The sequence below is a fragment of the Schistocerca gregaria genome, chromosome 4 (assembly GCF_023897955.1).
Source record: "Schistocerca gregaria isolate iqSchGreg1 chromosome 4, iqSchGreg1.2, whole genome shotgun sequence".
NCBI classification, from domain to species: Eukaryota; Metazoa; Arthropoda; class Insecta; order Orthoptera; family Acrididae; genus Schistocerca; species Schistocerca gregaria.
The window spans coordinates 724,787,891-724,932,069 of NC_064923.1; positions in this window are offsets into that span (position 1 = coordinate 724,787,891).

Genomic DNA, 144,179 nt, shown 5'->3' on the forward strand with positions numbered 1-144,179 from the left:
TGCGTCCTCAGAGTTTCACCTATTCCGCTCTCTATTGAACTGCGTTAAAAGGAACTTCATTTCCGGATGAAACTGCGCTGCATATTTGGTTCGACGAGTTCTTTGCAGCCGGTCGGTGTGGCCGAGCGGTTCTAGGTGCTTCAGTCTGGAACCGCGCTGCTGCTACTGTCGCAGGTTCGAATCCTGCCTCGGGCAGGGATGTGTATGACGTCCTTAGGTTAGCTAGGTTTAAGTACTTCTAAGTCTAGGGAACTGATGACCTCAGATGTTAAGTCTCATAGTGCTCAGAGCCATCTGAACCATTCTGAACGAGTTCTACTCTTCAAAACCAAATGTTTTCTACAGTCTCTGAATCGAAAAATTACCCCATCGTTGGCACACTGTTGTAAGTAGTGAAACAGAATATCTTGTGTTAAGTGTGTCTCTTGTGTTTATTGAACTTATGGAAAAACGCTACGAACTTACGCACCAACCCAAAAAATAACTTTCCACACAAATGGTTTCCAACTAACATGGAAACTTGTCATCTGTCCCATTCCTTGGTATACTCGTACAAGCACTGCCAAATGATCACTTATTACCCCATAATAAAACTTTTACCACCACAGTCTAGTGCAGGCTGTTCCAGGTCGAGTGACCACCTGCGGATCGTCGGCCACACACTAGTGGTCACAGGAAGACAGTGGCGGCCAAACCGCTGACGCGTGGTCAGTCTGGCAGAGGAGACGTAGAGTGCTGACCTAGACCAGCTCACATGGGCAGGAGTGACCGAAAGACTCGCTCTCGCTTACTGAGGGCTGCAATAGCGCGGCCCAGTGTGTAGACTGCCCATGGCCATGAACATAAAAGCTTTAACTGTTTACGTATTATTTAAGGGCTCGTGCTGTGTTCCGCGGGCTCTCTTTTTATTCGTAAATATACATGAACATAAAAAAATGGACGAACCGACAAGGCAACCTGGCCTACCCGTCATCGCCGACTTCGTCCACATTTCCGTTGTTGACATTTGCGTCGTCGCATCCTGCCTAGTTGTCAAATATCAGTTGCCTAGGAAACCTGCTTCTTGGGTCGCTAGACGACAATTGAAGCAAATCGTATTAATGAGTTTCATTACGAAATGAACAGTGACAGTACTTAGACAGTAACACAGAAGTGTCTCAAGCAAAAGGCGACATGCATGGTCCGAGCACGGGGCTCACAACACGAACCACACGGCACTGTTAAGCACTAATGAAGGGCTGGATCCCTTACTTGGATCGCATATAATTCATTAAGGTCAATCCAACACATTTATTTCAAATAACATAAGTGAAGTTACATTTGAATCTGTCTGACATTAAACGGGAATAAAAAACAATTTCAATATCAGCTGATTTAGTGCGTGAAGCACGAGTTAAGCCAATAACCAGATAAACTAAGCAATTCTCCGCAATTCAGAAGAAAGAGAAAAACAAAATAGAATCAATACACCCCACTGACAAATGTCCAAAAAACCTTACAATACTACTCAAAAGAATGCACTGAAGTGGGGAGCAGTCATTCACCCGACAGAACACTTCAAGATGAGTTCAATAACACAGCTGCGTGCCCCAGAAAATTGCAAAATATTAAATACACTTCATTTGACGAATAACAAATACTCATTAACATTACGCCACTCCTGTTTTGAACTGCAGTGTCCCAAAGAAATAGGCGCTTATTCTGAAAGAATTTTTTGTCTATGTTTGAATTACAGCATTAAGGACTTCCAAAAGATGTCCAATCGAACCCCCTCCCCCCCCTTTCAGATGAGGCACAAATCTTTCCCCTTTGTAGGTGGAGGCTGAGCCAGAAACACAGAATGCCACCAAAACACAGTTTTGCCGTGAAATCTTATAGGACATCCGGAAGCAGTTACAGACAAGGGGTGGGCACCCACAAATAACAGGTTAAGAGTCAGGCTGGGAGCACATCCTACGAGGACTTGTTCACACTATGCTCACCACAAACTGTAGACATTCAGGCCGAACGTCCGCTTGCGGTTTCTGCCAGAAGGATGAAGCAAGCAACAGGCCGACGCCGAGCTTCTCACACAGGCACCTCAATTTGTACAAACGCCTAGGCCAACACCAACTCCGGACTCCCTTCTCCCTGCTAGGCTTGGCACAGTTTATACGAAATGCCTTCCAGCAACCAGTAAGCGCCTCAGGAGCTTCACGATTAGCAAACAGCCCCAGCGTAACAGACGTCACGCGTGTGCTTACGCCCGAGCCACAACTGCGCCTGTATCACCGGCCGCCCCAAACTGACTGCCTCTCGCCGTCCCGCGCGGCCCAGCCGAAAGGGCAAAGATGCTAATGCCCGGGGACGCGCCAAAGATAACAAGCCGATCGCTGATGATAGACCAGCGATCTGGCTCACTGCAAATAAGAAATCTCTTCAGTATATTATTCAATTGCTAAGTCGCTGCTTTCGAAATGCCAAATCTTCATGCTTCGGTAGAACTGGCCGCGGGAGTTCTGTTCTCCTTGAGGCCGCTGCCGTCGCTTTGTCGTCTTAGAGAGGGGTCGGCCAGCGCGCAATTGGCTGACGTCTTCTTCACAGCCCTCTCTGCTCTTTAGTTTCCGACTGGCGCTCCGGCGCTTGTCTTTACGCCGGAACATACGGTACATGCTGAGCTTGGGCAGAAGTGAAAGTGACTGAAGTGGAAGCTCACGAGGCCAAGCGTTTAGAAAAAATAACATTTATGGTACAGATTGGGTGAGACATGAGCCACTTATGTTAGCGTAAATTACAGGCGACGGTTAGCGCATCGGAAATAATTCAGAATGGTAATTCGAGGATCGTGAGGCCGACTACCAATATGGAAACTTTTTTACTTTCAATAGTTACGTTACTTACACTGCAAATAAATCGAAACAGTGGTCAGTATATTACATTTATTAACATTTTCATAAAACGCATGAAATGGAAAGGCAAAGGAAAATTTGGGATTACAAATAAGTTCCAAGGAAAGGATTGTACTTACAGAGTCCACAAGGGCTGTACAAATAACTTTCCGGGAAGGGATTGTAATTAACGCATACAGGACTTCGTATTACGTTAGTTTAGTTTTGACCGTTGTGCAGTGCTCGGCTGTTGTACACGGACAATACGTTCCATGTGCAAAATTATTGTTCCCCTGTTTCTGAGACGAAATCATGCCAGCATGTACGAATCAACTATAAAATAACGAAACCAGGTATTTTTATATATTGTGATACAGCTGTCATTACCACTCTCGTTTACGGCGTTCGTAAACCAGGCACGAGACTTTCACATACTTCCCCTCGCTACACCCAAACTATTAGTCCTTTGCAAGGAATAAATAGGACCTTTTTATAGGAAATTTAATGTAGTTAAATTTTCTACTGGAATACGGTTTCACGAGAGGCTGTAATTTTCGAATTTTGGGAAGTAGGAGACGAGGTACGGGTGGCAGTGAAGCTGTGAGGACGGGGCGTGAGTCGTGCTTGGGTAGCTCAGATGGTAGAGCACTTGCCCGCGGAAGGCAAATGACCCCAGTTCGAATATCGGTCCGGCTCACAGTTTTAATCTGCCAGGAAGTTTCATATCAGCGCACACTCCACTGCAGAGTGAAAATCTCATTCTGGAAACATCCCCCAGGTTGTGCATAAGCCATGTATCCACAATATCCTTTCTTTCAGGAGTGCTAGTCCTGCAAGGTTCCCAGCAGAGCTTCTGCGAAGTTTGGAAAGTAGGACACGAGGTACTGGCAGTAGTGAAGCTTTGAGGAGGGGGCGTGAGTCGTGCTTGGGTAGCTCAGATGACAGAGCACTTGCCCGCGAAAGGCAAAGGTCCCGAGTTCGAGTCTCGGTCCGGCACAGAGTTTTAATCTGCCAGGAAGTTTCATGTCAGCGCACACTCCGCTGCAGAGTGAAAATCTCATTCTGGAGATGAGACGTCATTAACCTACCTTACAGTACACACGAACTTCTGATGTGTGGCCTTTTTCTCTTATGCGTGAAGTCGCAGGGCCCCACACTTCTTCACCATTACAGAGGAAATCTTTGAGCAAAATTTCTAAGTTATGGACGACAGTGGGAGACAATTTTGGGGATTCAGAAAAGTGATACTTCGGTAGAGCGAATTTGCTAACATGGTGTCGTGTGCGACGTCGTAAATACACTACTAGCAGTTAAAATTGCTATACCAAGAAGAAATGCAGATGATAAACGGGTATTCATTGGACAAATATATTATACTAGAACTGACATGTGATTACATTTTGACGCAATTGAGGTGCATAGATCCTGAGAAATCAGTACCCAGAACGACTACCTCTGGCCGTAATAACGGTCTTGACACGCCTGTGCATTGAGTCAAACAGAGCTTTGATGGCGTGTACAGGTACAGCTGCCCATGCAGCTTCAACACGATACCACAGTTCATCAAGAGTAGGGACTGGAGTATTGTGACGAGCCAGTTGCTCGGCCACATTGACCAGACATTTTCAATTGGTGAGAGATCTGCAGAATATGCTGGCCAGGGCAGCAGTCGAACATTTTCTGTATCCACGACCACCACGACAGGTGATACGCCAGTATGGCAATGACAAATACACGCTTCAAATGCGCGTTCACCGCGATGTCGCCAAACACGTGCTGCTGTAAACAGAACTTGGATTCATTCGAAAAAATGACGTTTTGCCATTCTTGCACCCAGGTTCGTCGTTTTTTTTTTAATTCACAAAACAACTGTAACAAAAATGGCTACAATGAATTGACATAGTGTACATTATCGCAGGCGCTCCTGTCTGTGATGCAGCGTCAAGGGTAACCGCAGCCACGGTCTCCGAGCTGATAGTCCATGCTGCTCCAAACGTCGTCGAACTGTTCGTGCAGATGGTTGCTGTCTTGCAAACGTCCCCATCTGTTGACTCAGGGATCGAGACATGGCTGCACGATCCGTTACAGCCACGCAGATAAGATGCCTGTCATCTCGACTGCTATCGATAAAAGGCCATTGGGATCCAGCACGGCGTTCCGTATTACCCTCCTGAACCCAGCGATTCCATATTCTGCTAACAGTCGTTGGATCTCGACCAACGCGAGCAGCAATGTAAAGATGTGATAAACCGCAATGTCGATAGGCTACAATCTGTCCTTTATCAACGTCGGAGACATGATGGTACGCATTTCTCCACCTTACAGGAGGCATCACAACAACGTTTCACCAGGTAACGCCGGTCAACTGCTGTTTGTGTATGGGAAATCGGTTGGAAACTTTCCTCATGTGAGCACGTTGTAGGTGTCGCCACCGGCGCCAACCTTGTGTGAATGCTCTGAAAAGCTAATCATTTGCATATCACAACATCTTCTTCCTGTCGGTTAAATTTCGCGTCTTGCAACACCCCCGATTAAATTCCTTATTGGGATTTTGTGTAATTTATCGAAGCCGCCAAACAGTTAATTATTATGATTATATGACCGTGTGCTTAATGGATGAAAGGCTATCGGTTTTCCTGCTGTGGTTTCGGGAGTATTTCAACTGAATGCGGCTGTTCTGAGACGGAATAGCTAATGATTGAAAGTTTGTCTACTATTAAGGACCACAAAGTTTGCGATGTACAAACTGATATATATGTCCTATTAACACACAAATTCTGAGGCAGTTGCCACCTTCGCCTTACACATCTAATTACGGTTATATCTCTTTTTGGTTGCTGATTTTAGGTATTTCGTCACACGCAGTGATGATGGTTAACATCCACAACAATCATCACTGCAATCCATGGTTGTTGCTGGCCGACGCGGTTGACGCGAAACACGAAACTGGGCATCTGTCATTTTTGGTGTCATATGACTCGTGAATGTGCATCGATGAGGGTCCACCTCACGACGATTAGGGCGACCCGCTCATTCGTCACACTCCGGTGAATTTACTCGACCACCATTCTTGCCCGTCCGTCGAGTACTACCGCTCGCTCGACACACTCCATTACTACCACTCACGCGACACTCGTCCCACCGCCTCCTGCAGCACTTGACAATCGACTCCTGTCTACTATCGACCTGGGCGTCGGATACTAGCATCTATGTTCGTGGGATCACGGATCCCTTACAGTCTGTGGCACGCTACCTTCGTTGTGGAGCAATGGTAATGGCCAGTGGTGTATGCCTGGAGCAGGGCGCGGAAGCGGCGCTGGCGGCGGCGAGGAAGCGGCTGATGCTGCACGCCGAGGCCGGCCGGCCGGAGCTGGCGGCCAAGTCGTCGCAGGTGCTGCAGCTGGCGCCGTCCAAGACGCGGTCGCAGCGGCGCGCCAGCCAGGTGCTGCGGTCGCCGTCGCGCGCCGTGTCTGCCTCCAGGAGCACGGCGTCGGCCGTCAGGAGCGCCGTCAGCCGGCGGAAGCTGGCCGCCGCCAGCCCCGCCTCCACGCTCAGCCTGGAGGAGCCGCTGCCGCCGTGCGCGCCCACCTGGACCGTCGCCGTGGCGCTCGTCGCCGACGAAGGTCCGTCACGCCCTTCTGCACTGCGTCAAAAAATGAAACGTCTCCAACGACAAGCTCATTTTATTCGTAATCGAAATGACAGGTATTGCATCACTGTAGGAGTGTACAGCAACAAATTCAGCCCGAATGAAACACAAATGTCGCAGTAAAAGGCGTTCAGACAGTCGCACCGATACACATTTGACCAACCTATGGCGGCAACCCAAGCACGTATTCATATACACTACTGGCCATAAAAATTGCCGCACCACGAAGATGACGTACTACAGACGCGAAATTTAATCGACAGGAAGAAGATGCTGTGATATGCAGATGATTACCTTTTCAGAGCATTCACACTACGTTGGCGCTGGTGACGACACCTACAACGTGCTGACATGAGGAAAGTTTCCAACCGATTTCTCATACACAAACGGCAGTTGACCGGCATTGCCTAGTCAAATGTTGTTGTGTACGGAGCACAAATGCGTATCATCACGTTTCAGACTTTGACAAAGGTCTGATTGTAGCCTATAGCCGTTGCGGTTTTTCGTATCGCGACATTGCTGCTCGCGTTGTTCGAGATCCAGGGACTGTTGGCAGGAAATGGAATCGGTGGGTTCAGGAGGGTAATACGGAACGCCGTGCTAGATCCCAACGGCCTCGTATTACTAGCATTTGAGATGGCAGGCATCTTATCCGCATGGGTGTAACGGATCGTGCAGCAACGTCTCGATCCCTGACTCAACAGATGGGGACGTTTGCAACACAACAACAGTTCGATGACTTTTGCAGCAGCATGGACTATCAGCTCGGAGACCGTGGCTGCGGTTACCCTTGACGCTGCATCACAGACAGGAGAGCCTGCGATGGTGTACTCAACGACGAACCTGGGTGAAAGAATGGCAAAACTTAATTTTTTCGGATGAATCCAAGTTCTGTTCACAACATCATGATGGTCGCATACGTGTTTGGCGACATCGCGGTGAACGCGCATTTGAAGCGTGTATTTGTCATTGCCATGCTGGCGTATCACCTGTCGTGACGGTACGGGGTACCATTGCTTACACGTCTCGGTCACCTCTTGTTCGCATTGACGGCACTTTTAAAAGTGAATGTTACATTTCAGAAGTGTTACAACCCGTGGCTCTACCCTTCATTCGATCCCTACGAACTGATTTCTCAGGCTCTATGCACCCCAATTGCGTGAAAATGTAATCACATGTCAGTTCTACTATAATATATTTGTCCAACGAATACTCATTTATCATCTGCCCTCCTTCTTGGGGTAGCAATTTTAGTGGCCAGTAGTGTATGAAAATTTCACAAATGGCGTCCTGCGATACTTTATCCCAGTCACTTTCTTCCTTTTATTGCAATTCACCTATGGTTCTTGCAGGCCCCGGAGAACGAGTAATTTCGCATTTAATCATTTTCCGTACGTTTTCTAATGACGAGAGATCTGGTGATATTCGTGGCAAGGGCAGTTATTGTAAACCAAGAAGAGAATGTTGTGTTGCAACAGTCGTTAGTGAACGTGCATTGTGCTGCTGAAAAAGCACATCGTCTTCATTGCAGCAGCAAGAGAATAACAACTCGTGCAATGTAGTGGGCTGTGGTTACCATGAATTGTAACTGATACCTTTCCTCCCGATGAAGCCTGGGATGAGACCAGTGTGTCGTGGGTGAATGCACTCTGGAATAGACAGCTAACCAGGTCTATGCCACACACGTGTGCATCAACCACTCGCATACAGACAGAATCTTCCCTTCATGACTGAGGACAAAACTCTCTCAGTAGAGTGCGCATGTGTCTTGGATTCAGTGGTAGCGTGGCCAGAGGAATCTACATCTACATACATATTCCGCACGCCAGCAGACGATGTGTGGCAGAGTGTACTTTGAGTGCCTCTATCGGTTCTCCCTTCTATTGCAGTCTCGTATTGTTCTTGGAAAGAAAGATTGTCGGTATGCCTCTGTGTGGGCTCTAACCTCTCTGATTTTATCCTCATGGTCTCGTCGCGAAATATACACTCCTGGAAATTGAAATAAGAACACCGTGAATTCATTGTCCCAGGAAGGGGAAACTTTATTGACACATTCCTGGGGTCAGATACATCACATGATCACACTGACAGAACCACAGGTACATAGACACAGGCAACAGAGCATGCACAATGTCGGCACTAGTACAGTGTATATCCACCTTTCGCAGCAATGCAGGCTGCTATTCTCCCATGGAGATGATCGTAGAGATGCTGGATGTAGTCCTGTGGAATGGCTTGCCATGCCATTTCCACCTGGCGCCTCAGTTGGACCAGCGTTCGTGCTGGACGTGCAGACCGCGTGAGACGACGCTTCATCCAGTCCCAAACATGCTTAATGGGAGACGATCACCACAGGTGTACGGCCAGTGTAGGAGATCGCTCTCCACACCATGATGCCGGGTGTTGGCCCTGTGTGCCTCGGTCGTATGCAGTCCTGATTGTGGCGCTCACCTGAACGGCGCCAAACACGCATACGACCATCATTGGCACCAAGGCAGAAGCGACTCTCATCGCTGAAGACGACACGTCTCCATTCGTCCCTCCATTCACGCCTGTCGCGACACCACTGGAGGCAGGCTGCACGATGTTGGGGTGTGAGCGGAAGTCGGCCTAACGGTGTGCGGGACCGTAGCCCAGGTTCATGGAGACGGTTGAGAATGGTCCTCTCCGATACCCCAGGAGCAACAGTGTCCCTAATTTGCTGGGAAGTGGCGGTGCGGTCCCCTACGGCACTGCGTAGGATCCTACGGTCTTGGCGTGCATTCGTGCGTCGCTGCGTCCACCCGGCCTTCCGCATGCCCACTATACGCCCTCGCTCTAAGTCCGTCAACTGCACATACGGTTCACGTACACGCTGTCGCGGCATGCTACCAGTGTTAAAGACTACGATGGAGCTCCGTATGCCACGGCAAACTGGCTGACATTGACGGCGGCTGTGCACAAATGCTGCGCAGCTAGCGCCATTCGACGGCCAACACCGCGGTTCCTGGTGTGTCCGCTGTGCCGTGCGTGTGATCATTGCTTGTACAGCCCTCTCGCAGTGTCCGGAGCAAGTATGGTGGGTCTGACACACCGGTGTCAATGTGTTCTTTCTTCCATTTCCAGGAGTGTACGTAGGAGCGAGCAATATACTGCTTAACTCCTCGGTGAAGGTATGTTCTCGAAACTTCAACGAAAGCCCATACCGAGCTACTGAGCGTCTCTGTTGCAGAGTCTTCCACTGGAGTTTATCTATCACCTACCGCTTTCGCGATTACTAATTGATCCTGTAACGAAGCGCGCTGCTCTCCGTTGGATCTTCTCTATCTCTTCTATCAACCCTACCTGGCACGGATCCGAGCAGTATCAAGCACTGGGCGAACAAGTGTACTGTAACCTACTTTCTTTGTTTTCGGACTGCATTTCCTTAGGATTCTTCCAATGAATCTCAGTCTGGAATCTGCTTTAGCGATGATTAATTTTATATTGTCACTACATTTTAAATCACTCCTAATGCGTGCTTCCAGATAATTTATGGAATTAACTGCTTCCAGTTGCTGACCTGCTATATTGAAGCTAAATGATAAAGGATATTTCTTTGTATGTATTCGTAGCACATTACACTTATCTACATTGAGATTCAGTTGCCATTCCATGCACCATGCGACAATTCGTTGCAGATACTCCTGCATTTCAGTACAATTTTCCATTGTTACAACCTCTCAATATACTACAGCATCATCCGCAAAAAGCCTCACTGAACTTCCGATGTTATCCACAAGGTCATTTACGTATATTGTGAATAGCAACGGTCCTAGACACTCCCCTGCGGCACACCTGAAATCACTCTTACTTCAGAAGACTTCTCTCCATTGAGAATGACATGCTGCGTTCTGTTATCTAGGAACTCTTCAATCCAATCACACAATTGGTCTGATAGTCCATATGCTCTTACTTTGGTCATTAAACGACTGTGGGGAGCTGTATCACACGCCTTCTGGAAGTCAAGAAACACCGCATCTGCCTGGGAACTCGTGTCTAAGGCCCTCTGAGTCTCGTGGACGAATAGCGCGAGCTGGGTTTCACACGACCGTCTTTTTCGAAACCCATGCTGATTCCTACAGAGTAGGTTTCTTGTCTCCAGAAAAGTTATTATACTCGAACATAATACGTGTTCCAAAATTCTACAACTGATCGACGTTAGAGATATAGGTCTATAGTTCTGCACATGTGTTCGATGTCCCTTCTTGAAAACGGGGATGACCTGTCACCTTTTCTAATCCTTTGGAACGGTACACTCTCCTATGGACGTACGGTACACCGCTGCAAGAAGGGGGGCAAGTTCCTCGGCGATGTTAGTTCTGCTACAAGCAGACGGTTCCCAGTGCTCCTTGGGAACAGTGCAGGTGAAACATGTATCTAGACGTGTTCCCTGGATGATGTTCTCTTGGCCATAGCTGGTCTCACGGTGGAACGATTTCGATGTGCATCTGTATTAGGTGGACGTCCAGAACCTGGTCTTAAGAGTTGGAAGTGTTCCACAGGCCACTGTAGAAATTAGCGACACACTGCCGTTACATTGTACCGAAAACGTGGAGTAATCCGTCGATACGTCCATTTGGCTTCCTTCTTGCCCACAATGGGACCTTGTTCAAATGCATGAAGGAGCTCAGCAGGAGTGTATTTGTCAGTGTGCCATATTTTTAGACTGGAATGAGTGTTGCGAACACAACACAGTTACTGCCTGCACAATCTAAACATAGGGTACACAGATAGGCCTCCTGTGCGCCATCTGACAGCCGATGATCATGACAGATCAGTCAGTATGGTACAACCCCTCAGTATGCACCCCTCAGGACTCACTCTCACTGTACACATATATACTGGTGCCACTGATCAGACCAGACAATACGTTTGTGGCCCTCTGGATCCATCATGCTAAAACCGTGTAATATCTCCTTTAACTACGAAAAGGATGACAAATTACAGGAGAGAGGCTCATCAAGTTTTTCGGATATGTCATATCATCTGAAATAACACCCTGTCCATTAGGTCTCACAGAGCTACTAATTTGGGACTTCGTGACTGGTACATTACACCCCTCCTCCTCCTCCTCCTCCTCCTCCTCCTTCTTCTTCTTCATTTAAAGTGCTACAGCCAGTGGTGAGTCTTGGCTTCTTCCACTATTGTCCTCCATGCTTCTCGGCTGTTTTTTTAGATTTTTCCCAACCTCGGCCTCCCATACTGGTGAGATTCTGTATTGTATCATCAATCCTCATTCTTCTAAGTCTCCCTTTAGGACTACTAGCACCACTGACACTTTTGATTACTTCCTTTTCTATTATATACTTCACCATTCTCTCCATGTGTCCTATCCATCGTATTCGTTGTGATTTGACACATTTTACTGTCTCTTTCTCTTGTGTTAATGCTTGCAGCTCAGTGTTATAGCGAATCCTGCAGCCTTCTTTCTCTCTTACTGGGCTATAAATTTTGCACAGGTTCTTAAAGTATTTTTGTCATCTTCTGTCAGAGTCTATACGTCTTACATATACTGGTGAATGACCACTTTTGAAGGATACAACAGGAACGATAAATTGAAGCAGAACACTTCATGTAGACACATGCTTTTTTTCAGCGGTTTCCGAGATAGAATACATTTAATGTCCTGTGTCATTTATTTTATATATTATTCAATACGCTGTCAGGTTTACACAAGTAAACAATTACAGCAATTAGTGAACATTACACCAAGCATTTTACAAAGTATGAATTGAAGAAATACGCACTTTTAACAGCCATCTGTAACCGTTATCGTACACGTCACAGTACAGCTCTTGGACAGATCACAGTAAATGTTCAAATATCCCTTCGCCAACTTAATTGCATATGTGCAGTTTATTTAAAATCATATCTTAAACTTAGTTCTACAGTTAGATTTCAGCACTTACTGGTGTCGCAACTTACTTTCTTGTTCTCTCGACAGTGGTCACACACACAAATTCAGTGCTACATTAGACTCCAAACACTCGGGTAGTCAATTTACCTGCATTGGCTTCCAGACAGGACAGTTCATATTATAACGATGTTTAAAGGTAGCGGTTTGAAGATACAGTGGACAAAAATCAAAGGGTGAGTCTTCCTCTACTGCGCTTTTATTTGGTGTTCTGAAATTCAGAGATATTCGATAACAACCTTTTTCTGTCAACGCTCTATGCTAAGATATTATCGTCCTGAGTCCATACATTTTGAAACCCTGCGATATGGCATCGTTTTAAAATTTAGCTTTTAAAGTGTGAGTCCTTTCTTCGCGGTATCACAGTCTTGGCGAGTTCCTTCTTCTGGCTGAACGCATATGCTCTTTGTCTTGCAAGGCATCTCATGGTAATTTTTAGATAGATCGTGCGATGGTATCGCTCGAGTTGCCTTATATACTTAGCATACATTTTCACATGATGGCAATCCATGGCTGCAGATTCCGCGTATTACGAGCTATCAGATCTAGCTGTTTGGTCCGATATTACCTGCATACTGCATCATCAGGCTTAATTACAATGAAATTCTGCATACTGCGCGGTGCATTAAATCAGACTTGTTTTGTAACGAGTTGTCAACGCGTCTCAGCGACTCTCAGTTAATCATGTGGTAAGTATGCCTATTTCTCCAAAGAGAATATTCAATAAATTATTTAGTTACACCAAATACTTCAAATAATCTCAACAGGAGGTTCACGCAAAATACACTCCTGGAAATGGAAAAAGAACACATTGACACCGGTGTGTCAGACCCACCATACTTGCTCCGGACACTGCGAGAGGGCTGTACAAGCAATGATCACACGCACGGCACAGCGGACACACCAGGAACCGCGGTGTTGGCCGTCGAATGGCGCTAGCTGCGCAGCATTTGTGCACCGCCGCCGTCAGTGTCAGCCAGTTTGCCGTGGCATACGGAGCTCCATCGCAGTCTTTAACACTGGTAGCATGCCGCGACAGCGTGGACGTGAACCGTATGTGCAGTTGACGGACTTTGAGCGAGGGCGTATAGTGGGCATGCGGGAGGCCGGGTGGACGTACCGCCGAATTGCTCAACACGTGGGGCGTGAGGTCTCCACTGTACATCCATGTTGTCGCCAGTGGTCGGCGGAAGGTGCACGTGCCCGTCGACCTGGGACCAGACCGCATCGACGCACGGATGCACGCCAAGACCGTAGGATCCTACGCAGTGCCGTAGGGGACCGCACCGCCACTTCCCAGCAAATTAGGTACACTGTTGCTCGTGGGGTATCGGCGAGGGCCATTCGCAACCGTCTCCATGAAGCTGGGCTACGGTCCCGCACACCGTTAGGCGGTCTTCCGCTCACGCCCCAACATCGTGCAGCCCGCCTCCAGTGGTGTCGCGACAGGCGTGAATGGAGGGACGAATGGAGACGTGTCGTCTTCAGCGATGAGAGTCGCTTCTGCCTTGGTGCCAATGATGGTCGTATGCGTGTTTGGCGCCGTGCAGGTGAGCGCCACAATCAGGACTGCCTACGACTGAGGTTGCTACGGTCGCAGGTTCGAATCCTGCCTCGGGCATGGATGTGTGTGATGTCCTTAGGTTAGTTAGGTTTAAGTAGTTCTAAGTTCTAGGGGACTAATGACCACAGCAGTTGAGTCCCATAGTGCTCAGAGCCCTTTGAACCTTTGACTGAGGCACACAGGGCCAACACCCGGCATCATGGTGTGGGGAGCGATCTCCTACACTGGCCGTACACCTCTGGTGATCGTCGAGGTGACACTGAAAAGTGCACGGTACATCCAAACCGTCATCGAACCCATCGTTCTACCATTCCTAGACCGGCAAGGGAACTTGCTGTTCCAACAGGACAATGCACGTCCGCATGTATCCCGTGCCACCCAACGTGCTCTAGAAGGTGTAAGTCAACTACCCTGGCCAGCAAGATCTCCGGATCTGTCCCCCATTGAGCATGTTTGGGACTGGATGAAGCGTCGTCTCACGCGGTCTGCACGTCCAGCACGAGCGCTGGTCCAACTGAGGCGCCAGGTGGAAATGGCATGGCAAGCCGTTCCACAGGACTACATCCAGCATGTCTACGATCGTCACCATGGGAGAATAGCAGCCTGCATTGCTGCGAAAGGTGGATATACACTGTACTAGTGCCGATATTGTGCATGCTCTGTTGCCTGTGTCTATGTGCCTGTGGTTCTGTCAGTGTGATCATGTGATGTATCTGACCCCAGGAATGTGTCAATAAAGTTTCCGCTTCCTGGGACAATGAATTCACGGTGTTCTTGTTTCAATTTCCAGGAGTGTATAATTAACACATAACTCTCAGTAATCAATTTTTCGGACCCACTAGTAGTAAACTAAATAGCTTATCCCTGTTTTCCTCAGAATTTCGAAGATATTACACCGTTTTGCATTATCGAACTCTTTTTAAAGGTCGACAAATCCTACGAAGGTGTCTTCATTTTTTTCGGTTTTGTGCTAGAACTGCCCCTCTGAGACCTTTACTTTTCCTAAAACCAAACTAATCGTAATCTAGCGTTTCCTCAATTATCTTTTCCTTTTTTTTGTATATTATTCTTGTCAGCAACTTGGAGCCAGCTGCTGTTAAACTAATTGTGCGATAATTCTCGTACTTGTCAGCTCATGCCGTCTTCGGAATTGTGTGGACGATGCTTTTCCGAATGTCTGATTGTAAGTAGCCAGACTCATACATTCTACGCACAAATTGTTGCCATTTTCCCCAGTGATTTTAGAAACTAACATACACTGTTAAAAAAAAACACACTAATTAAAAGTTTGAAAATTTTAAACAAGGCAAACTTTTCAATGTAATGATTTGAAAACCATAACTACCGTTTAATATTGTTTGGCGCTCAACTTGAATCAGTAGCGACAGTCTGTTTTCTACTCTTTAAATGGAATAAATTTCCAGGCATATACGGAGATCTGTCCTGTCTGAAAAGCTGACAGGGTCAGACTCGGTACTTGCACCTCAGTTGACAGTTATGCACCGCACAAAGGAAAGCAACGAACTGCTGTGCGTCGGAACGTGCGACTGGCCACGCGCCGCCAGACTGCCCAACGGGTATCCCGAAGTCCCGCCCGCGTCTCTCGAGTGGAGAAGGAGGCGCGCCGCTTTGTTTACTGAGGCAGGCCGCCGGGTCTCCACACGCAGCATTTCACGCAGAGCGCCCGAATGGCGCAGAACTCAGTCCTTCTGCAGCTCAGCGCTGCCAGACCGAGCATGCGTGATCAACGTGCACACATAGAAAAGACGTTTACTTCATCTTACAGGCTCAAGCACCAGAGAAACTGGTATAGGCATGCGTATTGAAATACAGAGATATGTAAACAGGCAGAATACGGTGCTGCGATCGGCGACGCCTATATAACACAGCTGTCTGTCGTAGTTGTTAGATCGGTTACTGCTGCTACAACGGCAGGTTATCTGGCGCACGAGCGATGGGACACAGCAGCTCCGATGTAGCTGTGAAGTGGGGACTTCCCCGTACAACCATTTCACCAGCATACCATGAATATAAGGAATCCGGTAAAACATCAAATCTACGACATCACTGCAACCGGAAAAAGATTCTGCAGGGACGAGACCAACGACGACTGAAGAGACTCGTTCAGTGTGACAGAAGGGCAACCCTTCCACAGATTGCTGCACATTTCAATGCTGGGCTATCAACAAGTGTCAGCGTACAAAACGCTCAGCACTCGTGTATCGTTGAAGACTGCACGACACAAAGCTTTATGCCTCGCCTGGGCCGTCAATACCGGCATTGGACTGTTGATGACTGGAAACATATTACTTGGTCGGAGGAGACTCGTTTGAGATTGTATCGAGCGGATGGACGTGTACGGGTATGGAGACAACCTCATGAATCCATGGACGCTGCAGGTCAGCAGGGGAGTGTTCAAGGTGGTGGAGGCTCTGTAATAGTGTGGGGAGTCCACAGTTGGAGTAATATGGGACCCCTAACAGGTCTAGATACGACTCCAACAGGTGACATGTTCATAAGCAGCCTGTCTGATCATCGCCATCCATTTATGTCCATTGTGCACTCCGACGGACGTGGGAAATTCCGGCAGGACAGTGCGACACCCCACACGCCCAGTATTGCTGCAGAGTGGCTCCAGGAACACTCTTCTGGGTTTAAACACTTCCTCTGGCCACCAGACTCCACAGACATGACAGTTTTTGAACATATCTGGGATGCCTTGCAACGTGCTGTTCAGAAGAGTTCTCCAAACCCCTGTACTCTCATGGATTTATGGACAGCCCTGCAGGATTCATGGTGTCAGTTCCCTCCAACACTACTTCAGATATTAGGCGATTTCAGGCCACGTCGGGTTGAGGCACTTCTGCCTGCTCGCGGGGGCCCTACACGATATTAGGCACGTGTACCAATTCTTTGACTCCTCTCTGCATAAGCTGTAGCGGAACTCAGCCGGCAACATTCGCAGGTAAAGCTAGATTATTTTCTGAGTGTTTTGGTATAAGGCACCACTCGTTTTCGATGGATCATTGTAGCTTGATATTGTACTTATAATTTATTCGAATTGTTACCCCAGCTAATTTCGTATCTGTGAAAATACTTCATGTCTGTGAAAAAGCCTGTAGTATGGAATCTGGCAAACGACCAAGATGAAACCCAAAATGACGCAACAGCCATCAGATAGATGGAAAAGCGCTGTGATATGGCTCCCATCGCTGCGTTGCGCAGGCGTACTGTTCTACTGTTCTTCCAAGATTGTCAGTGAACCCATACCCGCCCAGACAGCTCCAGATGAATCCCCCTTGTGATTTAATGAGGAGTGGTTGGTGGCCAGCCTGGGGGTGGTTTCCAGGCAGTTTCTCTTCTCCGCCTAGGCATATACTGGCTGCTATCGACGTCCCACCTCAGATACACGCTCCAAAAACATCTAGACACCATTATCACACCCAAACATGAGATTTACTCTATCCGCACAGAACCCGAAAAAGGCGAGGTGGCGGCGTCGGGAAGGACATCTGGGCATCAGCTGTTACTCACACTGACAAAACCCATGTAGCAATGCCGACACCGCAGAGCAACGGGAAAAGGCAGCGGAGATGAAGAAGACTGAAGAGGCGCAGACCGGCAGTCTCTTCATCAAAAACGCTATCCATACAGCTGCGTAGCACTGCCAGCGTCCACCTACCACTGTCGAAAAAACAAACCCCAGCCACAAGGGAGCAGTACAGAATGCAAACTTCAGGGTGATGAATAAAGCAGCCTTTACTCTCGTCAGACACAAAGCGAATACTGTCAACATTCGCATTGTTATGCAAATATTTTAAGTATTTTACAGATACTATGGACACTCAATAATATTTGTTCATTTATTTTCTTGTTTAAAAGATAATAGTCTGATTATAGTTAGGATATGTTATCTACATGTGAGTCATTAACTATGGTCACCAAGAATAACTCCGAAATAGGAGGTGAAAAGTTTGTGGGATAAAAGTTTGTGAGATAAAAGTTGTATGGAACAGCGGAGGCCATAACATGAAGGTTTTTTGCTGCTAGATGGGGTCGCTTCAGACATATGAAGGTCAACTTTGTTTTCTTAAATGGTATGCCATATTTTGGTTCTTACTTTCTGATAGCGGCTATCGAGACAAATTCAGTGATGTGTAACAGTCAGGTCTTTGAAAGTCAACGAAGGTCACAATGGTGGCATGAACATTCATCTACAGAAGGTGTTCAAAGTGATGACCATTGGTATCAATGCAGTGCTGCAATCTTCGTATCATGGATTGAGTGGTATTCCTTATCACTTCGGCACTTATCGAAGCACGTGCTCTGACAATTATCTCTCGCATATCTGCAGAGGTAGTTGGAACGTCTATGTAAACAAGAAAAAATCCAGAGGTATCAAGTCTGGCGAACGAGCCGGCCACGACAAATTTCGTCCGCGTCCAATCCAACGATTTGAGAATTGTCTCTGCAACCCATTTCAAGCCATCAGCGAAAACTGTGCTGGACACTAATCGTGTTCATACCACATACTGTTCCTTGTTCCTAAAGGTATTTCTTCCAATAACAGACTTAATGTTTCTTGCAGGAATGTTGTGTACTTCCTACCATTAAGATTTCCTTCAGTGAAATAGGGGCCTATAATTCTGTCCTCCAGAATAACTAAAAAATGGCTCTGAGCACTATGGGACTTAACTTCTGAGGTGATCAGTCCCATACAACTTAGAACTACTTAAGCCTAACTAACATAAGGACATCACACACATCCATTCCCGAGGCAGGATTCGAACCTGCGACAGTAGCGGTCACGCAGTTCCAGACTGTAGCGCCTAGCACCACTCGGTCACTCCGGCCGGCCCACAATAACACACTATACATTCACCGACCAGGGTTTTAGGTGTGCAACTTGCCGCAGGCAACATGTATTTTGAGTTGCCCAATAATGCATGCTATGCAAATTAACATTCCAATGGTTCGTGAATGTAGCCGCGTCAGTAAATCAAATCAAATTAATAGGTGTGACATCCCTCTGAATTTGAAGTTGAGCCCTTCTGCAGATTTCAGTGGGACCCATGCAACCCATACCAGTTAATTCTTGGTGGAGACTGATATGGTAAGGATGATATTTATGACGATACAGAACACGATCGACGCTACTCTGGCTCATCTCAGATTCCCTTGCGATTTGACGCGAACTAATACAAGGATCTCGAACCACAGAGGCAAGAGTACCAATTTTCGTTTCCTCCTTAGTAACTTTCCTTTACCGGATATGTGTCCGATGCATTAAAGATCCTGTTGTTCTCAATTTATCATACACATATTTAAATGTACGACGTGTAGGGTGAGTACGTTGTGGATATCTTTCTGCGTATACGTCTCTAGCTCTCGCCGAATTTCGCTGGCATTCTCCGTAAATGAGAAGCATATCGACTTGTTCTTCAAAGGAATACGTCATTCACATTCGATTGATTCGACGATGCTAATCTTACCGCTCCTATTACTATTGTATTGTTGCGAAACCGTCGAATGGTGTTTACACGTCAATGGCACGTTAGATGCACACGCCGTATTCGGCGAATATTTACTGTGTGCGCGATATACTAGAGAGAATTGTCAGAGCACGTGGTTCGATAAGTGGCGAGGTGATAAGGTATGCCACACAATCCATGATAAGAAGATTGCAGCATGGCATTGATGCCAATGGTCATCACTTCCAACACCTTCTGTAAATGCACGTTCATGCTACCTTTGTGATCTTCGTGTTCGTTGAGCTTCAAAGACCTCACTGTTACACATCACTGGATTCGTCTCGATAGCCGCTGTCAGAAAATAAGTACCAAACTACAGCATCCCATAAAAAAGTCATGTTATGGCCCCCGTTGTCTCATGCATCTTTTATCTCACAAACGTTTCAGCTACTATCATACTTTCGGAGTTATTCCAGGTGGAAATAGTTAGTGACTCACTCTGTATAATAAGTGAAGATCTTACAGGTTTAAAACGTAAACTCATTAAATGGTATCAGTTAAAGTTCGAATGAACAGAATGGGTGACCAACTTTATAAAATTAATGGTCTTCTTTTGTCTGACTTCCTTCACCTGTCACTTTCCTCTTCACGTTTCCTCCTCCTGGTCTTTCTGTGTTAAGATGTATGTACCGTTGTAAATTAATTGGTGTTAATTATTATCTATTTTATACCAGTAATGACTTTCGTTTTCTGAACATTAATCTCTCTATGATAATGGTAGAAAGTGAAGAAATGTATTACAATTTGTAGCATTTGTTGGACTCGAACCCAGATCTCCTTGCTAGCCATTACACCACCGCAGCAGTGTAAGTAACGCACCTGCATGGCCTACCCTAGTCCAGTGCCCTCTCTAACACAAACATCCATTTGCGTCTTCAGCTTATTTTCACCTTGTGTTAGGAATGGGATTGGACTAGGGTAGTCAGTGCAGGTGCGTTACGTGTACTGCTACGGTGGTGTAATGGCTATCACACCTACATATTAAGCAAGAGACCCGGATTTGAGTCCTGGCTGTAGCACAAATTTCGATTTTAGTTCATTTCTTCAGCTTCTGTCATTACCGTGGATATAGTTGAGACTGAAATGTCTAAAGGAAAATTTAATTATATCAGATCTATTAATCTTTCTCTCACGTCATTAACAGATTGCCAAGTGAAAAAGTGCGTGAGTGTTGTTGCATAAACCACAATAACCGACTTGGGCGAAGATTGCAGAGACACCATTGTGGGAGCCTCACGGAGATAACTGCGAATTGTAGTAATTGTTTAGAACGTTCTCATCATTTCATTAAAAAGTGCCTAGAGTGAATTAAATTATCACACTTCAGAAATTTCAAACTTTTCGGTCTTGGAAGTACGTAATGAAGCCAAATATTCCCGAAACATACATTTCGTGCGCTCTGAAGATTTTAAATTCATCGTTGAATTAACTCTCCAATAGAGTAAAATAAAAATATGGATAGGGGCAAGAAATGAAACTAGATGTCATTGCTCTGTCACGAGCCACCAGAAATCATGAGTCAGCCCACCAAAATCTCTGAACTACATCAGAAATTATGTCGGTAGAGCTCGGGTACACCATGTATAAAAAGAAACTCCGTTCATAAAGACCTTCAAGACCGGACGCCGTCTGATGCAGATATGGAGGGACACGTGGTCAGTACCCCGCTACCCCCACCACTGTCCGTTTTCGTGGCCAGTGTCGCTGCTTCTCAATCACGTAGCTTCTCATTTGGCCTCACAAGGGTTGCGTGCACCCCGCTTACCAACAGCACTCATCAGCCCCACACAGTGACCAATCCAAGAGCGAGCCGAGTCAGACAGCATTTAAATTCGGTACCTGACTGGAACCAGTGTTACCACTGAAGAAGGTCCGTAAGCTGTGCGCCCTGTATGGTATTCAAAACATATCTGAAAAGAGAGTGGCGCTCGTTACTAGTTGTCACGTTGTTCCGTAAGGGTACTTTCACGGCGATATTCACGAGGCTGAAGTGGCACGTTATGCTGATGCTTCAATTAACCTAAATTAAAAACCACTGCCCACCTTAGCAGAGGCTAAAAGGACTTTCCTGGCCAAAAGAAACCTACTAGTATCGAAAATCGGTCTCACCTTGAGGAAGAAAGTTCAGAGAATAAACTTTTGGAGAACAGCATTGTATGACAGTAAATCGTGGATAGTTGGAAAATCGGAACAGAAGGGAATAGAAGCGGTGGACGTGTGGTGTTACAAAAGAATGTTGAAAACTAGATGACTGATAAGATAAAGGAATGAGATTATCCGCAGAATCGACGAGGAACGTGTGGAAAACGTTGTGAAGGAAGAACACGGTGATACGAAGTGTGTTAAGACATCAAGGAATTACTGCCATCGTGCTTGGGGGTGCTGCAGAGAGCAAAAGGTTTAAGGGAAGACAGGGACTGGAATATATATATCCAAGAAATAACTGAGTACCCTAACATCAAGAGGTTGGAGCAGGATTGGAATTCTCGACGGGCAGCATCAAACAAGTGAAAAGATACTTTTCATTTATACTACAAAAATATTATCTGTCAATCTGAAGAAAGAACAATAATTAACGTTTTACTCATCACAAAATGCTAAAATTTTGTGTCCACCTTTTTTTTCAAGTTGTACACAGTGTAACACTATCGACCTTTTGCGAGTCGAGAGACTTCGCACTAATGAAGCAGGTGCTTAAAAGAATCAACACGATCCCTTCCAGCTTCTCATCAATGAACAACAGTGCTTCACGGAATTTCGTTTATTGGGTTCCTTCCAAATTGCAGTAACAAGAATGATCACGAACAGATAGTTTTACGTTTTTGCAAATCACGATAATTTTAGTGTAATTTTTATTTACTGAATCTGGATCTAACTTCAGAATGCTTTTCGTACTATTTTATTTTTAATTTTGTTTATCCGTTTTTGTGAAAACGTCATGGTTGATTTCTTTTTCCAGCCTTCCCTAACCTTAGCTTGCTAAGTTAATTAGTTGAAATGCGCTTATAACACGGTTCACAAGAGCTGATCATCATTTTCGAGCAGAACTAAAAACGGTGAAAATAAACAAAAAGAAGCTTTATAATTGAAAGAGCAAAAAAATCCTTGTTCTAAATTATAAGACTCACTGATCTGAAGATGCTATATCACGGCTATACATTTCAGTTTATTTTCCTGTATTGTACCATTTATAATGGAAATTTTCAATTCTTCTCCTATATCATTACTTCTTTATACAGGAGTGTACACTGTGACACAGATACTCAAATTCTCGCCTCACCAGCTTTCCTCTTTTCAGATCTCTGTATTCACTTCTCGCTGTCGTACGTCAGTATGGAGTCTATCATTGCCTTATAGAACTTTTCTGCGTTGGTCACTGTTAGCGTCCTATTAAGGATAGCACACATTCTTTGAATTTTGCTTATTTTATTGGTAACTTCCATTCTTTCACAGTAAGGTGCATTATATCTAAGTAATTTTTTCTATTATTTCGTAATTTACTACCGTTTTAGATCTAAAATGTTGGTTGCCTTGAGAGCTCATTGAACTGATCTTGGTTGCAGATCTCTTAGGTTTAAAATCTTTGGCTGTGGTTTGAATTGTAGTCAGTAATGAAGATAACAAGATGAAAAACATTTTAATTTAAAATAATCCAGAGAATCCCATCCTAAGGTTTTACAAAAAGAAGTATATTTTGGATTACAAATCACTTGATTGTTTATGAAATGTTTACCTTTAAAGATTATACTCTTTTGCATGGATACATTTTTGTACTGGCACCTCAAAAACATGGTTTGTGAAGGATGCAAAAGGTTCTTAATGTGAGTATTATTTTGTTTGATATCAGGGGAAGAGAAAGAAGTCGTCAGGCAATAAGTGAGCTGAAAACGAGAAAGAAAAAAAATAATTCGATGCTTTTCGAGTACGAATAATGAATTGCGTGACGTGCTGTATGAGTGCTGACATTGTCATAATGACGAATGGTGCACTATTCTCGACTGTTTTTCCTGATTTCTTCAATGACTTGTGATAAAAAATTATTTATACTATTCGTAACTGTTGTCTGATCCTCGAAAAGGATGGTCGCGTAATGTGCAGTTTAATCAAAGAAACAGATGATCGTGTTTTTGGAAATGCTGCACGAATGAACTACTTTTGCAGTTACATTTCATCTTGGAACACCGAAACAGTCGAATGATGCTTAATTTCTGGCTCGTAAGATATACTCAGTTTTTGTCTCCTGTTATGATGTAATATATATATCTGCATTTGCCCTGTTACGCCAAGTGTCTTGGCAAGAGGGCTGGATATTATAAAGAGGGCCACTTGGAGCAATAAGCAGGCGCAGTATTGCACCACGGCACTCGCTCGGCACAGCCTCGCACCTGCCATTCAGTGACCTGCTAGTTAAATAAACCAGGAACACTTCGGTATGCAGCGTATTTGCCTTCTGCACCAGCAGTGCTACTGTAAACCCAGTCTAATCTGTGTAAATACTGGCTGTTTGGCCACGCAGGTCATCAGATGAGCTAGTCATCGCGTTGGTGTCCCTCATAGATCGGCTTCTGCCGTGAGGCCGTTTTGCTTCATCATCATGTTGACAGGACTGCCCGCTAGGGGTTCCAGGCGCAACCTGGTAGGCCGAGGGTTGAAATGGAGCTTTCCTAGTCACCGAACCACGAGAGCGCCTGCCATCGCCAGTCTCTGTCAGCCAGCCCCCTCTTACACGTCAGGCCGTGTCTATCAGCTCTGACACAGCTGGTTTACTGGCCGAGGCTGTCCAGCACGCAAAGCCGCGCCAAGCTTGTTTACACTGAACGTAGCAGCTGCCAGTGTCCTATATACAGGCTATTCCAACGGTGCCCTGCGGGCAGGAGCGCTCACGGCTTTAGCTCCGAGGCGCGGTAGTGAGCCTAGCTGACATCACGCGCGGTGGTACTTTGTGAGCACAAGTAAACAGATGTGAGTCCATCTGTTTAGTTGTCTTGGATTTGTAGTTGTGGCAGCAACGAAAGTGGGTAGTCATGGAAGCCCACTACCTGCTTATTTCTAAGAAACATGTCTCTATAATGACAGAGATGGAAGTACACACTTGTTTCTGTAAATAAATACAATTCACAGCGTCATTAAGATCTTCTGAACGTGGTAGATTACTATCGAATAAGAAGGAAAGCTCGCAAGGAAGTGATTTCCAATTTGTAGAGCCACATACGGCTTTAGCTCCGAGGCGCGGTAGTGAGTCTAGCTGACATCACGCGCGGTGGTACTTTGTGAGCACAAGTAAACAGATGTGAGTCCATCTGTTTAGTTGTCTTGGATTTGTAGTTGTGGCAGCAACGAAAGTGGGTAGTCATGGAAGCCCACTACCTGCTTATTTCTAAGAAACATGTCTCTATAATGACAGAGATGGAAGTACACACTTGTTTCTGTAAATAAATACAATTCACAGCGTCATTAAGATCTTCTGAACGTGGTAGATTACTATCGAATAAGAAGGAAAGCTCGCAAGGAAGTGATTTCCAATTTGTAGAGCCACATACAGGAAAATGTAAGGTAAAATTGTGACTGAGAATATTTCAGAACTGTAAAAAGCTTTGTACACTAGTGTAATACGTTGATTTATTTCAGTCGAGTACTGGCGAAAAAAACCTAAATAAATTTGCAATTTTTGCTTGTTATAATGTAACATACATCGTAGTTCTGACTGGTAAACCATTCTCTTTGGGGCCTCTAGAGAAAACATGTTTGGCAGTAGTAGTAGAACGCACGGAACCAACGGAATTTACGGAATTAGCAACTTTTGAAGGTGTTTGTTCTCAGTGTAAATGGTATCCCGTCCAGTCCTCGATATGGGAGCTGATTTGAAGGCAAAAATTTGGAATAAAGCTCATAGTTACACAGCTTTTTTCCCTCGCACTCGATGAGAGCACAGATCTATTGTGCTTGACTTACGATTTTTGTGTGGACAGGCATCTGCAAATCAGGAGGGAGCTGCTAGACATGGTAAAACTATATTGCACAATAGGGCTTGATAGTTTTGAAGAAATATGTGTGTTTGAGGGCAGCATGAACTTGCTATGGGAACATGTTCATTCTGTGGCCACAGACGGTGCGCCACAAATGTTTGGATGTCAGCAAAGTTGTGTCCTTCGCTTAAAACGTAAACTGAAGAGTGACTTTGGGAAGGAGATCTGCAGTATATACTGTTTCATTCATGAGAAGACAGTGAGTGCTGAAACCGTCGAACCTTGTGATTTTATGGAAATTTTAGTGAAGCGTGTGAAGGCACAATGTCAGCCATTATCAGTATAAAGCTTTTTTCGAGATTTTGAAGTTGAGTATGGAGATATACCTTACCACTGCACTGTGAATGGGTCAGTAGAAGTAAGTCTCTTAAGTTTTTTCCCAATTTGTGAGGAAATTGTTTTGTTTCTTGACGTAGGAGGGGAGGAAATTCTTTGTTTCAGAGTACCAAATTGGAAGTAAGACCTTGCTTTCGTGGCTGCTATAACGATGTACGTAAATGCAGAGAATGCGTCACTACAGGGAAAGATGCATGACAAACTAAGAGCGTTCAGAGGTAACTTTCATTTGTTTAAGAGGCAACTGAAGAACAGAAATATGACTTTCTTCATTCGACTTGATTATCTAAATTTACTCGTTGATATCTCCTTTATAACCTTTCATCGTATAATTAATCAACTAATAAATATTTCAGATTAGAACTGAACATTTTAGAGAAGGAACTGCAGTTATTCAGTACTCCACTTTCAGTTTTACATAATTACATGCCATCCACAATTAAATTAGAGCTAACTGACTTACAAACATTCAACATCTTCAAAGGACAGGTACTACAGTTGTTTGAATTTGTCTCTGTGGTATCGAAATGTGAAAAGGAATCATTTCCCTGGCTGCACAGAAATGCAGCTACGGTTATGTGCAAGTTTAGGTCAACATGCTGTTGTGAGCAATTATTATCTACAGTGAAGAGGACAGTGCAATGGAGAGTATGCTTCGCATCGTTCCAGCAAGCAAGATACCACCTGATATAAGTGCACCAATCTCGTAAGAAAATCTGTAAAAAATATCTATAAAAGTTTTATTAGTTGTGCAAAGGTTACTCGTTAATTTTTCTACCCGCCGTTTCGAAAGAGCCGTATCTTCCATTACCATGTGTCACATTTTTATGGTCTTCATATGTAATTCTGACTAGGTTCATGCAGAGTACATCATAAACAGCCGTGCCCCTGGCGGATCTGGAGTACAGCTGCAGTTCCTGTATAGACATACCCGCCGCGGCCGGGTGCCCCATATAAGCACAGTGCAAGGCCGAAAAGCATTGCCCTGATGGGAAGCGAGTGCTCCACAGCTCCCGGGGAAGTGCACGAGCTGGAGAGACCTGTCCTGCAGTAACTCTTCGACACTGGATCCCTGGGTAAGGCCCACCTTCCAGCGACGCTAGATGTGGTTTTGAGTTCCTTATACGAACTACTGCGGTGATGAAGGAATTATACTGCCTTAGAATAGCTTCTACTCATCCCGCCCTCTATCCTCCATCAGGCCACATCCACACCCACTACATCACGGTCTACATTTTCGGACATTTACATTTCCTCTATTAACAAGAGTGTGCTTTCGAGCTACCGTAAAATTGTGCGAAGTGCACCAGGAACTGATCTTTTTCGTAGTGAAGTATTCATGGAAAATCGAGGGTACTGTGGTGTTCGATATGCCTAAGGATATCCATGTCTCACATTGCACATGACATCAATGTCTCTTCGGAACACTAACGGATTTCATTCGACCGTCACAGATTTTGTTGCTGATGGAACCACGGCCACGACCACGACAAAATTTTGCAAACCATATGTAAACTGGGCCTACGGAATGCGGTTTATCACTAAAAGTTGAATGAAGTGATTTGGAATGATGTTGTTGAGTTAGGACTTCACGAAAATCGTAAAAAATCATCCAAAGAAAACATTTGCCTGAAATTTCCATTTTTATTTTCAAAACATTGTTTCTTGGAATGCTCAGTTAACGCAAAACCAAATCGCCCTCCAAGAACTGCCATGACATCAATAATTTTGTACTTATTGAGACTGGTATTATAGTCTTTTTCCACATCCAAAACTTTCCTATAAATTGTAGCACACCACTTGTACACAATAAACCCGATAATGCGGCAGCTCAGCGAATGACGCGTTACATATCAGAAACTGTTAATATAGCGGTGCACAAATTTGATACTGTACTGCAGTGCTTTCGACAAAGTGACACCAGGCACATCCCGCTGCAGAAGGTTATACAATAGTGTAAGCTATCTATAGAGCATTCACACGATTCCACAGGGAACAGGATACTGTGCTGAGGGCCCAGAGTGGATGCAACAGAAAAACAATTCGCTCCTCAGCTTCTGCCAAGAGCTATGCCTAGTTTACTTTATAAAAATACAATATTGATTACACTAGATACTATTATTGCACAGAGTCATATCATCAACCCATTTAATACATTTATGGTACATACAGAATTCTCTAAATGTACGCAAAAGTTCAAAACGACAATATTTACATTTAGATTCTAGCTGCGCCTCCCTTAGCTATGTTTACGTGATGAATTACATATATCCATGTCTGATGAAGAACACATATGTCTTTGAGATGAAATTTGATATAATCTACGGCACAGTATATTATGGCGCTCAGGGCGTTCTCTTGATACTACACATCGGTCTTACGGAAAACCGAGAAGCACAGGCATATGAGATGTATATAGGGTGTATCAAAAGAAATTAGCCAATTTAAAAAAAAATCATAACTATTATGTAATTTGAGATATGTGCGTGAACTACGCACTGTTGGAAAGAGCAAACTCTCCAGTTTTACACGGTTCTCGCTAGGTAGCAGCAGTGTACGTCCACTTCAGTTCCAGTAAAAATGGTGTCGGAGCAACGGAAAACGTTTTGTGTTCTACGTTTTGCGCACTGCATGTCAGTAATAACTGTTCACCGTGACTTTCGTACTAGGTATGGTGTGGATCCTCCGACGCCACAGAACATTAGACGATGTCATGCCGTGCAGGATTAGCCGAGCGGTCTAAGGCGCTGCAGTCATGGACTGTGCGCATGGTCCCGGCAGAGGTTCGAGTCCTCCCTCGGGCATGGGTGTGTGTGTTTGTCCTTAGGATAATTTACGTTAAGTAGTGTGTAAGCTTAGGGACTGATGAGCTTAGCAGTTAAGTCCCATAAGATTTCACACACATTTGAACATTTTGAACGATCGCATGATTCCGAGAAACAGGTTATTTGTTTAAAGGCAAATCGCTGGGGCGTCCCCTAGTGTCTGACACAGACGACAAGCTCATCCGTCTTCGTTGCACACAGAGTCCGCAGAAATCCGTTTCCCTGCATGTATGAAAAAACATGTTTGAGTTTCCCGTTCGTCAAAAAACAAAACTCATTGTATGTGTTTATTAGTTTCAGACATATAGACGTGCCAAGTCGCATAATTCTTTTTGATAGATTGGAACTCTATGGCCTTTCTCAAGTTATCACTTAGCCACTGTCTTGTTGTACCTGTTGCAAGCGCGTTACCGTTGTTTTAAGAATTAGAAATGACATTTTTTGAAAAAAGTACTCTAAATAGCGTCATCAAGTTGTCATTTTTTTAAATTAAAGGGTAACCGTTCGGCTAAGATGTGTCAGTTTCGCATAAATCATGTGGATGCTGTGCGCAGAGTTGGTGGACCTGCGACCAGACGACCGCCGTGAGCGCTGGATCCGTTCCCTGAAGGAGGGCTGGGAGCAGGCGGAGCCCGGCCGCTACCTCAGGGCGCAGAACCTGCGCCGCCACTTCCAGCCGAGCCGGCCGCTAGCGCAGCTGCTACGCTCCGCCGCCGGGCAGGTAGGCCGTCCCGCGACACAGCACCGGCCAACCCCTGGCCGCTAGGCCACTTAGCACGACGCACAACTGAATCTGCACTTTGTTCAAAGTTACACTGCTGGCCATTAAAATTTCTACACCAAGAAGAAATGCACATGATAAACGGGTACTCATTGAACAAATATATTATACTAGAACTGACATGTGATTACATTTTCACGCAATTTGGGTGCATAGATCCTGAGAAATCAGTACCCAGACCAACCATCTCCGGCCGTAATAACGGTCTTGATACGCTTGGGCAATGAGTCCAACAGAGCTTGGATGACCTGCCCATGCAGCTTCAACACGATACCACAGTTCATCAACAGTAGTGACTGGCGTATTGTGACGAGCCAGTTGCTTGCCCACCAGAGGTTTTCAATTGATGAGAGACCTGGAGAATGTGCTTGCCAGAGCAGAAGTCGAATATTTTCTGTGTCGAGAAAGGCCTGTACAGGAGCTGCAATATGCGGTTGTGTATTATCCTGATGAAATGTAGGGTTTCACAGGGGTCGAATGAAGGGTAGATGCACGGGTTGCAACATATCTGAAATGTAAGACTGTACAAAGTGCCGTCAGTGCGAACAAGAGGTGATCGACACGTGTAACCAATGGCACCCCATACCATCACGTCAGCTGATACGCCAGTATGGCGATGACGAATACACGCTTCCAATGTGCGTTCACCGCGATTTCGCCAAACACGGATGAGACAATGATGATGCTGTAAACAGAACCTGGATTCATCCAAAAAGATGACGTTTTGCCATTCGTGCACCAGGGTTCATCGTTGAATACACCATCGCAGGCGCCCGTAATTGCGATGCAGCGTCAAGGGTAATGGCAGCCATGGTCTCTGAGCTGATAGTCCATGCTGCTGTAAGCGTCATCGAACTGTTCGTGCAGATAGTTGTTGTCTTGCTAACGTCCCCATCTGTTGACTCGGGGATCGAGACGTGCCTGCACGATCCGTAACAGCCATGTGAATAAGATGCCTGTCATCTCGACTACTAGTGATACGAGGCCGTTGGGATCCAGCATGACGTTCCGTATAACCTTCCTGAACCAACTGATTCCATATTTTGCTAACAGTCACTGGATCTCGACGAACGCGAGCAGCAATGTCGCGATACGATAAACAGCAATCGCGATAGGCTACATTCCGACCTTTATCAAAGTCGGAAACTTGATGCTACACATTTCTCCTCCTTAAACGAGGCATCACAACAACGTTTCACCAGGCAACGGTGGTCAACTAGTGTTTGCGTATGAGAAATCGGTTGGAAACTTTCCCCATGTCAGCACGTTGTAGGTGTCGCCATCAGCGCCAACCTTGAGTGAATGCTCTGAAAAACTAATCATTTGCATATCACAGCATGTTCTTCCAGTCGGTTAAATTTCGCGTCTGTAGCACGTCATCTTCGTGGTGCAGCAATTTTAATGGCCAGTAGTGTACTTGACAGCTACGATAGATACAGTAGGGGACGGCATACATTCTTCCAATCTCACGAGACCAGTAGTATTACCCACTCCTCTGCCCTTCTCTCGCCTTTCCCCACAACCTCTACTTGTCACTTGCTCAGTGCTTCAGTTTTCAAGATACAGGAATTAATTATGTTTAAGATTATGTGAGATGAGTTCATGGATAGAAAGGATGCAATAAGTCCGGAAATAGTCATACGTCTGGAAGTTTAAAAAGGACACCTCAGTGCCATATATTTTCGTAAGCTTTCTCAAGGTCAAGGGAGATAAAAACTGACGGATTCACGGTGACGTCTCAGTTTCGCACGAATACGTGTATGTTACTGTTCCACCTTAAATAAGCCCAGTCAGATAGTCCTTAATATCTGACATCTGTGATGTATTTTGCTACTTGTCCATCATACAGTCAAACGATATTCTGCTTTTTCATCTACTTACTCTCATTGCAATGCATTTATCCCTATCGAGAGTTAGCTGCCAATTCCTCTATCAGTCATGATAATTTGAGTGCCTACCTGCATTCTGGAACATTTTCCTAACAATACAACTCCTTGTACACAACTTAGTAACATGCGAATCTTCTTTTACATTTGTTTCCTACTTTTCAGTTACTACTTATTCAAACTCTTTCATTAGGCATGTATCAGTTGTCATTCAGGATGGAAAACCTTTAGTTTTCTGTCGGTTCAGGCGTTCGTGTGTCGTCGGCATTTCAGCGTGGTACAGAGAAACTAATGTTTTAAATACAGAAATTTAGAAAGGAATCGAGTTAAAATAAAATAGAGTAAATAAGTCGTAATTGCATCTAAATTCCGGTTCATTATAAATCAAATGAATTTTATTGTGATGTGAGGAGTGAGAGGTCCTGAAGTCTTCAGCGTACCAGCCCAAAATTGTGTATAAGTTACGTTCAGTTATCGTGAAATTTCAGAGATTAGCCTTACGCTGAATATTGTGAAAATTTTAAGAGAGATATTAATGTTTCCGAGAATCTGTAAGGTATAAACTATTTTATATGGGTATGTGTGATATAAACATAAGTTTTCTTGAATAATTGTTGATCTAATGTCAAATGTCAAGGTTATGGATCGAATATGGGAAGTCACGCGAGTATACGTCTGTTTCCTGTGATGCTCCTTCTGTCAGTAGAAGAACAGTAATAATTATTTAAAGAAAACGTCTCCGTGAACGAGCAGACCAAGGGGCGTGTGCTGGAAGGTTTTCTCACAGCTGAACTGCTGCGTGCTGGAAACGACGGTAGAGTGGGACAGAGACACAGACGACCACGTCAGACACGTTTCGCTTCTTTGCCAATAAAGCGAGCGAGGTCCGCAAACAAGTGTCTCGGTAATGGGACCCCTTCTGGCGCACAGACCGATAGCGTGGCAACAACACTACTTCAAAGAATGAACAGGTACTTTCTCAAGATATTCTTCACAAGCAGAGGGCGAGTACTAGAACAACTAGCGCAGATTGTTTATGTTATTTTGTAAATTGTTCATAACGACGTTATGAATGTGGGTGCGATTACACGGCATAGCATAAACGGGGGGAAGAGGGTCGGACATGTGTGGATAACGATGGATAACAACTCTCTCTCAACTAGTTTGTCAATATCTGAATTACAGTAAATAATCTTTTGAATACATACATTACATGTGCGCACGACAATCAATTTAAATTTCTGAATCCGATTTAAAATACCTTTAAGTACACTGCTCTGCAAAACATAAGGACATCGTAAATAAAGTAACATAACATATTAACTACTCGGTAGAAATAAATGAAAGAGTGGGAGCGTGTTGCCAGAGGTTTCCTAGTCGCGCATAGAACGATGGACGTCACATGGTATGAGACCAGAGAGGTTATAGCGCTAAATGGAACTAGTCCTGCAACATGAGGTAGTTTGAGGAAGGGGATAAGCCAGTATGTGTCAATCAGCGAGCAGTTAAGCAACACTGTTGTGGTCTCCTTCATTCCAACATGGCCTGGAGACAAAATCTGGATGATTTCCCACGAGAAAGAATTATCAAGAAACTGGAGAAGGACGAAGTTTGACGAGTGTAGCGCAAGAGTTTGGTACTGCTCAAGCATTGTTTTACATGCGTGGGGGGGGGGGGGGGGGGCGTTCCAAACCAAAGCACTGCTGCCGTTAGGTGAGGCTGTTGTCGCCCAGAAGGATTCCACGTCAAACAGCGGGTGCAATTGCAACCAAATGTTACAGGACAGGAAGGCACGCAATCTCTCGGTCCACAGTGACGCGATGTGGGCGCTGTCTTTGGCCGACGACCAGTAAATTTTGTTCCGTTGACACCCGCACATTGGCAGAACCGTTTGCTATGGTATGAAGAGCGTAGAAACTGGACAACTAAAAGTGGGGTCACGTGATCTTCTCGGATGAGAGGAGGTTCAGTCTGAGTAGTGATTCCGGAAGTACTCTCATATAGCAAGAGGTAGGAACACGTAATACGCCGAGGAACATTATCGAACATGATCGTTTTGTTGGTCCTGGCATTACAGTGTGCCTAGGCACAACGTTACTTGGAGGTACTTGTCCTCCATACCCTTGAACACGGTACAGTCACCAGTCAACGTTAATGTAATACTGTATGCCTACACCACGTGCGTCTTTTTAGGGGTGCATTCGGCCCTGACATTATTTTTATGGATGACAGTGCACTACTGCGTCGAAAAGCGCAGGTGGATGAGTTCTTTGAATGAGAGGCTATTCGGCGAATTGACTAGCCTGCTCTACCCTTGACTTAAGCCCGTCGAGCACGTGTTGGATACGTTGGGTTGACGTATTGCAGCATGTTAACACGCACCAACGATTATCCAGCAGTTCTTTTCGACTATAAGTGCCCTTTATTTTGGTCTCATTGCGTATTTATTTCAGTCATCATACTGTAACAATTTTTTCTGTGTATGGTGCAAGTTTCATAGAGCTACGTTACTTTTCAGCAAAACACCATGCAAAAAAGTTAAGTTCTGCTTTAATTTTTGCACACCAGCTTATGTTACCACACCCTAACAGAAGTACGCACATGAATCTCGAAGTATCTGACGAAATAACTTTCTCTCAGGTCGTTAGGTGAATGATCAATCATCCCGACGTTAAAATTACATAAGAGAGCGACTAAGATAGCTGGATGGTTTGCACTGAATTATGACACATGTGGTGAATGATGTGCTTTGAGATGTACAACTGAGTTGTTGATTACATTTAATAAACTATATGCCGACGAACTACACAGTCGGCTTCTGCAAGCTGTGCTATTACAATCACACTCTGCCTGGCCTCGAACCAGATATGAACTATTGGTCGTCTTATGCTGCCGTTCATGGTCGAGGTCTACTCCCGGAGCCTACTACGCAATTTGAGGCAGTTTTCGGTTTTCTGACTGCGGACTGATATCTCATGATACGCCGATTCATGTCTTTACAACATCTTGGACAAGAAAATTGAAAGGAAGTAGATCATACTACAGCAGGGCAATGAACTCAAGGGAACGAAAGAGCAAGATGGAGAATAGAAAAATGAAGAGGATACGGGTCCAAAGTCATGTATAAAGTGGAAGAAATTGTACTGTGATAGGGTGATTGATATGAAGTTATCGAGTGACTTTCAGTTCGTCAACAAACCAATCCATTGTTTAAGTCGTTGTATCAACCGAGCCACGGATGTACTGGCAGTCAGTACAGAACTACGTCAAATCAACAAACTGTGTTACCTCGAAGAGGAAAAGGACTCTTCTGGAGAGTAGGAAAATCTTGTTCGCAAGCAGAGAATCCAAACCAGATTGGGTATCTTATAGAAGACGACTTCCCAGATTAACATCAGTTAATAATAGCAGTCATCGTTCACCAAGCATTCGTTCTGGATTTTACTAGACGTCAGAGTGGCTAATGCACCTAGACGTTATTAGGTCTCCTCGGTTGTTACTTACAGCCCACAGGGTACACTGATGCGAGCGCTAGAAATACTGAGTTTTCAATCGTCGATTAAATTACATAACTAACTGGCAACAGGTATCAAATAAGTTTTCGTACCCTCTATAAGGCGCGCCTTTATCACCCTACACGACCCACGACATACCATAGAGGACATAACTATAGCACACTTATTAAACATTATCTGACCGTGAAGAGTTAATTCTTTCTAAGAACAAAAGGTTTGGATGAAGTTCTGAAGTTACACATTATTTACTAATCTGAGGGAAAACCCCTTATTACTATTGCTTGAGATTATTGTTCATCGAACCACAACATACTTTTAAGATACCTCAAATTGATAAACATTAACAAGACGTGTGGTTCAGTATGTTACACCAGTATTAATTAATGACACAGTGACTCCCTTAAAATCTTTTTCCTAAGTTTGCAACACTTTGTCTTATAACTAATAAATTAGATTAACCTTCGTTGATCAAATTAAAATATTAAAATTTCATTGGAATAAAAGGAAATAAAGGAAACCAATGTAACACTTGCCAGTAGTTTTGTATATTGCTCTCAGCAAAAGTTAAAAAAAGCAAACCTTCCTCTTATCCTAAACTCAGGATAACAACTACAGTCACACGAGTATTTCATTAGTCAGGTACAAATGTACCTTACAAAACCGCTTAATAAGTATTCACTTTCAACTTTTTTCGAATTTTACACTGGGAAATGCGTGTACCAGCTTTATTGTTTTGTCTCAGTCATAAAACTACGTTAAATCAAATACCATTACTAACAACCGTCAGCGATATTACACTAGTTGTCAAGATACTGTCTATATCTATATGTCAATGTTTACAAGTGCACAACACTTCTCCTTAATAAAGTAACGTTTATTTAAAGACTTCCTTTATCGAAAAACGTGTCTGCAAGACTAATGACCGTTTATAAGTCTACCGTTCACCGATAATAGTAACACTTAGTTTTATTTTATATCAGTGCTGGGACCTGTTAATTGCAGTGACTCTAAACCTATTTTCTTCGTTAGTGCAACTTTCTTCTCTATCCAGGTCACACCAGGTTCATAAATACTAATTAATGATTGGTATCTTTAGCATTCCCACCTTTTCAGACTAGCTAAAACTTCTTTATGTGTTACACAACGTACATTCGTATTCTCCTTACTTGTACTTCCTCTGATAGTAACACTTTCGATGTTATTTCATTCTTTTACTTACAATGCGAACTAGTGAATGACATATTTAATAGGAGTTTTAGAATAGTACATACTTCTCTAAAGAGTGAAAGAGTCATTCTGAAAATGCTAAAACACCTTAGTCATTTCATAGTGTACTATTAGCACTATGACAGTTTTTTGTTTTCCGAAACCCTACACCAAACCTCTGCGGTGGATAACTGCAACATCTTACGTTCATTCTGAGCCCAGCAAATCATTTATTACACAGGGATGCTGAGTCTGTATTTCAGAGAAGCAAGTGCAAAGTCTTAGCACATAAGGTATAAGCAAAACGTCATCCTCATGATCCTGAAGTTAGCTGATAGTGTGGGTGTAGTGTGTGCAGCGACTAGTGTAGAGAAAGGAATCAGTAGTGTAGCAGGAGCTATTTATTTTACGGAATAGTGGGTGTCTAATGTGTGTAGTGTGCGCAATTATGATCAGTGTTGAGAAATGAATGAAAAGTATGGAACGAAAAATTTGCATTGCAAAGTAAATTCTTTTCAAGCACATATGAACTGAATACTACCCTGCAGTAGGGATGCACCGAATGAGTTAGCAGTGCTGTTAACAGAATGATCTTATATTCAAGTGGGTGGAGGCTATAATCCCCCACCCAGACATCATCATTTACGTTTCCCGTCGTTTTCCACATTCAGAAAAATGCCTGGTTGGCATCTATTATCCTAAGTCGATGGCCGAATACTTGTTCCATATTATGCTAACTAGACCTGTAAGTATGTAAACGCCTATTTATATGAATTATGCCGTTGTTTATTGACAACAATACAACATATGTAATACCAATGTAAAAGTGAGCCATGGATCATGGGTGAATTAAACTACTACCACTACTACTGCTGCTACTACTACTAATGTATAATTGTCACAGACCGCCATGTACAACGCATTTTCGTTCTTTAATGCTTTAGTTTGGAAAACCTTGCACTGAAGATCTACAACTTTTCATCATATCCCCTTTCTGAGTTCAACATTTTATTCATTATGGCAGTTACTGGCTCGGTTATTCAAAAATAGAAATGAGAAGATTCAATATGCAAAGTGGAAACCAAACATTGTCATCGTGGTCATGACGTTTTATGTTTAAACAGTACGTATGTTAATGTAATACAAAAGAGTAATGAATTACATTTATTATAGTGTCCAGGGTTTACCATTTATCTTGACCACCCCAAAGAACTTTTGTCCAGAAACAAAATAAAACTGTGTAAATTTTATTTAGTTACCAGGGGGATATTAACCAGCATGACTGTTATTCTTGCAACTTTGTTCATGATGGATGTTTGAAAAGCAGCAGCTCCTTTGTAAGTGCCACTTTATGTCTTTATTTGGTATCCACTTCCTCTCCTCTAGGCAGTTCAAAAATCTATGACAGTGTAGCAATCACGTAAACATGATGTTATTAAAACATAACACAAAATTAACTATAGTCCGATCCCCAACGATGGCGGTTCGGTCATGTCGAGGCACGGACGGGGTTTGCATTGTTGACGATTACAAGCGACAGTTGCGGTACGCGCGTGCGTTTACTTTGCGTCTAATAAAGAGTATATGCTGCAAATTATGTGACTCTCTAGCTTATGCAGAATTTATCACTTACGGCCACAATCTGCGATGACAACTCGAAACAAATGGAATAGAAATTCACTAAACAACTCTCTACGATCACGTTTAATGCTCGCAGTAGCTATGGCATTCACAGCAAAGCGCTGAGAACACTACAGAACGCTCATTGCTTGTCGGAGTATACGAGACGTAGGTGCGCAGAACAAGCCTAAACTCAATCACCGTCGTTCGTGGCTCCACCTATAGCACACCGTGCGAGTCTGCATTGTACGTAACTCGCCCACCTGATGGAGCTGGCAGTAAACAGGTGAAAACACAAAGAAATCTCACACGAATCATTCAGTCAACCGCCTTCTCTCACGGCACACATTAACTATACATTGGCACTGATGTTCTACCTATCTAATCCAGTGTGAGTTTTTGCTGGACCATGCGTATTGATTGTTTTCATCTTTCTTTTGTCTGAGAAGGGAAATTCATCGGTAAGAAGAACATCAAATGAGTTCTAGTTAGCGAGGTGTTATGATAGCCTATGTGTTTGTACTGGAGCGTCGAAGTAAATTTTTAATAACGTCATGTATACGTCAATTTAACAGTCGGGTGGCCTCATAACACGAGCAGGCGCGCAGCCCACTTTGTGCACATGTAGAGAACAGCTGTCTTTATGTTACAAAGGTATACACTGCGGCGGGGCGGGGTTGGTCGGCAGTGCTGTTGTTAACGCTATCGTTCAGTCCACCTACCTCAGCAGGATTCTTGGTGATATCCCTTCACTCTGTTGTAGCAGATACGTGCTAGGCAGAGCAAAATAGCAGTGATGAAACCACTCCCTAATGCCTACCACACAGAGGCCGTGTGACACTAGCCGAAAGTCAGTTCCTGAAAGTTCATGATTAAAATATCGGTCGTTCGGGATATTCAGTCTACTTGCAGAAAAGCGTTTAAAATGAGATTAAATCTGTGTGTTATTTATATTGAAACACATGAAATGGCTATCAAGTCCGTATTTGATATGGTGAAACGTTATCATTGAAAGATCACTGTCTGTATAACAAATATTCACTCGAAATAGTAGCCAGAAGTTTAGTAAGGCCGACCCGACTAATTTTCACGCTCTACCAGCCACACACTATTTGCGAGTTAAATATTCGGTCGTTTCAATGGCCTTCTTCCTAAGAACTGCTCGCCGAAATATTCCGTACAGAGTACGAAACACGCCATGCGGAGTTGCTACTACGACCAGAAAGTTCACACGCTCATATCTCTCAAACTATTTAACTTAGAAACACCGAACTTTCATTACAGTGTTCGGAAGTCCAGCCACTTCAGTCACTTGCTCTTCTTAATGAGTATTTTTAAGGAGCGATCTAACATCATGTTATCCGTAGGCCAGCTAGCTAGCGACTGACTCTCTCGAGGTACTCTCCATTCTGCCCACTCCTCTATTCGCGTGGGAACAGCTTAATTCTGATTGGCTGTTGATCTAAACGACCAATCAGAACGTTCCTTCCTGATCATTCTCGCTGCAAATCTTGCCTTATCCAGTCACTAATTTGATAGTAATTAATGTCAGCAAAATTTAAATTTCTTGTATTATGTTTAATCAAAATAAACAAAGTGCTCAATATTCTTCAACTTGATAAGTAAATTTATTCCGCCTCTAACTTCCATTCTGGCTGCTTTCATACAAAAGCATGCTCACACACACATAAGTCACCTGAATCGTGGTTGCAACATAACTTTCGCACGATTCCTTTGTACAAGGTTTCACTTAAAATGAAATATTAAATTTTAACTTATGTCCCACATACACTTTCTCAATCATTCTCACGCACTCACACAACAAAATATAATCAAATAATAATTTTGACAGATTTTCATATTACGTAATGCAAAGTGACTAAAGTTTTAAGAAGAAAATTGTAATTAATAGATTTTTATGCACTGACAACTTTGTAAGTCAATCTGTTATTGTTACTAACTTGGTTAAAAAAAAAAGAAGCATATGTTTTAGGACTTATAGGTATTTCACTTTATCCCCGGACCTATAATAAGTAAAAGTCTGAAATTTTGACAGAATCATTCCATTAATAACAAAAGGCTGTGTACCACATTTGAACAAAATCGGATAATAACTAATATGGATTATTTAGATTAGTAGAGGGTATGAATCTTTCTATTGACTGAATGTTACACCATGCACTTCCCACGGTAGCTAGCTTCAGCTGTGCTGTGTGCACAGTGGAAAAAAAAAGCATAGCCATCCTGTAGCCACCATACAAGATGGCTGTGTGCGTTACTGCAACGAATGTTATCTCGTAATAACTTGCTGCGTTATAACATGTATGAGCAAAATCACAGTTTAATCATAGTGTAAGTAACAACGATAAAATAAACTTAAATAATATGAGCTAAAACACTGTTTTATTAAACACTCCTGAAATAATTTTCGTTATTACTATTTATCTCGTAGACAACTACCTCATTGTGGGATTCTGTTGCAAGCTTTTAATCTGACTCACTTTCTTACATGGATCACAAAGTTTTTCTGATCTATTTCGCTCTGCATTCTGTACTGCTGACTTGGACGTATGAGAATACTGTTTATCTCACTGAATTAGCTGAAACAATAATGAAGGAATAGGTGTGGGCTTACGATTGAGAAACAATAATGGAACCATACGAAACTATTTTATTTGAGGTTGGTGTACTTTGTACACAGGCTCGCCCAACTAAGGGTGAAACAGATCTTGTGCAGAAGATTGGATTATTGAATAAGAAACAGTGGATGCTAATTAAAAAAGATGTACTACCACACGGACGAGATCTCTGTAACTAAAGAAGTTACAAGGAAGGCTGTTACGCTCGTTAATGAGCTACCAAATAAAATTTTCATAGATTAAAAATTCGCTGCAGTTGCCAGTAATTTGTTATTTATTACACGGCAAGTTTCGAAGCTGAAAGCTCTCTCTTCAGGTGTTAGCAAGTATGTACAGAAGGAGGAGCTTCTAGCTTTCGAGAACTATAGTGCTGATATACTATAATGAAAGGAAAAAGCAGTGAGAAGTGGTGTTACTCACATAATTAAGGAACTATAATTGTGTGGCAGTCAAGCCAATTTTGTTGTTGTTGACAGCGTACGGCACCTGAATATGGAGCTTTGGGTTTAGAAACATGTCATATAATAAAGAAGAAATTACGGGCAACTGAAGCTGATTTTTATTCTATTAATATGTCCCTTAGTAGTAGACTTTTCTTAATATATTTTGTGAACGAAATTTGCTTGAAACCGTTTTTATTGAGCCTTTGGACAAATATTATTTGGGGTGGTCTAGAGAAGTGTGGCACATGTGTATTACAAGTATTAAATCCATAAATTTGTTTTAATAAGATAGTTAATTCTATACTTTCAATTAATGTGTTTATTATGTTAAGTGATATGTGTATTGTGGAACTGAACAGGGTATTTATTCAGTAGATAGCAACTTCCACACTACTGACCAATAAAATTGCTACACCAAGAAGAAATGCAGATAATAAACGGGTATTCATTGGACAAATATATTATACTAGAACTGACACGTGATTACATTTTCACGCAATTTGGGTGCATAGATCCTGAGAAATCAGTACCCAGAACAATCACCTCTGGTCTTAATAACGGCCTTGATACGCCTGGGCATTGAGACAAATAGAGCTTGGATGCTGTGTAAAGGTACAGCTGCCCACGCAGCTTCAACACGATACCACATTTCATCAAGAGTAGTGACTGGCGTATTGTGAGGAGCCAGTTGTTCGGCTGCCATTGACCAGACGTTTTCAATTGGTGAGAGATCTGGAGAATGTGCTGGCCAGGGCAGGAGTCGAACATTTTCTGTATCCACAAAGGCCCATACAGGACCTGCAACATACGGTGCTGCATTACCCTGCTTAAATGTAGGGCTTCGCAGGGATCGAATGAAGGCACTGTTCAGAGTGCGGTTAATGCGAACAGGAAGTGACCGAAACGTGTAACCAAGGCATCCCATACCATCACGCCGGGTGATAGGCCAGTATGGCGATGACGAATAGACGCTTCCAATGTGGCTTCACCGCGATGTCGCCAAACATGGATGCCACCATCGTGATGCTGTAAACAGAACCTGGATTCATCCGAAAAAATGAAGTTTTGCCATTACTACAAGCAGGTTCGTCGTTCAGTACACCCATCGCAGGCAATCCGGTCTGTGATGCAGCGTCAAGGGTAACCGCAGACACGGTCTCCGAGTTGAAAGTCCATGCTGTTGCAAACGTCGTCTAACTGTTCGTGCAGCTGGTTGTGTCTTGTAAACGTCCCCATCTGTTGACTCAGGGATAGAGACGTGGCTGTACTATCCATTGGAGCCATGCGGGTAAGATGCCTGTCATCTGGACTGCTATTGATACGAGGCCGTTGTGATTCAGCACGGCGTTCTGTATTATCCTCCTGAACCCACGAATTCCATATTCTGCCAACAGTCATTGGATCTCAACCAATGCGAGCAGCAATGTCCTGATACGTTAAACCGCAATCGCGATAGGCTACAATCCGACCTTTGTCATAGTGATGGTACTCATTTCTCCTCCTTGCATTAGCCATCACAACAATGTTTCACCAGTCAAAGCCGGTCAACTGCTGTTTGTGTGTGAGAAATGATTTGGAAGCTCTCCTCATGTCAGCACGTTGTACGTGTCGCCACCGGCGTCAACCTTGTCTGAATGCTCTGAAAAGATAATCATTTGCGTATCACAGCATCTATTTACTGTCGCGTCTGTAGCACGTCATCTTCGTGGTGTAGCAAATTTTAATGGCCAGTAGTGTACAACTAATCACACAATCACATTCAAATCAGTGAGAAACGTTGGCCATGTACACAAGGTGGAGGAGAAGGAGGAGCAAGAGGAGGCCGAGGAGGTGCTGCTGACGGCGGAGGCCGCAGAGGCGGAGGCTGCGGCGCGGCGGGCAGCGGAGGCGTCATGGTCGGCGCAGGAGGCGATGTTCCGCGCGGAGCGCGCGCTGCTGCTGACCGAGCAGGCGCGGCGCCACGGCAGGCTGGGGGCGCGCCGGCAGGCGCTGCGGGAGGAGCTGCTCCAGGGGCTGGGAGAGGCGCTGGCCGCCCGCGACGGCTGGGTCGCCTCCAGCACGCCGCAGCCCTCCGCCAAGAAGTCCAAGCGCTGAGACCCGCCACTCACAAGATGTGGCATTCCTGCAGCAGCACAAGCCACTGAACAGTGTATGGTGGAGGGTGCATCGTGCCAAAATTTTCTTTCCCCGTATTATTCGAGCACTGAGAGAGGAACAAAATTACCGTCTGAGTATCTCTGTATATCCCCTATCCTCTTTTATGTTTTTCTCTACACTAGATATACGTTGGTGGGAGCATGATGGTCGCACACCCTTCGTCTAACATAGCTCTTCCTAATTCACCCAGCAGAGTATAATGAGAGTAATGTGTATTTCTTCCAAAGATCCCATTTAGGATCTCCAACCACTTCTGTGTGACTTTCATAGAAGCAGTGAAAGGTGGTTATGTGAAATGGATAACAGTTACTGAATAAATCCTGCACAGAGTTGTATGAAAGAGTCATGTGGATCGTTCTGATCAATTAGCTTTGCAGACAATAAGAACCTGAACATGTAATGACTCGTTCCACATCATTTCGATAAAAGAATCTTTCAAATGATGTATGGAACATGTAAGTAACCAACACAACAAAATCAGCAGCAAAAACTTTTTCAAATATATTCTTTAAGTAATATTAATGGCGCAAGCTAAAGCACACGATGAAAACTAATTTTTGAGTATGACGTCCCTTAACATATTGTTGTGGTAGAATTGTTTGGATGCATGGTTCACTGCGACTGCAGGCAGTCTTGGGTCAGAGATGTCAACGATCTCTATTTCTGACTAGAATCGAGTAACTGATGCACACGCTCATACAATGAAAAGAGAGGGGAACAATCTATTCTACATGCTACCATTGTTAAGGCAAGTAGACAATGAAAGCATTGGGCAGTGGATATCAGGTCATCAAAAACACACAACTGCCAACATTTTGTAAAAACTGAGGTATATGGTACCGGACAATTATTCTGAATACATATACGTTTTCGATCGACACAGGTTTTTACACACTACAAAAATGCAATGTAATGTAGTTTAGCAGCTGTCGGATAACGAACACGTGGGGTTCCAGTGGACAACGAGCATTCTGATTGGCTCAAAGAATCAATCACTGAAACGTTTTAAGCCTCACACAAACTACTCAAGTTCATACATCATTTAATCACCAGTAAATGCGTAATGTTGAAGGCACCATACTATATTGACATGGTGTGATCGCTCAAGTTTGAATAAAGCAGCGTCATCAAATTACTATCTCACAGAAAACATAATAAAATGAGCAAAATAAGGGGTGCCAAATGGGTTCCCTTTCATAAACTATTCTGAAGTAGAATGTTTTACATATTTCTGCAGCTAAAGTAACATACTGCAACACCTATACCCTCTATCGAACTAGACAGCCCCTCAGAGCATGTCTGTCCGCTTACCCAGGGGTATTCAGATTGTGAAAACCAGCACTCGCCAAAAATGGCTCAACATTCAGACCGGTGGTTAGAGGAAAAGGTGCTATTACGTCTAACCAACTATAGGACGGCAGAGTTGTATCCTAACGTATATCTTTGTCTCTGCTCTCAGCTTTCCTTCTTCGCTAAACCTTCCCATACGGTTATGGTGATAAAGGATCTACGCTATTCTGGCTGCCCACATAAACATTCAAATTCCAGATACACATATTTTATGAGGCAGCAGCCTGTTTCAGGCAATTTGCACACATTTTTCTTCAAATTTCCACACCACATTTGCATGACAGGTTTTCATTATTCATTGGCTTTCTGATTCAATTTGATTTACACTTTTTATACTTTCTTCTCTCAAGTAAATTTACTTTGCGGTCTTAAGTGTATCTTTTCTTCGCGTCAAGCTCTCGGATTGCGGTTGTTACATTTGTTTTGGGGAGAGCGCAGGTAAAAGTGATCTCGTGGCTGCAAGGAAACAGTGATCACTTACCCACTAGGCTGTCCAAAATCGCCGGACACTCAGGTAGCTGGACGAGCCCCATGCTAATCCCTACCGTCCTGTCTCAATACAACTGGAGGGCAATTATACTGTGTGGCCGGCCTGGTGAATACAGATACGGGACACAGGTAGAGTAGTCCATCCTTTACGAGCCTTTCTGTCGTGTTTGTACATTTATGACCTTGTCTCCAGAAGCCTAATGTTTGGACATTAAGACGTCTGCAATTTCTGTTTTCTGTTTTCTACAAGGTATGGAAAGAGACCCTTGTTAAAACCCTGTTGAAATTCCTAGTAGCTTCAAACACACAATCCTTGGCGTGACCAGATTTTTACTTTCTGTGTCTCTGAGTTCACGATGCGGGTTTGCGAATACATTTTAACTTGCTGGTTATTGTGTTTAGAGTTTCCTGAGTGGAGAACATTTAAAGCCCTTTTCCTGTGACTGGCCACAAAGACTATACAGGGGTTCTTCCAGAGGTATGATGTGTAGCATAAATGTTTTGGTGTGACAGTCTTGCTCGGAGTTTTGGTGGAGTTGCAGTACGGTTCTAGTCTGAAGTCAATGGGTGTTCCGCGTTCGTGTGATCTGAGTTGCTGTTACGCCTTAGCGTTACTCTTGTTTTGGTCTTAATGGAAGTTCTGTTTAGTTTGTGCACTTGTGATCATTCTCCGACAACAGGTTCATGTGATGCGGGACTTCAAGTTTCACTTCACACTCACCAGTCTTGGAATATTTCCGGCGTTTGCGTTCGGCAATGACAGACGCGACAAGCTCCGAGCTTCTCAGACATGGCTCCACTCCACGTACCAACGACGCCCAGTAACCAGCGACAGCGCAGCCGTGGCAAAACTGCAAACGCAATGCGGACTAGGGAATTCAGTAGACGCGGAAATGAAGCATTTATCATTCCAGATCTTGAATAGTTTGTGTTTGGGATCCACTTGGCACTGGCTGGTGTGGCCGAGCGGTTCTAGGCGCTTCAGTCTGGAATCGCACGACCGCTACGGTCGCAGGTTCGAATCCTGCCTCGGGCATGGATATGTGTGATGTTATGTGTGATGTTAGTTAGGTTTAAGTAGTTCTAAGGTCTAAGGGACTGATGACCTCGGATGTCAAGTCCCATGGTGCTCAGAGCCATTTCAACGATTTTCATCCATTTGGCACCTCACGCACTTCCTCGTTTACTCGCGATGGTTCCTTTCCTGATATCACGTCAGTTAGTGCCCAGCAATCACTCACGTCTTCCAATCGCTGTTTACAATAAATCATCAGAAATTTATTTCCCTGTTGATGACTTTTCCGCTTTCTTTTTACATTTTATAGTTCTGTTGTGTGCTCGCTCCTTCTTACACTTGTCCTTTTATTATTGTATTAAAACTATTTTCACAAAAAAAGGTTCAAATGGCTCTGAGCACTATGGGACTCAACTGCTGTAGTCATTAGTCCCCTAGAACTTAGAACTAATTAAACCTAACTAACCTAAGGACATTACACACATCCATGCCCGAGGCAGGATTCGAACCTGCGACCGCAGCAGTCTGACGGTTCCGGACTGCGCGCCTAGAACCGCGTGACCACCGCGGCCGGCACTATTTTCACAATTCGATGATTGTAGTCACTTGACCCTTGTATGATGGGGCACGAAATCAAAGTCGGTTTTTTCCAGTATCACGCTTTTAACGACCTTGTTAAACCCTTATTACCTTTTGTATTAAATCACTGCAATTTGTTAATCCCCAATTAGACTTTGTTCACTTGTACTTCTAATAAGCTTCTTTTTATATATATTAATCCTGTATTTAATACTTCAGTATCCGTATTGTATTGTATTGTATTGTATGTTAACCGGGGACCTATTGTATTGTATTGTAATTTTGTCTGTTAATCGGGGACCTCGAAACTAAGGAGAGGCTCCGTCCCCACCGCAGCCACAGCGGTCCGCAACCCCACGACGACTACCGCAGTCCACTTCACCTTTCCTCCGCCCCACACCGAACCCAGGGTTATTGTGCATTTCGGCCCCCGGTGGACCCCCCAGGGAACGTCTCACACCAGACGAGTGTAATCGCTGTTTTTGCGTGGTAGAGTAATGGTGGTGTACGCGTAAATGGAGAACTTGTTTGTGCAGCAATCGCCGACATAGTGTAACTGAGGCAGAATGAGGAGAACCAGACCGCATTCGCCGGGGCAGATGGAAAACCACCTAAAAACCATCCACAGACTGGCCGATGCAGCGGACCTCGACACAAATCCGCAGGGCGGATTGGTGCCGGGGACAGGCGCTCCTTCCCGCCGGGGAAGCCGTGCGTTAAGACCGCACGGCCATCGGGGCGGGCTCAGTATCCGAAATTTCGTAGTCAATAGATACCATTTTTCTTTACATATTTGTGGCCAGGTACTTCTATCATAAACACCGGGTATGCCTATCTGACAACCTCAGCGACTTTGCTATGTGTTTGCTTAACATGCCACAGATGAAGTCTCCCAGGTACTCTAATCGTTTTACGGGGGTTGATTTGGGGTGATAGTCTGCAACTAATTTGATTACCCAAGGAGTATTGGTAGAACGGTGTGTTCGCCGGTAATCTGGCAATATTCTCTCACTCATGATTTATTATAGGAAACATGTGTACTGGGAAGTAGCTGTATAAATAATTAATCGAACACATCGGCCTACTTCTTTTAGGGGGCTACTGATTTGTTGAATAGAGCAATATGCAATCAGAAAATTAGCATTACAAGCACGCAAAATGTGTCGAAGTGCGCGATTAATGAAAAGGCACCAAACTGACTCGCCTTAGCTATATTACGTCCCCAAAAGTGCGTCTCTCAGTTGATTCCATTCATGTTGTCGTGACTACTTGATAAGGACTCCAAACATATAGTCAGACACAAATTTGGTTGCAATATCGTAATGTATGCCATTTCCTTCACAAATGCATATGAACTCACTAGAAACCTCCCAACAAATCTAAGTCATTTATTTAACTTTCCCAATACACATTTTTAGACGATCGACCCATTTTATATCACCTACCAAAACCAAGTTAATTTTTTTCAGTGAAGTTTTTTTTTCCCTGCAGGAACATAATAAAATTTGAACTCAGAATATGCTCCATCATTCTGCAACAGGAGGACATCAGCGCTATTGGCCTTCAATGTAAAACCAACTAGAATTTCATGCTGTGTTGAATGAGACTGCTCTGGCTCTTAGGCTGGTGAAAAGCTCACTGCAAACACTTTAACTGCTCTCCTTCTGTTACAATTGGCTGTATAATAAATATGTATAATAATTATGTGTTATTTATAGTTGTTTAAAGTAGAGATCCGGCAGTAAAATACGTAAGACATTTTAGAGACTTTGACACTTTAAGCCACAATATTCAGAAGCGGCAGCAGTCGAACAAGGAGGCCGATGACCAGCGGAGACAGCACGGCAGCAGTCAGCACTTCGACAGGTCGACGACTGAGCAGATGGGCAATGCTGCCAAGGAGCACAACGGCCAGCGCAGATCGCGCATCAGCGGCCAACGCTCCAGGAGCTGTCACCGTACTGGACTCACATGCCTGACGTATCTGGCAATATGGACGAGGACGACAGGGCAGTGCTGACCACGTCAGCGTAGAGCCGGCACGTGTGTCGACATTGGTCACGTTTCTGCCCAATGTGAGAAGTATAGATGAACGACCAAAGAGTCAGTCGCCGCCCCAAAAGCTTTGCGACATTGGCGAAAACACCGAATAAACACCTCTGACGAGGGGTCCTTTGAGTGGTACTTTGAGGGGAGAAGAAGAAACTTCGGCTTTACGGAGGAACTGATAGTCAGCGGACATCAAACTTCGCTGCAACGACTTAGATGCTACGCTGCTCGACAGAAGAAAATGTCGGTACCGCGCCAATAGGTCAACGCTGAAGGGGCCATCCCAAATGTTACCAGAAGGAAGTTTGATTGGTATTTATCCAGGTGGCTGGTTAGGCCGAAGGGACTACCCCCTCTCCAAATGCGACAGCACATCTGCAAAACTGTTAAAACTGAACAGTGGTTCTTTCAGTAGCAAATGGGAAGTACCTTTCGGTCATTGCATGAACTAGCATCATACATGTGAAAAACCAAAAGTGATAACACATACCGAAGGGCGAGAAACAGATCAGTGCACTCCACCCACACCAGTAACTTAAATACGACGATCTAGAAATTATTTGTCACCTTTGTGTCGTAGCCTGAAACTAGAGAGCAACGTGTGTAGCGCCTGCAAGCTCACACCTGTAGTACGACCCACGCACTCGCACTCGCAGAGACTGCATCGCTGCTCAGATCTCGCTAACTGCCTGTATGTCGTCCAGTCAGTTCTGATGACCACCACCTAGTTTTCTGGTTTTCTTCTGCCTAGTGTGTTCTAACGGGAAACTGCTTGCCTGAGTGCAGATCAGTGCCCCTTTGCTTTCCTGCAATATCTGCCAACGCAAGCAAACGGAAAGAAAGGTCAGTGGCTGAGAGTGAAACTGTGGTTAAACTATAATGGTTATGGCACAGAATAGTAGGGGGTAGGAAATTATACTTTTTATTAAAACTCATTCGCAGTGCTACAGGCAATATCAAGATAAGCCAGCGACAGAGGCTGAAGCAGGAAGGACACTGGTATGTCGCAAGTGGGTCACTACGACACCATACATCGGGTAAGAATATGTGTTCAGCGGAAGGAAGATTTAGACATAAAACAAAGTGAAGTGAGACAACCATATTCGTTACCTCGGAAGACATGGTGCAAAAACTCTACCTCTGACACAAGGACATGTAGCGAGGATTTGATACAGTAGTTAACAGCCTGTTAATTGTATATAGCAGAAAAATACTCTAGTCTTTCCACCTCTCTTCAGTTGGTAATTGGGATCGATGGCATTCAAAGTAATAGAACTATCTATGGTTACGATACTGCAGTGAATCTGTGTTCTAAATGCTCCAGCACCGTCTATGAACTAGGATCCTTTATTGTATGATAGCGGAACAAACACTGGTAGCGGTTACTTCTGTAAAATGTCTGGGAGTGTGCGTACGGAACGATTTGAAGTGGAATGATCATATAAAATTGTTGGTAAGGCGGGTGTCAGGTTAAGATACATTGGGAGAGTCCTTAGAAAATTTAGTCAATGAACAAAGGAGGTGGCTTACAAAACACTCGTTCGACCTATACTTGAGTATTGCTAATCAGTGTGGGATCCGTACCAGGTCAGGTTGACAGATGAGATAGGGAAGATCCAAAGACGAACGGCGCGTTTCGTCAAAGGGTTATTTGGTAAGTGGGATAGCGTTACGGTGATGTTTAGCAAACTCAAGTGGCAGACTCTGCAAGAGAGGCGCTCTGCATCGCGGTGTAGCTTGCTGTCTAGGTTTCGAGAGGGTGCGTTTCTGGATGAGGTATCGAATATATTGCTTCCCCTTACTTATACCTCCCGAGGAGATAACGAATGTAACATTAGAGAGATTCGAAAGCGCACGGAGGCTTTCCGGCAGTCGTTCTCGCCGCGAACCATACGCGACTGAAACAGGAAAAGGAGGTAATGCAGTGGCATGTAAAGTGCCCTCCGCCACTCACTGTCGGGTGGCTTTCGGAGTATAAATGTAGATGTAGATGTAGATGAACTAGCCAAAGATGTACTCGAGGTTATGGTCTTCACACGATGAACTTTATGCTGCTTGCCGCCTATCACCTACCAATGGAGAAACTGTCTTCCAAGAACACCGCAATGCAGAGTGCAGCCAGCACTGAAGTTCAACGTGGGGGCCAGCAATAGGGCCTCTTGGGGTCCACGTTCCTGTTCAACAACCAGCTTCCTCTCTGTGCCAATACCTGCCACGCAGATAGGGTGGAGATCAAGCTAGCATGCAGCTATCGAAACTAGGTACATTGCTGATAGGTCATCAAGGGCCGTCACACAAATTGGAGTGGGAGTGTGATGGTGGACACTTCAACAGCCAAAACTTTTGCTTCAGGTACGGCCGCTGCCAGCTAGCTGCTAACATGCTGCAGCGCCTAGATAGCCAACTCCATCACCTGGGTGTCCAGATGCTGAGCTTACTAAACAGACGTCAGCTAGAACCCGCCGCGCAGCTGAATGAAGCATCAGCCGAGGCGGGTGTAGGAGGGCAACGAATTTGAAATACAGTGAATATATGATTGAACTTTAATAGTGATTGACTACAGTCGAAGATGATTCATAGGTTCCCAGCAGCTATCCTGACCTCACAAAGGGTAATTTCGCTAGAGCCCCCTGCAATGCGTTGCTTGACATGTGTTGTTCAGATGACAGACGCTTCTGATGGGAATCTCGAGAACTCTACCGGTCGAACAGCTTTTACTAGAACCTCGAATCAAGTGAAATGATTTAAAACCAACAAGTAGGAATGGCCTGAGAAGTTGTCCAATTAAGTCTATAAGTGCTCATTTATCAAGTGGGTCATGATGTGGGAAGAACGCCGAGCAGATGGCGATTTATAGTGATACATGGATGAAAACGTCTACTGTCTTCAAACTGGACAGTTGATGTGCGCCAAGTGTTACTGATGAATGACACCACCCCGCTCTCATCTCTTTCGGCAAGTGTACCGTCTTTCTTGTGGAGGGAGTAGATTTTCAACACAGGGGTATCAGTTATTTTCAACTGTCTCTTCTGCAAAAGCAGACTCTGTGACTTTTTTCTGTCATAGCAGCTTGGTCTCCATGTATTTTGAACTCATTCACATTCTACCGAATTACGGAAGCTATCTATTAGTCAAATGCCTCCCTTTTCTCTCTACTATGATGCAGCGCAGAAGCTGTTAGAGTAAAGGTATACGGGCAATACGGGTTCTCTGTGCATTACGCCCGCCTTCAGAAAATGACAGTGACTGGCGATGTGGTTTTTTGAATACAATCCTCTTAGGCTTTGGTTTTTTCCAGTGTATTTTTCTTTATTTGTATGCTGTTGTGTCTTCATAAACAAGGATGACGATTTTAGATTCTCGATGGTGAATATTTCTTTTTGGAAGCATAGTTAATTTCTGAAAATTTCAAAGTTCAGATCTGACGCACAGAGTGGGCAGCAATCTGGGGTTGCTGGCTGATGATGATTTGTTGTACGGGGAGGTGTCAAAGATCAGTGGCTGTGGGATGATACAAGATGACCTAGACAAAATTTCTAATCCATGTGATGAATGGCAGCTGGCTCTAAATGTAGAAAAATGTAAGTTAATGCGGATGTGTAACCTTCGGATACAGGATTAGTAGCGCTCTGCTTCACACAGTGACGTCGTTTAAAGATCTGGGCGTAATGTTGCGTAGCGATATGAAATGGAACGAGTATGTGAGGACTGTGGTGGGGAAGGCGAAGGACGACTTTGGCTTATTGGGAAAATTTTAGAAAAGTGTTGTTCATCTGTAAAGGAGACCGCGTGTAGGACGATAGTGCGACCTTATCGTGAGTGCTGCTCGAGTGTGTGGGATCACCACCAGGTCGGATTGAAAGAAGGTTTTGAAGCAGTTCAGAGGCGAGTTGGTAGATCTGTTACCGGTAGGTTCGATCAGCTTGCCAGTGTTATGGATTTTCTTCGGGAATCCCTGGAGGGAAGAAGACATTTATATCGAAGAAGGCTACTGAGAAAGTTTAGAGAACTGGCATTTGAAGCTGACTGGAGTGCTGTCCTACTGCCTTAAACATAAATAGCGCGTAGGGACCACGAACATAAGGTATGAGAAATTATGGCTCATACGGATCCGTGTAGATAGTCGCAGTGCCTTGCGAAATATGTATGTAGATGTAGATTTAGATGTAGGATATTCAGTCGCAGATGTCGATAAGTTAAAACTTCATGCCCGCCGCCCACCGTGACACTGATTGCCGTATTGTGGGGCTTCGGACGTGCATCGTGGGAATGAAAGAGTGTAAATAGAGCAGAGATGTCCTGAGGCAGGAATGGGGCAATCGGAAATAAAGCTTGCAGCCCATAAAGTCAGATAGAGCTGCATAGGCTCAGGGATCGGTGTGTACCAATCATAAACTCACAAAAGGACTGCGAGCAGGTGCAAAGCAGAATGAAATGACTAGTAAAGAAGAAGCACATGTCGATTAACTGGCGCCAGTGAGATAAATTTCAATACATTTAGAAATAACCGACGACCTTCGCTCACTGTTACACATACAGATATTAGACAGTCATTTTGGACATATTGTCCCGACAAGAAAATAAACCTAGGTCGAATCCCCCTCTTCTGTGAAATGATTTCGGGAGGGTTCCTTTGAATGTAGCGAAAATGTCAGAAATGTGTAACCTACAGGAGCGATTTCAACCAAACGCAGACACTTATCCCCTACTGTAAGGCACCAATTGCTGTTGGGGTAAGAGCCACTTAACTTACATAGTTCAGGACATATAACGTCTTTAACAATAAACTGACTAACTAAACTCCGTCCGAAGAGTCTAGGAAGGCCCAACGGTATCGACCGGCCGCCGTGTCATCCTCAACCCACAGGCGTCACTGGATACTGATATGGAGGGGCACGTGGTCAGCACACCGCTCTCCCGGCCATATGTCAGTTTACGAGACCGAAGCCGCTACTTCTGAATCAAGTAGCTCCTCTGTTTGCCTCACAAGGGCTGAGTGCACCACGCTTCGCAACAGCGCTCGGCAGACAGCATAGTCACCCATCCAAATGCTAGCTCAGCTCGACAGCGCTTAACTTTGGTGATCTGAGGGGACCCGATTTACCACTGCGGCAAGGCCGTTGGCTCTTAAACAGTGGAATGCATGAAACACTGCCGCATCACACACAACGGTGAAGTATATTACTTCTGTGCTACTAAACGTATTCACAGTACATTTCTTAGATTCTTACCATGTATGCTGCTAAACCCACCTACAAAAGTATACATGGTACTTCGGCAGTTTTCGTTCGTTCGTCGTACTGTGCACTGTCCAACTAAAAAAATTCACCTACCTCAGTACGGCGTCCGCTCACCATCCCTTTTCTCTGCAAACGTATGTACTGTTTAGGCGTCGGAAAAGCAGCGTTGATAAAAACGACGCCTATACTTACGTTGCAAAGTCCCCATAAACTCTAGTAGCTTGCTGTCCTGCAATTATCTCATAATACATATCGGGTGGTAATGTTGGCGCTTCTGTCATTAGAAATTTTTCAAAGTGCGAAAGCAAGTCTTTTTTAATTCCTTAAGCACACATGTAAACCGGCCATCAGGTCCACATTTACTTAACTAACAAGTCTACAACTCTCAGTTAATGCAACAAGTTCACACGCAAAGCAGCCAGAAATACAAATAAGTCTGACCAGATTGACTACGTGATGTCACAATCACAGTTCCGCTACTAATAGTGAGTTTCACATTCGCTCCCTTTCAGTGGTTTTCTTTAAGGGAAACTGCTCGCCGAAATACTCCATATAGGAATACGGAACATGCCATGTGGAAATGTTCAACAAGGCCGAAAGTTTACACGCTCGTAACTTTCCAACAAAGCAATTCCAAAACTTCCAACTTTCATCAAACTGTTTCCTTGCAACTAGTTTTAAACACACGGAACACAATATTTCTTCATCTTTTACATAATGAGAATCAGCACATTTAACATGTCCTTCCGCGACCGAAGCTGACGAGCGACTCTTGTTCAGATTGCCTCTCCCCCAGTGTGTCAAACTAGTTGTGAGCAGGAAGTACTAAATTATGATTGGCTGATCAGTCTGGCGAACCAATCAAAATGATCCTTTGAGATCATTCTCGCGGCAAAACTCGCCTAAGCCAATCACTATCGAGAAAAGAATTTGCGTCTTCCAAAATGCAAATACTTACACAATGTTTAATAAAACAAAACGAAATAAAAATTAATTTTGAAAAAGATTTAGAAAACGATTACTCTGCAAACGGCTATTCTGGCTGGCTTCTTAAAAAGCCATCACACCTCGACGTACGTCATCAGCAATGTGGGTAAAACAAAACTTTCCCACGTTCTAGTTACGTAACGTTGTACATAATATAATATTGAATTTTAACGTATGTCACACATACCCACTCTCACTAATTCTCATTTATTCACACAACAACCTAATAAACAGATGATTTTTTCTGAATTTTATACTACGAAAATGCAAAACAATTAAGGTTTTGAATATAAAATTTCAATTAAATCATTCTACACCTTGAGAACTCTAGTAATGTTTTAAAATGATACTAAAAGACAAACTGTTACTATTCCTAACTGAGTTTTGCAGTCTAAGTGTAGGTTTGGGGTGTTTTAGAGAATTTTCTGCATCTATACTATAATATGTACGATTTTGAAATTTTGTGGAGACCTTCTTCTGAATAACAAAATGTAGTATATCAAATCTGAAAATAATGTGTGCATATTTAATGTGTTTTATTCAGATTCGTAAGAGGTATGAATATACAGTCGCTCGAAGTGTCACAGGAGCCGTTCTCACGCTGCCTAGCAGCAACAGCTGTGCTCATGAGTTATGGCTGAGACACAAGTTTGCAGCTTCCTAAGCTCCAATACAGCGGGCTATGTTGCACTGAAAGTTATCGCGTAATAACGTGCGACGCCACAGTACCATACGTTGTTGAGGACATACGACGTCATAAACACTGAGACGCGTGAAAAGCTGACGCATTGTTCGGACTTTTAAATTTGTTACCTCTTTTCCTACTACCTCTATTCGCAACACTTTTTGCACACAGTGTCCATAATGTGTTGCTGAATGTACCTACAAAATTATAGCATTATGACACATAGATCAGGAGATAGAGTGTCATAAACACTGAGTTTGTTCTACAACAGCATGGCCACCTTCGAGGAACGAGGAATGAAAAATGTGAAGAAGAAGAAAGGAAGCCTCGCGCATACAGCAAAAATGCTACACGCATTACATTTTCTTCCATGTTGATAAACGCACTTACAACTTAAGGTCTCACGTTCTCAAAGTGCTTCTCATTAAGCAGTGATTTGTTACGGTGATGAATTGCTGTTCAGAATGATAATCTCTCTCTCTCTCTCTCTCTCTCTCTCTCTGTCCAAACAGTCCTCGGAAGGCCCAATGGTACCGACCGACCGCCAACTACAGAATCGACTTTCTATCTGTTGTTTCTTCTATCATTTTATCTATACTGACAGAAAAAATTGCAACACCAAAAACTAATTAATATCTAGGGAACATATTTAAGTCATTAACACTGTAAGACCACATGTTAATGTAAACGCAAGATAAAATTCTGTAACATTAATGACCAATGTAACCGCCAGTACGTTGAATGCAATCATGAAATCGCCTATGCATTGTGTGCCAGGTGTCAGTTTGTGGGATTGAATTCCATTGATTGTTGCACTTAGTCGATCAATACAGAGATGGTTAATGCTGTCTGTGGATGACGCTGGAGTTATTATTGTCTGATAATGTTCCACACGTGCTCTATGGCAGACAGATTTGGTGATGGAGCAGGTCAAATTTAAACATTTAGATGACAGCGAAAGAACAAAGAATTACAACGATCGAGAGACGGGATTCATTTTTCTGTGCATCAAGAAGCACTTTCTGCTACATTTTTCAGGCATGAAAGAATAGTATGGAGAATTTATGTATGACTGCAAAGTACATTGGTTAAGTCAATGGGCATGCCTGTAACGAATTTTCGATCTAAAACTCGCTGTTGTTGAAGTTATAAAGAAAAAAGGAGTGCAGGAATGAAAATCGAACTTTTGAATGGATTCCAGACTTCGCATTTTCAGTGGACAGTGCACACTGCAAAGTAGCTTCTATCGACTGAAAAATGTAGCAGAAAATGCTTCTTGATTCACAGAAAAACGAATTCAGTCTGTCGATCGTTGTAATTCTTTGCTCTTTCGCTGTCATCTAAATGTTTAAATTTGGGATGTATTTCGAAAAAAAATCGCGCTGTAGAAGGGATAAAGCCCATTTCATTCCCTAAGCTCACTGCAGTTAAAGAAAACGCGAGGTTTGTGGTAGCTTTCCAAGAATTAGTCTTATAACGATTTTGAGGACACTGTCAGTCTTAGATCTGTTATCGAGCTGTTTTCGAGAACGTTTGCCGTTTCAGTTGAAAGCGACCTTGTACAAATTCAGATGTAATTTATTGACCTGCAGAGTAATTCAAGTTTTAATTACAAATTTTTTACACTCAATCTGTCTAAAACGTCTACGTTGCTTTCTTCAGATAGTTTTTCTAAGTCTCAACAATGAGGTTGCAGAAGAACTACAATACTTCAATCAACATACACATCAAAAAGCGTTTTACATCACCCCAGTTCCCAGAGCTCCTGAAGAGAGACGTTTACTGTAGATACTGTATCACAGACACAGTCCCTTTGACTGTTCAAAGATGTCACTAACTTCGCCCAAAGATGCAAGCAACCATGCACAAGCAGCGCCTGTTTGACGGAGGGGGTCCGACAGCCGATCAGTTCCAGTCATTTCCCCTGGAAGGAGGTACACGGCTCGTGTTGCCTGTAGTTCAACCATGCCTAGACGGTCAATACCGCGGTTCGATCATGTTAGCATTGTTACTTCGTGCCAGGAAGGGCTCTCAACAAGGGAAGCGTCCAGGCCTCTCGGACTCAACCAAGACGTTGTTGTTCGGTCTTGGAGGAGATACAGAGAGGAAGTAATTGTCGATGACATGCCTCGCTCAGGCCGCCCAAGGGCTACTACTGCAGTGGATGACCGCTACCTATGGATTATGGCTCGGAGGAGCCCTGCCAGCAACGCCACCATGTTGAATAATACTTTTCGTGCGGCCACAGGACGTCGTGTTACGACTCAAACTGTGCGCAATAGGCTGCATGATGCGCAACTTCACTTCCGACGTCCATGGCGAGGTCAATCTTTGCAACCACGACACCAGCCAGCGTGGTACAGATGGGCCCAACATCATGCCGAATGGACCACTCGGGACTGACACCACGTTCTGTGCACCGATGAGTGTCGCATATACCTTGAACCAGACAATCGACAGAGACGTGTTTGGAGGCAACCCGGTCAGACTGAACGCCTTAGGCACACCTTCCGGCGAGTGCAGCAAAGTGGAAGATCCCTGCTGTTTTGGGTCGGCATTATGTGAGGCCGATGTACACCGCGGGTGGTCGTGGAAGACGCCGTAACGGCTGTACGATACGTGTATGTCATCCTCCGACTGATAGGGCAACAATATTGGCAGTATATTTGCGAGGAATTCGTCTTCATGGACGACGATTCGTGCCCCCATTCTGCACATCTTGTGAATGACTTCCTTCAGTATAACGACATCGCTCGACTAGAGTGGCCAGCATGTTCTCCAGACATGAACCCAATCAAACAGGCCTGGGACAGATCGAAATGGGGTGTTTATGGACGACGTGACCCACCATTCGCCCTGAGGGATCTGCGCCGAATCGCCGTTGAGAAGTGGGACAATCTGGACCACGGTGCCTTGATGATCTTATGAATAGTATGCCATGACGAATACAGGCATGCATCAATGCAAGAGGACGTGCTACTAGGCATTAAAGGTACGGGTATGTACAGCAATCTGGACCACCACCTCTGAAGGTCTTGCTGTATGATGGTATAGCATGAAATGAGTGGTTTTCATGAACAATGACGAGGGCTGAAATGAATTCCAATTTGCTGTACAGGTTTCGGAATCCTCGGAGCCGAGATGATGCAAAACTTTTTCTGATGTTTGTATTTGTGTGAAACATCTATTTCAAGTATGAAACTAAATAAGTCACGATTATGTGGCAACTTAGTGAAATAGCCTACGTCCGTCCGTATGTCGACAGTTTGTACCAGATAAAAATTATCTTATGTCATCTGCGGTGCAAAAAAGAAAAAAAAATACTGAAAACCTATTTTATTTGTGATCTATGATGTTGAGAAATGTGGAAGTGGTACTGCCATTGAAATGCTGGTCGTTCTCTGTTTTCCCGTCTTTCCGCTCCTTGCCCGCAGACAGTGCGACGTGACAGTGGTGGACATTTTAAGCGAGGCAGAGCGTTTTCGCACTCGGGCACGTGCATGGCCCGTGAGCCGAAATCTTGGCCACGCCGACTGTTGAGCATGTCGGGTTACAACACCGATGTGTGGGCGAGCGTTATCGAGCTGAAAAACATCGCCTGGAATGCTGTTCATGAATGACGCCACTGAAGTCACAAATGACTGTGGTTTGGGATCAATGGAATACACGCTACAGGAAATCTGGCTAGGAGCCATTCTTGAAGAAACCTATTTGTAAGAGTTCGTTGTGTCACTACGTTGCCAAGACAGCTCAGATTGCTGTTGCAGATGCAGTACGATGCACCAGAGCGATAAGATGAACACGATGATCTTCGTTCTAGGTAGTGTCACATGGCCGTCCAGAGCCCGATCTTCAAATGACCATAACTTCCGGTGACCACCACTGCCAGCAATCATGTACAGTGGCTACATTCCTGCAAAGTATTTCTGCAATATAGCAGAAGGAGCGTCCAGCTTCTCGTACTCGTGTTTCACGACCTCGTTCAAACTCGGTGAGATGTTGATAGTGATGTTTCCATCGCCTTAAAGGCATTCTTGACTAACATCAACTCACCACGTCCAGTATCAAAGGTAACTAACGCTCACGACCGTTACAGCGTGTATTTAATGCAAACCTTATAGGGGCGTCGACGATATTCCGTACCCATTTTGTTGCCCTTCATGGCAAAGCAGCTTGGACTTACATTTTGGCAAGATAATGCCTGCCTGCGTACAGCGAGAGGTTCTGCTGCTTGTCTCCTTGAATGCCAAACCAAACTTTGGCCAGAGAGGTCGCTAGACCTCTCTCCAATTGAGAATGTTTGGAGCGTTATGGACAGAGTCACCAACCATTTTGATTTTTCATCATTTAACATGCCAATTGAACGGAATTCGACACAACATCCCTAAAGAGGACATCCAACAATTCTATAAATCAATGCCAAGCCGAATAACTGCTTTCATAAGAGCCAGAAGTGGAGCAAAGCGTTATTGACTACCTCAAATATTTTTACTTAATTTTATTTATTTTTATTTTACATTTTAGTCTTACAGCCGGGTTTGGTCAGTAGTAACAATATATGTATGGATCGCTAGGTCATGTTCAAAAGCTTAGCTACTGTTCAATTCATCTAGAAGTCTAGATCATAGAGTGACATCCTATAAGCCGATTTTATTAGTTGTTTATTCTAGTAAGCAATCAAATCAAGTGACGCAAAATTTCGTACCTTGAAGTACAAAGCAGGACTCGATTAGAATGTCATCACACACAACATGGCAACCTCCAGAGCGACCTCGTAGAAGAAGCCAAGGGATGGAGACATCTTGCAGAAGATGCAGAAGACGTGTGTGGACATCTCTGTTAAGCGCATCAATAAATAAATGTCGTGTGACTAGGGCCTCCCGTCGGATAGACTGTTCGCCTGGTGCAAGTCTTTCGATTTGACGCCACTTCGGTGACTTGCGCGTCGATGGGGATGAAATGATGATCATCAGGACAACACAAAACCGCGTCCACGAGCGGATAAAAATCTCCGACCCAGCCAGGAATCAAACCCGGGCCCTTAGAATAGACCTTCTGTCGCGCTGACCACTCAGCTACCGTAGGCGCATAGCGCATCAATTTGACCAAGAGATTCTGTCACCTCGTTGGCAGGAAAAGAGTGTCTTCTTTAAAAGTGCCTGTCAAAGTATTTTACATTAAGAAAGTGACTACAATTTTTTCCACGTTAGCAAAGGTAAATGAAGAATTAAAAGACAGTTAAACAAATATTACATAAGAGAAATTAATTTCCCAAACAGAGAACCTGTAATTACGAGTGCTACCACGGCTTCCAGATGCCTGAGATTCTTGCCGAGCCGCGCTCAGAAAGTGCACACAGAAGTAGATACGCCGTTCTGCAAACGAATAGCAGCAATACTGCGCTGTCGGTACAACTACGTATCTCCAAGCTGCTGTGCAGTCGCTTTTGATTTCCACGCCACCACCGCCATGTAATTAAGGTAAGCCACAGCCAGAGTTATCACCATCAGTGGAGCCCAGTGCTTGTAGTTATAATTACTTCTGAAAAGGCACCCAAACACTGCAGCAGTTTAGCGCTGCATCAATGAGAAGCATTAAGCCAGCGTTTCAGGGATTTCGCTCTTCATTGCCACTACTGTAGCACGTAGTTGAATGTAATACACGCTGTTCAAGTGTTTTCCAAAAACTGAGGCTGAAAGTTTTACTGTCCTGTTGAATACCATGCAAGAGGGCCAGCGCAATGAATGAGAAAAATCAGGACCCACTAGCCTACACCTGGTATGAATCAGATCTCTCAAGTCCTGGAGATATTTATATATTTATGGCGTTGCTTCATAGCCACTCATGGGGGAAAAAAAACTGACCAGGTGCGAGTACAACTGGGGCTCTGAGGGTTCTGTACAAATATAACAGTTCATCCATTCCGGAAATCCACAGTCTAGACGATTTTGCATCTTATAGGCGTTGGAACTGTCAAAATATCGGTTCCACGGATTTCAAGGCTTTTGAAAATGTTTTGATTTCAGCTTTGAAGACGGATGTAATTACAAATTAATAATTTTCTGATTTTATTTCCTTCCTTGTTCTGTGAAATCTCGCTTCTCAGCAATTTCGTGATTCTATGGGAAGTATCCTATAGGTTTTACAGACTGATTTTGCGACTATCAACATACATGACATAAATGGCCTTATTTTTAGACGGCATTGACTTAGAAGCGTAATATTTTTTACACCATCAAAGAACCTTAGATCTCAGAATGTTGCTTAAATTTCAGCTTAACACATCTACCCGCTCCTAAGAAAAGAGGGGGCTTAGCAGACGGGGGTACAGGCAGACAGTCGGATAGGAAGCGACAAAAAGTTTGTTGTGTCATATAATTGTGCACTAACAATTTTAGTATTTCCTCTTTACTTGTACTATGAAAACTTTCTTGTCGTCAAATTTCATGATTTTAGACCAACGGGAAATATCCTACAGGTTTCGATGGGCGATTTGCGAGTATCAAATTGTGTGGCACAACTGACCATATCAATTGCACTGACTTATAAGCTAAAGTTTATTATACCGGAAAGGGACCATCGACCTTACTATGCGACATAAATTTCAACTTGATACGTGTATCTGTTCCTGAGAAAAATAGTTTTCAACAGACAGACGTACAACAAAGTTATGTTATAAAGGTTCGGTTTTTGCTGGTTGAAGTACGGGACACCAAAAATGAAAAAGGAGTGATACGTTTATTCATGGAATAATTCTAAATTAATGTGGGAAAGTGTTGATTCGTGTCGATGATAACAAGCGTAATTGCAAGTCTGTACTTCCTTCGCCGCGCGTGATTAGCCGAGCGGTCTAAGGGGCTGCAGTCATGGACTGTGCGGCTGATCCCGGAGCAAGTTGGAGTCCTTCTTCGGGCATGGTTGTGTGTGTTTGTCCTTGGGATAATTTAGGTTAAGTAGTGTGTAAGCTTACGGACTGATGACCTTAGCAGTTAAGTCCCATAAGATGCCACACACATTTTTTTTATTTTTATTTTTTTAAATTTTTTTTTGTAATTCTTTCCTGTAATTCTTCTACTACATTAGGGTTCGACAGAAATATCTGCATGTCTCCTTGAGCGTCCAGCATCGGAGTTTGCAGCCTGCAGTAGCTGTTTGAGCAGTGGTGCGTTTTGGTTCTTGCGAACAGTGGGAAGGCTACAGACGAATAACAGAGATGTTGCAGTAGAATCCAGAATTCCTGTTCTGGCCTCAAAACACATAGGAAAAGGGGAGGTAGTAGCGCTCACAATTGGGGAGAAGTCAGAAATACACAGTTGAGGAGTGCTATTGGCACAAGCAAGCTACCAGCGGGAAACGAATACATGAAGCCAGACGTAGGAAAAAAAATGGTCTGAGTTCGTTCCAAATTTTAGGGAAAATTACTGTTGTATCGACAGAGCACTACATTGAAGGAAATGAGTAATAAATTAATGAGCCATGAAGGCAATAGATAACGAGGGTGCGTGGTCATTAGCGCTTGGCTTATGACGGAAGCAGGTGCGCCGTGGTGGTAGGCTCCTTGCAGAACCTTACTCGAGCGGGTGCTGTTACAACGACCGCGGAAATCGCGCGCAGCTTCCTGAGATACGACTGCATTATTGACGACAATTTTCAGCGCACGTCTGCCTCACAGGTGACGAAGTTCAGCACATCGTAAGGCTCCTTCTGCCTTTGGTTATTTTACGTTATTTTTTGCGGCTATCGGATTATCGGATTTGCTTGTGGAAGCTTTACATAGAGAACACTCTTCGTCAAGAAATAGACTTGAGCATATGCCTAACACTAAGACATGTCTCTTATAATTTTCTAATGTTAAATCTGTCTTTCCACACTAATTAAACAGGTGACCACTGATCACGGAAGCTTTTTCTTTTGAATTCCACGGACAGTATGCTCCTCCATGACGGTTACTGATGGAGAAACATGATACTGCTTCAGCCACAAATGTCATAACTAATTCTGCCAAACAACTGACGTAACACTTTCTACTCTTAATTATACTTTCTAGAACATTCTTCGCCCCATTTATCCGCTAGGCTTCTGTTCCCGACCAGGCCGCCCGGACGCCCAACTACTCTACCGCGCACACCAAGAATCCGAATGACCACTGTCGATGACGTGCTACTGAGGTTATACAACAAGAGAATGCTTCTTTCGCGGAATACGCTCTCTCACCTTCGAAAGTTCCAGAAACCATCGATAACTGAGGAGCACAATATCGATACGTTACAATATCGAAGAGTTACAACATCAAAGATAGTTCTTCTCCAGTCTTCTGAACCGAAACCAACCGCGACTAGATATTGCAAATCTTACAAGGGAGGCAGCACAAAGATACCCTGCTGTTTTATTGCTGAGCAGCAGGAAGAACTTCAGGTTTCTTTTGTTGGTTGGGTCAAGGTGGCGCCAATCCGGTGACGTCGGGAAAAAAATGTTCTTCCGTGGTGGTGAGGTCAGCGAGCCAGATCTAAGTCGACGGTTCCTTTCTTCCATTCCAATGAACACTCCATCTTCGGATTATTTTTATAAAACAATTTCAAAACTACTCAGATCATCCTGTGGTCCTCCTCCGTGGCACACCTTGGTCTGTTCGGAATCGCCGGGAAAATTCCTTTTTTGGGATAGCAGATTTAGCAGCTCATTGATTATGCATGTATTCGAACCGTGATTGCGGTCATTTGGTTCGTGATTGTTACAACTCGAATATGTGATTGTATTATAGCACTGTTGAATATTCTGGTACTTGATTTTAGTATGAAACGGTCATCAAGACCTCTCCACAATTGTGTCTGTGAGACTCAACCCTTATAGGTCTCACATGGAAGAAAGTAAAAATCTTCCATTTTGTGTCAAGGTGCGTATAAGACCGATTGTACCATATGACACTAACAGTACTCTGATAGTTTCCAAGGCTTCAGTTGCGTCTGTGTAGGACTGTATAAAAAAGGAAATAGCACTCTGTTATCATAGTTGATTGCGATGGCTTCTGCATTCTGAAGCTCGCCGTAATACAAGCGAAGAATTCTCACCATCCAATAGCAAGCGCATACAATACATAAATTCTGCCGAACAGTGTCAGTGTAATTCTAGGAGTTAAGCCTCACTATTCTTTCCCAGTTCCTATAGTTCTTTCGTATTATATTTAAAATAAAGCGCGCGTATTACTGAGCTGACAATAAAATAGATCAGTGAAACTAAACTGAAGAGCCTTGTACATCTGCTTAATACCGTGTAGGGCTCCCGCGAGCACGCAGAAGTCATGTAACACGACGTGGCACGGACGCGACTAATGAAGTAATGCTGGAGGGAATTGAAACCGTGAATCGTGCAGGGTTGTCCATAAATCCGTAAGAGTACAAGAGGGTGGAGGTCTCTCCTGAACAGCACGTTCAAGGCATCCCAGAAATGCTCAATAATGTTCATGTCTGGGGAGTCTGGTGGCCAGCGGGAGTGTTTACTCAGAAGTGTGTTCCTGGAGCCACTCAGTAACGATTCTGGATCTGTGGCGTGTCCGGAAACGTCCATCGGAATGCACAGTGGACATCAATGGATGCAGGTGATCAGACAGGATGCTTACATACGTGTCATTTGTCAGAGACGTGTCTAGTCGTATCTGGGGTCCCATATCGCTCCAACTGCACACGTCCCACATCATTACAGAGCTTCCACCAGCTTGTACAGTCCCCTGCTGACATGCAGGATCAATGGATCCATGATGTTGTTTCCATACGCATATACGTCCATCCGCTCGATACAATTCGAAACGAGACTCGTCCGACTAGGCAGCATGCTTCCTGTCATCGATTTTAGTGTTGACGGGCCCAGCCGAGGCGTAAAGCTTTGTGTCGTGCAGTCATCAAGGGTACACGAGTGCGCCTTCGGCTCCGAAAGCCCATGTCGATGATATTTCGTTAAATGGTTCGCACGCTGACAATTGTTGATGGCCCATTATTGAAATCTGCAGCCATTTGCGGATGTGTTGCACTTCTGTCACATTGGACGATTCTCTTCAGTCGTCGTGGCCTCGTCGTTGCAGGATCATTTTCCGGCCGCAGCGACGTCGGAGATTTGGCTTTTTAACGGATTCCTGATACTCACGGTACCCTCGTGAAATAGTCGTAAGTGAAAATCGTCACTTCATTGCTACCTCGAAGATGCTGTGTCCCATTGCTCGTGTGGCCCCTGTTAACACAATTTTGAAACTCACCTAAACCTTGATAACCTACCATTGTAGCAGCAGTAATCAATCTAACAACTGCACCAGACACTTGTCGTCTTACATTGGCGTTGCCGACTGCAGCGCCGTAGTGTGTCTGTTTACACATATCTGTATCTGAATACGCATGTCTATACCACTTCCTTTGGTGCTTCAGTGTAATAGTCAACGTATCTCCAGCGTGGCAGTGCAACTCAGTGCAATGTTGATATACAGGATGTCCCAGAAATGTTGAGACAGATTTCGAAGGGTTGAAGAGGGTGTCTTGAGGAACAAATCGAGGATGTGACAGGTGGTGATCAGTGGCAGTCCTGACAGCAAAATAGAATGCTGCTGGAAGTAGCAGCGCTCTGGAACTCACCATTCACCAAACATCTTGAACACGGAACTCCTCAGCCGATGACCTGTACATGTTCTCATCTTTACCCATCGATGAGATGCAGTAGGGCTTGAGTGGAGGCGTCCTTTAGGTGGTGGAAACTGATGAAGTTGTAAGATGGCAAGAACTATGTCCCTTACATGAAGTAATTAAAGATCACCTAACTCACATTGAGTGAACAGTAGGGCTGAACAAAAATGACTGACAAGGCATAATGCATCTTGTAGAGGGTATAGTATGGATGTATTGGAATAATTAATGTCGGGTGATGGTGGAAGTGCGTCGATTTACTGCAGGCTAGTTTATCCCAGGGAAGTATTCAGAATTGACCACGGCGCGTGTCTGGGGAGTGGTGAAGGGAAGCGACAATAGGCAGCTTTGGGCGGCTCAAGCTGTGAGAAAGCAGTAACGGGGCACGGCCTCCAGGTGCCTTAAGATGAGTGACAGTGAGTGGGTGGTTGACCCTATGCTGGTGTACTGGGAAGCAGACGGAGAACTTGTACACCTGTTGATAAATGTCTGTCATCTCGTTTTCAGTGAAACATGTGAGAAATCCGCTCAAAGCTACAGTGGAGCGGTCAACAGAGGCCAAAATATGCGTGTTTGTGACTATAGCAACTTCATGCTGAATTCACGGTCCACAGAGTTTGAAGTAAATCAGGTGAAGAGCGACAGAATGAAATACACCGGCGTCTGATGGGAACATAGGACCGAGGAATTTGAAGTACTCTCCTCGGAGTCAGAATTCCGGAAAAATTGGTGTATTGTGCAGACGCTAACCTTGAACGGTTACCTCGGAGGAGCTAAATAGCACAAGTTGAGAGCAAGGGAAATTTTGTGGGAATTTGTTCACTTCCCAGAGCAGGCATTGGCCAGCGGTGGGAAGCGACGCATAATTAACGCGACTTGCGCTGCAACTGGCGTAAGTGATTTTGCTGGAGGGGAAACCGAGGCGAAGAGCGGACTGGGAGAAGTCCCCGTAGTGGTCTTCCGTTCCCAGCTTGCCTAGAGTGCGGACGTGGCATTCTTTACTCAGCTTGCCTGAGAAAGAGTGAGCATCGCTGCAGTTTAGGACTTAGGAAATGGAACGATTGGGCTTGGAGTTAGGAAGTTTTGCTTCAGCTATGTGCTGAGCAAGATAGCGGGGAGTGAATAGACGAGCGCACCCTTGCAGCAAAACGAGGTCGGCTGACGTCCACACAACGACGCCGCTCCGCCACGCTGCTTTCGGTGATATTGCGCCCGCTCCGGCCACTGATTAATTTGTTGGATCACGTCGGCGAAGTTTCCACGCAGGTTTCATGGTCCGTGTATTGTAGAATTCTTCTCGCAGTTCGCATTTCGCCTGGGTCAGTCGATAGGAATTACTTTTGAGTTATCGCGCTTTACTCCATGCAAACGCAATTTATTACCAGCGCCTCATAGGAGAGTCTTGTAGAGTGTTGTAATGTGATGATTGAAGGTTGGGAGTTAAAATAAATGTGGTGTTCAATAGCTGAATATAACATCAATGTGCACCCCTTTTTAATTAAAATTGATCAATTCTAAATCAGTTAATGTCAACATTGCCACAGCAGTTCAATCAGGAGTCACTTTTTTTTGCGTTATCCGATATTGCGGCAGTTTTGCACTCTCTGTTGATGTGTTAGTCAATTAGCTGGGGCCAACACACGCCAAAACCAGAGACGTGACAGGTGGGGGTGTTACAAAGTTAACGTGGAAGTGAACTTAATTCACCAGCAACAAACATATCTAAATAATTTAACCTCGTACAGGAAACGCGGATTTATATTCCTGCTTGAAGAACAGTTTCGTATCCTGTTATTTTACTGATAGTGACTACCTTGCAAGGGATAAGGTAAGTCTACATCTAAATCTACATCTGCATGGATACTCTGCAAATCACATTTAAGTACCTGGCAGAGGGTTCATCGAACCATCTTCACAACTGTCTATTATTCCAATCTCGTACAGCGCGCGGAAAGAATGAACACCTATATCTTTCCGTACGAGCCCTGATTTCCCTTATTTTATCGCGGTGATCGTTCCGCCCTATGTAGGTCGGTGTCAACAAAATATTTCCTCATTCGGAGGAGAAAGTTGGTGATTGGAATTTCGTGAGAAGATTCCGTCGCTACGAGAAACGCCTTTCTTTTAATGATTTCCAGCCAAAATCCTGTATCATTTCTGTGACACTATCAGCCATATTTCGCGATAATACAAAACGTGCTGCCTTTCTTTGAACTTTTTCGATGTACTCCATCAGTTCTACCTGGTAAGGATCCCACACCACGCAGCAGTATTCTAAAAGAGGACGGACAAGCGTAGTGTAGGCAGTCTCCTTAGTAGATCTGTTACATTTTGTAAGTGTACTGCCAGTAAAACGCAGCCTTTGGTTAGCCTTCTCCACAACATTTTCTATGTGTTCTTTCCAATTTAAGCTGTTCGTAATTATAATACCTAGGTGTTTAGTTGAATTTACGGCTTTTAGATTAGACTGATTTATTGTGTAACCGAAGTTTAACGAGTTCCTTTAAGCACTCGTGTGGATGACTCACACTTTTCGTTATTTAGTGTCAACTGCCAATTTTCGCACCATTCAGATACCTTTTCTAAATCGTTTTGCAGTTTCTTTTGATCTTCTGGTGACTTCATTGTTCTATAAACGACAGCGTCATCTGCAAACAACCGAAGACGGCTGCTCAGACTGTCTCCCAGATCGTTTATATAGATAAGGAACAGCAAAGGGCCTATAACACTACCTTGGGGAACGCCTGAAATCACTTCTGTTTTACTCAATTACTACGAACTGTGACCTCTCTGACATGAAATCACAAATTCAGTCACACAACTGAGACGATATTCCATAAGCACGCAATTTTACTACGAGCCGCTTGTGTCGTACAGTGCCTTTCGTAAATTCAAGAACACAGAATCGATCTGAAATTCCTTGTCAATAGCACTAAGCACTACGTGTGAATAAAGAGCTAGTTGTGTTTCACAGGAACGATGTTTTCTAAACCCATGTTAACTGTGTGTCAATAGACCGTTTTCTTCGAGGTAATTCATAATGTTCGAACACAATATATGTTCTAAAATCCTGCTGCATATCGACCTTAGCGATATGGGCCTGTAATTTAGTCGATTACTCCTACTGCCTTTCTTGAATATTGGTGTGACCTGTACAACTTTCCAGTCTTTGGGTACGGATGTTGGTCGAGCGAACGGTTGTATATGATTGTTAAGTAAGGAGCTAATGCATCAGCATACTCGGAAAGGAACCAAACTGGTATACAGTCTGGACCAGAAGACTTGCTTTTACTAAATGATTTAAGTTGCTTCACTACTCCGACGATATTTTCTTCTACGTTAGTCATGTTGGCAGATGTTCTCGATTCGAATTCTGGAATATTTACTTCGTCTTCTGTGAAGGCATTTTGGAAGGCTTTGTTTAGTAAATCTGCTTTGGCAGCACTGTCTTCGATAATATCTCCATATCTCCATTGTTATCGCGCAGGCATTGATTGTTTCTTGCAGCTAACATACTTCACATACGACCAGAATCTCTTTGGATTTTCTGCCAGGTTTTGAGAGAAAGTTTCGTTCTGGAAACTGTTATAGGCGTCTCGCATTGAAGTTCGCACTAAATTCCGAGCTTCTGTAAAAGATCACCAATCTTGGGAATTTTGCGTCAGTTTAAATTTAGCATGTTTGTTTCGTTGTTTCTGCAACAGTTTTCTAACTCGTTTTGTGTACCAAGGAGGATCAGCTCCGTCGTTTGTTAATTTATTTGGTATAAACCTCTCAATTGCTGCCGATACTATTTCTTAGAATATAAGCCATATCTGGTCTACACTTATATTATTTATTGGGAATGAGCGGAGATTGTCTCTCAGGAATGCGTCAAGTGAATTTTTATCTGATTTTTTGGATAGATATATGTTTCGCTTATTTTTAAACGATTTGGGGATTGCAATATTCAATTTCGCTACGACAGCCCTGTGTTCACTAATCCCTATATCGGTTTTGATTCTGGTTATTAACTCAGGATTATTATTTGCTAAGAGGTCAAATGTGTTTTCACAACCGTTTACTATTCGCGTGGGCTCATGAACTAACTGCACGAAATAATTTTCAGAGAATGCGTTTAGCACAATTTCGGATGTTATTTCATGCGTACCTTCGGAATTAATCACGTATTTTGGACAACATATCGATGGTAAATTAAAGTCGCCACCATCTATTATGGTATGTGCCGGGTACGTGTTTGAAATCAAACTCAAGATTTCTTTGAACATTTCAGCAGCTGTATCATCTGAACTGGGCGCTCGGAAAAGGATCCAATTATTATTTTATTCCGGTTGCCAACAATGACCTCTGTCCATACTAACTCACAGGAAGTATCTACTTCAATTTCGCGACAAGTTAAACTACTTCTACAGCAACAAACACGCCACCTCCAACCGTGTTTAGCCAATCTTTTTGGAACACCGTTAGGTTCTTCGCAAAAATTTCGGCTGATCTAATATCCGGCTTTAGCCAGCTTTCAGTGCTTATAATGATTTGAGTATCGGTGCTTTCTATTAGCGCTGGTACTTTCCCAACACAGCTACGGCAATTTACAACTGTTACACCAATGGTTCCTGTATCTATGTTCTTCCTGTGTTCAGCCTGCACCCTTTGTGACTGAAGCCCATCTTGTGTTTTCCCAAGATCCTCTAACCTAAAAAAAAAAGCCCAGTTCACGGCACACAGCCCCTGCTACCCGTGTAGCCGTCTCCTACGTTTAGTGGACACCTGACCTTTTCAGCGGAACCCGAAACCCAACCACCTTATGGCGCTAGTCGAGGAATCTGCAGCCTACACTGTCGCAGAACCGTCTAAGCCTCTGATTCATACCCTTCACTCGTCACTGTACCAGAGGTCAGCAATCGGCCCTGTCGACTATGCTGCAAATGGTCAACTCTGCTTTCATCTTGCAAGCAAGACTGGCAGCCTTTACCACTCCTGTTAGACGCTCGAAACCAGAGAGAATCTCTTCTGCTCCAAACCGACACACATCATTGGTACCGACGTGAGCAACCACATGCATTTGGCTGCACCCTGTGCTCTTCATGGCATCCGGGAGGACCCTTTCTACATCTTGAATGATTCCGTACGGTATGCCCACGAAGTACACATTGGTTTTCTTTCCCTCCTTGTCAGCCAAGTCCCTAAAGTCCCCATAACGTACCTAACGTTGGAGTTCGCAACTACCAATAGTCTCACGCTCTGTGATTGCCCGGATCTTGCAGGCTCAATGGTTTCCTCTGAAAAAGGACAGGCGACAGCATCTAGCTGAGCGACAGTGTCAGCCACATACAGCACCTGCAACCTGTTTGTCAGACAAACCGGGGAGGCCTTAAGTGCGGCCGCCTGGGAAGTCTTTCGCCGCCTGCTTCGCCCTGGGGCGACCTACCACTCGATCACAGGTGATGGGTCAGCCTCAGTGCGAGCAGTAACTGGGTTGGCCACCGGTGAGGACTGATCGGAGGACTCCGACGTGCTGGACGTCCGTTGGATCCCCACAGCAGGCCCACAATAGTGGTGCCCATCCACTGCAGCCTCAACCTGTGTAACCGAAGCCATCACAGCCAGATGCTGAGAGCGAAGTGTCATCAACTCGGCTCGCATCAGCACACAACAATCGCAGTCCCTGTCCATACCAAAGACCGTGGAAAATTAAACTATGCAGATAAACGGACAATCGGCACGTGCCCGCGCAGCTCTAAAGTAGACCCTGACGGAAACGCACGAACTGTGTCTAGTAATACGCAGATATTCAAGAACCTAACTACCGAAGCACTCAGGTGAAACTAAATAATTGCCCCGGTAAGGAACTTGTAATATGTCACAAAATCGGTTTACTTTCTGACGCAAACGAAACCCGAGAACTGTGGCTACTAGATTTTAAATTTACACGCAGAAACTCAAGAATCTAAACTATTAAAGCACAGAGATGATGTAATAAAATTCGCTCCTGTTTAGGAACTCGTAAATGTCACAAAAGCAGTTTACTTATCTGTTGCTGCTTCTGTCGCGGTCGGTTGCTACTGCCTGACTCATCCCTGCCACCTTGACACAACACAATAATAAGATATATTTGTCGTTAAAATACACGTACAAGAAGTTTAATATGGAGTTTAGGAAAGAGTACATCATTGAACTACCAGAAGCGTAATCAGTACTTTAAATTAGCACCTAGCTTTGGGCAAAGCATGTCTCGAAACTGAATGAACCAGTATAGAGTACACACACACACACACACACACACACACACACACACACACATATATATATATATATATTATATATATATGGGCTGTGCAACTCAGCTGAGAACTAAAAGTAAATGAGCGAGAACAACGGAATGCTGGCGACTCTCTGTTCGAGTTTTCCCGTTGGGCAGATCCTCCCCCCTCCCTCTCCCCCTCGTTCCCCCCAACACCGGGGGGTGACCTGAGAGAACTATCCCCGACTTTTCCTAGGCCAAGCCAATGGCGAGTATTTCCTACAGTTGCCAAATCATGGTTGTATAGTGCCGAAGTTAGTGGAGGTCTATTGTATTTGGTGCCATTCATGCCAGGCTGTTCCGGACTATATAGCATCCCTCCGCCTAACGACGAAAATTGGCGCCCTTTTTACCGCCAAGGCTTTCAAGGCAGATTTTGCGGCTTTATTTGCAACACTACGTTTACGCAGTTACATACATTGTCGATGTCGCACTTCATGGTACTACAGCAGCAAAAGTGGAGGTCGTTTACCGAGGGGACTGTCCGCTCGGGCATTCTGCAATTAATTTTGGTATGTAAGCTATAGCGTTTCTGGGAGAGCAAGGTAGGGGCTGTGTTGGCCCCGTTTTAGAAACGTAGTGCTGTAATTGTCAATTCTGAGGGCGTAGGATTAACGAGATTGGATCATAGATCATTGGCAAACGCTTGAAGTTAGACGTAAGGTTTGTTGCAAGTCAGTACATGCTCTCTCTCCAGTTAGTAGATGAATATAGTGCAGCTATTAGCGCATGGCGAGCTGCACTCACTCGAGGCGTATACACAGTTTATAACTGTAGGACTTGCCTAATTGTGTTGAAACTTTCGTAGAAGACCATTCCTCTTAACGGGTAAATTGTGTCAAATTTTAAATTTTAAAATTCGGTCAGTTGCATATGGATTACCTTGCCGTACAAAAAACTGTACAACTGCAACGACGAGGATTTTGATCTGATGACGGCGTATGCCACCAGAGTGATAGTGGATGTACTGGTAATGGTTTCAACGGCAGCCTCCAACAGATAGCGTAGTGGCATAGCTACCAGAACGCCGTCTGTGTGTGCTTTTTAATAGGGAATGGTCACATCCAGAAGGCTCAGTGCGACAGGGGCCCTGGACCGTCGCGAGCAGATACTCCTTTACGTTTCAAAGGCGTGTGGCACGATGGCCTCCTGTACAACCTGCTGGTATTGGGGGTACCCGTGTCGCACGACTGCGTGCTTCAGTCCTACGTGCGCGGGCGTACATTCCATGTGCGAGCTGATAGCGATGCGTCAACAGAACGCCACACCCGACCTGGTGTACCGCAGGGGTCCGTGCTTGGTCCCCTGCTGTACTCTCTTCGCACAGCCGACGTCCCTTAGACGACGCCGAGAGTACATCTAGCGCTCTACGCCGATGGCACCGCGCTCTATACGCGCAGTATGACCGCCCATCTGGTGCGCAGCCGCCTGTAACTCGCCTGAAGCGAGCTCGGAGCTTGGGCTAACAAATGGCGGCTCAAGTTCAATGCTGGGAAGAGCCAAGCTGTGGTGTTTATACGCAGGCGAATTCCCAATGCGCTGCCGCAGTGCGGATCATGGGAGACCACGTTCCTTCGTTTCGCACTGCAAAATACCTCGGCGTCACCTTGGACCGGCGTCTGGCCTGGGGACCACACATGCGAGAGTTGAGAGTCCGAGCGCTCGGAAGGATGCGCTTTCTGTACCCCCTACTCAGCCCTACGACTACGCTGCCGACACACTGCGGCATCCCGCTCTACTTAGCACTCGCCAGGCCGGCAGAATAACGTCCTCCGGCTAGTGCTTCATCTTTCAAGAGACTTCGACATGAGGCAGTTTGACGACATAGCGGGAATCCCGATGCTGCAGTGCCGCTTCCGCACGCTCGCGACGAGATTCTGCGCGTCGGCGAGGACATCGAGAAAGCAGCTGGTCAGTGGACTGGGAAACAATCTACCAGATGGCCAGTCCTGCTGCTGGAATGATCACCTGGCAGCAAGAGAAGTAGAATGCAACCCAGTGACAACCAAGAAGAAGAGCCAAACAGAGAAGACAACGAATCCACTGAGATTCACCGAAGCATGAACAGTAGGCTCTGCTTAACCTGTATCGACCGTGCTTGGACTGCACGTGTGTCACGAAGCAACCGAGCAAGCAGAAGGCTCAGTGTGGCGCAAATGTGTGAAGCAGGCAGGCGACCATGCCACGGAGGCGCACTCGTGCTTCCTACGGCCAACTGAGCGAGTCTGGAAAGGGGAAAATTGTGACCTCCCTAGTGGTGGGATGGTCCTTTCGCAGAGTTACCACACAAGTTGGACGTGCCGCGTCAGTTGCCCAACGATGCTGGTATCGGTAGTCACGTGAACATCCTCACACCCGTAGACGAGGTTCTAGACGTCCACGCAGCACAGAGTCCCTCTAGAAGCTCGAAATTTAGCGCGGACTTCAGTGAGAGATGCCTATAACAGTTTCCACAACGAAACTTTGTTTCGAAACCTGGCTCTTGGCTCTGAGCACTATGCGACTTAACTTCTGAGGTCATCAGTCGCCCAGAACTTAGAACTCATTAAACCTAACTAACCTAAGGACGCCACACACATCCATGCCCGAGGTAGGATTCAAACCTGCGACCGTAGCGGTCGCTCGGCTCCAGACTGTAGCGCCTAGAACCGCACGGCCACTCCGGCCGGCTCGAAACCTGGCAGAAAGTCCATAGAGATTCTGGTCGTACGTGAAGTATGTTAGTGGCAAGAAACAATCAATGCCTTCTCTGCACGATAGCAATGGAAATACTACCGAAGACAGTGCTGCCAAAGCAGAGTTACTAAGCACAGCCTTCCGAAATGCCTTCACAAAAGAAGACGAAGTAAATATTCCAGAATTCGAATCGAGAACAGCTACCAACATGAGTAACGTAGAAGTAAATATCTTCGGAGGAGTAAAGCAATTTAAATCACTTAATAAAAGCATGTCTTCTGGTCCAGACCGTATACCAATTAGGTTCCATTCGGAGTATGCTGATGCATTAGCTCCTTACTTAACAATCATATACAACCGTTCGCTCGACCAACATCCGTACGCAAAGACTGGAAAGTTGCACACCAATATTTAACAAAGGTAGTAGGAGTAATCCATTAAACTCAGGCACATATCGTTAACGTAGATATGCAGCAGGATTTTGGAACATATATTGTGTTCGAACATTATGAATTATCTCCAAGAAAACGGTCTATTGATACATAGTCAACATCGATTTAGGAAACATCGTTCCTGTGAAAGGATTTGGCACTGTATCACACAAGCGGCTCGTAGCGGAATTGTGTGCTTATGGAATATCGTCTCAGTTATGTGACTGGATTTGTGATTTCCTGTCAGAGAGGTCACAGTTCGTAGTAATTGACGGAAAGTCATCGCCGGCCGCGGTGGTCTTGCGTTTCTAGGCGCGCGGTCAGGAACCGTGTGACTGCTACGGTCGCAGGTTCGAATCCTGCCTCGGGCATGGATGTGTGTGATGTCCTTAGGTTAGTTAGGTTTAAGTAGTTCTAAGTTCTAGGGGACTGATGACCACAGCAGTTGAGTCCCATAGTGCTCAGAGCCATTTGAACCATTTTTTTGAAAGTCATCGAATAAAACAGAAGTGATTTCTGGCGTTCCCCAAGGTAGTGTTATAGGACCTTCGCTTTTCCCTATCTATATAAACGATTTTAGAGACAATCTGAGCAGCCGTCTACGGTTGTTTGCAGATGACGCTGTCGTTTATCGACTAATAAAGTCATCAGAAGATCAGAAAAAACTGCAAAACGATTTAGGCAAGATATCTGAATGGTGCGACAAGTGTCAGTTGACCCTAAATAACGAAAAGTATGAGGCCATCCACATGAGTGCTAAAAGGAACTCGTTAAACGTCGGTTACACGATAAATCAGTTGAATATAAAAGCCGTAAATTCAACTAAATACCTAGATATTACAATTACGAACAACTTCAATTGGAAGGAACATATAGATAATGTTGTATGGCAGGCTAACCAAAGACTACGTTTTATTGGCAGGACACTTAGAAAATGTAGACTGCCAACACTACGCTTGTCCTTCCCCTTTTATAATACTGCTGCGCGTTCAAAGAAAGGCAGCTCGTTATGCATTATCGCGAAATATGGGAGAGAGTGTCACAGAAATGATACAGGATTTGGGCTGGACATCATTAAAAGAATGAGTACCCATGTAGATGTAGACGTAGATGTATAATCTTGGTATTGTAAGCGCAGCAGGCTCAGACCGTATTGCTACAACAGCACGTGTACAACTACATGGATACTCTCCAAATCACACTTAAATGCCTGGCAAAGCGTTCATCGAGTCATCTTCAATATAATTTTCAGTTAATCCACGCTCAAACAGAGCGCGGAAGAAACTAAATCCTGTATCTTCTCGTGTGAGCTCTAATTTCTATTATTTTAGTATGGTGATCGTTACAGCCCTATGCAGGTCGGCGTCAACAAAATATTTTCGCATTCGAAGGGGAATGTTGATGGCTGAAATTTCTTGAGGAGACCCCGCCGCAACGTGGAACGCTTTTCCTTTACTGATATCCACCCCAAATTCTGTATCATGTCCGTGACACTCTCTCCCCTATATCTCGATAATACAAGTCGTGTTGCTCTTCTCTGAACTCTCTCGATGTGCTCCGTTAATCCTATACGGGAAGGATCCCACACTGCTCAGCAGTAGTCCAAAAGAAGATGAACAAGTGTAGTGTAGGCAGTCTCTTTAGTAGATCCGTTGCATTTTCTAAGTGGATGCTGAGGGAGGCTGAGACCATTTGTCTTCGCTCCCAACGCTTTCTTCTTTCTGCAGACTTTTCCCCGCTTGTATACTGTGACAAAGTACTAGAGTAGCCTTGTTTGTTGGGACAAACTAACTCCTTCACACACTGCCCCAATAGTGATTATTAACCTTATTATTATAGCTCAATCACGGTACTGAATATGTCGACTTTCTACAAGATGACGTCTATGACGATAGCTGTTAGCCGGCCGCTGTGACCGAGCGGTTCTAGGCGCTTTAGTCCGGAAACGTTCTGCTGCTGCGGTCGCAGCTTTGAATCCTGTCTCGGTCATGGATGTGTGTGATGTCCTTAGGTTAGTTAGGCATAACTACTTCTAAGTCTAGGGGACTGATGACCTCAGATGTTGAGTCCCATAGTGCTCAGAGCCATTTGAACCATTTGGATGATCGCTGTTGGCCGATGCCTGTAGCCTCCACGTGCCTGAAATGCCATGACATGCTCGAGGTCCACCAACAGCATTCGTTCCTGTAAGTAATTAACCTCTCTAGCGAAGGACACGTTGTGAAATCTCCGACACGAGTCTCTGGTAAAATCGGTCGTCTATTGAGACAAGAACAACATGGACGTAAAACGTGAACTGCACTGTTCACAGTATATAGCTACTAATACTTTTAGTTCAATTATTGACAGAAACTGTTTTGCTTCGAATAAGTGTTATTCGTCATGATAAACCAGTTAACAGTGGCTTTCTACCATACAGTTCGTGTTCAAAAGGCGCCTATAACCGTCGCGATGTATTAGTATACGAACGTGATACCCACGACAGGATAATGAAATGAATATTCAGCCACTGCTGAAACATTTTAATGTAACGTACACTTTACTATGCTGTGTTGCTTCACAGTAAAACACAAGCTTGGCTCCCGGGTTCGATTCCCGCCGGGGTCAGGGATTTTCTCTGCCTCATGATGGCTGGGTGTTGTGTGATGTCCTTAGGTTAGTTAGGTTTAAGTAGTTGTAAGTTCTAGGGGAGTGATGACAATAGATGTTAAGTCCCATAGTGCTCAGAGCCATTGGAACCATTGGAACAAGGTGATCATTAAACTCGATAACATGACCGACGTACTTGGAAATCAGCAATATTAATATGAGTGTTAACACAATTGTTCCAGATAGAAGACATATATACACTATCGGAATATTACGTCCTTTAGTACCGCTGAAACCGCTCACAAGTAGTTTTGTTGATCTTGATGCACTGGCCGTTTAATATTCCAGGTAGCGAGCACGTCTCAAGACTCAGTACTTCATAACCGTAACTCTTACCTTCAACAATAGCATTCGCGCTGCCAGACTTATCAAGGTATCGGTATGTCCAGCGTGCAGTGAAGTGACTATTTCTTATTTACATGGAGGTGATCGTTTAGTCCTTCGGGAGAATGCCAGCAAACATTACCGGTAATAAATAATGTGATTGTGATATCTACTACTATGCACCCGTGGCCTATAGATCTTCTATTGCTAATCAAAACGTCCTCTGTGGCGGTTTTGAACCGCGCTAACCCCTTAAATTTGGAATAAAAATAATTAGAAATGGCAGTGTGTTAGCGTATTGTCATATCGCTGGCTTGGTTGCTGAGTATCTTTGCGGGCGGTGCGTTTTCAGAGTCGAGCGGGGGACACGGAACTGGTAAGTTTTGTTGTGGGTAGCTCTGCATGTGAGAGGTCTTGTTAGTATGGAAGTTGAAGTGTTGCTACAAGTGCTGTTACCGTAAAGTGATGAAATATGGAAGTGATCCAGAGGAAAGTGCGTCAAGATGTAATTAAAAATGAGCAGTCCTTCCGATAACGTATTTGTGTATCCTCTCGTTGCGTGTCGTACCGTACAGTATCAATCATACACGCCGTGTTCGCTCTCCCAGAATGAACTAATGTTGTTGTTGTTGTGGCCTTCAGTCCTGAGACTGGTTTGATGCAGCTCTCCATGCTACTCTATCCTGTGCAAGCTTCTTCATCTGCCAGTACCTACTGCAATCTTCATCCTTCTGAATCTGCTTAGTGTATTTATCTCTTCGTCTCCCTCTACGATTTTTACCCTCCACGCTGCCCTCCAATACTAAACTGGTGATCCCTTGATGCCTCAGAACATGTCCTACCAAGCGATCCCTTCTTCTAGTCAAATTGTGCCACAAACTCTTCTTCTCCCCAATTCTATTCAATACCTCCTCATTAGTTACATGATCTATCCACCTTATCTTCAGTATTCTTCTGTAGCACCACATTTCGAAAGCTTCTATTCTCTTCTTGTCCAAACTAGTTATCGTCCATGTTTCACTTCCATACATGGCTACACTCCAAACAAATACTTTCAGAAACGACTTCCTGATACATAAATCTATATTCGATGTTAACAAATTTCTCTTCTTGAGAAACGCTTTCCTTGCCATTGCCATTCTATATTTTATATCCTCTCTGCTTCGACCATCATCAGTTATTTTGCTCCCCAAATAGCAAAACTCCTTTACTACTTTAAGTGTCTCATTTCCTAATCTAATTCCCTCAGTATCACCCGATTTAATTCGACTACATTCCATTATCCTTGTTTTGCTTTTGTTGATGTTCATCTTATATCCTCCTTTCAAGACACTATCCATTCCGTTCAACTGCTCATTATTTCATCATGAACTAATGTAATCAGTAAAAATTAGTTACCACAAAAGAGTGCAGTCATGTGCTAGTGTCTTGTAGTGAGCGTGAGAAAGTGCGTTCGGTCATCGAGTTCCCGCATCATCAACAATCAGCCGCGTCGCGACGGTTACGCGCACGCTCGTACAAGTGAGAACTGAATAATTAACTCTGTGAACAGTGTTATATCATTGCTAGTGTCAAGGAGGACTGGCACCGAAAGAAATCTGTGTATTTCCTTCCATTATTCGGCTACTGCATCATCAACAATCATCCGCGCCGTGTTCGGTTACGCGTAAGCTCGTCAGAGTGATATTGTGGACTGGTAATCATCCATTAACTGGGGTAAACACCTATGATCTAGAATGTAAATAGTGAAACCTGCGATTTTCTTTTATCGTTGCAGAATATAGTTGTTCATACCAGACGTAGGACAGTGTCGCGCTTAACGTTGAGTGACTCCCCCAAATCCGCTTGCATATTCAGATACATAATTTCAGGCAAGCCAGCAGCAGTGTGGAGCAGAACAATACGACCGCCGCGGGATATCAGGTACGTCGTGTGGACAGGGCGCTCTTTCCGAAGTGCGAAGTCAGTTTAAGGATCCCCCACCCATTTGTACTCTCGGCCGTGTTACAAGTGGAAGATATCCGGCATGAGAAGAGACCCTTCTTCAGCCAACGGCTGAGGGTAGAGCACTCTCTTGTCCTAGGGGTGAAAAACTGCCCCTAAAGGCGGAATAATCAGCAAGGAAGAACAGCATGAGGATGCAGAAGACAATGGAAACCACTACATTAAAAAAACATATTTTGTATCCACATGACTTGTTCCTTGTAATTGTATCATGATCATCTCTCCATTGGCAAAAGATTCCAGACTAGTCTCCCATTCGGTTTACCGACATGGGACTGCCAAAGTGGAGGTGACCATGAGAAAAAGACTGAATAACCAAAGAAAGAATAACACCCTACGAGTCGAGGTATGGAATGCCAGAAATCTGAACGTGGTAGAGAAACTAGAAAATCTAAAATTGGAAATTCTCAGGCTCTATCTAGATATAGATCGTGTCAGTGAAGTGAAATGGAAAAAAGATAAGGATTTCTTGTCAGATGAATATAGGGTAATGTCAACAGCCACAGAAAATGGTATGACTGGAGTAGGATTCGTTATAAGTAGGAAGGTAGGGCAGAGAGTAAGCTGCTGCGAATAGTTCAGCGATAGGGTTGTTCTCACCAGAATCGGCATTAAACCAACACAACGATAGTTCAGGTATACATGCCGACGTTGCAAGCCGAAGATGAAGAGACAGAGAAAGTATATGATGATATTGAATGGGTAATTCAGTATGTAAAGGGAGATGATAATCTGTTAGTCATGTGACATTGGAATGCGGTTGCAGGGGAAGGAGTAAAGGAAACGGTTACGGGATAATATGAGCTTGATGCTAGGAATGACAGAGGAGAAAGCCTAATCACCGTGCGGTTTGAGGTGCCATGTCACGGATTGAGGGGCCTTCCCGCCGGAGGTTCAAGTCCTCCCTCGGGCATGGACGTGTGCGTTGCCCTTAACGTAAGTTAGTTTAAGTAGAGTGTGAGTCTAGAGACCCATGACCTCAGCAGTTTGGTCCCTTAGCAATTCACATACGTTTGAACATTTGAAAGACTAATCAAATTCTGCAATAAATTTCAGCTAGTAACAGCGAATACTCTGTTCAAGAATCACAGGAGTAGGAGACAACTTGGAAAATGTTCGCTAGATGCAGGAAGATTACGGTTAGATTACTTCATGGTCAGATACTAGAGTGTAAGGCGTATACAGGAACAGATATAGATTCAGACCACCATTTAGTCGTGTTGAATATTAAGAGATTAGTCAGGAAAGTTAGATGCCCAAAGAAGTGGTATACAGAAGTACTAAGAAATGAGGAGACACGCATGCAGTTTTCTGAGGTTATGGGCACTGCAACAGGGAATAGTTCAATAGGCAGTTCAGCTGACGAGGAAACGGCATCTCTAAAAATGGCAATCACAGGCGCTGAAAGGAAGGTACAAAAAACATAACTGCGAAGAAGCCATGGGTAACACAAGAAATACTCTAGTTGATCGACGACGGAAGGAAGAACAAAAATGTTCAGGGAAATTAAGGATTACAGACATACAAGTAACTTAGGAATGATATGATTAGGGAGTGCAGGGAAGCTAAGGCGAAACGGCTGCAGGAAAAATGTAATGATATCGAAAAAGAAATGATTGTCATTTCAAATGGTTCAAATGGCTCTGAGCACTATGGGACTTAATATCTGAGGTCATCAGTTCCCTAGAACGTAGAACTACTTAAACCTAACTAACGTAAGGACATCACAAACATCCATGCTAGAGGCAGGAATCGAACCTGCGACCGTCGCAGTCGTGCGGTTCCAGACTGAAGCGCCTAGAGCCGCTCGGCCACCGCGGCCGGCTAATGATTGTCGGAAGAATTGACTCGGTATATAGAAAAGCAAGCGTGGTAACATTAGGAGTGCAACGGAAATTCCACTGTTAAATGCAGAGGAGAGAGCAGATAGGTGAAAAGAGTACATTGATGGCCTCTATGGCAGAGGACACTTGTCTGGTGACGTAGTAGGAAAAGAAACAGGAGTCGGTATAGAAGAGATAGGGGATCAAGTGTTAGAATTTAGAAGAGCTTTGGAAGACTTAAGAAAGAAAAGGCAGAAGGCAAAATGGCTCTGAGCACTATACGCATTTTGCCGATCTCTTAATGTAATGTTACCTTCAGTTTCATTTATTTCGTATACATTTATAGTGCCTCACAAGTTTGTTATAGGATTAGAAACCACGACTGTAACAAATGGTTCAAATGGCTCTGAGCACTATGGGACTTAACGTCTGAGGTCATCAGTCCCCTAGAGCTTACAACTACTTAAACCTAACTAACCTAAGGACATCACACACATCCATGCCCAAGGCAGGATTAGAACCTGCGACCGTAGCGGTCACGCGGTTCCAGATTGTAGCGTCTAGAACCGCTCGGCCACAACGGCCGGCGAAAACGCAGAAGGGATAGATAACATTCCATTAGGGGAAGTGGAAACCAAACGACTATTCACATTGGTGTGTAGAATTTACTACTCTGGCGATATACTGTACCATCTGGCTTTCAGAAAGATATCATCCACACAATTCCGAGGATTGTAAGGACCGACAGGTGCGAGAATTGTCGCACATTAAGCTTAACAGCTCATGCATCAAAGTTGCTGACAAGAATAACATAAGCGAGAACGGAAAAGAAAACTGATGACGATCACTTTGGCTTGAGGAAAGGTAAGTGCAACGGTGAAGCAATTCTGACACTGCGGCTGATTATGGAAACAAGGCTGAAGAAAAAATCAAGACACGTTCATAGGATTTACCGATCTTCAAGAAGTATTCGACAATGTAAAATGGTGTAAGATGTTCGAAATTCTGAGAAAAATAGGAGTAAGGTACAGGAAAAGGCAGATAATACGCAATACGTACATGAACCAATTAGGAACAACAATGTGGGATACGAAGAACGAAGTGCTCGGATTAAAGGGGATGTAAGACGGGGATGTTATCTTTTGCCCCTACTGTTCATTCTATACATCGAATAAGCAATTATGGAAATGAAAGGAAGGTTCATGGATGGAATTCAAATTCAGGGTGAAAGAATATAAATTTTCTGCCGTCAGCGCCAGCTGAAGCAGGTTTTGGCCTGCGGCCAGAGACATCTATTGAGAGCTTGCTGAACTGCTTCAAGACAAGTGTAGATGAGACAGGAGACAGAGATAAGGAGGCATGGCTAATTATCTGAAGGCCATGCCAGATGCTTTATAACAAATGGTTCAAATGGCTCTGAGCACTATAGGACTTAACAACTGAGGCCATCAGTCCCGCAGAACTACTTAAACTTAACTAACCCAAGGACAACGCACACATCCATGCCAGAGGCAAGATTCGAACCTGCGACCGAAGCAGTCACGTGGTTCCAGACTAAAGCGCCTAGAACCGCTCGCCCAGCTTTATAACAGCTTGCTGTTTCCTCTAGACGCCATTGGAGTTAGCGATCTCTTACAAACAAGAGCTACGCGATTTCTTACGCATTCAGCGGTCAGCGGCGGTCGATGTGTTAACCGATTATAAAAATTCAAGAAGTTAACGTAATCTACATAAAGAGAGCTATACTGAAGTCATTTCAATACTTTCTCGATCTTTCTGAAAACATTTCAAAATTAATTGGAAACTTTTTTTTTAGTTTTTTTAGTCATTTACACAATTAAAAAATTTTAGTAAGTATTCTATGTTGTGGATCGTATGTAAGATTCTTCTTACCATAAATAACTATACAAGCTAGTCTGTCATTCGGAAGTTGATCGTTAAAAGTTGCACAAAGTTTCATAGTCGTTTTCTATGTAGTTACATTCTTTCTATGAGTCATACTGATTACATAAATCGGATAATTCCTTATGAAACTAAATGGGCTAATATCGGTGTCTGCTTTCAGTAGAGTAATTAGTTTAAAATCGAGAAATGCGTCATATGCTTTGAGAAAATTATTTGGTGGATGAATATTCCACATTTCCTGCGGAAAAATTTCGTTTCTACCGTTTTTCAAATATGTATTCTGTAGTTTAGCGTGACCGAATAATGAAGAGTCAACTAACTGATTACTTTTTGTCTGAAAAGCAACGAACACGAAATACGGCTTATCAAATTCTTTCGAGTTATAGTAATTTGTGATATCGAGTTCAAAGCTCTTCTTGCCAGATAATCCAGCAACTTCTTCAGTTTGAAGTTAATAAAAAGAGATCGGAGTTTTCGGATTTTTCAGAATGTTTTCTCGCTGTTCTAGCTCGTAATTTGGTTCTTATTTAACAATTTGTACACGAATTTCCATCGATTCTATGACGACTGTCCCTTCTCTTGGAAGACTGTCTTTTATTTCAGTTTCAGCTTCATTATAGTCAGACCATCGAAGTATTGCATCTCCAGAACTTGAACAACGCGTAAAAATTACAGTTAAATCTCCTTCCCACATAACTTCTTTGTAATCTTAAGAAAATCTGCCAAGCATTGACAACGAATAAAGGACTTGATTTCTCTCACTATTCATTTTTCCAGTGTTAAGAATATGTCCCTCTAAGCTTATCTTGTCAGCAACAGATGAAGTCAGATGCAGTGAAACTGATGAGGAAATAAAAGGATGTCAGTTCTAGATAAAATATTATTCCCTTTTCTTATCGTTATGAAGTTAAACAGTTTTACTTTGTAATTATCGATTAACCGCTTGTTTGATATCCCGTTGTACGTTGGATAATGCATTCCGTCAGTTGCAATAATACTAAAATTCATGTACAATTGTGCGTGATTTGGATGAAGCCACCCATTTCCCAAATTTATTTCAATCTCTGTATCCTTATTTGGAGCATTCAAATCATTTTTAGTTTCCTCACGGATTGAGTAAAACTGATAACTCTCAATTTTGTTCATGATTTATTAAGGAAGAAATTTATGAAGACATTTCTAAAACAATTGTTACAGTAGCACCATTAAGGTCAATTAGATTTTCATTTTCATCAGTTACAGTAATTTCTAAGTCTTGAATAGGATCAAAAATAGGAATATTTAGAGGATAATGTGGTTCATCAATTATTGGTCCACCAAATTCTGCAATAGGCTTGTATGAAGCAATAATATTAGTTTCTTTATTAAAATGATCAGTATGCTTCACAAACACTCCATCATCAAGATTGAAATTAATATTGATCAGTTCAAACGGAATAATTTTAGAAACATCTTTAGCCACAGCTTTTTATTTAGCCTGAACAACTAAATCCAAGCACACTTCCAGTGCTATCTGCTATATCCATATACAATTTTACATCACTTTCAATAGTTACTCTGTATAAAATTTCGTCTGTTTTGATGTGGATGTTAGGCTTTTTTGAGTGAATAAATTTTTCTAAATTTTTCTAGGTGTACTGACATAGAGGTGTTTCTGTTCTTTCACTATCACTATATAATTTATTATTTATCGAAGTAATGTTTGGAGTTAAAAAGTTTGTATAAAAACCAACCAGTGCAACATTACTAATGCCGTCTTGTACAGGCACAGCGCGCATACTGACCGTCGGTACAACGTGTTTGTGTGGAGAGTGCTGCCATTTGGCTCAAATATCAAACACTCTCGCCTATGTGCTTAATAACAGCCCAAGTTCATGAAGCACTTATGTTAATTCAGAAGTTAGACTTCGTGCAGCGCTGTGCACATAGGGTCAGAGGAGTCCGAAACACAGAAGATGTGTGTAGGACAATGTGGGGAATGTTTTGCTCTTTTTGACAGTGAAATTATTTTTAATGTATTGCGTTGAAATGTGCACTCAGACAGCATGAGAGAACGAAAAATCTATGGCTGCTGAAGAGGAAATCGAATAATTTCATACATTCACCTTTTAATTTCTTACGTTCAACTTTTTAAAAAAATGATATTAAATTTAATTTCTTACATTCACCTTGGGAAATAAGTCATTAACTTTATTTTCTTACTATCACCTTTTGCATGAAATAAAGAACTCACAAGGGAACCTCCCCATCGCACCCCCCTCAGATTTAGTTATAACTTGGCCTTGAAAAACTGAACACAGATCAATCGAGAAAACAGGAAGAAGTTGTGTGGAACTATGAAAAACATAAGCAAAATATACAAACTGAGTCGTCCATGCGCAAGATAGGCAACATCAAGGAGAGTTTGAGCTCAGGAGCGCTGTGGTCCAGTGGTTAGTATGAGCACAGGCGGGACGAGAGGTCCTTGGTTCAAGTCTTTCCTCGAGTGCAAAGTTTAATTTCTTTATTTTCGCAAAGTTACTATCTGTCCGTTCGTTCAGTGACGTCTCTGTTCACTGTAATAAGTTTAGTGTCTGTGTTTTGCGGCCGCACCGCATAACCGTGCGATTAGTAGACGAAAGCACGTGCCTCTCCCATGGGAACCGAAAGCATGTGATCGCAAGATCATAGGTCAACCGATTCCTCCACAGGAAAACACGTCTGATATATTCTGTACGACACTGGTGACGGCATGTGCGTCACATGACAGGAATATGTTGTAGACCCACCTAACTTGTACACTTGGCGAATGGGTAAAAAGATTCTTCTATCTTGCCCGATTTAGGTTCTCTTGTGGATGTAATAATCACTCCCAAAAAAGTGATGAAAACCCAAGAGTTTTTTACATAAACTGCAACAAATGAATGCAACAGTTTCACAGACGCACAGTTTTCCCTGTGCTCTGTCAAAACATATGTTTCTAACGTTTTCAAATTTTTCCGTGTGTAGACCGTCAAATCCTGCATATGTCCAAGCAAATCTGAACATGTCCTGGAATTTTGGAGAGCGAAGTTGATTATGTGTGAGTGCCTGAACATTGATAATTGTCTTAAAATAAAAAAATTGAACTTTTCACTTGAGGGAATACTTGAACCAACGACCTCTCGTTCCGCCGCTGCTCACGCTAACCACGGCACCACGGCACTACTGAGCTCAGACTCTCCTTGATGTTGCCTATCTTTCGCATGGACTACACAGATTGTATATTTGTCTTTTTTTTTTCATAGTTCCACACAACTTCTTCCTGTTTTATCGATTGATCTGTGTTCAGTTTTTCAAGGCCTATCCACTGTGCAAAGTATAACTAAATCTGAGGGGGGTGCGATGGGGAAGTTCCCTTGTCAGAAATCGGTTGGTGAACGAAAAAATTAGGTAAATAGCTGAAATCGGTGGAGTTAGTCCAAAAGTGAGGTATTGAGCTTGAGCTCAGAAATCGGTGGGAATGATTTAAATATACTGAATCTAAAAAATCGGTTGATTTAGTCAGAAATACCGGTAATGAGCTAGTGAGTGAGATAGTGAGCTAGGACATACGATTCCACTCTACTGTATAAAAAGGCCAGCTGCCGGCACTCAGTCCAATGGCGGTACTGGCGTGCAAAGTCCAGCCTTCGTCGCCGATGAACGGGAGTCAGCATGGGTGCACGAAACAGGAGGCTATTGCGGAGGTCTACACGCGGCAACATTCGCTGACCGGTCGTTGAGGAGACACTGTTGGTAAGTTTACGTAGCCAGTTAGTTGCTCTAAGTAGCACGTCCATTCGCCTGTACACATCTCCACAGCCGTCGTTCAACCCTGTCATCTGTGACACGTGGTCCACCATTGCTCCCTCGGCGCCGTTTGTGGAGAGCGCCATTTTGCAATGCATGGTATACTCTGAACACGGCGGCAGGTGAAGTTTTCAGACTTCGCCATTTCAGGAATTCTTCCATCTTTGGCCTGAAAACCAATGATCATGCTCTTTTTGGATATCAGCTAAACAGCTCAGTTTCCCTATTACCACAACTGCTGCAAAGTTTCCACGCCCCCGTCCCCCGCACTCTTAAAGACATGCTTTATGTATCATCCATTCCTAGTGACGACGTCGAACATAGGCGGTGGTCACGTCAACGTGAATGGGCCGCGTTCCTCTTTAAATTGGCCCAACGCCCTGATCATTGGACTTTGTCATATAGTCTGTCGAGTTATAGTCGAATTAAGGCGAATTATTGAAAAAATATAGGCAATTTAGATGTGGAAACACGATTGTGACACTAGACTGAGATTTTCACTCTGCAGCGGAGTGTGCGCTGATATGAAACTTCCTGGCAGATTAAAACTGTGTGTCGGACCGAGACTCTAACTCGGGACCTTTGCCTCGCCAGGAAGTTTTAGATCAGCGCACACTCCGCTGCAGAGTGAAAATCTCATTCTGGAAACATTCTCGAAACTGCGACCGTAGCAGTCGCACGGTTCCGGACCGCGCGCCTAGAACCGCGAGACCACCGCGGCCGGCGTCAATAATTTAATAAATTAAGACAATGAAGGAGAGAAATATCATGTATACACGTATCCAGAAATATAGCAAGTTTTATTAGTCATTTGATGAAGACATCATTGCTATGTGAGTGAAGAATCACGAGATATTTGAATTTTATTTCAGTTTATTGATCTTTATTCCCCTGAGCTAGAAACAAGCGTGAACCATCAAGGTCGTATTGTAAGGTGGTGTTGGCCACAAAAACGCAAGTCATTGGTGACGTGGGCTCAGCCCACAGGGAATTATACAGTGTCTTAAGTAAAAATACTGCGTACTTTCCAGAAGGGTTACCTTTTCGGTATGAACTAATGGAAGAGTCCAAGACAGCGTAGAGAGGTAGAGAAAAATGGTGCGTGGTAAGGTTACGCATTGTCATCTACATCTACGTGATTGCTCTAGTATTCACAATTAAGTTCCTGACAGAAGGTTCAATGAACCACCTTCAAGCTGTCTCTCTACCGTTCCACTCTCGAACGGCCCGTGGGAAAAACCAGCACTTAAATTTTTCTGTGAGAGCGCTGATTTCTCTTATTTTATCGTGATGATCATTTCTTCCTATGTAGGTGGGTGCCAACAGAATGTTTTTTCAATCTGAGGAGAAAACTGGTGGTTGAAATTTCACGAGAAGATCCCGTAGCAACGAAAAACCCCTTTGCTTTAATGATTGCCACTCCAATGAACGTAAAATGTCTGTGACACTATCTCCCCTGCTTCGCGATAATACAAAACGAGCTGCCCTTCTTTGTACTTTTTCGATATCGTCCGTCAGTCCCATGTGATGCGGATCCCACACCGCACAGCAATACTGCAGAATAGGGCGGACAAGCGTGGTGTAAGCAGTCTCTTTAGTAGATCTTTTGCACCTTCTAAATGTTCTGCCAATGAATCGCAATCTTTGGTTTGCTCTACCCACAACATTATCTATGTCATCGTTCCATTTTAGGTTATTTGTAATTGTAATCCCTAAGTATTTAGTTGAATTTAGAGCATTCAGATTTGTGTGACTTACCGCGTAATCGAAATTTAGCTGATTTCCCTTAGTACTCATGTGAATAACGTCACTCTTTCTTTATTCAGAGTCAATTGCCACTTTTCGCACCATACAGATTTCTTATCTAAATCATTTTGCAAGTAGTTTTGATCATCTTATGACTTTACAAGACGGTAAATGACAGCATCATCTGCAAACAATCTAAGACTGCTACTCAGATTGTCTCCTATGTCGTTAATATAGATCAGGAACAACAGAGGGCCTATAACACTTCCTCAGGAAACGCCGGATATTACTTCTGTTTTAGTCGATAACTTTCCGTCTATTACTACGAACTGTGTCCTTTCTGATAAATCCAGTCGCACAACTGAGGCGATACTCCGTAGGCACGCAGTTTGGTTAGAAGACGTTTGTGAGGAACGGTGTCGACAGCCTTTTGGAAATATGAATATATGGAATCAATTTGACATAGCTGGAAGGTTGGAGAAATTCACTCAGATATAATTCTGAATGTGTATCCGAAGGAGCAATCGATATACATCATTATAATATTAAAAGCACTGATAATTTTTGAAGTGTTACTGTCACCCAGGATGGCCACCAGGCGGAAGTGACGCGCCATTACTGCGTAGAATGCAGCTGGCTGCTGGAACGGTCGAACCTTGGCGGAACATCAGCTCCTCAGTTGCTTTGTTTTTGCACATGTTAACACAATAATGCCTCAGCAAGTAGTCATACAGGTAGTGAATTTACTTGGTGTCACCAAATTATATTTTGATTGGTGACAACTTCTGTGGAGTTAGCCGAAGTCAATGTGAAAATCATAAGCCAGGGCAACACCATCACAGTAATTCCTGACGGTTATTTGGATTCTCTGACTGTTCCAGTGTTTACTTTCTCACTGTTGTAATTTTACGGTCGCTGATGACCATTTGATTGACACAGGTAGATTATTTAACAGTTTTGGTTTTCAAAGAATATCGTATTAGTAAGCGTCAGGAGTTGCTAAAGTAGTCTGGTATTGTGGTAGGCAACCGAGTGGCAAATAGAAACAATCATGTGCGCAGACCATAGTAGAGTTATGTCAGTTTAGCAGTGAAATGTTTATACGCTAGTAACTTTATCATGAAAATCGGTATTGTCAGGTCGAGATTAAGAAGTTTCTGTCGGGTAAGCATTTGTAACTTTGTGGATCTGGTGTGACGAATGTACACGCACAAGACTGGAGTACACTGGGCCTCGACATTATATTAAGATTTTGACAGATTTGCTTGTTATTCATTTTCGGGTGTACCAAATTTACCCAGAGTGTTGTTATAGTAGCAAAATTCGTTATAGGAGTTCATAAGGTGCAGCGCAACGTATGGGAGCTGCATTGCAGGTAGGATCAGATAAGTTTAACACGTCGAGGATGTGCTGTTCGACTTCTAAGCCGCTGAACCAACAGGTATATCTGGTACTCAGCAGAGCCACGCACCCCTATAGACTTCCACTCCCTGATAGAGGCAGTTTGTTTAGGGTACATTGTTGATGCTCAACCGACGTATATTGTTCGGCCTGGATCTAAAAAGTCCCAAGTCAGATTAATTGAAAATGCAGGAGGAAGTGATGGGTAATATTTCAAATTGTGCCTTGTTCCAAGTGTGTACAGCGATGGAACCACAGTCGTTTTTTGACACTATGTGTAAGTTAACCCGTGAGTTACAACTGTTGTGCCAATAAAATGAGCCAAGTGTGTATTGTACTGTTATAAAATAAATCTGCACGAATTTTCATAAACAATACAGAAAGTTTTTGATTTATTTGAAGTGCTATTTTATTTTGCTACAAGGATGAAATAACGGCCGGGCTGTGGTGCCAAGTGGGGTACAAAGAAAGAAATGGTAGGTCTGAGGTACATAAATGATTCGCTGTTTTATTTTTAATGACTGTAAATACACTGGGATGTGGTTGAGAGATCTAAATATGAGTATGTTGGCTTCAAGGCTATCCGATGTTTCTAAAACGTGGCACAGATTAGGAGAGTGGAGGAGTGGGCAAAGATGATGAGCGGAGGACCATTGGAGTATGGCGTGATGACGTCATGTGTTTGCCCCTCGCCATGCTTGAAGGCAAGCCGAAGGTTCGAGGACAAAATTTAACAAATATTTGTCGAATTATTGGTCATAGTGATATAAGTATTAATACTATCGCTTATACACTCCTGGAAAATGAAATAAGAACATCGTGAATTCATTGTCCCAGGAAGGGGAAACTTTATTGACACATTCCTGGGGTCAGATACATCACACGATCACACTGACAGAACCACAAGCACATAGACGCAGGCAACAGAGCATGCACAATGTCGGCACTAGTACAGTGTATATCCACCTTTCGCAGCAATGCAGGCTGCTATTCTCCCATGGAGACGTTCGTAGAGATGCTGGATGTAGTCCTGTGGAACGGCTTGAGATGCCATTTCCACCTGGTGCCTCAGATGGACCAGCGTTCGTGCTGGACGTGCAGACCGCGTGAGACGACGCTTCATCCAGTCCCAAACATGCTCAATGGGGGACAGATCCGGAGATCTTGCTGGCCAGGGTAGTTGACTTACACCTTCTGGAGCATGTTGGGTGGCATGGGATACATGCGGACGTGCATTGTCCTGTTGGAAGAGCAAGTTCTCTTGCCGGTCTAGGAATGGTAGAACGATGGGTTCCATAACGGTTTGGATGTACCGTGCACTATTCAGTGTCCCCTCGACGATCACCAGAGGTGTACGGCCAGTGTAGGAGATCGCTCCCCACACCATGATGCCGAGTGTTGGCCCTGTGTGCCTCGGTCGTATGCATTCCTGATTGTGGCGCTCACCTGCACGGCGCCAAACACGCATACGACCATCATTGGCACCAAGGCAGAAGCGACTCTCATCGCTGAAGACGACACGTCTCCATTCGTCCCTCCATTCACGCCTGTCGCGACACCACTGGAGGCGGGCTGCACGATGTTGTGGCGTGAGCGGAAGACGGCCTAACGGTGTGTGGGACCGTAGCCCAGCTTCATGGAGACGGTTGCGAATGGTCCTCGCCGATACCCCAGGAGCAACAGTGTCCCTAATTTGCTGGGAAGTGGCGGTGCAGTCCCCTACGGCACTGCGTAGGATCCTACGGTCTTGGCGTGCATCCGTGCGTCGCTGCGGTCCGGTCCCAGGTCGACGGGCACGTGCACCTTCCGCCGACCACTGGCGACAACATCGATGTACTGTGGAGACCTCACGTCCCACGTGTTGAGCAATTCGGCGGTACGTCCACCCGGCCTCCCGCATGCCCACTATACGCCCTCGCTCAAAGTCCGTCAACTGCACATACGGTTCACGTCCACGCTGTCGCGGCATGCTACCAGTGTTAAAGACTGCGATGGAGCTCCGTATGCCACTGCAAACTGGCTGACACTGACGGCGGCGGTGCACAAATGCTGCGCAGCTAGCGCCATTCGACGGCCAACACCGCGGTTCCTGGTGTGTCCGCTGTGCCGTGCGTGCGATCATTGCTTGTACAGCCCTCTCGCAGTGTCCGGAGCAAGTATGGTGGGTCTGACACACCGGTGTCAATGTGTTCTTTTTTCCATTTCCAGGAGTGTAGATTCCAGCAGCTTACGCGAGATATGCGTTTGTGCATACGGTTCAGCTTTCGAGCCGTACCTTCCCTACTGAGGGCGGGGCGTTCACAACGTATCTCCAGCCACTACCTTTGTCTCCTGCTCTACCGTGTCGTCTGTGTAGCTCAAACTGGTTCAAATGAGTAAGCATTACGGCATTTAACATCTGAGGTCGTCAGTCCCCTAGAACTTAGAACTACTTAAACCTAACTAACCTAAGGACATCACACACATCCATGCCCGAGGCAGGATTCGAACCTGTGACCTCAGCAGCAGCGCGGTTCCGGACTGAAGCGCCCAGAACCGCTCGGACACAGCGGCCGGCTTCTGTGTAGTTGCGGGCCGCGTTTTGTGTGCGCTCTAGCTATTTTCAGGCGTGTAAGATTCACCCATAACATTTCCATTAACGTCTGAGCCACATAGTAACAAAATGTCAAGTGCTGCTGCAAGGAGATCGTACACTGCAATTAAGCAGACGTCAGCCCATCTCAAGGATTTCGCAGCTTTATGCCATTTCAGATAAAAAAGATAACAGAAACATACATTTTTTACTTAGCCAGAATAGTTCTAAAAACAATATTAGGTCCAGATTCTCTGGTTCGACGAACGGTTTCGGTGATCATCTCTAATTGATATCAAATAACCTAATGGACTGCTCTATTCTCCCAGGTGGGCCTGACTGTTTCGAATGCGGTGCTTAGTGAGACGTGAATGAAAGACGCAGAGTGTTCCACAATAGTCTTCCATAACAGTATACCAGGTGCAGAAAAAAAAGTGCGCAGAAAAGAAACTGGTTTTGTTACAGGACCAAAGATATGTAATTCAGAGCGTTTCCTTTGTCGACTCCTTTACGTCGTTCGTTTGACCCGTGTTTTCATTCACATTTCTCGTGCGGTGCAAATTTTCTTGTCGATTTTGCGCAAACGTTTGCTGCCTCCAAGATTTACCCGCCGCTATGAATTTCCCACGAGGCCGGCACGCAGCGCTCGCTTCTTCAGACGTGAATGTACAAGTAAACGGTGCCAGCTCCTTTGTGGGGGAAATTAATCTCTCCACGGGAAACCGCGCATTCACGGCGGTGCTACGGCTTTCATATACGGGAATAAAAGCCGTTGCGGAGCTGGGAGTAGCAGCAGAACCGGAACACAGATTCGCTGAGAGAGAAACCAGCTGTCCTAGGAGATGTACGATATCCATACAAAAATTTCACAGCCATTAGCTTACTGATAAGTTATTAAGAGAATCTGTGTTGTTCTCTGAAACTCTTTTCTTTTAAGAGCAGTTGTACTTCTATATGTATCAAACACTCTAACTTCGTTTGTTCTAAAAACTTCCCTTAAAGACTACTTGAATTCGGGCAGTAACAGTTACGAATGAAGATATTTCTATTGATGACTGAGGACGGTGTACTGAACAATATTACACCACCATTTACGACATTTGCGTAGTAATAATTACAGCTATTGCAAGTCGTATGACCGGCCGGAGTGGCCGAGCGGTTCTAGGCGCTACAGTCTGGAGCTTAGCGACCGCTACGGTCGCAGTTTCGAATCCTGCCAACGGGCGTGGATGTGTGTGATGTCCTAGGGTTAGTTAGGTTTAAGTAGTTCTAAGCTCTAGGCGACTGATGACCTCAGAAGTTAAGTCGCATACTGCTCAGAGCTAATTTTTGAACAAGTCTTATGTTTTTAGGTTAGTTAGCACCTCAAGTTACATATGGCAAGAGCAAGTCATTAACGCGTATTTTTCCGTGGGCAGCTGGTCAGATGTTGAAGTCTGGACGCATGGACAGGAAATGGTTAGTCAACACTGATAGACATAATCCACTTAGTTACGACGATGCAGAAAACATCAGGTCATAAAGTCTGTGACTTGTTTGTGAAGGAGTGTACGACACAGAGAAAAAAGAACCCACACACTGACTTGTGTACGTATTAAGGTTCACATAAAAACATCTGTACTTATACCTTTATATCATAACGTAAATAGGATACTCGGTAGATGAAAGTGTACGGAAGTAAACTCGCTGGATAAAGTATTAGTCATCCTGTTGTAACATTCTTTTAAAAAATGCAAAAACCTATACGATTATGTTGAATGAATGTCTGATCTGTGGAATGGGTACTGAGGTCAAATTATCGTGTGGCGTGCTGTAACTGCATGTGGTGTTCTTACTTTGTGTTACTGTTAGCAAAACTTTACACGAATTGATTCAGCAATGCAACTCCCAATACCAGCAAAGAAATACAGTCACTGCAAAATACATTCAGCCCCTTAGGCACAGAATCATCTGGCCCTGTTCAAAACTGATAACTTTGGTCCCTGTGCATAATACAAATAAATGAAATTGTCTTACCTGCAGAGCAGAAGTCGTGGAACGCGATATATTCTGGTCTCTCAATAACAAAATATAAATTCTAGGTACAGACTCAGCAGTATGCAATGCTGGACATACTACTTTGAAATGCACATGAAATTCTTTTGACTGATAAACGAGAACGTTTCACAAAATCTAAATTCCTTGAAAAATATATTACCTGGACAGGGAGGCGGTACTGATTGCCCTGAATTACTAACATTGAAATTTTAGCGAAATTATATTGCAAGTTAAAGTTGTCTTTTCAAAAACGTCAGGCAACTGAAGTTACATTATCACAATTCATTCACAAACAATGAGATTTAAACAGCAAGTACCATCTAACCTCGGCAACGGCCTTGCAGTGGATAAACCGGTTCCTGTCAGATCATCGAAGTTAAGTGCTGTGGCCGGCACTTGGATGGGTGACCATCCGGGCCGCCATGAGCTGTTGCCATTTTTCGGGGCGCACTCAGGCTCGTGATTCCGACTGAGGAGCTACTCGACCGAATAGCAGCGGCTCCGGTCAAAGAAAACCATCATAACGACCGGGAGAGCGGTGTGCTGACCATATGTCCCTCCTATACGCATCCTCAACTGAGGATGACGCGGCGGTCGGATGGTCCCGATAGGCTGCTTGTGGCCTGACGACGGAGTGCTTTACTATTTAACCTCACTAATCCAACACAAATGCAAATCATCAAATTACATATAGCTCTGTTAACACATATAGAGACATTACTAAAGTGAAATATCTAACTAGCCTTTTTATCAATTAGTTTTCGTACAGTCTGGGGTTACTCAAAAACTACATATTACTCATCTATACAAACGCGCTGGCAAAAACAAAAATCATAATTATTTAACATTTTTAACTTGCTTGCATGAAGACTTCTGCTTCCATGTTCAACAATATAAAATACGTAAATTAATCTAACACTTGGCGGTTTCACAGGGCACACCACAAAAACTGCCTTCTCCATCGTCTTTCTCCCACAGACAGCTACCTACAACTGTGCGCCAAGCGCTCAATCTTACTCCAACACTAGCAGTGTCTCTGGGTCTGTGGTCTTACACAGTCAGCGATATAAAGCCTACATGTAAAGACATGCCTAGTTTATAAAATCATATTCGGATGCCACATATAAATGTGCCCCAGTAGACTCCTTTCACTGTAATAGAGGACAACGTTCGCTCCAGGGCGGTGGCGGTCTTTTGACACTCCGCCGTTAATGTCAGGGGACCGAAGTGGTATGCGTGTTTCAATCGGTTCTATGGAATCGTCACAGTGAGGTGAATCAACATGGCGATGTGACAGAATGGCAGAAAGTGATTGTTGCGTTTGGACATGCCCACATGAAGTTACCTCATTTGTAGCTGTATAAACATGGACCACCCAGGTTGCCTACAAGGAATGGGTTACCACTCGCAGCCATGTAACACGGCGTAAGAACAGTGGGCCAAACCGACAGGGACCAAAGACGATGGTCATGTCTCGTGAAACACGATCAGTTCCAAACTGAACGGGAATTTGCAAAATGGAGGAACTGTATTGGCGAAAATAAAGCAGCGATGATGGATAACGTGCAGTGCTTGGGTATCTCATCTGGTAGAGCACTTCCCTGCGAATTGCAAAGGTCCAGGATTCAAATCTCTGTCCAGTACGCCGGCCATAATGGCCAAGCGGTTCTACGCGCTACAGTCTGGAAGCGCGACCGCTACGGTCGCAGGTTCGAATACTGCCTCGGGCATGGATGTGTGTGATGTCCTTAGGTTAGTTAAGTTTAAGTAGTTCTAAGTTCTAGGGGACTGATGATCTCAGAAGTTAAGTCCCATAGTGCTCAGAGCCATTTTTTTTCTGTCCAGTACACAGTTTTAATGTGCTGGGATGTTTCACGAAGAGGAACTGTCGTTGTCAGTGAATGCAGGTACACCTCAACAAGTTTTCGAGCAAACACTGTGAAGGGGGCTATATATTGCCTTAGCACATAAATTCACAGCATTTTTCCATACAGAACTGATACACGTAACAGAGACTTTAGTAACCAACAATATATTCTCCTTCATTATATTCAACAGTCTGTCAACGGTGGGGTAAGTTTCCAGTTCCACTACTGCAGAAATCTCGTCGTTTCGAGGCAAAGAACTCGTCGAGTCATGTTCGCAGCACATATTCTTTCGGAATGTTCGGAATGGAAGTTCCTCGAAGGTTGTTTTGTAGAGAGTGGAAAAGGTGAAAATCTGAGGGCGCGAGATCAGATGAAAAGGACGGGTGTAGAATGACTTCCCAACCCAACTCCTGCATAATGTTTTTTGTGAATTTAGCAGAAGGGGGGGGGGGGGCGGGGGGGAGAGGCTTTATCGTTGAGTAGCACCATTTCACACACTCTTCCTGGTTGCTGTTTTTGGATTGCATCGGCGAAACGTTTCAGTTATTGACAGTAAATGTCAGCAGTGATGGCTGCGTCGCGAGGAAGCAATTCGTAGTACACTACACCGCCGCTGTTCCATCAGATGCATAACATACATTATTTGTTGTGGGTGCGCACAGGTCTTTGTACGGGCAGTTGCTGCTCTTTTTGGGCTCAACAGCTTCTTTCTTTTCCTTATGTCCTTTTGTTTCATTTCTCGTCAAAACTAACGATACACGTAGGAATGGTCGTTGTTGCTCGCGAGCCCGTTGATGATGATGTAACATCGAAATTGCAGATAAAATACTTTCTGCACCATCCAAAACTTTTCGCCGTTTAATATCCGGTGATAACGTGTACTGTACTAATGACCAATTTAAGTCTAAATTTTCTGCCGTAGCTATTCATTTTTGTATTCCATAACAGAAGCTTAAATTATTTGCTGTTTTGTGTACTACCTTCATTTACTTAAATTAAAATAAAAGTTCACTGGCAAAACTAATATATAAGATACAGTACAAATTAAGAGTGCGCAATTTCATTTATTCTGTATTTAGCTTAGCGAGTGAGTTCTGCTCGCTTGGTATGTATCTTATTGTTTTTATAATAAAAGTAAAATCAATTGCTCAAAGTAAATTCAATCAAGTCTTTCAATAATCAAAAGTAAATTGCCTGCCTTTTTTTTTAAAAATTTTTGCGTTACATAATAAAATTTAGGTTAAGCCAGTCATTCATTTGACGAGGAACTGCATTTAATTTTACTTTCAATATTTAGCATTTCACAATAAGTAACGGCAAACTCATTGCTTTCTGATTCATTTATTTTCTCGTGAACTGTTGTGCTGTGGAAAATCGCGACAAACTTCTGTTGCCACGCCAGTGATTATTTGCTTAAATTTCTTTGCTATTATCTTTCTCTAGATTCTGGAGATTCACTGCTACAGCGGTCTGGCGACCATTTAATTATCCCCTTAACGTTGTTCGGGCGCGTGCACCGTGCATTGCGGCAATTTTCGGTGGCCACAACTCCCATCAGTTTTCATAGCATCGTGGCGTCAGCCTTGTTTATCCTTGCCGATTAGTTCATGTTCAGATAAGTAGTTGTTTCAACGAAATGAGGCAGTATAGCGACTGTCATCATGACCCTTTAAAATGATTCTGAATGACAGAACAGAGAGATGAGTACACCCAATACACAGTATGCAGTTGCATAAGCGACAGGTACTGCAGATTTGCATGAAGCGTTATTAAACATTAGCAGAAAAATTTAAAAATTTAGTTGACAATGAAAGAGCAAAAATTAGACAATGAAGAGGTGGGATTTATTGTTCTGTTCCTCAAGAAGCACTTTGTGTTAAATTTGCAGGGATGCAGCACGTCAAGAAATTACGGTGTGAATAGTAAAATTTGTGATTTCGCACACATTATTCCACCGTGAGTTTCAAAAGTTTTCGATGGAATTGAACGAAAAGAGAGGAGAATTTATGTATTACTGCAAAGTACGTTGGTTAAGTCAAGGAGCATTCCTGGAACTATTTTTCGGGTGTAAAACTTGCTATTGTCGAACTATGAAAGAGAAAGGAGTGCAAGAACGAAAATTAGAACATCCGGAATGTATTGCAGACTTTATAATGTCTCCACAGCAAATACCCTCTACCACACACCAATTAATCGTTTTCAGTCAAACCATTCACATTCATCCACTTTGGAAAAGTTATCTGATCTGATTTTCTCGTAATATATGCGGCGACAGCTCGTCGACGCCAAAGTATTTTCTAGTGTGTTTATTCTTTGAAATAAGAGAGATGCATATATGCATTCTTCATGTATGTTAGAGGAGTAACTAGGACAGCTTCTGGAGTATCTGTTGAGGGATTGACGTGTTTCTGAGAGATACATATTCTGCTTTTCTTCTCGCTAAAGCGAGCCAATTAACATTTGTGCCGCTAGCGGTTTGTTTTGAAGAGAAAGAGATTGTAAAAGGAAAATAATTAAGGCATGGAATCACCGGAGATCTGAACATGTAATCGAGATGGATTTAATACACGACTTCCTCCATAAATAAGGTTTGTGACTTTTTTGTTCTGGAGTGAATGAACGAATGAGTTTTTTTCTGAATCATTTGTTGATCACGTTGGCTCTGTAATTAGTGGGGAAGTTTCAGCTGTGTCGAAGAGAGCCTGCAATCACTGAGTCTGTGTTAAATCGTCCAAAACTGCTTCGTATACATCTGGGATTCGCAATCTTTCGTAAAAGGAAAAAAATTGTCCAAACGATTGATTCTCCCGACTGACTGCAGTGTTTAACAGTAATAATAAATGTAAATATCTCTTACAGCAAGCCAGCTTCTGATTATCAAGACGAAGGACTCCACCAGAGATGCTATTTGGCTGATTCTTTTTATCACTATATCACGTAAAGAAATCTTATATTAAAAACTATATATAGACAAAGGAGAGAGAGAGAGAGAGAGAGAGCGAATGAAAATAGAGATAATACTAATAATCCTCCATTAGTCCAATTTTTCGCCTGTCTTATCACGGATCAGCCAAGAACTGGGAGGGCCTGTTACAAGAGCTGGAAATTGACATTAACAATCGCGGAACGCGAAAACAGGTCACATCTGTCACAATTCCGCGATGACAGAAATAATACACGACAAGGCTATTCTCACAATACAAATCGTGACCAAAACAGACACCACCCGTATGACAACCGTTGGCAGAGTAGTAATAATTACAGGGAAAGGTCGCCTCTCCGCGGGAATGCCCATCACAGAGACAATCAGACAAACAAACAATATGGAAACCAAATTAATTATTATCAAGAGAGACAGAATAACTTCAGACGCAAGGGTCCAGCGCGCACTTACGATTCACGGATAAATTCTCCACCACGTGACCGACAAGAAAGAAACTATGGAATCTACCGACATGACGACAGACGATATGATCGTAACGACAGACCTGAATTGCAGCAGAACTGGCGGGATTCAAACAGAGCAGGGCCCTCTCGACAAGGTGAATTTGTAGAAGTTAGGTCTCCAAATCCCAATAACGACGCGCGCCAACAAAGACACAATAGGCAATGACTCATACCGCTGGCAGCCTCAAAACGTACTTATGAAACTGACGACGCAGCTGCCGTAGCTAGTAATTATGTTAAAATGGAAGACATTAGGGACATATTACTCCAGGAACACGACGTAAAACATAACAACATTGCATATCCTGTGATTCACATTACAGTAAATGACGTAAAATGTACGGCAGTACTTGACTCTGGCAGTCCCATTTCAGTAATTAGTGAAACAACTATTAGCAAATGCAACAAATCGAGCTACTGCCCCACACTTCCGTTACGCAAGATTAAATTACAAGGTGCAATCGTTGGAAAAAGTGTAGATGTACGCCAACAAACCAACTTAGAATTCTTTTGTCAAAGCCACAGCTTCTTTATGAACTTACTTATTGTTCCATTACTGTCGACGGAAATTATACTGAGAGTAGACTTTTTGAATGAATACAAAGCAATCTTAAACTTTAACGATGCTGAAATAAGTTAAGAGAAAGAAGGTAAGTCAATTGCTTTGAAATTTGAAGATTGGTTCTCAAACCATGACGAGGAAATTAATCGGCTTTACCTTCTGTTAGACAACAGTTCGGAATTTTCTACGGAACTAGACACTATCAATCACTCTGCAAGTACCGACAGGAATGATATCGACGGCATATTTGAAACTAATGAATTAATTCAGAATAAAATTCAAACAATTGAGAATCGTAATGACCCTGATAGTCAGGACCTTTTTGAGATTTTACAAGCACATTCCACAGTTTTTACTCACAAAACAGGAACAATCAAGAGATTTGAATACCAATTTCGTGTTCGTGAGCATACTAAATTTTGTGTTAGACCATACTTAATTCTAGCACATTATAGGGACCGTGTTAGAACAGAAATACAATCTATGCTTGAAGAGGGCATTTTTGAGCCTGCAGTAAGTCATACAACAATCCATTACACGTTGTTGGGAAGAAAAATGAATTGATCAGGCTTGTCTTAGACTCGAGATAAATCCATACTATCATCATTCCTGAAACAGACAGGCCGCGAACGTTGGAAGAACTTCTTCAAAATTTTAATGGTGTAAAAGTGTTGTCCTCTATTGTTCTCAGATCCAGCTTTTATCAGATCGAACTTCATCCAGAATGTAGATAATACACAGCTTTCCTTTGTTTCGACGTTTGTTATCAGTTTCGGAAACTTTCTTTTGGTTTGAACATTTCTTCGGCAGCATTCATTAGCGGGCTAAATTCCATATTACCTAAGCTGTTAAAACGTCACATCACCATATATGTGGACGATATTCTGATAGCAGACGCCTCATGGTAACAACATAATCGCATCCTCAACAGCGTGATACATATTTTTGCAGAATCTGGAACTACAATTAATTTGGAAAAGTCTGAATTCGGTGGGACAAAGGTGAAGTTTTTGGGACATATAACACTTGGTTCAAGAATCATAAAAGAAGGCTGTATACATGGAAGAAGCCTGGAGATTCTGACAGCTTTCAGATAGATTATATAATGGTACGACAGAGATTTAGGAACCAGGTTTTAAATTGTAAGACATTTCCAGGGGCAGATGTGGACACTGACCACAATCTGTTGGTCATGACCTGTAGGTTAAAACTGAAAAAACTGCAAAAGGTGGGAATTTAAAGAGATGGGACCTGGATAAACTACAATACCCAGAGGTTGTACGGAGTTTCAAGGAGAGCATAAGGGAGCAATTGACAGGAATGGGGGAAATAAATACAATAGAAGAAGAATGGGTAGCGTTGAGGGATGAAGTAGTGAAGGCAGCAGAGGATCAAGTAGGTAAAAAGACGAGGGCTAGTAGAAATCCTTTGGTAACAGAAGAAATATTAAATTTAATTGATGAAAGGAGGAAATATAAAAATGCAGTAAATAAAGCAGGCAAAAAGGAATACAAACGTCTCAAAAATGAGATCGACAGGAAGTGCAAAATGGCTAAGCAGGGATGGCTAGAGGACAAATGTAAGGATGCACAGGCTTATCTCACTAGAGGGAAGAAAGATACTGCCTACAGGAAAATTAAAGAGACGTTTGAAGATAACAGGACCACTTGTATGAATATCAAGAGCTCAGATGGAAATCCAGTTCTAAGCAAAGAAGGGAACGCAGAAAGGTGGAAGGAGTATATTGAGGGTCTATACAAGGGCGATGTACTGGAGGACAATATTATGGAAATGGAAGAGGATGTAGATGAAACGTGAGATACGATACTGCGTGAAGAGTTTGACAGAGCACTGAAAGACCTGAGTCGAAACAAGGCCCCCGGAGTAGACAACATTCCATTGGAACTACTGACGGCCTTGTCAGAGCCAGTCCTGACAAAACTCTACCATCTGTTGAGCAAGATGTATGAGACAGGCGAAATACCCTCAGACTTCAAGAAGAATATAATAATTCCAATCACAAAGAAAGCAGGTGTTGACAGATGTGAAAATTACCGAACTATCAGTTTAATAAGTCACAGCTGCAAAATACTAACGCGAATTCTTTACAGACGAATGGAAAAACTAGTAGAAGCCGACCTCGGGGAAGATCAGTTTGGATTCCGTAGAAATGTTGGAACACGTGAGGCAATACCGACCCTACGACTTATCTTAGAAGCTAGATTAAGGAAAGGCAAACCTACGTTTCTAGCATTTGTAGACTTAGAGAAAGCTTTTGACAATGTTGACTGGAATACTCTCTTTCAAATTCTGAAGGTGGCAGGGGTAAAATGCAGGGAGCGAAAGGCTATTTACAATTTGTACAGAAACCAGATGGCAGTTATGAGTCGAGGGACATGAAAGGGAAGCAGTGGTTGGGAAGGTAGTGAGACAGGGCTGTAGTCTCTTTCCGATGTTATTCAATCTGTATATTGAGCAAGCAGTGAAGGAAACAAAAGAAAAATTCGGAGTAGGTATTAAAGTCCATGGAGAAGAAATAAAAACTTTGAGGTTCGCCGATGACTTCGTAATTCTGTCAGAGACAGCAAAGGACTTGGAAGAGCAATTGAACGGAATGGATAGTGTCTTGAAAGGAGGATATAAGATGAACATCAAGAAAAGCTAAACGAGGATAATGGAATGTAGTCGAATTAAGTCGGGTGATGCTGAGGGAATTAGATTAGGAAGTGAGACACTTAAAGTAGTAAAGGAGCTTTGCTAATTGGGGAGCAAAATAACTGATGATGGTCGAAGTAGAGAGGATATAAAATGTAGACTGGCCATGGCAAGGAAAGCGTTCCTGAAGAAGAGAATTTTGTTAACATCGGGTATAGATTTAAGTGTCAGGAAGTCATTTCTGAAAGTATTTGTATGGAGTGTAGCCATGTATGGAAGTGAAACATGGACGATAAATAGTTTGGACAAGAAGAGAATAGAAGCTTTCGAAATGTGGTGCTACAGAAGAATGCTGAAGATTAGATGGGTAGATCACACGGATAATTAGTAGGTATTGAACAGAATTCGGGAGAAGAGGATTTTCTGGCACAACTTGACCAGAAGAATGGATCGGTTGGTAGGACATGTTCTGAAGCATCAAAGGATTACCAATTTAGTATTGGAGGGCAGATTGGAGGGTAAAAATCGTAGAGGCAGATCAAGAGATGACTACACTAAGCAGATTCTGAAGGATGTAGGTTGCAGTAGGTACTGGGAGATGAAGAAGCTTGCACAGGATAAAGTAGCATGGAGAGCTGCATCAAACCAGTTTCAGGACTGAAGACCACAACAACAACAACAACAACAACATATTTCTTCTGAAGGCATTCAGCCGGAACCTGAAAAGTTAGAAGCAATCAGAGCTATTCCAGTTCCATCCACAAAAAAACAAGTCCACAACTTTCTGGTTCTCATAAATTTTTACCGTCGTTTTCTGAATATGCAAACTCTAGTTACACCAAAACTTTGTTCACTGACTGGAAAAAATACTATTTGGAACTGGGAAGAACAAGCACAGTTGGAATTCAATTCTTTGAAAGAATCGCTACTTAACGCGCCAATACTATCTCATCCAGATCTGTCACAAGATTTCTGCCATAGCACGGATTCTTCTAAAGTCGGTCTTGGTTCCCATTTATTTCAAGAAGCCATAGAAAATGACACTACCGTTCAGAAAACCATTGCTTTTGGTAGCCGATTGCTAACAAAATCTGAAAAAAATTATTCCGCTACTGTATTAGAAGCTTTAGCTATCGTTTGGGCATTTAACATACTCCGTTTCTTTCTTTCTGGTAACCACGTAAAAGTATACAGTGAGCATCGTGCATTCCAATTTCATATGTCTTCAAAATTAAATCATGACAGGTTAAAACTTTGGGCATTGTTTCTGCAAGAATTCCACTTCACAGTAGTCTACATTCCCGGCAAGAAGAACATTGTTGCGGACTCACTGTCACGCGCACCGGCTGGGCTTGGGAAAAGTAACACAGAAGGCAACCTCGAGAAAAATTTCAGTATTCTTTCCATTCAGAAAGTCACCTTTGAAAACTTCATCACCACATCTTTAAAGGACATTGCTCATGAAGTAGATAAAGATCCGATTTAGAAAGACATCAAAAGCAAATGGCATGAAAAGACACACACACAGATTCGGCATTATTACCTGGTTAGAAACAACATACTGTTCAAACGCTACACTGTTGATGACAAGCTTCCTGACGATTTTGTTAATAAACTCATTTGGTACATTCATTTCAGCTATGCACATTTTGATCCACGAAAATGTTATCATATTCTTCGGACGACTTGTTATTTTATATGGAAAAGAGAATTCGAAGTGTCTTGTCTATTTGTAAACTTTGTCAAAAGGCGAAACCATCTACTGTCTCACATCGTGCTCCGTTGTTTCCTATCATCCCTTCTAAATTAAAAGAATTTGCTGCTGTTAATCTCTTGGGACCGCTTGTCAGAACATCTAATGGATTTTCGTACGTTCTAGTCGCTGTTGAACGTACTTCAAAATTTGTTTCTTTCACTCTGTTACGTAAAGCCACTGGACGGTCTGTATTCAACGCCTTTGTTAAAAATTTCTTACGTGAAGTTGGACACGTTAGTAAAGTCATTTCAGATAACGGACCGCAATTCAGATCTGCTGTTTGGTCACGCATGCTTCGTAACCATAAAATCAAATCTGTTTTAATTTCATTGTACTCACCTCATTGTAACCCGTCTGAACGGATTATGAAAGAAATCAATAAGCTTTGCAGACTTTATTCTCACAGAAAGCATCAGCATTGGGACAAATATATACACTTATTTCAAAACGTGCTGAATGAAATGCCTCATGACGCCACTGCTTTACCACCTATTCTTGTACTGAAGAATAAAGAACCACAGAACAGAATCAGAGAGCTTGTATCTTTTCCGAATACACGTAAACTTCGACACAAAGACATAATTGATTTGGCTATTAAAAATATAAATTCTGCTGCAGACAAAAGGAGAAAATTACACGGTAAAGCAAATACAAAGAAATTATATATTGGTCAGAAAGTTCTCATTAAAGCTCATTCATTGTCGCATAAGAAGAAACACTTGAGTCTCAAATTCTTTCTAGTTTACAATGGACCTTACAGAATCCGACGTATACCACATGATAATTGCGTTGAAGTTGAAACTCTGCGTACTAGGAAGAGTAAAGGTTTACACCACATTTTACATGTAAAACCGTTTATTGAAAGATAATGTGCTTTTTAACTTTGTATTTGCCATATAACTTTTCACTTCACTTTACTAATATGCTTTGTCCGACTTATAATCTGTTAACATGCAACAATGTTTGAATTTAAATATCCAATCAAGAACCAAGAGAACTTATTTAAACAGAAATTACGAATGCATTGTTATAGTGAACAGACGTCACCGTGTTATTGTGTGTGTACATTCTTGCTTGTTAGTGGCACGATTAGGTAGCGACCATAAGGCTCACATACTTAGAACATTTACTAGTACTGCTAATGAGATTTTAATGCAACGTTTTGGTTTACTTGAAAATACATTTTGGATTTAAAGTACTTTCTGTGAGATACCAGATGACACAGTGGTTAGTATATATGACAGATACACGATTATATCACGACGCTACTAATGAGTGACAATTTACAATGTTGCTTTTGCGGTGTATCTGTTTTATATCTGTACAGTTTTTCTGAATTATTCTGGAAAGTAAAACATGTTTTACTAGTAACTTTTGTGGTATAGCTACAATGAGACAGCGTTTTCCGTAGCACAACAATACGTTACATTATAGTACTTTCTTGATCACGATAAGGTACGTAATATCTACGATATCTATACGCATAGCATTTCACTTTTGTTTATCATGAGGTAAGTACCTTGACTTCTGCAGAACTTAGCTTTCGGAGGTCGATAACTACGACACTTCCACAGAGACTATCTTACAACAAGACGCACAGTTTAGCGCTACAGTACACGTATTTGAGTGATTAATTTTGTATTTAAAACATTTATTTTTAAAGGTATTTGAAGTACAATGATACAAAGGTTTTCCGTGATACATTTCATTCCATTGCTGTAATCTGTAATACCTAAGGATATAATTACATTAATTCTCCGGGGGGGTGCACGCTTACTTTGTGTACCATGTGTCTGGCAAACACAAAGAGCCCTAGCTAATATGGTATTTGCTTATACAACTTTACACATCGGTACCATATTTCTCTAACACATAAATTACACAGCTATCTGATCATTTAACTGAGAGAGACAAACATTTTTTTTTACTACGTCAGTGACAGATATTTACGCAATTACACAGCTGGATCACTTCACACTTATGAAATTGTATTTTGTCTGTATTTTTTGAAACGTTCATATTTTTTTGGAACCGTTGTGATACTATGAGAGCTTTGAATGATGTATTTGGTATGGGATCATGATTTTTAAAGTACGTTTGAGGTAGATGACACTTTTGACATGAGCAAAGAATTTTTTTTTTTAGGTTTTGAAATTATTGGTGGAAGCTACGACGATTTTGAGATTTGGCGGAGGTTTTATGATGTTATGATGACGATGTGTATTACGCTGTTGCGGTATGTTTATGATCAATACGCTGATGCTATTTGAGTTATTTGATTATGCTAAGCATCTGTTATGACGAAATATTGAAGAAGTGTCGGCGAATAAGGTAATGAATAAGGAGTAGTGGTTAGGGACTCTGGTTTGTGAAAAAGGTTTTGGAAAGCAAGAATTGTACTTTAAGAGTTATGAAATGTATGTAAATGCGTGAATGTATTACAATGCCGACGAAAATTTTTTGGACACTGTTATATTTATAGGATTTTATTTTCTACACATTTGTAACGCAAATTCTGAACCTCTGAAAATATATTTATATCAGACTCTCACTGTAGCGGAAACTGCTGTCGTAAATTTTTCAGTAAGAAAGGTAAGTGACCACCTGCACGCAATGCGTCGTGGGCACCCAACTGCGCGACAGGCACCTGGAAAAAAGCATTAGTGTGTGCCTTTCAGAGGCACAGGTGGAGAAAAAAAAAAGAGGCCATTATCCTTGCTATTGACATTCCTTTGTAGAAAGCATCGCAAATACGACACGCTCGAACTTGAAAATATATGATTATACTGTGGAGCTCTTAATTTATGATATTTACTAAACTGCCTAATGAAACGATGAGAAACATTTCACGGCTATTGTCTTTCTAGTTGAGAGAAATGCCGTATGGCTTGCTTTATGTATTTATTTACTCATTTTGTTTAATATCTAGTTTCTAGCTGCACTGCAGCACTGGTAAAAATAAAATTTCATAGATGTACTAATATAGTCATTTTATGCCTACAGATCCAGCCAAAAATAAATTTAGGATCTACTTCCAAAAAAACGAGGGCACATAAATCGACATTTCCCTTAACAGGAATTGCATAAATAATTTTTTTACGATTTGGTAACTTATCTGCTAGCGTACGTTCTCGTGATGGATCATACTAGTGTTAAGATTTGACATAGGTATTAAACATGGCCATTTTTACTTTTATATTTTTTCTGCATGAGCTACGTCATGTTTAGATATAAGTTATTGCATTTGCTGCTGCTGTTTGCCAGACATAGTGCTACTAAATTTCACTTTGCATTACTCTGTTAAGCCAGGTTTACTACTGATTTATCTTTGTTGTTTGCTGCTCATTGCCTTATATTAGTTGTAATATTGCTGCTTGCTTTGCCAACTTGAATTTTTGTCATTGCTGTTTGTGTTAATTATTTTGTGCTGCTGCTTTGCCTCATCCCTTAGTTTAGCAGCTGAGCTCAGTAGATTTAAGTTAGCTTAAGATGGGGTAGGACATATAAGAGAACAAGTTATGACGAATTGGAAGAAATGCATTGAAAAGCTATAAGAAAATGGTTTGGCCAAAAAAAGTAGTGTACAGTGGAGAAAAACTATTTTTGAAAGAGGATGTGAACAGAATACAGAAAGCAGGCTTAGATAGGACTTTTTGGGAATAATGATGAACGAATGGAGATCTCTATGCAAAATACTGCAGTAAAACAAACCCTGTCCGTTCCTTTTGTGTTGTCCCTCTATGTGTTTGTGTACCCTTGTGTATTTGTATCTTTCCTGTCTTTGTGTGTTTAGCTGATACGAGTTATGTTGTAGAATTTTTCTAATACTATGTTATTTACCTTGTAAAGTTGCTTATACATTATTTATTCTGTTTTTTAATGCTCATGTGTGAAGTTTATGTTAAAAAAGTTATTCTGATCGTTTATGTATTTACTTATGTCATAATTACTGTAATACTGATGTACACTCCTGGAAATGGAAAAAAGAACACATTGACACCGGTGTCTCAGACCCACCATACTTGCTCCGGACACTGCGAGAGGGCTGTACAAGCAATGATCACACGCACGGCACAGCGGACACACCAGGAACCGCGGTGTTGGCCGTCGAATGGCGCTAGCTGCGCAGCATTTGTGCACCGCCGCCGTCAGTGTCAGCCAGATTGCCGTGGCATACGGAGCTCCATCGCAGTCTTTAACACTGGTAGCATGCCGCGACAGCGTGGACGTGAACCGTATGTGCAGTTGACGGACTTTGAGCGAGGGCGTATTGTGGGCATGCTGGAGGCCGGGTGGACGTACCGCCGAATTGCTCAACACGTGGGGCGTGAGGTCTCCACAGTACATCGATGTTGTCGCCAGTGGTCGGCGGAAGGTGCACGTTCCCGTCGACCTGGGACCGGACCGCAGCGATGCACGGATGCACGCCAAGACCGTAGGATCCTACGCAGTGCCGTAGGGGATCGCAACGCCACTTCCCAGCAAATTAGGGACACTGTTGCTCCTGGGGTATCGGCGAGGACCATTCGCAACCGTCTCCATGAAGCTGGGCTACGGTCCCGCACACCGTTAGGCCGTCTTCCGCTAACGCCCCAACATCGTGCAGCCCGCCTCCAGTGGTGTCGCGACAGGCGTGAATGGAGGGACGAATGGAGACGTGTCGTCTTCAGCGATGAGAGTCGCTTCTGCCTTGGTGCCAATGATGGTCGTATGCGTGTTTGGCGCCGTGCAGGTGAGCGCCACAATCAGGAATGCATACGACCGAGGCACACAGGGCCAACACCCGGCATCATGGTGTGGGGAGCGATCTCCTACACTGGCCGTACACCTTTTGTGATCGTCGAGGGGACACTGAATAGTGCACAGTACATCCAAACCGTCATCGAACCCATCGTTCTACCATTCCTAGACCGGCAAGGGAACTTGTTGTTCCAACAGGACAATGCACGTCCGCATTTATCCCGTGCCACCCAACGTGCTCTAGAAGGTGTAAGTCAACTACCCTGGCCAGCAAGATCTCCGGATCTGTCCCCCATTGAGCAAGTGTGGGACTGGATGAAGCGTCGTCTCACGCGGTCTGCACGTCCAGCACGAACGCTGGTCCAACTGAGGCGCCAGGTGGAAATGGCATGGCAAGCCGTTCCACAGGACTACATCCAGCATCTCTACGATCGTCTCCATGGGAGAATAGCAGCCTGCATTGCTGCGAAAGGTGGATATACACTGTACTAGTGCCGACATTGTGCATGCTCTGTTGCCTGTGTCTATGTGCCTGTGGTTCTGTCAGTGTGATCATGTGATGTATCTGACCGCAGGAATGGGTCGATAAAGTTTCCCCTTCCTGGTACAATGAATTCACGGTGTTCTTATTTCAATTTCCAGGAGTGTATATGTTAATTTCTATTGTTTTGTAAAGCCTGTATTATTGCAAATGTTATATGTATTGTTATGTTCTTTAATGATGTATTTTGTACCTTTGTTATTGTATTCTTATGTTATAAAATTGTAATTGACACCAGTTCATCAAATTAAGTAACCTATAAGTTACATTTCACTGCACACGTTTCTGTTGGTCGTAGTATATGGACAATATGTGATGAGTAAGGACTGATTGTATTTACACGTGTGTTACTAAGTCAGCAAGGGACTGGTTAACAGCATTGCTGGTTCTAAGGACAATTAGAAAAAACTTTGTGAGTGCACAAGTGGTGGTTCAAGGACTTGCGATATTGTCTGCAAGACTCTTCGGTGGTGATTGTGCACCTGCACAGTCACAAAAGATGGCTGCTAGCCATCTCTACAAGACCGACAATGGACCTGCACCTATGGTAGCCCACCAATACCGTAATCTCTAACAAGACTACAGTGGTCTGCTCTGTGATGACCTACCTAACAATTTTCTTCAAAACTTCGACAGACTCTGCTGTGGGTTTGCTCTGTTGTGGCCCATTACCTGTCAGCATGTCAAGAGTCAGCACTGTGTTTCCGTTGGAAGGACAACACTATTTCCTCAAGACTGCATGGAAATCCACTACTTCTGTGTGCATTTTCTTTTACTGCTCAAACTTTGAGAAAAAAAAAACCTGCAATTTTACTGTGATGATTGATCGGAACTGTCTTTATGGACTGTGAGAAAATTTTAGCTTTTGACCAACATTGTATTAATAAGTCTTTGCATTTGATATCTTTCTTACTGTAATTATGAAAAAATTTTTCAAATCTGTATTGGCCAGTGCCCAAAACAATTTGTAAAATTTATTGTGGAGAGCATTGGGGCTACGTAAGTAGGCTGTTTAGGTTTTCTTATTGGAAACACCACATAGCGCTCTGTATGAAAAATCACTGGCTGTGCTGTGCGCAGTCTGTGGCTAGTTTGCATTGTTGTCTGCCATAGCAGCGTTGGGCAGATGGATGTTAACAGTGCGCAGCGTTGCGAAGTTGGAGGTGAGCCGCTAGCAGTGGTGGATGTGGGGAGAGAGATGGCGGAGTTTTGAAATTTGTAAGACTGGATGTCAGGAAGTGCTATATACATTATGACTTTTGAACACTAGTAAGGAAAATACATTGTTCTCTACCAAAATCTTTCATTTGCTAACTATGACTATCAGTAGTTAGTGCCTTCAGTAGTTCGAATCTTTTCTTTAGCTGGCAGTAGTGGCGCTCGCTGTATTGCAGTAGCTTGAGTAACGAAGATTTTTGTGAGGTAAGTGATTTGTGGAAGGTATAGGTTAATGTTAGTCAGACCCATTCTTTTGTAGGGATTATTGAAAGTCAGATTGCTTTTCGCTAAAAATATTGTGTGTCAGTTTAAGCACAGTCTTGTATAATTTTTCTAAGGGGCGTTTCACTATTATCTACACACATGAAACTAGTAGCAATACTAAACAGGGAAAAGCCTAAATGGTTCTTAATTTAATCACAGGGTCTGCTAATGGTCTTAATCTATAACTTCATTGACATCTCGTGGAAATCGGGTTTTCTGCCAGATATCAGCGTCTTCCAAACACGATATTTCGACGTCATTACTTGACGTCTTCATCAGGTGTTCCCTGAGCCTGGCTGCTTGCTGGACCGGGCCGCATATTTATGCCTGCCCGGTGCCTGGTGTTCTGTTTGCCGTTCCCTAGCCGGTCCGCGGCCGCTAGTCGCGCTATCCTGCCGCTCTAGGTGTTCTCTATTCCGTCCGCTCCCGCTCTGGCCGTCTCCAACTGCGGTCGTGGCCTCCTCCTCGGCCAGGCCGAGCAGCGAAGCGCTGTGTGGTAGCATCCGAGATAGAGGCAGGTTAGCGGACCGGGCTAGCCGGCCCTGTTTAGGATGTCAGAGTTAGGGGACGCCGAGGAGCCAGGGCCCCACCCGCGGGTGGCAAGCCCGCGTTCCTCTCGAAAAGGCAGCATGGATAGGGGCAGACAGGACACCGCGAGCAGGACCATCTCAGGCACGACAAGAAGTCAGACAACAACACAACAGGCAGAAAATGCAACATTAACTGGACACAGAGACGCCACAAAACATAAAAATGACACCCACACTGTCCAACAACACCCGGTCACGTCACAACAGATGGAAGAGCAAAATTTCTCACCTATTCAGCAACAAATACAAGACACGTCCATGACCACATCGTCAGAAGACTCCGATTCAACTGCATTATCTGAACAAGAAGACACGGAAATGCAACACATCAATCAACAGGAACAAGAAGAACAAGAATTCACAACCATACAGTACAAGAGACAACACCGGACACCACAACACGTAGAAAATCCACGAAAACGCCGCGCAGAAATCCCGACTGCAAACAGGTACGAGGCGATCGCGCCGGCCGACACGGAACAGCCAATCAGAGAGCCTAATACAACGGCCAATCAGGAGCGCGCCGCGCCGGCAGAGCAGCTCAACTACAGGATCCCGCCGATCACAATCTACTATACGGAAAAATACGTACAACTGAACACTGCATTAAAAAATCAACTACAAGGAACTCTTAAAGCCCTCTTTCAGGGAGACCGCGTGAAGTATCATTTCGATTCTCTAGAAGACCACGCGGAAGCACTCCAGTTTTTCAGAAAATACAATATACCATTTTTTACACACCAGGCGTAGGAAAATAAAGAACTTAAGGTAGTCATCAAAAAATTACCAGCACAGATTTCAGAAGAAGAACTCACATTTGCACTCAGAGAAAAAGGCTTCACTCACGCAAGAATATATCAATACAAAAAACGAGATGACAAAACAAAACAGCTTATTCCACTTCCGACTTACGCAGTGACACTACCCAAGAACAAAGACAGTCAGAAAATATACGATCTGAAATACATTTTACACACAAGAATCCGAATCGAAAATTATGAACCAAAAGACGGTCCATCACAGTGTAAAAAGTGTCAACGATTTGAACATACAGCCAGCTACTGTGAACTTCCGCCGCGTTGTGTGCGCTGCGCGGGTTCACATGAATCTAAAAATTGCACTGCTCCAAGAGAATCACCACCAAAATGCGTAAATTGCGAAGAGGCACATCCGGCTTCCTTCTTAGGATGCAAAAAATACCAAGAATTGCTCCGTAAATGCAGTATCAGAAGAAATACGCCACAGAATAGAACAAGACAGACAACTCACTTCACACAACAAGCTGCTCATCCTATGATATCCACTGCGCAAACTTCAACCACTTCCCAACCAGCAACCATCCAGCAACCACTTCCACCGCAATCATCCGCCGCCCAGCCTTCCACCGGACAACCATCCAGAACAGAAAGAAAAACATCGATAAACACAAGACTCGGACGCAACGGCCCGTGTACAACTACTGCACAAGACGGCAAATTATATTCAGGCGCTGCAGCAAACAGAACAAGCACCACATGCGACGATGCAAGCTCAATGACCTCTGCAAGTATAATGCAGCCGTTTTCACAAGCACTTACTGACATCGCAACACTACTCACCAACCTGCAACAAAAAATCACAACTTTCCTCAGTTTGGTTGAGGGAATAATCAAAGCTTTTGTTGCGCCGTAAGAAATGGCTCAACAAAGACAAACACGACACCTAAAATTTTGCAATTGGAATGCCAACGGACTAAAACCAAAACAGACAGAACTCAACGAATTTAACGCCAGACATCGACTCGACATCATAGCAGTAACCGAAACGCATTTTACGCCGACAACGACTTTCCGACTACGCAACATGCATACCTACAGGACAGATAGGGAAAACAGAAGAGGAGGAGGAACCGCTATTTTCGTAAAAAGGAACATCACACACCACCATGAAACACTACCACCGTTTCAATCACTTGAAGCTACAGCAGTCACCGTCCATACCGCCATTGGCAACATCACCATAGTAGCTGCATATATCAGTCCGAGGTCACGACTCATCATTGACGATCTTACAGCCATTTTTCACCGATTCCCGAAAGTTCTAATGATCGGAGATTTAAACGCTAAACATGAAGCATGGAATTCGATTTCTACAAACGCAAAAGGAAGACAACTGTATGAAGCACAAGCCGAACTTGAATGCACTATACACGCACCGAACCATCCCACAAGAATTCCACATGCACCAAACCAGAATCCAGATATCCTCGATATTGCTCTAATCAAAAATATAAATCCAAATTTACAACTCCGCACCATCAATGACCTCACCTCCGATCACCAACCGGTCCTGGGAATAATCCAACGAGCAGCTATACAAATACCACCACTACAGCAAGTACAAATAAATTGGGAACAATACAACAGATACTTAAACAACAACATCCGTCCGACAATGAATTTAGATACAAAAAACAGAAACAACATTGCAATAGAAGTACTCACTAACAAAATTAAAACAGCTGCAAAACGAGCATCTACAATAACCAACACTCCAGAACCATATCACGACACATTTCCACCGCTACTAGAAGAACTAAAATTACAAAGAAACAGATACAGACGACGCTGGCAATTATTTCATAACCCACGCGATAAGAAAGAAATGAAGAAACTCTCAAGAGAACTACATAGAAGAGTAACAGAATGGAGACAACAACTATGGGAGGATAAGATGGCAGACTTTCTCTTACAATCACGCGACAAATGGAAGCTCGTAAGAAATATCCGAAAACAACCAACTCCCCAGACAGCCATAAATGGACCGGACGGACTAATTTTCGACGCACTTTCAAAAGCAGAACTTTTTGCAGAAGAGTACAACCTCCAAATGTCTTTACCAAACACTGATCAACCACATCAAGAAAACAGAGACGACGAAGAGGACAGAATACGACAACTTACACAACATTTCAGAAACACGCCGTCAATAGAACGACCTCTCCTAACAACACCAGCAGAACTAAAGAAAATAATAAGAAAAACGAAAAATACAGCACCTGGCGCCGATCAAATCTCAAATATACATTTAAAACACCTACCAAGAAAAGCAATAGTCCTACTGACACGAATTATCAACAGATGCCTACTATTAGAATACTTTCCAGACAGTTGGAAAACGGCAAAAATAGTACCAATAGCGAAACCAGGCAAAAACCCAGCTGAACCAACAAACCACCGACCAATAAGCCTACTTCCTACACTTGCCAAAATACTTGAAAGAATCATTCTAAAACGCCTACAAATTTGCCTCACCGAACATAATATAATGCGCCCAGAACAATTTGGCTTTACATCAAAATTATCAGCAGAACTACAGTTAATAAGAATTACTGAACACATTCAAAATAATTTCAACCTTAGTAAATCAACAGTAGCAGTCTTCTTTGACATCTCAAAAGCATACGATAAGGTGTGGAAGGAAAACCTAATTTTAAAAATCCACCAAACAACACCTATCCCTGACTGTTACATCAAGATCATAGACAGTTTCCTGCAAAACAGACAATTTTTCGTTACAATTCAAGGAAAAAGATCAAACATCAAACGACCGGAAGCAGGAATCCCACAAGGTTCAGTCATTTCACCGATACTCTTTAACCTATATATCAATGATTTACCTACATTGCCACATATCACCTTAAGTTTATACGCGGACGACACAGCCTTTCTCACATCTGGACGAAATATAGAAATTTTGACAACAAGAGCACAACGACAAATAGACATCATGGAAGCATGGGCACAACAAAACAAGATAACCTTCAATCCAACCAAGACAGCCGCAGTATTTTTTACGAAGAAAAGACAACCTCAACTAAGGACACAACTAACAGTAGCAGAACAAAGAATACCATGGAGTACCAAAACTAAATATTTGGGAATTCATCTGGACAAGGCACTCACCTTTACAGAGAACACCACACAACGGAAAAGAACTACTTAAAAAATGATGAATATGCTCATTCCATTCTTCACAAGTAAAGAACTAAATACAAAAACAAAACTCCAACTCTATAAAGCGACTATTCAACCAGCCATATTATATGGAGCCGCAGCATGGGGCACTACATATCAATCAAATATCAAGCAACTACAAATACTTCAAAATACATGCCTGAGATGGTCCCTAGGTGTCCCTCGTTGGACAAGGGTGACAGAGATGCACGAACAACTGCAAGAAAAAACAATTATGCAAAAAATTCAAGATCATGCTGCCAAAACCTTCCAAAAAATAGATGACTGCAGAGAACATACGCCTCAACTAACAACTGTCGCAACAATAGAACCTCAAGATTGGCACAAATACAAAGTGCCAAAGGCAATAGTCCCCAGATAACTCGGAAAACCACACAAAAGAAGGCAAACTCCAAAACAAAAACTACCAACCTCGACGAGAACCAGCAAAAAACAACGTGAAGAAATCGGTAAAATCAAAACTTCCATCAAAAGGACACCATCCCAGAAGAACTAAGGACCCAAAATCGAGTGCCCAGTTACTTCTGAATGTTTTTAAAATAAAGTTGTAAAAAACTTAACCGCTCTGGACGTTCCCTATTCCGTCCGCTCCCGCTCTGGCCGTCTCCGACTGTGGCTGAGGCTTCCTGGTGTTCCCTTCTTGGTTCATGCCCGCAGTGTGCGGATGTCTGAGGCTCGTTGTTGGAAACATATTTTCTCCGGCATTGCTTCAGCAGTTCAAATGCTGGGTTCCATGCTGTGCTTAGCTGGTATCCTGCTTCCCGGTTAATCAAGTTTTGTGCCATCTTTATCTCTATAGATTCAGTGATGACACTATCCCAGAACCTGGGGGTCTGGACCATGACTTTGGTGTTCTCATACTCCATGGAATGTTCCAATTCTAGGCAGTGTTCTGCTACTGCTGATTTTGTGGCCTGACTTAGCCTGGTATGTCGCTGGTGTTCCTTACATCTGATTTCCACCGTTCTAGTCGTTTGGCCAATGTAGGACATACCGCATTCACAAGGAATATTGTAAATGCCAGGATTCCTTAAGCCCAGGTCATCTTTGACTGTTCCAAGTAAAGCCCTGATTTTGCTAGATGGGCAGAAGACACTCTTGATGTTATGTTTACTTAGTATTCTGCTGATCTTGGCAGAGATAGGCCCGGCATACGGTAAAAATGCCAGTTTCTTGATTTCTTCTTCTTGCTCGTTCTCCGGTGTATCCTGACGTCTGGTGGTATGTAGAGCTCTGCGGATGTCCCTGGATGAGAATCCGTTGTTAGCAAACACTTTTTGAAGATGTTCGAGTTCCCCTGCCAGGCTGTCAGTGTCAGACAGTGTCTGGGCTCGGTGTACGAGTGTTCTAAGCATCCCGGTCTTTTGTGCTGGGTGGTGGCAGCTGTCGGCCTGTAGGTATAGATCTGTGTGTGTTGGCTTTCGGTACACACTGTGGCTAAAGGTGCCATCCGCCTTCTTCTTCACCAGGACATCCAAAAACGGCACCAGACCATTCTTTTCTAGCTCCATGGTGAATTTAATATTCGGATGCCTTGAGTTCAGGTGGTCCAGGAAGTCTTCCACTTTTTCGCGACCGTGTGGCCAAATGACAAATGTGTCATCAACCTATCTCAGGAAGCATGTTGGCTGGTAAGTGGCAGTTGTAAGAGCCTCATCCTCAAAGTTCTCCATAAACAGGTTGGCCACTACTGGTGACAAGGGGCTACCCATCGCCACCACTTCAGTCTGTTCATAGAATTGACCTCCACAAAGGAAGTAAGTCGATGTTAGAATATGCTATGCCGGATAAAATATGTTTCCAACAACGAGCCTCAGACATCTGCAAACTGCAGGCATGAACCAAGAAGGGAACACCAGGAAGCCTCAGCCGCAGTCGGAGACGGCCAGAGCGGGAGCGGACGGAATAGTGAACGTCCAGAGCGGCATAGGAGCACCACTCGCGGGTGGGGACCGAGAAGGGAACACCAGGAGGCCACGACCGCAGTTGGAGACGGCCAGAGTGGGCGCGTACGGAATAGAGAACACCTAGAGCTGCAGGATAGCGCGACTAGCGGCCGCGGACCGGCTAGGGAACGGCAAACAGAACACCAGGCACCGGGCAGGCATGAATATGCGACCCGGTCCAGCAAGCAGCCAGTACGCACGCGCCACAAGTCTGCGCTGAGATGTCGGAGCGAGAGGATGTCCGTACAGCGAAGGGTGTGGCGGATCGCCGTCCGGCAGAGCTTGCTTTGCCGGCGGCCCCATCCGGCCCCCCACCTAAGACGACCCAGGCATCGTCAATGGACACGACTATGGATTTCGAGTCGGCTGCACTGCAAGTACCGCTGCCTGAATCAGACGACGAGACGGCGGCACGACATGAAGCGTCCACCTCCACCAGGACGACGAAAAGAAGGGCGACCACCACCACAGGAACTACTCGAGCCCCTCCTAAGGGAAAGAAGGCAAAACCGGCGGATGTCGTCGTCGATGAGGAAGGATTTCAACTCGTCAAACGGCCGGCCAGGAAGGCTCAACTGTCATTGCACCGCCGGTTCCGACGACAAACAGTTATGATGAGCTCGCTGAGGGTGTGGAGTTACCTACTCAGAAGAGTGAACCAAGGCCGCCGCCTATTGTGGTCCAACATACTGAAGACTACGACGGCCTCTACAGGATGCTGCTTCGTCTTGTTGGCCAAGACAACGTTGTCATCAAGCCTGCTGGCACCAACCTGTACAAGGTCACGCTGAAAACAGCTGATGACTACAGAAAGGTTACGGCTGCGTTCGGAGAACAGGAAAAGCCGTTCTACACTTATCCGTCGGCAACGGCCAAGACGCTAAAGATCGTCTTTCGAGGGCTCCCTCGAAACTACAGCCTGGATCACATCCGGCAGCAACTGGAGGATATGGGCTATGGATTTGGACTCAGGTCGATAACCCGCCTACCGTCTCGCCGAACCAGAAAGGAGACGCCGCTGGTCCTAGTGGCCACTTGTGATATCCCACACAACCGTGGGCTGTGGCAGGTCACGAAGATAGCGGCGACACCAGTCACTACAGAAAAACTCCGCTCGAAGAGGGGAGAACCTCAGTGCTACAACTGCCAAATGGTTGGGCATTAGCACGGTTCTGCACGCTACCCCCACGCTGTGTTAAGTGTGCAGGGGAGCACGCTAGTCGCGACTGCACACGGCAGCGGACAGATGGACCGCCCAAATGCGCTGGATGTGGGGGAGAACATGTTGCCTCTTACCGCGGCTGTTCCAGCTTCCAACGGGCTGCGGCACGGAGCCGTGGCCAGCGCCCTGGCTCAATAAAGCGGCCTGCACCAGTCAGACCTGGAGTCAGTTTTGCTGCTGCTGTTTCCCCTGGCTCCTCTCCGCAGGCCCCCGTACCTGCGACGGCGCCAGCCACTCCACTGTTGCAACAGCTGCAGACAACAAGAAGGCCCGCCGTCCACGAGGCACAGCGAGACCACCAGCACTGCGTCCTGATCAGCAACAGAGTGAAGACCAGGGACAACACGACCGCTCCCAACAGGGACGCCAGGCTGTCGTCGTGGAAACCCCAGCTCAACACCCACACGCTGCATCTGCACCCTCCCAGGCGGCCGATTCCAGCATGGAAGAAATGAAGCTCCTCCTGCAAGAACTTCGGGAGCTTCTCAGGGATATCCCGCGGCAACTCATCGCCGCTGTTAGTGCAGCCGTTCAGGCAATCACCACCGGACCACTGAAGACCCAGCATGGCCCGTAGTCAACGAGGAGTCACTGTATGCGTGTGGAATGCCCAGGGCATCCGCACCCAAGATGGCGAATTTCGTCAGCTGCTGCGAGATGAAGCCGTTGACATTTGCCTCGTCTCGGACACTTTTCTCAAGCCTGGAGTTCACGTCCGAGCAGCGAACTACGTGTGCTATCGGACTGACAGACCAACTCATGGCGGTGGTACTGCAGTCTACGTCCGGACTTCACTGGCGCACCATCAGATTCAGCTTCCGCCACTACAAGCGATGGAGGCAACTGCTGTAGCTGTTGACACCTCACATGGACGCATCACGTTTGTGGCTGTCTACCGTCCACCTGGCAGGCAGTTACTCCAACAGTACGTTGAAGCGCTGCTGACATTACCTGGAAAGGTCTTTGCCGGCGGTGATTTTAATGCAAAACATACTGAATGGCATTCTCGTCTTACCAACAACCACGGACGAAAACTTCTCCGAGTCGCACAGCGGTGGAACGCCATCATCCTCGGACCTCATGATCCCACCCACTTTCCTAACAATGGTGGACTTCCAGACGTGCTCGACATTGCGGTGGCCAAGGGGGTGCCCTATGTTATATCTGCCAGCACTCGCAACGCCTTATCCTCGGACCATGTTCCAGTTATCTTTGACATCGATGTCGATGCTCAGCCAGTGTCGCGGAGAGGAATCCAGACCAGGAACACCAACTTTATCCGATACCAGGAGCTGATCGCTGAGGGACTCCGAGATGCACCAGATGCTGCTGAGGTTGGAGTTGATGGCTATGCCCGATTCCTTCAAGACTGTGCTATACAGGCGGTGCACCGGGCCACACCGCGGCCGCGATCTGAACCACCTGACCGATCTCGGCAACTGCCACCACATCTAATGGAGGCGATAACCACCAAAAATCGCCTATTCCGTGAATGGCAGCTGACACGAAACGCAGCAACGAAGAGGGCACTAAACCGGATGAGGAGAGAGATAAAGGTTGCCGTTGCAAATCACCGCCATCAGGAATGGTCCAACCGCCTGGCCACTCTTCGGGTTGATGATGGTACTGCTTGGAAAGCCACGCAGTTCTTCCTCCGCCGACGACAGAGGATACCGCCGCTACAAGTCGGTCAAAACATCGCCAGCAGCCCAGCGGAAAAAAGCCAACGCCATCGCTGATGTTTTTGAACGAAATTTCCAGCCCATCATGGACCCCATGGATCCGGATCACATTCGACTGGCTACACAACGTCTTCCGGTATTCCTCAATGCACCTGTGGGCGACGATCACATCGAAGAGGTGGATGCTGATGAAGTCTCCGTAGAACTTCGGCGACTCAACAAGCGCAAGGCGGGAGGCCCTGACCAGCTCACAAATGAAATGCTGCGACAGATGCCACCAGCAGCCACAGAACACCTGGCTCGACTTTTCAACAACATTCTCCGCACTGGACACTATCCTCAAGCGTGGAAACATGCGGAGGTAGTGCCCATCCAGAAGCCTGGGAAGGACCCTCGTTTACCAAGTAGCTACAGGCCCATCAGCTTACTACCAGCGGTCAGCAAGGTCTTTGAAAGACTTTATGTCAGACGCTTACTACGTCACATTCAGGAAGAACGTCTACTGCCGGACGAACAATGTGGTTTTCGCCCTGGTCATTCAACAACGCACCAACTGCTTCGACTAGTCGAAGAGGCCCTTGATGCCATCGAACGACGGGAGTTTTTTGGGGCCATCTTCCTGGATGTCTCACGGGCGTTCGATTCTGTATGGCATGAGGGGCTCCTTTTCAAGCTTCTGGACCTCGGTGTGCCCCTGCCGCATGTCCGCCTCCTACAGTCTTACCTCGCCGACAGAAGCTTCCATGTCCGCACGGAGGACTTGTCGACGCGCCGTCTGGTCAGGGCTGGAGTTCCCCAAGGCTCCGTCCTCGGCCCCATACTCTACATCCTGTATACTGCAGACATGCCGCGGATGGACAGGGTCCACCTTGCCCTCTACGCAGATGATACGGCGATGTACGCAAGGAGCATGAATGCAGCTCTACTCCAACGACGCATGCAAGCAGCAGCTGACTCACTTAGTCAGTGGGCCAGGAGGTGGCGCCTCAGCTTCAATGGGGCTAAGACGCAAGCCCTCCTCATCACGAAGAAACATATTCCAGCTGCTCTACCGCAGATCACCATTAGGGGAACCGCCGTACCTTGGGGCACTACAGCAAAGTACCTGGGTGTGACGCTGGATAGAGGGCTCACTTGGAGACAACACATCGATGATATAGTCAAAAAGGTCAGGGGTAGAATGACACAGCTCTACCCCTTCCTCAATCCATCAACTGCACTCCCACCTGACCTGGGTGTTGCGATGTATCTGACTCTAATCCGTCCACTCATCGACTACGCCGCTGTGGTTTGGGGCAACGCCGCAGCGAGCCACGTCGGAAGACTACAACGACTCCAAAACCGGATCCTACGGCTGGCGTTGCACCTCCCTCGGGACTTCCCGTCGGACGACCTTAACCGAGTCTCGAACATTCCAACTGTTAGAGAGAGGTTTCGCCAAGCTGCACGACTCTTCTACGAGAAGACCATGCAGTCAACAAATCCGCTCCTCCGAGCATTAGGCCACCGTGTGCAGCGTCTCAACGCCACCAGATGGCCACACCTGCTTCGCGACCAATAAGTTGCAAGCACGCCAGGAACGCCGTCCCAGCAGACTGAAAGGACATAAACACAACGAAAGGACAACCCACACACACCACCAGCTTGGAGGAATAGCCAACCAGCTTAGACTCCACCGAACAACAGAGATCAATCTGTCTCTGTCAGGCTGAAGCTAGCGGCAAGCAGCCAGTCTCAGGGAACACCTGATGAAGACGTCAAGTAATGACGTCGAAATATCGTGTTTGGAAGACGCTGATATCCGGCAGAAAACCCGATTTCCACGAGATGTCATCTAATCGCCGGGAAAGTTTAAGAAATTATATAACTTCATTGCTTAGTACAGGGTATGTATGCCTGTGTATTAACCAACTAACATCAGAATAGATAACACAGTAAATAGTTCTTTCTTAAACTGGGATTGAAGCAACCAAATCTAACTTCACTGGTTTTGCATTGTTTCATTAACTAACTAGTCTAGTACATGAGGACCCTTAAAATTTCTTGTTTTGAAGAACCATGTTCATTAAAAAAACCACACCAGTATGTACGAGAAATGGTAAGTGTTCTTATCATTAATAATTAATTTAGTAAAGCAGAACAAATTATAATTCTTTAAATAACGGATGTGCTTTCATAAGCAATCTTTTTTCCTCCTCAATTGGCTGTGTAAATGGCATTACAACATTAAATTAAAGTTCAACCACTTTCACATAATAAATTAGGACACCCTGAATTATATTCATTTGGATACGATTCCTGTCCAGGTTTGTGATTTAAGATAATCACGGATGTGAAAATAGAGTTTTCAGCAACACCACGATTCTTATTAAAATCAACCAAATTTGGCAATTACCCGGTCCGTTTATAGAGAGCGAAATATAAACAATTTAGTGGAAAGCTGGTGGTACTGGTGGCGTAATTTGCAGTGGCTGTTAACCTTGTCGCATGAAATCATAGCAATACTGTTGGCCTCGCTCTGTTACATATCTTCTTGAGGTCGGAATTTTATTTATAGGGTCAAAAACCATGCCATGATAATGGTATCATCAAATGCAGCATCCGAGGCCCATAAATGCTACCCTTAAGCTCTTCTGACCTCAAAACTCCAGGAATATGAGCCACAATGATCCGCTATTGCTAGAGAGGCGATAACTACAGCATTGCAGAGCCCAGACTCCTTACCCGTCACAAAGGACGAGTGCCACTTGCTCACCAACCACACCTTTTCCACTCCGCCAGGCTACTTCCGTACATTTTTACATTCGACCCTATGTTCCCTAACTATGGACCAAGTTAATTACGGTACATTATATAACAATCATTTTCCATGATAGATACGACATTCTACATAAGGAGCAGTACAACCTGACATTGAATTATCGATGCAGATACAAAATAGGTCGAAAATAAATGTTACAACCAGATAAATAAAAATGGTTGCCAGTTCAAATCGAACAAATATTTCAGGTAATATAGGGGAAATATTCATACCAGCGGAAAAATACTACTATCGGAGCACAAAAAAGCCTAGTACGTTCCTATTTTACTAGAATGACTCAAAACTGGCGTACCAGCTGTCTTGTTCTATCTTCCTAAGCTCCTTTAATAGTTTTCCCAAATATTTTGCCATACGAACATATTTGCACTCCTTTTGACATGCAACTCACATCTCACTCCGACAAGCTCCTGTGTCACAGCCACAGACTCCATCGTTCTGACCTTCTACTGAAGAACGCTGAAGACCTTGGTGTCGCGCAAGCTCCCTATGCATTCACGTCCGACCACTGCAGTCTCCCGCTTGCTCTATCTTACTACTACTATCTCATTCATTCCTTCACACTGCTCATATCTCTTCTCTTTGTCTCTCTCTCTCTCTCTTCGTCGTTGTCATAGGATCTGCCTTTCATTATCAATGGCTGTTACCCATTTCCAGTTTCTCCTTCTCTTTATTGCTCACCCACTGCCACCGCCTCCTACAATCATCGTTAGCACTGCTCTGTCACTGTCAGCTATGTTCCTCTGCCACTGTGTCCCTCTCTTTCCCTCACATTGTCACTGTCTCCTTGGCTCTTTCTATACCACTGTCTACTGTCTCCCGGTATTTGTCACTTTTCGTGTCTTTCCCACTGCTACAGTCACCTTCTGACTCAGCACAAAAAAGGGCGAACATGTTCGCATGACATACTTTTTGGGAAACTTTTTAAGGCGCTGACGAAGGTCTAGCGAGGCAGCTGTAAACCCCATTTGCAGTCAGTATTTTGAGAAGCAGCATATTCGTCTTTTTGGTGCTTCGCTAGGAGCATTTCTTCGCTGGTAGTTTCATAAGTCACTTATCTGAAAAGAACTTCAGGAGTCAGTAAAATTTTGATAGTTTATTAGTAAAATTTTGATTGTTTACTTATGTGAAATAGAAGTAACGAAAAACCAATTTTAGACACCATACCGGATTTCTCGTGCTCATAAATTCTGCATATGCATCAGTACTACAACCTGAGGTCCCGAAAACCCTTCTGTTGATAACGGAGGCACTTTACAGTATATTTCTCTGTGCTACGTCCCCATACAATCTACGTTTTTTCCTCACACCGCATATTACGTGCATATTTTACGTGTACAACTAGGGTAATTTTGAACCTCTGTAACTCGGTACCGGATGAATATATCAAGAACATTCTCAGGGTATTTCGAGATCGGGATGTTGGAAAGAGAAAATAAAAATTACAATTATTTGCTGTGTATAGCCGTCTTGGAATCCGCAGACCGGATTCGGTACCAAACTCCATGTTTTAAAGGTGTTCATCGACAACGGATATATATTTTTGAAAACGGAAATACTGAAATTCTACATAAATGTCTAGAGGATAAACGGTTAAAATTTGAGCAGTTTACTGCTGTTATTTATTATTTCTGCTTCGTCTCACACCGGATTTTACGTGCGTATTTTACGTGCAAAAATAGGGAAACTTCTAACCTCTCTATCTAAGGAATGGATAAAAATATCAAGAAAATATTCACGATACATCAAGATGGGGATCTTAGGAATATGTCGAAAAAGTTTTAGCTACGTACTTTCTATAGTAGTCTTGGAATACCCAGCTCAGTTTTGGTATTCAAAAACCATGTTTTCTAGTTTTCTCAGGTACCGCTCATGAACTGTATCGTGCCTCAACAAGCTCTTTAAGTTACACCATAGACCACATGTTATGCAAAAAGTACGAACCGATTTGCTGCATTCGACTAAGCTAGAGGAAGTGTGTAACATTCAAACTTTGACCTGTACTGTAGGATATTTACAGTCAGGCGAACCTTCTTTAGGGTATACAAATGGTTTCTAGGTCATCCACTTGACTCTACTTTTTGTCACCAAGAGAACCCGAGGCATCAACCCCAGAAAAATTCTATTTTGATGTGTAGCGTTTAGGAACGCAGTACATATTGTGGGTCTTGTAAGCCGCTCCCCTATTATCGTCTCGCCGGGTGTTATTTTGATCTTCTTCCAGACTTATACAGGTTGCATACGGGTTGAGCTTGCCAACATTTTTGGTAGATGCCGTTCTGTCAGGTTCAGGAAAGCTCTATGACCGTCGCTGGTTAACACATACGGAAGTCATCAATTACAGAACAAAGCTTAATTTCGTTTATGTCAGTTCCACAAAACACCCATTAACACAGTTATTAATTTCGTTAACGACCAAGTGCCATTACCATAGACACTGCGTTACACCTAATACCAGCCATGATACTCAATATACCTACCAGATCAGTGTGACCCGTTGTACACGCAACCACATGGCGAGCCACCTTCCACCCATTCCACTGCACAACACTCACTACACGTGGTGTGCGCCAAAACAAGCCCTTTGTTGAGTCCACAAACAATGAGCAATGCACTGCCACATTCACACGACAGTGTATAATTTAGAACCCCCCACCCTACACTCACAAAGGAACCCTGCAACACTTGCGGTACGCATACATGATGCTTCATAATTAATGGTGTAGAAGCATACAGTTCAAAGTACACGATATTAGGAGCTGAGAAAACCAATAAACATGGGCTCGCATTTCTGAAGAGATGAGTTGTAAAACTGTCAAGGCTGCCTTAGACTACCATAAGCAAGCGTAGACTATGGTAGTTCTCCTAGTACACTCGGTCAGTTAAGGGCGTATCCACTTTATCTCTACGTTGGGCGTGTTGCATACCAGTCAGTTGTTACCTCATAACAATCGCTTTCTTTACGTATGCGAACAGTGTCTAGATTCTCCTAAAAACTGGTTTAGGCTTTATTCGAAAATAGTTTATTTGTGAGGTGAAATAGACTGATGGTGTAGTGAAAATAAGGCAATACTCATTTGTCATATGATGATGATGAGGTCCTATACTCCGATGAGAGTAGAGGACGATACGAGACACCCGCACCTCCGTACTAGACAGGTTTCTAGGGGAGGTAGTTTGCCATTGCCTTCCTCCGTCCATAAAGGGGATGAATGATGATGGTGCAGACGACACAACAACATCCAGTCGTCTCGACGCAGGAAAAATCACTGACCCCGCCGGGAATCGAACCCGGGACCCCGTGCCCGGGAAGCCGGAACGCTACCGCAATACCACGAGCTGCGGACGATCTGTCACATAGCGCTAGAAAATGCAATTTCCTCAACAAAAAGTTAAAGTAAAGTAAAAAACCCAGAACAACGATATATCGAACATCGTTTCAGTATATCATCGATCTTGTATAAAACGTTTCTATGTCATTCATAAACAACTTCCACATTTATCAGTAATAAAAGGAAACTCTTGCCTTGGATCTTGGTGAAGAAGGTTCTGTTGAGAACAAAATAACAATAAAAATTACGTATACTAAACTATGTTGGTGCTTCTGAACTATACTCACATCGAATGTAATTGGTTCAAATGGCTCTAAGCACTATGGGACTTAGCATCTGAAGTCATCAGTCCCCTGCCGGCCGCGGTGGTCTCGCGGTTCTAGGCGCGCAGTCCGGAACTGTCAGACTGCTACGGTCGCAGGTTCGAATCCTGCCTCGGGCATGGATGTGTGTGATGTCCTTAGGTTAGTTAGGTTTCAGTAGTTCTAAGTTCTAGGAGACTGATGACCACAGCAGTTTAGTGCCATGGTGCTCAGAGCCATTTTTTTCATCAGTCCCCTAGACTTAGAACTACTTAAACCTAACTAACCTAAGGACATCACATACATCCATGCCCGAGGCAGGATTCAAACCTGCGACCGTAGCAGCAGCTCGGTTCGGGACTGAAGTGCATAGAACCGCTCTGTCACAGCGGCCGGCTCAAAAGTAATTGCTTTGGTCATATAAAAGCGCAGAAGTCACGTGATCAACTAATTTGTATTGATTATAAAAGTGAAATTTATAGTCTGTAAGGATATGCAACACAGAATGGAATAACACTATATGATTTGCAGATCTAATTAAGTGCAGAAAAAGCAACCATCCAAACAAAAAGCAAGGACAAGTCTTCGGCTCCAATTTTCTCTCTTACACATTCATTTTCATTTCTTCCCTACCAGTTCAACCAATACTACCGGTAATCTTATCACTTACTATGCCATTTATGTAGTGCAGCATAACTACTGAACGAAAGTTTTGGTACAACTGAAGTCTACTTAAGAGCTATGACGATTTGTTCATCTCCGCCACTGTGAAACACATCTCTTCTAAAAAAGAAAGTGCTCGTAACTGTGCTCTTCTTATGGCTCCTTCCTCTGGCGGAGGTTGGCGGTCCATGTAACTAGGTCTGGACGTGACGTTACAGCATGGAAGCCTTTTTCTGGCACGCAGTTGTACCATCAGCGAATGTCCTTCAGCAGCGAGTTCCTTTCCCCACCAACAGACTTTTTCCTTCTGTATTCCCTTCAGTGATGAGTTGTAATAGCTGGTATCTTTCGTCTCTCATAGTCTCCTTTTTTATAGTGAGCAATAGTTCTTTTTCTTTCATCCAGTGAAAGACTGAAAGTTTGAAAATTTCAGCACCAAGGGTATGCGTAAGGAACAGCGCTGGAGACACATTTCAAAAGCATCACTTATTTTCAGTAGATATTACTCAAGAGTCCTGCTTTCGCATCCATAGAGAAAACTGGAGAAAACGCAGCAACGAATCACTCGCATTCTCAGTTGCGACTGAAAATTCGATCTTATAAAAAGTTTTTTCATGCTAATAAATTATCTCCTGGCTTCTTTCTTCTAGATCTGATCTCTTTCATGCAGTTACATTGCTCATCCATTACAGTGCCCAAGTACTTCAAGAAGGATACTTCTTAAATCGTATTACCTTTTATCGGAAAGGCTGGTTGGAGTGTTAGAGAAGACCAGAACTTTGGTCTTGGAAATGTTGACAAACTCGCCAAACTCTTCATTGCGCTTCACCCTTCCTCTAAGATATGCATTTTAGAGTCCATATTTACTAGACAGTTTTTTCTTGTTTTGGACCCTACAACCTCCTTTCAAAATATGGAAAGAAAAGAGCTTGCAGCGGAAGGGATTGCTTTAGCGGTATCGAAGATAAGGAAGTGCTTTTAGCTATTAAGGTATGCGTTTTAGAGCCCATGTTTATTAGACCTTTTCGCTTCTAGTATTGTGCAATTTCAACTGTATGCGTTAACACCATTAATTATGATAGACCCTGTGTATCTCTGCAGCACGAGATTGTAAACGTATGTTTCGAGTTTGGTAGTAAACACCTGTTAAATTATTTAAACTTCCTCTTGTAAGTTCTGGTGAAATCCTATGAGATACATTTCACATTATGAACAAAATATCATTTATAAATCTACTCAGCTAATACGGGTTTTATGGTTCCCCGTGGTCGAAGTGATAAATATGACAAAGACAGCTGTATGTCTAAAAATCGTATCGTACAAAGCTAGTTTACTCCAGGTAGTTGGAAGATCGATCTAGCATTTTGAAACGATTGTTAACCGAATATCAGGACAAGTAGGATAATAAATTTCTTTTTGAAATTCAGTGCGCGGTGCGCCGGCCGCTGTGGCCGTGCGGTTCTGGCGCTGCAGTCCGGAACCGCGGGGCTGCCACGGTTGCAGGTTCGAATCCTGCCTCGGGCATGGATTTGTTTGATGTCCTTAGGTTAGTTAGGTTTAAGTAGTTCTAAGTTCTAGGGGACGTATGACCTAAGATGTTGAGTCCCATAGTGCTCAGAGCCATTTGAACCATTTTCAGTGCGCGGTGAAAAGTTTAGGTACGGTAACTACACCAACCGCAACGAACTATTAGAAATGCTGATATTAATTGAATCAGTGTAGCAAAAATAACGCTAGTCCTGCTTTCTGATATTTTTCAGATCAACAAAATGACCATAAATATTTTCAAAAATTAGATCAACTCCATCTTATTTTTACTTACAAATATATTGCGATTAAACGCGTTTGTGTGGCAAACGTCTGCATTTAGTGTTCAGCTGCAGTTCATAGAAATAAAAATTCGGAAAAAACTTGTTTCTGAACTAAATGAATAACACATATATGAAAAAGAAAACAGTTTTCTTAGGTATATCGATATTTCATCATGTAGAATAGTTGGTAGATTGAACATTAAGTATATATTTTCTGGATGAGAAATAAACATGGAAACATTACTAAACACGACACATTTTCAAGACGTCTATTAGAAGACATGACCGCAACATGTCGAAAATTTGCTACAGTTAGACAAATTCAGCAAGGAAAATATGTACTCACTCCGTCTTCAGGCCACGAGTGGCCTACCGGGACCATCCCACCGCCGTGTCATCCTCGGTGGAGGATGGAGATAGGAGGGGCGTGGGGCAGCACACAGCTCTCCCTCTCGTTGTGATGGTATTCTTGACCGAAGCCGCTACTATTCGGTCTAGTATCTCCTCAGTTGGCATCACGAGGCTGAGTGCACCCCGAAAAATGGCAACAGCGCATGGCGGTCACCTGGCCAAGAGACGACCTCGCCTGACAGCCCTTAACTTCGGTGATCTCACGGGAACCGGTGTATCCACTGCGGCAAGGCCGTTGCCAAGGAAAATGTATGATAAAAGTAAATTAAAAATTCCTACGAACTGTACTGCAGCGTCATTGTAGATCTCAGTAATGAGCCACTGGAAGCGATTTTCATAAATCAACAGTTTTCTTCATATCTCTTAACTTTTTCATTTTATGGAACAACCAGACGAGGTTAATCTAGAGGGTTGTTAAACCTGTTGTTTTGAGGCTGGCAGGCCGAGGTAGCCGAGCGGTTCTAGGCGCTTCAGTCTGCAGCCGCAAACCCGCTACGGTTGCAGGTTCGAATCGTGCCTCGGGCATGGATGTGTGTGATGACCTTAGGTTAGTTAAGTTTAAGTAGTTCTACGTTCTAGGGGACTGATGACCTCAGACGTTAAGTCTCATAGTACTCAGAGCCATTTGAACCTTTTTTCTTTTTTTTTTCTTTTTGAGGCTGCTGGGCCTTTTCGAGCATGAATGTACACTAAAATTGTTGACAATTTCAAGCGCCTTTAGTTGCGAATTACCGAATTTTCATGATGACACAGAAATGTATGGAGATACGCCGGTAGGTATTGTGATTCTGAAGGTCGGGAAGAGCCATACCAGCAGCACAAGACTTTCCTTGTTCAGAGCAACAGCAACCGCCGAGTGTCAATAGATTACGCAATATTGATGACAACACACTGGAGAATATTTATGAAGACTGTTACAGTCGGCTGGCCGGAGTGGCCGAGCGGTTCTACGCGCTACAGTCTGGAAGCGCGCGACCGCTACGGTCACAGGTTCGAATCCTGCCTCGGGCATGGTTGTGTGTGATGTCCTTAGGTTAGTTAGGTTTAAGTAGTTCTAAGCTCTAGGGGACTGATGACATCAGAAGTTAAGTCCCATAGTGCTCAGAGCCATTTTAACCATTTGTTAGAGTCGTGGATTCTAATCTTATAACAAACTTGTGAGGCACTATAAATGTATACGAAATAAATAAAATTGAAGGTAACGTTAGATTAAGAGATTAGCAAAATGCGTATGGCTTTGGTACTATTATATCGATATTTCATTTGTCCGTTGAAACGGTACAGTAGTTTCCGCTCCATGAGCAGCAGGTTTCGCTGCTCGCTCGCACCGGAAAATGGAAACAGAGGCGGCTCCGCAGCCAATTTTATTACACGACGCTGCCGGCATCGGGTGCAACAGAATCCATGTGGACGGGTGGAAAGAAATGTGTCAGGCTTCATAACACGTATTTATATGTGTCGTGTATTATGCATTTCTTGTACGTGAATGTGAATCTGCACATGAACTTCCCTTATCCTCCTCACACCTTTCCGTAAAGCGTGGCCAAATCTTTGTTGGGAAGTAGTTCTGTAGTATAGTAGCGCCACCCTTACTCCTGGGTTGGGTATCAGAGAGACAGCACAGGCAGATAAAAGTCAAAGGCTTTCCAGTGTCACAAGATTTGGGGTGGAGAGGTTGGTCACGGCCAAGTGGTTCGACCAACCCATCCACCGGGGCCCAGGAAGACCTCCGGGTGCCCGCCATATTCTAGGAGGGTTACAGAAGACGGGTAAGTGAGCATACGTGCCCTCAGTACGTCTGTATCAATGTTCACGCATGGAAGAGAGGTATTTGAATATTTGTACTAATTCTTTTATTTCCAACTTTGGATTGTGTAAGGAAATGAATGATCTCGTTAATTTAGGAAATTTGACCCCCTGTGTTAATGTATCTGCTCCTCAGTTTGCCCGTTATCCTCTTCACATAGTGGATATCCTATGTAGAATATTGGGAGGCTTTGGTGGTATACATTTGGCCAACGCAATTCTGTCTTACCCGTAGAAATGTGCGTGCAGATTAGTATATAATATACCCGAGCTATAAGTTGTAAAATTGTAATATCTGTAAACTGGAACAATTGCAGAAATCGCTGTAAAATCGAGTGATAATGTTTAAAATAAATAGGTAATCAATTGTCATCAATCTTTAACATACCTTAAAAATCACAAAGAGGTCAAGTTAAAGGAAGTCATTTAAAATAAAAGATATAGAATGCAGGGACCCACACATCAGTGTGTCTAGTATCGTACAGAATAGGGCACGCTCTCTAGGTAGCGCTCTCAAGTTCCCCTCCCCAGTTATCCGTTGCGCAATTTTGATTCAGGGCTTGACGACATCAACTTTCACCTGGCGTCACTAGGTAAGGAGGTTGGACGGTAAACTTTCACCGTGTTACCAAAGTTCCTCTCGCAGACTTTGAACACATTATCATTCAAGTGTTTCTCTTGGTGGGACACGCAGTACTTCATATTAATGCATCGCACCACTGTTTTTGAGATGAGCGATTTATAATTGAAGTACATTTTCTTGCGGTACTGAACGTTCCAGGCTCCGCGCTTTCCCCAAGGGAATGTCGGTTTCCAGTACGACTGGGGCTAGAGAGAAACTCCTGAATATGTGTAATTGTTAATTTAGTAGCAAACACCATGGAGCTGGAAGACAGGAGACAGCGTCGTGTGCATCAGCTTAGGTACTGCGACTCAATTACAGCCGCGGAGCAGCAGCCAAGACGAGAACGACGCAATTGAGTTTAAGACGAGACGCGACTGCTCCGCTCTAGAGGGCGCCTCAAGAATGAGCACCAACGATACATTGTGACGGCGTTTAGTTGGGCCGTAGCTACAGAACAAGAGATTCATTACGAACGCGTTGTGACACACGCGAATTTGCAGCTCTAGGAAATCGGGAACTACGCAACGGTAAGGCTATAAATTAGTTCTGCGCTAGGTGTGTAGACAGAGCACTGTACATTTAACGTGCACTCTACGTTACTCTAGCACTGAAAGACCTGAGTCGAAACAAGGCCCCCAGAGTAGACAACATTCCATTGGAACTACCGACGGCCATGGGAGAGCCAGTCCTGACAAAACTCTACCATCTGGTGAGCAAGATGTATGAGACAGGCGAAATACCCTCAGACTTCAAGAAGAAAATAATAATTCCAATCCCAAACAAAGCAGGTGTTGACAGATGTGAAAATTACCGAACTATCAGTTTAATAAGTCACAGCTGCAAAATACTAACGCGAGTTCTTTACAGACGAATGGAAAAACTAGTAGAAGCCGACCTCGGGGAAGATCAGTTTGGATTCCGTAGAAATGTTGGAACACGTGAGGCAATACCGACCCTACGACTTATCTTAGAAGCTAGATTAAGGAAAGGCAAACCTACGTTTCTAGCATTTGTAGACTTAGAGAAAGCTTTTGACAATGTTGACTGGAATACTCTCTTTCAAATTCTGAAGGTGGCAGGGGTAAAATATAGGGAGCGAAAGGCTATTTACAATTTGTACAGAAACCAGATGACAGTTATAAGAGTCGAGGGACATGAAAGGGAAGCAGTGGTTGGGAAGGGCGTGAGACAGGGTTGCAGTCTCTCCCCGATGTTATTCAATCTGTATATTGAGCAAGCAGTGAAGGAAACAAAAGAAAAATTCGGAGTGGGTATTAAAATCCATGGAGAAGAAATAAAAATGTTGAGGTTCGCCGATGACATCATAATTCTGTCAGAGACAGCAAAGGACTTGGACGAGCAGTTGAACGGAATGGACAGTGTCTTGAAAGGAGGATATAAGATGAACATCAACAAAAGCAAAACGAGGATAATGGAATGTAGTCGAATAAAGTCGGGTGATGCTGAGGGAATTCTATTAGGAAATGAGACATTTAAAGTAGAAAAGGAGTTTTGCTATTTGGGGAGCAAAATAACTGATGATGGTCGAAGTAGAGAGGATATAAAATGTAGACTGGCAATGGCAAGGAAAGCGTTTCTGAAGAAGAGAAATTTGTGAACATCGAGTATAGATTTAAGTGTCAGGAAGTCATTTCTGAAAGTATTTGTATGGAGTGTAGCCATGTATGGAAGTGAAACATGGACGATAACTAGTTTGGACAAGAAGAGAATAGAAGCTTTCGAAATGTGGTGCTACAGAAGAATGCTGAAGATTAGATGGGTAGATCACGTAACTAATGAGGAAGTATTGAATAGGATTGGAGAGAAGAGACGTTTGTGGCACAACTTGACCAGAAGAAGGGATCGGTTGGTAGGACATGTTCTGAGGCATCAAGAGATCACCAGTTTAGTATTAGAGGGCAGCGTGGAGGGTAAAAATAGTAGAGGGAGTATGAAACGTCCCCTTAGAAGAATTATACAAGACTGTGCTTAAACTGACACACAATATTTTTAGCGCAACGCAATCTGACTTTCAATAATCCCTACAAGAGAATGGCCCTGACTAATATTAACCTATATGTTTACCTCACAAAAATCTTCGTTACTCGCACTACTGCAATACAGCGAGCGCCACTACTGCCAGCTAACTAAAAGATTCAAACTACGGAAGTCACTAACTACTGATAGGCACAGTTAGCAAATGAAAGATTTTAATAGAGAACAAACAATGTATTTACCTTTATAGTCATAATATATATATCAGTTCATGACACCAATTCTTACAAATTTCAAAACTCCGCCATCTCTCTCCCCACGTCCACCACTGCTGGCGGCTCACCTCCAACTGCGCAACGCTACGCGCTGTTAGCATCCAGCTACCGCTGCCCAACACTACAATGGCAGACAACAATGCAAACCAGCCACAGACTGCACATGGCACAGCCAGGGATTTTCATACATAGCGCTACGTGGCGTTACCAATAAGAAAACCTAAACAGCCTACTTACATAGCCCCCATGCTCCCCACCAAAAAGTTTTACAAATTGTTTTGGGCAGTGGCCAATAATTATTTGATAAAATTTTTCATCATTACTATAACAAAGAAATGAAATGCACACACTTATCGATACAATGTTGGTCAAAAGCTAAAATTTTCTAACAGTCCATAAAGACAGTCATGATTATTTATCACAGTAAAATTGCAGTGTTTTTCTCAAAGTCTGAGTAGTAAAAGAAAATGCACACGGAAGTAGTGGATTTCCATGCAGTCTTGAAGAAGTAGTGTTGTCCTTCCAACGGAAAGACAGTGCTGACTCTTGACATGCAGACAGGTAATGGGCCACAACAGAGCAAACCCGCAGCAGAGTCAGTCGAAGTTTTAAAGAATATTGGTAGGTAGGTCGTCACAGAGCAGACCCACTGTAGTCCTGGTAGAGATTGCTATTGGTGGATCACCAGAGGTGCAGACTCACTGCAGGCCTTGTAGAAATAATGGTATTGGTGGTTCATCAAAGGTGTAGACCCACTGTAGTCCTTGTAGAGATGGCCAGCAGCCATCTGTTTGACTGTGCAGGCGCACAATCACCATTGAAGAGTCTTGCGGATAATATAGCAAGTCCATAACCACCACTTGTGCACTCACAAAGTTTTTGAATTGTCGTTAGAATCAGGAATGTTGTTAACCAGTCCCTTGCTGAATTATCAACACACATCCAAACACTAACAGTCCTATTTTTTTCACATATTGTGCATATACTATGACCAACAGAAATGTGTGCAGTGAAATGAATGCTTACAAGTTACTTAATTTGATGAACTGGTGTCAATTACAATATTATAATATGAGAATACAATAACAAAGGCACAAAATATATCATCAAAGAACATAACAGTACAGATAACATTTGGAGTAATACAGCCTTTACAAAAGAATCGAAATAACAAATACACCAGTGTTACAAAAATTATGACATAAGTACATACATAAAAGATCAGAATAACTTTTGAAACATCAACTTCACAAATGAGCATTAGAACAAAACAGAATAAATATTGTGTAAACATCTTTACTAAGTAAATAACATGTTATTGAAGCAAATTATATTTGAGGATAACAGTATTCCTCATCATAGTGAATGTAGCTTAGTATTAGAAGAGAAAAAATTGTATGAAACAGTACACAGAGACAGGAAGAAAACAAATACACAAGGGTACACAAACGCATAGTGGGATAACACAAGAGGAAAGGGCAGGGTTTGTTTTCAGTGTAACATTTGGTACTGCAGTTCAACCCAAAACTTCATTCTGTAGATCTTTCGTCGTATCTCAACATTTGCTTCCTCCAAAAAAATCCTATCCAAGCATGTTTTCTGTATTCTGTTCACATCCTCTTTCAAAAATAGTTTATCTCCACTGTACACTACTTTTTTGCCAAACCATTGTCTTATAGCTTTTCAATGCTTTTCTTCCAATTCATCATAGTTAGATTCTTATATAGTCTACCACCTCTCAAGCTAACTTAAATCTACTGAGCTCAGATGCTAAACTAAGGGACGAGGCAAAGCAGCAGCACAAAACAAATTAATACAAACAGCAATGTCCCAAAAAAATGGAAATTGGTAAAGCAATTGCAATATTATACCTAATATAAGGCGCTGTGCAGCAAACAAGAAAAACAAATCCCTAATAAAACTGGCTTAACAGAGTACTACAAAGTCAAATTCAATAACATTACGCCTGGCACACAGCAGCAGCAAATGCAATAGCTTATAACTAAACATGACAAAGCTCAAGCAGAAAAAATATTACAGTAAAGACAACAATGCAGAAAAGGGAAATGTCTATTCACATATTAGTATCTATGTCATTAAAGTGGTGCACCACAAAAACTAATGCTACAACAAATTACCAAGTACTTGAAAAGAAAATTATATATACAGTTACTGTTATTAGTCGCTTCTTATTTCTCTTTCCATTCCAAGAGCTCCTTTTTCGAAGAATGTGGATCATAAAATAATTATTTAATAGATCTGTTGACAGAAAGTGTTCACATTAGCAAATGCATTTAATTTTATTTTATAAAACCAATGCTGCAACACAGCTGGAAACCAAATATCAAATGAAATAAGCAACTATGAAAGACAAAGCATAAAAATTTCATTCAATAGTCATCTGACATTTCATAAGTTAGTACAAATTCTCTCAACTCTCGTAGAAAGACACTAGTCATTATCAGGTGTGCAGAAGTAAATAAGAATCTTTCCAAGTAATGAACGTGTCGTTTTTGCGATGCTTTCTACAAAGGAATGTCAATAGCGAGGATAATGGCCTCCCTTTTTTCTTCTTGTGCCTCTGAAAGGCACACACTAATGGCTTGTTTCCTGGTGGCTGTCGCCCAGCTGGGCGCCCACGACGCATTACGTGCAGGTGGTCACTTAACTTTCTTACCGAAATATTTACGACACCAGGTTCCACTACAGTGGCAGTCTCACATAAAAAAAATTCACAGGTTCAGAATTTGCGTTACAAATCTGTAGAAATAAAATCCTATTGATATAACAGTGTCCAAAAAATTTTCGTCGGCATTGTAATACATTCACGCATTTACATACATTTCTTAGCTCTTAAAGTACGATTCTTGGTTTCCAACAACCTTTTCCACAAATCAGAGTCCCTAACCACTACTCATTATTCCTTACCTTATTATACATATACATATTCGTCGACACTTCTTCAATATTTCATCATAACAGATATGTAACATAACCAAATAACTCATATAGCATCAGCTTAAACATACCTCAGCAGCATAATTCACATCGTCGTCGTAATAATATCATAACACCTCAGTCAAATCTCAAAAACGTCATAGCTTTCAGCAATAATTTCAAAACCTAAAAAAAATTCTCTGCTCATGTCAAAAATATCATCTACCTCAAATGTACTTTAAAAATCATGATCCCATACCAAATATGTCATTCAAAGCTCTCATAGTATCACAATGGTTCTGAAAAAATATGAACAGTTCACAAAGTACAGACAAAATACAAATTCGTAAGTGTGAAGTTATCCAACTGTGTAATTACGTAAACATCTGTCACTGATGTAGTATAATAAATGTTTGTTTCTCTCAGTTAAATGATCAGATAGCTGTGTAATTTATGTGTTAGAGAAATATGGTACCGATATGTAAAGTTGTATAAGCAAATACCATATTAGCTAGGGCTCCTTGTGCTTGCCATACACATGGCTGAGGATTAATGTAATTATACCCTCAGGTGTTACAGATTACAGCAATGGAATGAAATGTATCACAAAAAACTTTCTTTTTAATTCAACAATATTGATAAATAAATGGTTTAAGTACCAAATTAATCACTCAAACGCGTGCCCTGTAGTGCTAAATGTGCGTTTTGCTGTAAGATAATTCTGTGGAACTGTCGTAGTTATCGTCCTCTGTAAACAAAGTTCTGCTGAAGCCAATGTACTTACCTCATCATAAACGAAGGTGAAATGCTTTCCGTATAGATATCGTAGTTATTACGCTTATTGCTCTGATGAAGTAAGTACTGTACTATAACGTATTGTTGTGCTACAGAAAAGGCTGTCTCATTGTAGCTATACCACAAAGTTACTACTACAATATGTTTTCCTTTCCAGGAGAATCCAGAAAAACTGAGCTGATATAAAACAGATACTCCGTAAAAGCAACAATGTAAATCGTGTCACATATTAGTAGCGTCGTGATATAATCGTGTAGCTATCAAAGAAACCAAATGCTAAGTTATCTTTAATCTCACAGAAAGTACTTTAAATCCAGAATTTATTTTCAAGTAAACCAAAATATTGCATTAAAATCTCATTAGCAGTACTGGTTACTGTTCTAAGTATGTCAGCCTTATAGTCGTTACGTAATCGTGCAACTAACAAGCAAGAATGTACACTGTGACGTCTGTTCACTATAACAATGCAATCGTAATTTCTGTTTAAATAAGTTCTCTTGGTTCTTGACTGGATGTTTAACTTCAAACATGGTTGCATGTTAACAGATTCTAAGTCTGACAAATTGTACTAGTAGCGTGAAGTGAAAAATTTTATGGCAAAGACAAAGTTAAAAAGCAGATTGTCTCTCAATAAACGGTTTTACATGTGAAATGTGGTGTAATCCTTTACCCCTTCTAGTGAGCAGAGTTTCTACTTCAAAGTAATTATCATGGTGTATACATCGGTAAGGAATGCTAAAATGTTTCTCAAGGTTAGCGTCTATGTTATTTTTCGCGGAGCCAGCCGGCGCACGTGGCTGCCTGCGGTGCGAGTCATTGTCTGTCTCTTTGTTGGCGCGCGTCGTTATTGGGATTACGAGACCTAACTTCTACAAATTCACCTTCTCGAGAGGGCCCTGCTCTGTTTGAATCCCGCCAGTTCTGCTGCAATTCAGGTCTGTTGTTACGATCATATCGTCTGTCGTCATGTCGGTAGATTCCATAGTTTGTTTCTTGTCGGTCGCATGGTGGAGAATTTCTCCCTGAATCGTAACTGCGCGCTGGACCGTTGCGTCTCAAGTTATTCTGTCTCCCTTGATAATAATTATTTTGGTTTCCATATTGTCTGTTGCTCTGATTGTCTCTCTGATAGCCATTACTACGGAAATGCGATCTTTCTCTGTAACTATTATTACTCTGCCAGTGGTTGTCATATGGGTGGTGTCTGTTTTGGTCACGATTTGCGTTGTAAGAATAGACTTGTCGTGTCCAGTTATTGTTTCTGTCGTCACAGAATTGTGACGGATGTGAACTGTAGTGATTGTTTTCCTGTTTTCGCATCCCGCGACTGTCTGTGTCAATTTCTAATTCTTGGAAGAGTCCCTGAAAAGCTTCAATGTCGTCTTTGCAACGCCCTGCCAAAATAATATTCCTTAAATGTTCAGGGAATTTCATTATGCAAATGCGGATGAGTTCTGAAGGGCTATATGAGTTTGAAAGATATTGGTTCTTATGCAACGTGTCTTCAAAATATTTGACAAGACTGGAAAATTCAGATTGTTCAAAGTGTTTCATCATCATTATGCTATGTTTTACTCGGTCTTGTGTAGCTTGAGACCAATATGCTGAGAGGAAAGCATGATAAAATTCTCCTTCACTGTGACAATCGTGAATGTCCGATCGCATTCTTACAGCTGGTTCATTCTCGAAGTAGCCGCACATAAATTCTAATCTGTGTTCTAATGACCAGTTGGGAGGAAAACAATGAGAGAATTGATGAAGCCACGCTTGTGGATGCATGTCGTTGCCAGAATTCTTAAATGTTTTTAATTTACGTGTAGTAATGAACAGCTTATAGTCAAAATCATCATGTCGGCGAGTCGCATGTCGGTCATTGTTACGTCGTTTCGGCGGTTCCATCTCAAAATTCGGTGTACCTTGCCAATTTCTTTCATAATTTCCGAAGTGCCCTGTGTTATTATTTTGTGGCTGTTCCGTATTTCTATGTCCCTCTTCCCGTATCGGAGCGCGAGTGTCCTCTGAAATACGTAATTGTTGTATTACCTGTGTCAGCTGATCTTGTACTTCCCGGATTTCTCTTTGGTGTTGCGTAATAATTTGATTCAGACTTTGTTTGAATTTCCTAATTTGTTCGCACTCTTCTGTGTCATTAAAGACTACCGGTTTTGTGTCATTCAGATTATCATCTATCTTCGTAGATAAATTAGTGAACTGATCCGAAAGTTCGGCTACTTTCTCCGATAGTGAACACATTTCCTCAGTGTGTTTTTCTGAACCAAGTTTCAGAGTGTCCATTTGTGTTGAAATCGAATCTACTGTGTCCTTTAAGTTTTCCTGAGTTCTTGCAAGTTGCGTAACCGAATCGGTGGATGCAACTGAGTCCATTTTAGCTTGCAAGGTGTCGTGATTTTCACGAACAACAGTTTGCAATTCTTTTATGGCTGCTTCGTGATTCTGTAATGCGTTTTCATGCCTCGAGATAATAGGTTGAAAATGCTCACAAATTTGTGTTTTTACGTCATTACAGATTTTTTGACATTTCGATTCAATGTTATGTAACTCAGTAGTTAAATCTTCACGTGTTTGTTCAAGTGTGGTGTCTAACTTCCGAAGATTATGTTCCATTGTGTCCAACTGTTGCTATGTTTGTCTCTGATTTTCTTCCATTGTGTCTAACGTTTGAAGCTTTTGTCCCATTTGTTGCATTAATTGTAATAACAGTGCACTGGTGTTTCAAACATGTTCCTTAGTGCTATTCGGCAATGCATTTGAACCGGCAATATTCGCAGTTTGAAAAACAGAAAATGTGTCTTGACTTATTTGAGAAAACGGTGAGGACGCAAAACCTGAATCTAGTATTTGCAAAACTGTGTCCTGTCATTTCGGAATTCTGAGGCGGACTGTTGCCTACCGATCGATCGATAATGCTTCCCTGTTCACTAATTGTTTCACTGTGTAAACCATTGTTTGCAGCCCACTCCATTTCCATATGTACAATTACCAAATTACTACTTTGAACATTAGTTAATTCATTACATGGTGGCGCTAACACACTGCTTTCGTCTTCACTGTCGTTTCTCAGTTTACTTTGGAGCCTAGTAGTACGTTTTTCACAGGCCATTACTGTCACAATATTTCACACGACAACACAGAAAAGCACAATTTGAAGAGCAAAATAAGAAAACACATTAACATAGTACTGAAAATAATAACTAGTTAATTGCAAGCGCAGCTGCGAAATACTTCGTACAAAACTACTTGCATGCCACAACTATTTTACTGTACAACAATGAAACACTGCAACTACAAAGGAAATTCTCTCTATGATTACGCGCTAGCAATAAACAAAAGCTATACTAATTACACAAACTACAAGGAAAAAAAATCAGAAGATTCCAGTGAGGTATCCTCGGCTAAGGGTCGACATATGAAACGTCCCCTTAGAAAAATTATACACGACTGTGCTTAAACTGACACACAATATTTTTAGCGCAACGCAATCTGACTTTCAATAATCTCTACAAGAGAATGGCCCTGACTAACATTAACCTATATGTTTACCTTACAAAAATCTTCGTTACTCGAACTACTGCAATACAGCGAGCGCCACTACTGCCAGCTAACTAAAAGATTCAAACTACGGAAGTCACTAACTACTGATAGGCACAGTTAGCAAATGAAAAATTTTAACAGAGAACACACAATGTATTTACCTTTATAGTCATAATATATATATCAGTTCATGACACCAATTCTTACAAATTTCAAAACTCCGCCATCTCTCTCCCCACGTCCACCATTGCTGGCGGCTCACCTCCAACTGCGCAACGCTACGCGCTGTTAGCATCCAGCTACCGCTGCCCAACACTACAATGGCAGACAACAATGCAAACCAGCCACAGACTGCACAGCCAGTGATTTTTCATACAGAGCGCTACGTGGCGTTACCAATAAGAAAACGTAAACAGCCTACTTACAGGAGACCAAGAGATGACTACACTAAGCAGATTCAGAAGGATGTAGGTTGCAGTAGGTACTGGGAGATGAAGAAGCTTGCACGAGATAGAGTAGCATGGAGAGCTGCATCAAACCAGTCTCAGGACTGAAGACCACAACAACACGTTACTCTACGTTAATGTGGCCGTACCTCGTCAGCAAGTCTCAACCATAAAACTGTGGATTCGG